At 38.1% G+C, this 144,179-nt stretch overlaps 6 protein-coding genes and 2 non-coding genes across 22 annotated transcripts; 4 read left to right on the forward strand and 4 right to left on the reverse strand.

Moving 5' to 3' along the window:
• Positions 1-3,552: 3,552 nt before the first annotated feature.
• LOC136207639 (small nucleolar RNA R71) lies at positions 3,553-3,659 on the reverse strand. Its single transcript, XR_010676770.1, has one exon. It is a non-coding gene; the product is annotated as a small nucleolar RNA R71 (small nucleolar RNA).
• A 15,618-nt stretch (positions 3,660-19,277) lies between these two features.
• On the reverse strand, positions 19,278-19,351 carry TRNAT-AGU (transfer RNA threonine (anticodon AGU)). Its single transcript has one exon. It is a non-coding gene; the product is annotated as a tRNA-Thr (tRNA).
• A 5,886-nt stretch (positions 19,352-25,237) lies between these two features.
• On the forward strand, positions 25,238-27,989 carry LOC136207172 (small ribosomal subunit protein mS33-like). 6 transcript variants are annotated; one of them, XM_065998462.1, is made up of 4 exons: positions 25,238-25,256; positions 25,563-25,625; positions 26,416-26,693; positions 27,449-27,989. In XM_065998462.1, the coding sequence occupies exons 3-4, from the start codon at positions 26,476-26,478 to the stop codon at positions 27,543-27,545; spliced, it is 315 nt and encodes a 104-aa protein (XP_065854534.1). In that variant the 5' UTR covers positions 25,238-25,256; positions 25,563-25,625; positions 26,416-26,475; the 3' UTR covers positions 27,546-27,989. The 6 variants fall into 6 exon arrangements, with proteins under 6 accessions (XP_065854534.1, XP_065854537.1, XP_065854533.1 ...); XM_065998465.1 differs by having other exon boundaries at positions 25,239-25,256; positions 26,432-26,693; XM_065998461.1 differs by having other exon boundaries at positions 25,250-25,331.
• A 12,857-nt stretch (positions 27,990-40,846) lies between these two features.
• LOC136206100 (isocitrate dehydrogenase [NADP]-like) lies at positions 40,847-45,520 on the forward strand. 2 transcript variants are annotated; one of them, XM_065997024.1, is made up of 16 exons: positions 40,847-41,151; positions 41,423-41,466; positions 41,565-41,674; positions 41,808-41,845; positions 41,933-42,010; positions 42,134-42,187; positions 42,267-42,368; positions 42,543-42,634; positions 42,746-42,849; positions 43,037-43,105; positions 43,183-43,298; positions 43,967-44,001; positions 44,097-44,239; positions 44,637-44,759; positions 44,910-44,999; positions 45,128-45,520. In XM_065997024.1, the coding sequence occupies exons 1-15, from the start codon at positions 41,103-41,105 to the stop codon at positions 44,983-44,985; spliced, it is 1,233 nt and encodes a 410-aa protein (XP_065853096.1). In that variant the 5' UTR covers positions 40,847-41,102; the 3' UTR covers positions 44,986-44,999; positions 45,128-45,520. The 2 variants fall into 2 exon arrangements, with proteins under 2 accessions (XP_065853096.1, XP_065853095.1); XM_065997023.1 differs by lacking the exon at positions 44,910-44,999 and having other exon boundaries at positions 40,852-41,151.
• Positions 45,521-48,096: 2,576 nt separating this feature from the next.
• Positions 48,097-50,917, reverse strand: LOC136207402 (cytochrome P450 724B1-like). The gene is made up of 7 exons (XM_065998665.1): positions 50,387-50,917; positions 50,156-50,308; positions 48,802-49,125; positions 48,646-48,724; positions 48,466-48,572; positions 48,291-48,403; positions 48,097-48,193 (listed from the first exon to the last, which is right to left on the reverse strand). Exons 1-7 carry the CDS (start codon positions 50,915-50,917, stop codon positions 48,097-48,099), a joined length of 1,404 nt encoding a protein of 467 aa, XP_065854737.1.
• A 57,220-nt stretch (positions 50,918-108,137) lies between these two features.
• LOC136206271 (pentatricopeptide repeat-containing protein At1g63130, mitochondrial-like) lies at positions 108,138-117,178 on the forward strand. 8 transcript variants are annotated; one of them, XM_065997260.1, is made up of 6 exons: positions 108,138-109,948; positions 111,169-111,373; positions 111,487-112,282; positions 112,393-112,786; positions 116,542-116,728; positions 116,802-117,178. In XM_065997260.1, the coding sequence occupies exon 1, from the start codon at positions 108,158-108,160 to the stop codon at positions 109,925-109,927; it is 1,770 nt and encodes a 589-aa protein (XP_065853332.1). In that variant the 5' UTR covers positions 108,138-108,157; the 3' UTR covers positions 109,928-109,948; positions 111,169-111,373; positions 111,487-112,282; positions 112,393-112,786; positions 116,542-116,728; positions 116,802-117,178. The 8 variants fall into 8 exon arrangements, with proteins under 8 accessions (XP_065853332.1, XP_065853333.1, XP_065853337.1 ...); XM_065997261.1 differs by having other exon boundaries at positions 116,574-116,728; XM_065997265.1 differs by lacking the exons at positions 116,542-116,728; positions 116,802-117,178 and having other exon boundaries at positions 112,393-112,576; positions 112,658-112,972.
• Positions 117,179-117,310: 132 nt separating this feature from the next.
• On the reverse strand, positions 117,311-120,971 carry LOC136206272 (sirohydrochlorin ferrochelatase, chloroplastic-like). 2 transcript variants are annotated; one of them, XM_065997268.1, is made up of 8 exons: positions 120,836-120,971; positions 120,537-120,754; positions 120,397-120,458; positions 118,438-118,548; positions 118,233-118,325; positions 117,713-117,794; positions 117,548-117,624; positions 117,311-117,448 (listed from the first exon to the last, which is right to left on the reverse strand). In XM_065997268.1, exons 1-8 carry the CDS (start codon positions 120,877-120,879, stop codon positions 117,428-117,430), a joined length of 708 nt encoding a protein of 235 aa, XP_065853340.1. In that variant the 5' UTR covers positions 120,880-120,971; the 3' UTR covers positions 117,311-117,427. The 2 variants fall into 2 exon arrangements, with proteins under 2 accessions (XP_065853340.1, XP_065853339.1); XM_065997267.1 differs by having other exon boundaries at positions 117,311-117,624.
• A 6,062-nt stretch (positions 120,972-127,033) lies between these two features.
• LOC136206270 (ABC transporter D family member 2, chloroplastic) lies at positions 127,034-138,931 on the forward strand. The gene is made up of 10 exons (XM_065997257.1): positions 127,034-127,346; positions 127,432-127,639; positions 127,728-127,795; positions 127,976-128,302; positions 128,412-128,576; positions 133,179-133,407; positions 134,732-134,967; positions 135,066-135,384; positions 137,979-138,250; positions 138,425-138,931. Exons 1-10 carry the CDS (start codon positions 127,116-127,118, stop codon positions 138,611-138,613), a joined length of 2,244 nt encoding a protein of 747 aa, XP_065853329.1. The 5' UTR covers positions 127,034-127,115; the 3' UTR covers positions 138,614-138,931.
• Positions 138,932-144,179: the final 5,248 nt, after the last annotated feature.

The raw sequence follows: 144,179 nt of genomic DNA on the forward strand, positions 1-144,179 counted from the left end.
CTTTCAAGGCCCAAATATTTTTCCACAACTCAGGGTGAGGAGTCTCCAACACTTGATTAAAGGCCTCAAAAGCTGATTTACAAGAATAAGCCCCATTGTTTGTCAAAGACCAACAGTGACTATCACTGTCTTCCTCCTTGCCACTAACTTTAACTCCTCTAATTTTGAGGAGCATTTCCAGATTGAGGAAAGAGTCAAACCTCGACCAAATCCAATTCCCCTCAAAATCCACCACATCAGCAATCCTCCAATTCCGGATATCTAAAGGTGGCATGGAATCATAAACCTCTAATAAAAGCTTATTACCAATCCAGATATCATTCCAAAAGCTAATAGATTTACCATTACCCACATCCCAACCAATCCCAGAGCAAAACTCTGAAAACACAACACTAAGGCCTTTCCAAAGAAAGGAACAATTAATAACCCTCTCTTTAGGACCCCCAAAGATCCTATCCTTTCTATATTTCCCACACAATAACTGAACCCAAAGAGAAGATGGAAGTTGCCACATCCTCCACAGAAGTTTCATTAATAACACTTTATTGTTATCTCTGGGTTTTCTAATCCCCAGTCCTCCCATATTTTTAGGTTGACAGACCTCATTCTAAGGAACAAGGTGAATTTTTTTCCCCTCCACAGAGTCCCCCCATAGGAACCGACGATTGATTTTATCAAGATCATTAAGAACAAGCTCAGGCAAATGATAAGCTTGCATAATATGATTAGGAACCGCACAATTGACTGACTGAATCAGAGTAAGGCGACCCGCAAGAGAAAGAGTTTTAGCTTTCCAATTGGCACATTTACTATTAGTTTTATCAAGCGTCTCCTTAAAGGAAACTTTAGAAACTCTATCACTATGGAGGGGAATCCCCAGATACTTACCCAAAGAATTAGTCAAAGGTATACCAAATATTTCACTCAACCTTTTGCAGACTCTTTGACTCATATTTTTAGAACACAACATCTGGGATTTTTGGATATTAAGCTTTTGGCCAGAAGCAGAGCAGAAACAGTTAAGGATATCCATAATCACACCAATTTGCTCCTCATTGCCTTCCACAAAGATCATAACATCATCTGCAAAGAACAAATGAGTAACCTGGGGACATAATTTATTGATGGACACTGGATGGAAATTCCCATTATCAACAGCTTCTTAGATAAGGTGAGTCAACCTCTCCATTGCAATAACAAATAAGAAAGGACTCATAGGGTCCCCTTGACGGATGCCCCGGGAAGCGGTAAACTCCTCAGACATATCCCCATTAATCAAAACTTGAAACACGGGCGAAGAAATGCAGATGTTAAGCCCAAAATATACCTAAAATATCATTAATAATTACATCAATATTGCTACGAATTTGTGCTATTTATACCTATTTAGAATACTTTTACTCTCGAATATGTTTCTTTCATGCAAGGTACATAAATATTTGGTAAAATCCAAATAGGAGTAAAAAGAGCTCAAAAACATAATAAAAACCCTACAAAAGGAGTTAAAAACGACGAAGATCAAATTACACCAAAACAAGGACAAAGACGAAGTCAGAAACAGAAGAAATGAAGAATTCTCGGTTGAGGAAACAGAATTCTCGGTAGAGAATTTTGTGAAAGCCGAGACCGAGAATCTCAAATTCTCGGTCGCGACACGCGCGTTCCAGCCTCTCCTTCCCTTCGTTCGAAGACCAAATTGATGCTCCCCCATTCTCGATAGAGAATTTAATATTCTCGGTACGAGCGGGAATCTTTATAAGCCTAGTTACACACTTTCGTTTTCGACGAAACGCGTTCGTTCGGGTGGATAAAGACATCCTTTCGCAACGGATACGATCCTTCACAACGGACACGACACTTCAATCAAGACTCTTCAACATCTATAAATAAAGTATTGATTTGGGAGTTGAAAAGAGAGTGATATGTGTAGAAGAAAGAGATTAGTATAGAATTTATGCAGAAATTCCGAGTCAAGTGATTCAGAAGTTAGATTTCGATTCTGTAAAAAGCAATATGATGTACACACATTGTTTACTAGATAATAACAAATTCAGTAGCGTTTAGACATTGTTCAAATTTAGTTTACATTTTGGTAGTAGACCGGCCTAGTCTCTATTACGAAGATTCAACGAGAAGATTGAGTAGAGGATCCTCCCCTGAGCCTGACAAACTCTAACGAAACCCAAGGAAAGGATTGACAACCCGTTCACTTACACGCTGTCGAATGTTTCCATGCTCCATGTTCTCTATAAACTTGTATCAATTTATATTTCATCTAATAAAATCTGTTCTATTCGATGGATTTTTATGCAGCACTTATGGTAACCAATCCACTAAAGTGACTGCTGGTGTTTTCATTAAAACGTAGTTTAATTCAAAATCTTTACAAGGAAACTTTGTTGAACACTTAGGCAAATTATTATCTCAAAAGAGTTTTAATTTGATTGAGGGCAACTATCCCGAAAGGGTTTTGTCGCGTTCAAAGCCAATTAATTAGAGGTTCCGTCATTTATTTCATCTTTATAATTCGTACAAAGTTTAAAGTTGTTTTCTTTGCTTAATGCAAACGAATATACTTGTTTACTTTTCTAAAAGTACTAAAACGTTCCTGTTTTGCAAATTCATTCTTAAATCAGATATTTTCTAACATCTTCATACTCCAATCTAATTCTTATTCTAGAAATTTCAAAACCAAAACCGATTAAACGATTTTCCATATTATAAACCTTAAAAGTAAATTTAACCGATTCAGAATAAGTTTTTGTTAAAACGAGTTCCATGTGGGATCGATATCTTTTGTTACTCCAAGCATATACCGTGCACTTGCGGAAATCGCTCAACAAGTTTTTGGCGCTGTTGCCGGGGAACGCCAAAATTTTTGATAAAAATTTAGACTTTTCGTATTTTATTTCGAATCTAGGTTTATTTATACTCATTCAAACTTTTATATTTTAATTATATCAGGTTACTAATATATTTATTCTTCAAATTCTGTTTTATAGGTAGTTTCGGTTCGTGCAAGATTTCAAGTTCATGCGCAATTCTCGAAGTTCAGGCATACCACCAAAACCACTAGATCCAGAAATTGATAGAACCATTAAAAAGAACAAGAAAGACAAGAAAAATAAAAACAAAAACAAAACCCCAGTAAAGATAAATACCGAGTCTGGTAAGATGGCAAATCCACCAACACTTATGGATTACGCTAGGCTAGGTGTAGCCGTTGTAACAAACAGTATAGTTAGACCCCAAATTAATGCAAATCAATTTGAGATTAAGCATGCGTTGCTTAATATGTTACAAAATAACGTAACATTTTATGGGTTACCTAACGAAAATCCTAACAATCACTTAACAAATTTCTTAAAAATTTGCGATACTTTTAAAATACCAAATGTGACTGCGGAAGCGATCAGTCTTCGCCTTTTTCCTTTTACTTTGAAGGATCGAGCCAAAGAGTGGTTGACTTCTATGCCAGCCGCATCATTTGAGACTTGGGAGCAATTAGCCCAAGCATTTTTATCAAAAAAATTTCCTTTAGCAAAAACCGCAAGAGTCATTAAAGAGTTAACGTCTTTTTCTTAAAATGATAGTGAAACTCTTTATGAAGCTTGGGAACGTTTTAAAGAACTTCAACGTTTATGCCCACACCACCAATTGCCCGCTGAACTTTTAATGCAAACATTTTAGGGTAAATTTCATCAATGGTGTACAACGTTTGCCTCATTTCACACTTTGGTGTACAACCTTCATTTTGTCATATTAATATGTACGACTTTATAGGTGACCTCCCACTTTGGTATACAGCAGGTAAAAATGACCTGTCAACGTTTGGTCAACGTGCCACCTCATCATTTTTCAACTTCTAGAAGATTAATTGTCTCTTTTACCCTCCTTCTTCCTTCCCCATTTCTCAACTTCTCTCTATAACTTCTCTCTTTATGATTATTCTGTAATCTTTTATTTTTGAAACTTACCCAACTAAATAAATATAAACAGATCTGACCCGTGAAACCACATAGAAAATCTCTTAAATACATATCGATCTAACAACAATGGAGTCATACTTAAATTATTTTGAAATACCCAAACATCACTTCAAAAATCAAAGAACACGAACATGCTTCTTGCAGATATCTATGGTAATATCCCTTCATCTTCAGGTAAAACACCTTCGAATCTTCGCTTCGGGCAGCCAAAACAAGCTTTTCATCCAAAAGCTTTAAGATCCCACAGCAGATATCGGAAAACTCATTCTCAATCTTAGACATGTATTCATTGATGCATCGATCGGTGTTACCTCGTCTCTCCTCCTTCTGCTCGATGGAGGAAATGATCCTCCAGGAAGCACGGCGGGCATCGATCACGGTCTTATAGGCAACAGAGAGAAAGGTTGCGCTTCTTGACGGGAATTTCTTCAGATTTGGGAGTGGAAAAGACTACCTTTTCCATGAATTGGACCATTTCCTTAGCCCTCGGCCAGTTTGGCCATGGAAATTTTCTTCACGCGAAGATCCGGTGCCGGCTGCCATTTCAGAAATTGTGATTGGTTTTTACCTGTTGAGAATTCTCTGGAAATAAACTATAATTTATAATTTATATTTTATTGATAATTAATAACCATGGATTTTTTATGGATTTTTCTTACAATAATTAAAATTTGTATTCCATTGATAATAACAACAAATTACTGTGTATAATGAGTTTCAAAACTAAAAGACTACGGAATAATAAAGAAAAAGAAGATAGAGAGAGAAATTAAGAAATGGGTAAGGAAGAAGAAAAGGGGTAAAAGAGAGAATTAATTTTCTAGGAGTTGAAAAATGATGAGGTGGCGCGTTGACCAAGCGTTGACCGGTCATTTTTACCTATTGTACACTAAAGTGGGAAGTCACCTAGAAGGTCGTACATATTAACGAGACAAAATGAAGGTTGTACACCAAAGTGTGAAATGTGGTAAAGGTTGTACACCATTGATGAAATTTACCCAAACATTTTATAATGGACTAAATCCTACAACTAGAAGTTCATTGGACGCTATGTCTAGAGGGTTATTTATGAAGAAAACATTTGCCCAAGCAAAAGAACTTTTAGAGGAAATGGCAATCAACAGTTGTATGTGGCCCGCGGAACGTGGACACGTACCAATAGTGAAACCATCATCCTCAGCAATGTCATCAGTTAAAGGTATAGTGAATCTTAATCCAGTAGCGATGTTGCAAGCCCAATTTTCTGCCTTGTCGCACAAAATTGATAGGTTTATGGCACCGTGTGATCCTAATGGTAAGCCAATCCAAACAGATGTGGATTACGAAGGTATGAGTGAAATTGAACAGGTAAATTTTGTCCAAGGGCAAAACCAAAATAATAACCCTTATTCCAATACATATAATCCTGGATGGAGAAATCATCCTAACTTTAACTGGAGGGGTAATAATAATAACGCTAACGCTAATCAAAATCGTACTACTAATTATCAAAATCAATCAAGAGATACGATTAGCACTTTATCTTCTAAAACCGACAAATTTATTGATGCTATGAGCGGAAAAATAAGTAATCACGACAATGGTTTTAAACGGGTCGAGAATAAATTCGATCAGCTTATTAAAAACCAATCATCTAGCATCCATACTTTGGAGATTCAAATTGGACAACTCGCTAAATCAATTTCATCCCGCAAAGAGGGAAGTCTTCCAAGCCATACGGAAGAAAATCCGAAAGAGCATGTTAAGGCTATCACTCTTCGTTCAGGGAAAAATTACTTAGGCCCGGAAATGCCCGGAAATTCGACTTTACCTGGAACTAATTTACCGAAGCCCAAAGAAGATTCATTAAAACAAAAAGATGCAACAATTAACTCTAGTACAAAAACTTTTGTACCCAAACCACCTTTTCCACACAAAGTCCGCAATAAGGACTATGATAAACAACTTTTAACATTTTTAGATAAACTTAAAAATTTGCATATTAATTTGACGTTTATGGATGCGATTATGCAAATTCCCAACTATGGTAAATTCCTCAAAGATTTAATATCAAAGAAAATCAGTTGGGAAGGAATTTCATCCATTTCACTAACTGAAGATTGCAGTTCGATTGTGTCAAGCAATTTGCCCACTAAACTCAAAGATCCCGGATGCTTTACCATTCTGTGTAAATTGGGAGATATTGAATTTCCCAGTTGTCTCTGTGATTTAGGAGCAAGCATTAACTTGATGCCATTATCCATTTTTAATAAGTTAGGCTTAGAAGAAGACATCAAACGTATCAATATGGTTTTGCAATTAGCGGATCAAACCACTAAAAGACCATACGGTATAATTGAGGATGTTTTAGTTAAAGTTGACAAATTTATTTTTTCTACCGATTTCGTTATTTTAGATTTTGCTTATGATGTTAATTGTCCGCTAATTTTTGGTAGACCGTTTATGAACACAGGACGTGCTCTAGTTGATGTGTCGGAAGGGAAAGTAGTTTTACAAATAGGAGATGATAAGATTGAGTTTGATATGAATCAAGCGATGAAATATCCTATGGAGGATTTCGCTTGTATGAAACTTGATTTAATTGAAGAATGTGTAAATGACATTGTTCAAAAAGAAGAAATAATAGAACCTATAATGAGTGATGAACTAGAAGTTAAGTACCCATAACCTTTGATTCGAGAAGATGGACCAGTTCCGCCTTCGATTATAGTTCCACCTAAATTAGAACTTAAAGAATTACCAAGTCATTTGAGGTACGCTTTCTTAGGCGAAGGCGATTCTCTACCTATAATTATCTCTAACAAATTAACACAAGTTCAAGAAGAGAAATTGAAAGAAGTTGTTAGAAATAGGATAGGAAGTATGAGTTGGCAAATTTCAGACTTAAAAGATTACTAAACTTCTAGATAATGGAATCATTTATCCTATTTCGGATAGTGAATGGGTTAGTCCAATCCATTGTGTACCTAAAAAGGGAGGCATAACAGTTGTAAGGAATGAAGAAGGTGAATTAATTCCTACACGAACCACCACTGGTTGGAGAGTTTGTATAGATTATAGAAATCTAAATAAAGCAACTAGGAAAGATCATTTTCCTCTTCCTTTCATTGATCAAATGATCGAAAGGATAGCTGGTCATGTTTTCTATTGTTTTCTAGATGGTTACTCCGGATTCTTTCAAATATACATTTACCCGGATGACCAAGATAAAACAACCTTCACATGTCCTTACAGAACATTTGCATATGGAAGGATGCCCTTTGGTCTATGTAATGCACCTGCAACATTTCAACGTTGTATGACTGCGATTTTTAATGATTTCATTGAAGATATCATGGAAGTTTTTATGGACGATTTTTCAGTTTATAGAGATTCTTTTGATTCGTGCCTAGAAAACTTGGATAAAGTTTTGTCTAGGTGTGAAGAAACAAATTTGGTATTAAACTGGGAAAAATTTCATTTCATGGTTGACGAAGGAATTGTTTTAGGTCACAAAATATCTGAAAAAGGATTAGAAGTAGATAGAGCAAAAACTTCAGTAATAGAAAAATTACCCCCTCCAACTACTGTTAAGGGAGTAAGATCATTCTTAGGACATGCTGGTTTTTATAGAAGATTTATTAAGAATTTTTCTATAATTTCCAAACCACTTACTAATTTACTTATGAAAGATTCAACCTTTGATTTTAATGAAGAATGCGTTAAAGATTTCGAAACATTGAAATTGCTCTAGTCAGTGCACCTATCATTGCTAAACCAGATTGGGATTTACCCTTTGAAATTATGTGTGATGCAAGTGATTTAGCTGTCGGATATGTTTTAGGTCAAAGGAAAGATAAGAAACTTCATGTTATTTATTATGCAAGTCACACACTGTCTGGTGCACAATTAAACTACACCACAACTGAGAACGAAATGTTAGCTATAGTTTTTGCATGTGATAAGTTTAGGCCATACTTGTTAGGTTCGAAAGTTATTATTTATACTGATCATGCAGCATTAAGATATTTATTTGCTAAAAAGGATGCAAAACCACGTCTAATTAGATGGGTTTTATTATTAGAAGAATTTGATATAGAAATAAAAGACAAAAAGGGAGTTGAAAACCTTGTCGCCGATCATCTATCGAGACTTGAAGATGAGAACGGTCCTATAGGTGAAACTAACGGTATACGAGATGATTTCCCTGATGAACATCTCTATTAAATGAAAAGCGTCATGTCACCATGGTATGCGGATATTGCTAATTATCTTGCAGCCAATATTGTTCCGGAATGATTAGATTTCCAACAAAAGAAGAAATTTTTCTTCGATATTAAACAGTATTTTTGGGAAGATCCTTTTTTGTTCAAGACTTGTGGTGACGGGATAATTAAGAGATGCGTTGGTGAAAATGAATATGAATCCATAATGTCGGAATGCCATTCTAGCTCTTATGGAGGACATAATGGAGTTAACAAGACAGCAGCTAGAATATTTGAAAGTGGTTTCTTTTGGCCTACGATGTTTAAGGACGTCCGTTCATTTATTACTCGTTGTGATAAGTGCCAAAGAACAGGAAATCTATGAAGGAAAGATGAGATGCCCCTCACAACCATATTAGAAGTTGAAGTCTTCGATATGTGGGGAATAGATTTCATGGGACCTTTCCCCCTTCTAATGGTAAAACTTACATATTAGTTGTCGTTGATTAAGTTTCAAAGTGGGTTGAAGCTATTGCAACCCCGACGAATGATTCTAAAGTTGTCGTTAATTTTCTTGACGATATATTTTGTAGATTTGGTTGTCCAAGAGTAATCGTTAGTGATGGCGGTACTCATTTTATAAACCGAAGTTTTGAAACGCTTATGAAAAAATATGGAGTATGCCATCGCGTATCAACGCCATACCATCCTCAGTCAAATGGTCAGGCGGAGATATCAAATAGAGAACTCAAATGGATTCTCGAGAAAACAGTTTCATCTTCTAGAAAAGATTGGTCTTCTAAACTCAATAATGCGTTATGGGCATACCGTACTGCATTTAAAACCCCAATAGGAATGACTCCATACCGTTTAGTGTATGGTAAGGCATGTCATTTGCCAGTCGAATTAGAACATAAAGCCTATTGGGCTATTAGGGAACTTAACTTTGATTTACGATAAGCAGGTAAGAAACGTTTGCTTAATTTGAATGAGTTAGATGAGTTACGTCATCTATCTTACGAAAATGCAAAGATTTATAACGAAAAAGTGAAAAAATGGCATGATGCCAAAATTAAAGTCAAACACTTTAATGTTGGGGATAAAGTGCTGTTATTTAATTCACGACTTCGTTTATTTCCAGGAAAACTTAAGTCCAGATGGATATGACCATATTTAGTCGTCAAAACATTCGATTATGGTTCTTTAGAACTGGAAGGTCCTAACGGAGTTCGATTCAAAGTTAATGGTAATCGATGTAAAATCTATTACGAAAATATTTCACAAATAGAAATTCCGTTCGTAACAAGATTATCTGACCAATAAATTACTCAGTTTATCTTACACAGTTTCTTTTGTTTTATTGTTTTTATATTTTTGTTCATTTATTTTATTTTTATTTATTTTATTTTATTTTATTTTTCCAAAATACCATTTTTTATGATTAGATGACTTTATGTTATGATTTAAATGCATAAGATATTTTTATTTCATGATTTTAGATTTAATTTTTAGGAAATTAAGATGAATTTGAAGTTTTAGGCAATTCTCTGCCGAGAATTTAGAATTCCCTGCCGAAAATCCTCTTTTTAAGATTAGTCCAAATAGGTTAGGATTTCTCTGTTCATACCGAGAATATTAAATTCTCTACCGTGAATTGGGAAGAGCTATCGATGACTGATTTCTACAAGGAAATCGCGTGCCGCGACCGCGGCTTAGCCATTCTCGCTCGCGACATGCGTAATTCATACGCTATCAGGTCTGAAACATCCTAACCCTTTCAACGAACCTTTTGACAAATGAAACCTTAAGTTTCTTCATTCCCGAAAGGTGTAATTTTATACCTTTTCATGATTAAAACAACACCTCTTTTCATCTAAAACTCTTATAAATTAATCCAAGAGGATTCAAGTTCTGTTACAATTCTTTTCATCTTTGTCAGACCTCTGATTTTCTTCGCAAACACAATTCTTTGCTAAAGTAACAGAAACTTTGCACCATGCCTACCAAATACAACGCTTCAAGGCACACTGGTGCCTCAAGCACCAAACGCCCAGACTTATCCAAGCGATATGGGGCGCCTTTTCCTATCTTCAATCATGATAAAGGTAGGCGTTATTGGAATCTCCGTTACAAATTCTTCACCGGAATGTTGTATATGGATGATGCCTTAACAACCAACTTGGAATTAGTGATGACATGAGCCGCTATATGGAACGCTTAGGGTGGACAAAATTCGCCAAAATGCGATTTCCAATAATAGGCGACTGGATACTCGAATTCTTCTGTACCGTTTGTTTCACTAACAAACGACGGGTACGTCTCAGTTTTCGTCGAGATGGCGAAATCTTCACTTTTGGCTATCCCGAGTTGAATGCTTGGTTTGGTTTTCCCCCGAGGGATACAATCAAACGTCATCCTGGAAGAGCCATGACATCCACTGATATTTGGAGAATGCTCACTGGATTCTGGCGATTCAATTCAAAACTCGCCTACAATAAGTCTTTTCACTCCAGTTCCATGTTGTATTTGCACAAATTTCTGTGTCACAGTTTATTCGGGTGCACATTCAGTAGTGTAGTCCGTGACACTGATTTTTATGTCCTTGGAGATGTTTTCCAAGGGAATACAGTAGATTCTTCCAAAATTTTGATGGAAGGTCTTGTTGCTGCGTCTCGATCCAAGGATAAAAAGATTGGATTCGGGAATATAATCTGTGGGATAATTCTCGGTACCAAGGGTACAATTGATGTTCCTTGGAGTGATGATGAATTCTTCCCGACAATTGACTATGAGTTTCTCGAGTACGAAGGACTTGTGAAACGTGCATTTCGTGCAGGCCCGCATTTTCTTTCTGCACCGGAACGTCAAGCTTTCGTGCAATTAGAAATTGAGCGTATTAAGGCCAGAGGAATCCCATTTAATAGGGATGACTATGAATAGTTTAGGTTTTTTTGTACATATTTTGTTTTGTATTAATTATTGTTTTGTTTTCATTATTTGTACATATGTTGATATAATAAAAATTCTATTTAGTTCAATTCTTAATTTTATTAGAATTATCTATTCGATCCATTATCTATACTTAGCACATTTAGTATGGCCCTATTCAAATTATTCTTACTCAAATTAAGATAAACATGATTCACATGACCTAATATGGTTTTCTATTCTTCCACACATATATTCACATTTAATTCTATTTGTAACTCAATTTATTATTTTCAATGAATTAAGTTTTCATTTAATCATTTCAATTCATGCATTTAAATATGTATTAACATGCACTTATTATGCATTTAATATGATTCTCTTAACTTATATGCATAAATGAACATTTAAGTTTCATTAATTCTTCATAACCAATTTATTACACTTTAGTTCAATTTATTAAGGTTAAACCTTTGGTTTTCCTTGCAATTAATGCCATTTATTTTAGTTTTTAAGTGCAGGAACACTTAATATTAAGTTCAGGAACCATTCCATCAACAAAATTGCACAAACCAAGTCAATAGACACCCAAATAGGCCATTTTTACCAATTCTCTACCGAGAATTCATAATTCTCGGTATGAGCAGCGAAACTGGACCGATTTCAGGGCGAAAATTCCCTGAAAATTGCGTGCCGCGGCTTTGCTATTCGCGGTCGCGACACGCGTAATATATGCCCTTTTTATTCCGATTTTGACACAAATTTTTGCCTATTCCTATTCCTATTCTACCTATACACCTACCTATACAACCCTATATAAACCTACCTCTTACACAAACCTCCCATCACCTCTATTTTTACCCAATCCCTTACTCCAAACTCTTCCCCATAAACCAACTTTTACTCTTCCCAATTTATTCATTCCCATTCCTATACTCTTTTTCCATTCAATCACTTCCATTTACAACTCCCAACTCATCTTCAAGCTTTGTTCTTTTTCTCTCCATTTTTCTTTTCTTCATCTTCTTCTCAAACCCTAACCACCATCACCATGGTAAGAACTAAGCGTGTTGGTAACAAGTCCACTGTTTCGAAAGCTAATCGCCTTCGGGTTCAGTGCAGAGCTTATTTCGATATCACTTCGGAGGAGGAAGCCGCTCGTTTCAAACATTTTTCACAAGCCGATCGTCAATTTGTGGAGATGCTCTTCCTAGACTTCCATTCGGTAAGAGCATTAAATTTCTCTACTAGAATTGATGCCTTTATTGAAGCTTTGGGTTGGCAAGAATTCGTTAATATGGGTTGGCTAGAATTGATGCCTTTATTGAAGCTTTGGGTTGCCCAAGCATAGGTTGTTTTCTTTAAATTTATTTTTATCTTGTTTTAATTTGGTACAATTTTCATTTTAATGTGTTTGGTACAATTTTCCCTTTTTAATTTTATGTTGAATGTTTCGTTTGCTACAATTTATATCTTTATTATCGTATGCCTTATTTCGTATTTCATTTTTATGTTTTCTCCATTATTGCACCAATGAGGACAAGGTCCAATTTAAGTGTGGGAGGAGATATATATATATATATATATCATTTACACATATACGAAAACGAAACAAATGCAACGAATAATCTTTTATTCAAATACAACACTAATATATTGCAACACATTTTTAATATGTTCAAATTAACTATAAGTTAATATGATTATTTGTTTAGGTTATCATTATCGTTAGAAAAATAGTTCTATACGTATACGGGTAATATATCTTATATTTTTCAAATAAATCTCCGATACGATTTTAAGTAAAATTGTCTCGAGTGAATGTATTTAATTAAATAAATTCTTTATTTTCAATCTCTATTTTATATCATGCAATTCATGATACAATAAATCTTATTTTAAATTTTCAATTAGGTTTATAGGCATTAAATTGAACTAACAATTTTAGCTCGGTTTGATTTCGTCTTACATTAACACCAATTGAAGTTTATAAGGAAACTTTAGTCATAATACATGTTGAATTTTAAGTCAATATAGGATGAATGTGCTTTCTTTCTTTTTCTCAAATTTTTTCATATTAATTAATCAATTAGTCGAATTCTTAACTTTTGGCCACGATTGAGACCAACTTTATCACAATCGAGGTATGAAAGGGAAGAAATTTAAGTACCGTTTACTTTTGGCCACGGTTGCGACCACCCTTATCACAATCGAGGTATGAAAGGAATGTTTAAAAAATAATAAATGTGTTTAAGTTTAAAGTAACGATTGCGTCCACCCATGGCATGATCGGTACCTCTTAAGTAAACACAAAGTAAAAATACGTATAAGGTTACGGTTGAAACCACCCTTATTTCGGGCGTAACCAAGCAAATAAATTACAATCAAGTACTTATTCATTTTAATATATCTCATATATTAGTTTAGGTTTGGGAAAGGAAATTTGTGCTTTGAAATGCCTTGAGATGAAAGACTCAATAACATGCGTGCTTATTTCGTCCCGAATGCTTCAATACAAAAATTGGAAATACAAGACGAATGATATATCGTATTTATACTAAGTTAGTTTGATATTTTGCGTATAAATTTGTCATGCGAAGTTATTCTTTTCGGCTTAACTAATTTAAAAGGTAATACCAAGATATATGTTTTATTTTCATAAAGAGATTAATAAAAGAATAAATTCAGTGAAATTTTGCTCGGGACTAGCAAAAGATAAAGTGTGGAGATTTGTTAAGCCCAAAATATACCTAAAATATCATTAATAATTACATCAATATTGCTATGAATTTGTGCTATTTATACCTATTTAGAATACTTTTACTCTCGAATATGTTTCTTTCATGCAAGGTACATAAATATTTGGTAAAATCCAAATAGGAGTAAAAAGAGCTCAAAAACAGAATATAAACCCTACAAAAGGAATTAAAAACGATGAAGATCAAATTACACCAAAACAAGGACAAAGACGAAGTCAGAAACAGAAGAAATGCAGAATTCTCGGTAGAGAATTTTGTGAAAGCCGCGATCGAGAATCTCAAATTCTCGGTCGCGACACGCGCGTTCCAGCCTCTCCTTCCCTTCGTTCGAAGACCAAATTGATACTCCCCCATTCTCGACAGAGAATTTAATATTCTCGGTACGAGCAGGAATCTGTATAAGCCTAGTTACACACTTTCGTTTTCGACGAAACACATTCGTTCGGGTGGATAAAGATGTCCTTTCGCAATGGATACGATCCTTCACAACAAACACGATACTTCAATCAAGACTCTTCAACATTTATAAATAAAGTATTGATTTGAGAGTTGAAAAGAGAGTGATATGTGTAGAAGAAAGAGATTAGTATAGAATTTATGCAGAAATTCTGAGTCAAGTGATTCAGAAGTTAGATTTCGATTCTGTAAAAAGAAATATGATGTACACACATGGTTTACTAGATAATAACAAATTCAATAGCGTTTAGACATTGTTCAAATTTAGCTTACATTTTGGTAGTAGACCGACCTAGTCTCTATTACGAAGATTCAACGAGAAGATTGAGTAGAGGATCCGCCCCTGAGCCTGACAAACTCTAACGAAACCCAAGGAAAGGATTGACAACTCGTTCACTTGCACGCCGTCGAATGTTTCCATGCTCCATGTTCTCTGTAAACTTGTATCAATTTATATTTCATCTAATAAAGTCCGTTCTATTCGATAGATTTTTATGCAGCACTTATGGTAACCAATCCACTAAAGTGACTGCTGGTGTTTTCATTAAAACGTAGTTTAATTCAAAATCTTTACAAGGAAACTTTATTGAACACTTAGGCAAATTATTATCTCGAAAGAGTTTTAATTTGATTAAGGGCAACTATCCGGAAAGGGTTTTGTCGCGTTCAAAGCTAATTAATTAGAGGTTCCGTCATTTATTTCATCTTTATAATTCGTACAAAGTTTAAAGTTGTTTTCTTTGCTTAATGCAAACGAATATACTTGTTTACTTTTCTAAAAGTACTAAAACGTTCTTGTTTTGCAAATTCATTCTTAAATCAGATATTTTCTAACATCTTCATACTCTAATCTAATTCTTATTCTAGACATTTCAAAACCAAAACCGATTAAACGATTTTCCATATTATAAACCTTAAAAGTAAATTTAACCGATTCAGAATAAGTTTTTGTTAAAAAGTGTTTCCTATGGGATCGATATCTTTTATTACTACAAGCGTATACCGTGCACTTGCGGAAATCGCTCAACAACAGACCTCAATTAAACTCCTCCAGTTATCCAGAATCCCTGCTCTCTTCAGACTATCAAGAAGAAAACTCCAGTTTAGGCGATCATAAGCTTTTTCTAGATCCAACTTTAGAGCCACAATACCCCTTTTTCCCTTCTTGATTTTCATAGAATGGACCATCTCTTGGGCTATAACCACATTATCCATCATCTGTCTTCTAGGAACAAAACTGCCTTGATTCTGGCTAATAATTTCAGGAAGAATACATCAGAGTCTGTTGGCCACAATTTTAGTAATAGCATTATAAAGCACATTACAAAGGCTAATAGGCCTCATTTGAAAGAACGAAGACGACTTCTCAACTTTAGAAATAAGAACTGGAAGGGTTTTGTTCACAAGCCTAATATCCTCTGACCCATTAAACACACCTTTAATAAAACTATAAATACCATCTTTAACTGTCTCCCAGTGTTTATGATAAAAACCAACAGGCAGACCATCAACTCCAGGAGCTTTAGTAGCCCCAATACTAAAGATAGCCTGATCAATCTCTTTCTGGGCAATAGGATGGAAAACTTCCAGAACTTTATCATCTCCCAAGATGGGAAACGTAGTCCTAGACAGCGCTTTATCCAGATCCATCGGGTCCTCTTTGAATAACTCTTTATAGAAATTAAGGGCCAAGTGACGAATATCCTCATCCTCATAAACCCAATCTCCATTCGTATCTTTGATAGCATCAATTCGATTATTATATCTTCTAATAATAGTAGAAAGATGAAAATACCTGGTATTGCGATCTCCGTCTTTAATCCAAGTTTTCCTAGATTTTTGAAACCAAAGTAACTCTTCCTGCCTTAGCACAACTTCTAATTCCTTCTGGAGAGTTCTAAGAAGACCATCCAAACTATGATCAAACCTAACCTCCAAAAGACGGTGGATGCTCTCAATCATGCTCAAGATTTTATTCTTCCTTCTCATAATGTGGCCAAAAATGTTCTTATTCCATCCCACCATATTCCTTCTAAAGCCTTCAGTTGCTTATAGGACTTTAGAATGAGGCTTCCAATTATCACGAACAACGCTTTTAAACTCAGGATGAGATTTCCAAGCCACCTGATACCTAAACGGTCTATCCCCTTTAGGCCGATGGCCTCTCACCAGCTTGACTAAGACAGGACAGTGATCAGAGTGGCGAAAAGGGAGATTTAACACAGACACTTCAGGAAAACTACTCTGCGCCGAAATGTTAGCATAAACTTTGTCTAAACGAACAAAATTACTATTTCGTTTCCAAGTATACTTATGACCCGCGGCACCCAGATCCGAAAGCGCACACCAATCCATACTTTATTTATGATTGAGACATGGATTAACATAGTGATTACCACCCCCTCTTTGATAACTCGTAAGGGATATATCATTAAAGTCACCAACCACAAACCAAGAATCTACCATACTCACACTCACAGTATAAAGAACCCCCCACAGACGTTTACGATTGGCCAGGATAGGATTAGCATAAACAAAAGTGATAAAGATATGTTTGTTACCAGGATAGATAACTTTACTGTGAATAAACTGTTTATCCATACTAATGATATCAAAATGAACCCGATCTGGCTTCCAAAAAAGCCAAATCCCACCAGCCCGGCCAGTAGCCTCCGATTTGACACAATTCCAGTTTTTAAACTTTTTAACCACCTCATCATCTTTAGCTCCACTGATCTTTGTTTCCATTAAAGCAAAACAAGAAGGGTTAAACTGTTTAATTAATTCTTTAACATGGATACGGGTAGCCTTGCTCGCCGCTCCTCTAACATTCCATACAAACAAATCCATCAATAGGAAGACTACTGACCGTAGGCCCAACACCCTAAACCAGGTATTTATTAGGGGCTCCTAAGAGCCCCGAAGAGGTACCAGCAGGCCCCCTCTTCTCCAACAAATCCATAGAATTATGGATATTTTTCTGATTACTCTTAGGTTTTTTCATACTCATTTTATTGACACCCATAGAATTTCCCTATTAACTTTATATGTTATCTTTTTATTTAGTTTTATATATTCTTATTTATTATAACACAATTAATTAGTATTCTTGCACATTAAAATCTTATATTCGTTTTTCATAAATGATTCTATGACTACTAAATTTCATTGCTTATGTATCAATATTATTTTAACTAGTGTTCAAAATATTGTGGATATTCAATTACTTTTACTTTGCATATATTACATGAGCCATGAAATTTAGGAGTCATGGAATGGTTGATGAAAAACAAATATAAGGTTTCAATGGGCAAGAAAACTAGTTAATTATATTATAATAAATAAAAAACGTTAAGCTTATATTGGTGCTATTTTGTACGTGAGGCCTAAATTGATGCTATATTATAAACGTTAAGTCTAAATTGATATTATGTTGTAAACGTTAAGCCTATATTGGTGCTATTTTGAATGTTGAGCCTAAATTGATACTTCCCCAAAAACCTTAAGCCTATTTTGGTACCTTATCCCATTTTTTTTTATTGTTATTAATACATCATCCTACTATTCTTTATAATTATAAATTTAAAACCTATTGAACTTTATTTAGGTCAGTTCAGTTTATTCGACAAATTTATATAAAAAACCAAACCGACTGAAATTACCGAAATATTATAAAAACTAGAGCCGAAACCGAACCTAATAAAACGAAAAACTGAATCGAAAAATCGAAACTCATCAGTTCGATTGGTTATTTCAGTTCGATTTGATTTTTGAACACCCCTAGATTCATACCTCATTTAGTCTTAGAAGTCAGCGACAAGACGATATTTGACGGAGGAGAAAATGAAGACGATTTTGCGCCAAAAATTAGATGAGTTGAGGAGGGTGGTCGATCCGTCGTCAAGATGAAAGAAATAGTAGAGAGAAATACATTAATTTAGGGTTGGAAATGGGAAATTACAATCTAAATCTGGAATTCCATTATCATTATGGATGAGGGGTAAATTACACCCATGGCCACTGAACTTTACCAATTTTTACATTATGGTCACTGAACTTCATTTCTTCCCGGTATGGCCACTAAACTTTACACTTTTTAACACCGGTGGCCACTTAACGTCTCAAAACGACCGTTGACGACTAAAAATAAAAAATTCAAAGAGTTAATAATATTTTAAGGAACTTTAATTCTTGAAAATTTTCGTTTTGGGTGTTGTTTGGTTAGGAAAGAGAAAGTGAATTTTTAGAGAGAGAAAGCTCAAAAAAAATGTGATTTTCGAAAATAAAAAATGTGGTTTCATGGTAAATGTCGTTCTGAACAACTTTAATTCTTGAATTTTTTCATTTTGAGGTCGTTAACGATCGTTAACGGTCATTTTAAGAAGTTGGTTAAAATTGAGTGGCAACCGGTGTTAAAAAGTGTAAAGTTTAGTGGCCATACCGGGAAGAAATGAAGTTCAGTGACCATAATGTGAAAATGGATAAAGTTCAGTGGTCATGAGTGTAATTTACTCTATGGGTGAGCAAAACGCTTGTTAAAGCTGCCTTGAAAATGAAGAAGTGGTAAGTGCAACAGCTAATAAAACTTCAATCATCAAAATTTAAATTCTCATAAACCCTAAAAATTAAGAGCAACAACTAGGGTACTAATTTCAACCCAGTTAGTCAGTAAAAACCCCCAATTTAAACGAAAAGCAAGTAAATATAGATTCACACCTCAATTGGTCTCAATAGTCAATGACAAGACAGTTTTTGACGGAGGAGAAAAGGAAGACGAATTTGCATAAAAAATTAGATGAGTTGAGGAGGGTCGATCGGTCGTCGAGAGGAAAGAAAGAGGATAAAGATATATGAATTTAGGGTTGAGAATGAGAAATTATAATGGAAATCTGAAATTCCATTATCACATATAAATGCACGAAACGACAATCAGACCAAAATGAAAAAAAGAAAAACAATATTGCTCTTATTGAAAGTTGAACTCAAGACCTCCCGCTTACTAAACGGGTGCTCTAACCAACTGAGCTACAAGAGCTTATTGATTTGGATATTGATCTTTTGTTTATTAATAAGCATAAATAAAGTCATAACAAAATAAAAACTAACCTAGCTTCTTAACGGTAATAATGGTGGAAAATAAAATCTCCTCTTGGAACATGCTTCATCTTGTTTACATCGGCCATCCAATTTTAGGCCATCCCTAGTAATGGATAGGAAAGGTAATTTTAGGTCATCCCTAGTAATGGATAGGAAAGGTGTCTACTCAGAACCCAAGAAATGGATGGGCCCAAAAGTAACATTTAATAAAAAAAATTAAAGTAATTAATTCTCAAATGATGCAATAGTTACGAAAATAATCATAGAATTAAACAAATCACAATAAACATTTACGGAACAAGAGAAGGAGATACCCAAAGATAACATTTTTATGATAAAAAGTTATAGAGATTAAAATTATAAAGGATGCAAAAATAATAACTATAATTCATAGACTTAAACAATCACAACACACAATTTTATGATACATTTTCTTATAATAATTTTTCACATGTTGATGCAGATGATGTTTTTTTTTTTCAGAAATGAAAGTGTGGCAATTGACTATGCTAAATATGTTGATGTTAGCATTTGAATTTCTTGGGTTTCTCAAAGCAGCAGATTATTATCCAAATGTTTAAATTGCTTTTTGAATCCTTCTAATTATGCTACTGACTGTTGTATCTACTGAAATATTTTTTTTTTCAAATTTAAAGTTATTGAAACACTATCTGAAATCATCAACATCACAAGAAAGATTGAATGATTTAATATGGTTTTATTTATCGAGAGAAATAGCTTAGTGATTAGTTAATACAATTGAGATAAATCATCAACATCACAAGAAAGATTGATTTAGACACTGTTATTAGTGATTCTACATCTAGAAATACTAGTAGATAATGTTTTATGTGAGCAACTGAATACTTAAAACAAAAAAAAATGGTTTTTTTTATATGAAATTGGATATTTTTATTAGATCATTTGTTTTTAATAAGTATCTTGTTAAGTGTAATAAAAAAGATGTCATTTTTAAATAATTTTTACATAATTGATTTTTCTATTTTATTTTGTATTCGTAATTATTTATTAGATCTCTCTTTTATTACTTCAACTCAAAACCTCTAAAATATCAGGGTCGACTCAATTCGAAACTAAAATTAACATAGCAAGAGTTAATCAATCTTCTAATCCCTCATGTATGCATTTCTCTTCGTTTAACCATAACTTCCCTCCTCACTAACTCCAAACTCAATCTATTTCTCCACTCTCATTCACTCTCTCACTTCCCCGCGTGACATGACCAAATCCAAAAGGCCCATTTTCTTATTCTTCACCCTTTTGTTAAATGAGACTTAGAACCCATGATGGAAACTGATGTTTTTCCAAAAAACATGGATTCTCTGCTTTTGTCAAAAGTTATTTTTCAATTGTTAAAACAAGATGTGTTTAATAAATACCTAAAACTCTCACTTTTAAATTGAAAAGCCAAACAAAAGGACAAAAGTAGGTAATTAAACACCACATTAGCCCTTAATTTGACTTTTAATTTCATATTAGGACTAATTGATTTTTTTGATGAATTTTAATTTCATTCAAAAATCCCAAACACATTTTTTATTTGCATATTGTTCCCTTTTAAATCTCATATCTGTTAAAATTATTTTAAAAAGAATTTCCTTATTTTTACATGCTTAACTCAATTACTTTAGTTTTTATACACATAAATTAATTAACTCAAATAATGAATATCAAAATTATTAAAAAAATATAATGGCTTACACTTCATTTCAAAAGCAATAATAAATAATAAAAACATGCAATGTCATTAATAGTATCGATTTATCAGGTGGGGTAGAGTGAGATTACATCTCTTCCTTACATGTAACAAGAAAAAACCTATAAATCTATTTGCAGGCTATCCTTATAATTTTTTTTTATTCATATAGAGTCCATTCAAGTGAATAAGGCATCAATCATGACCACACGTGACTCTGACTGGTGGCGACTCTAACAAAACAGAAAAATAAACGGCAAAGGATGCCTCGCACCTTGTGGGAATGGGTGCGACACTTTGAACTATTGTTTAGAGCTCTATCCTTCAGCAATGCATTAAGCTTATGTCCATCCCATCTCATAAAATATATCGCCATCGTATGAGGTCCATGAAAGACTAGGGCCATTGGACATTAAGTTGTTTGAACAAATTTTTGCTTCAACAATTTATGGCCATGATATGAACCTATGTATCTATTTTAAGATACCAAACATGTATAGTTCTTCTCAAATCTCTCCACTCACTATTGGATTTCTGTTTCATTCTAAAACTAGGTAGTTAAGATCCCACATGGTCTTATGCTCCATTATAGAGGTAATGAGATGTTGGGAAACCTTTGTTGCCGTATGATTAAAGATCCGGATGGACCCTATATGGATATGCTCGTACTAATATATCGCTGCCTCTTTAAGAATGACGGAAAAAATCAACACATGACAACGTTTGTGGATATCGTTTTTTAGCAAATTTTTTTAAGTTCTTGATATACATAGTGGGATCTCCTAGCCCATTGTATTTCTTGAGCGATGGGTATTTGAAACTACGAGGCATTGGCTCCTTTAGGATTCGTGCACAAAGAGAGGAGTCAGTGTTTGTGACATCCGACATTCGAACATGAATTCCAACATCCACCATACCCTTTCTAGCTTTCGATTCACATTCTCGCTGATGAGGTTGTACATATCTTACTTCTACATTGATACTTAGAAGTTTGTACGTTTTTTAGAGGGTCTCTTTGAGGTGATCGTCGACCTTAATAAGATTTGGGTTCAAAAGAGTTTTTCTAGTATGAACGTCGACCACATGGAGACCTTAGTTCAATGAAGTTTCTTCAAGGTGTACGTTTCCCATAGGTGAAGCGCACTTCCTCAAATTATTCCTTATAGTTGCTTTCACTTGAGAGTAATGAAAGTGGGTTGGGGAGATGGCATCTTGTTTGTGCGGACCTTGCTCTCATTCCCATGATCTTTTTTTGACTCTACATGTTTGGATATATGCAAGACCTCCTTTTTTCTCGGGTAGTTTCAGGCGATGTGATGTCCGGTAGAGTAGGCTACAAAGTCTTTTTTTTTTAACAGTTGCTTTAGCCGCTCGAAGTTAGGTTTTAAGGCGATCCATCTCGGTAATATGGTATTGCCTCATCTTGTGCATGCTTTCTCGGACCATATCTATGCTATAGACAAGCTGCTTATTGAGACCATCGATGACTTCCTCCTTTTCGGATCCAGGGAGCCTAAACATTCATTTAAGTGTTGGTTTAACTCGGGGGTTATGGTTTGGAAGGCAATAGGATTTCCATTAGCTTCTAGTGGCGTTTTGGACTCTATAAGGGATTTTAGATGTAGGGAAGTGTTTTTTCAAAGGGCTTGAGCTATCAGTTTTTTGACGTGAGCCATGTATGTGAGATTCAGTTCACGCTCACAACACTAACCCAATTAGATTGACATCAGAAGACACAAATTTTTTGGGGATTGGATTAGGATTGACTCATTTGACACTAACAAGATAATTGACGTGACATGAAACTCATAATTGGATATCCCTAAACGCATATGGGATGACTAGAGGTAATTAGTACACGTGGTCACAAACGTTTGAATAATATCCCAAAAGGCCACAAAAGTTTAATTTGACTTAATAAAATCACTTAAGTTTGTTTTTGTCTTAATAAAGTCATCTAATCACATGTTTGACATAATAAAAAAATGGGTAAATTCCAAAAAAAAAACTCTTGTGGTTTGATGTTGTTCCAAAAAAACCCTTGTGGTTTGTTATTACAAAAAAAGGACTGTGATTTGCGCCGTTAACCAAAAAACGGAAAATGGCTTAACGGTGTTAAAATGCTGACGTGGCACAGGGGTAAGGCTGGAAATTCGATTTTTTTTTATTTTTTATTTATTTTTTATTTTTCCTTTTTCTTTTTCTTTCCCTTCTCTCTTCTTCTTCCTTCTCTCCTCCTCCTCCTTCTTCTTCTTCTTCTTCTTCTTCTTCTTCTTCTTCTTCTTCTTTTTTTTAAATTTCTGAAATTTAATTTTTTTTAATTTTTCTTTTCCTTTTCCTTCTCCTTCTTCTTCTCCTCCTCCTCCTCCTCCTCCTCCTTCTTCTTATTCTCCTCCTCTTTCTTCCCTTCTTCTTCTTATTCTTCTTCTTCTTCTTCTTCTTCCCTTTTCTCCCCTCCTCCATTCTTCTTCTTCTTCATCCCTCTTCTTCTTCATCCCTCTTCTTCTTCCTTTATTTTTTCCTTTTTTTTAAGTTTCAGAAATTTCCAGATTTCCGTATGAAATCTGGAAAATTCCAGATTTCTGACGGAAATCTGGAATTTTCCCGAAATCTGGAAATTCCAGATTTCGGGAAAATTCCAAATTTTTTCGAGTAAGGGAATTTAAAAAAAAAGAATAGAAAAAAAGAAGAAGAAAAAGGAAGAAGAAGGAAGAAGGAGGAGGAGAGAAGGAAGAAGAAGGGAAAGAAAAAGAAAAAGAAAAAGAGAAATTAAAAAAAAAAATTTAAGAAATTTAAAAAAAAGAAGAAGAAGAATAGAAGAAGAGGAAGAAGAAGAAGAAGAAGAAAAGGAAGGAGGAGGAGGAGAGAAGGAAGAAGAAGGTGGAAGGGAAAGGAAAAGAAGAAAAAGAAAAAGAAAAAGAAAATAAAAAAAATCGAATTTCTAACCTTACCCCTGTGCCACGTCAGTATTTCAACACTGTTAAGCCATTTTCCGTTTTTTGGTTAACGGCGCAAACCACAGTCTTTTTTTTTGTAATAACAAACCACAAGGATTTTTTTGGAACAACATCAAACCACATGAGTTTTTTTTGGAATTTACCCTAAAAAAATTAACCACAAATTAATTCAAATAAATAAGGGTTTTTAATTAAAATTTTTAACTACAAATTAACCCATGTGACATATCGATTGTCAATTAAATATGTAATTATATTTTATTAATATGTCAGGTGGTGCTTGCATAAAGTTGAAATGTAACGTCATCAAATTCGATGAAAAAATGACTGAAAAATGTTCAAAGTGATTTTATTAAAATAAAAACAAACTTAAATGATTTTATCGAGATAAATTAAACTTTTATAACCTTTTGTATATTGTTCAAACTTTTCTAACCATTCGTGATAATTACTCGGATGACTAGGGGTAATTTAGGGGGTTAAATATATCATTGGTCACTGAGCTTATATGATTGTCTCAAAATGGTCATCCAATTTCAATCTGTCTTAATAAAGTCACTCAACTTTGAGTTTTGTCTTAGTTATGTCACTTTAACGATTTCAATAGGTAAAATGCATCGGAATGATGATATAGCTGACACGTGAGCATGTGTAAACTCAAATATCTTATAGAAACCACACATGATATCCATTTATGAGCCAACTGACAGTTGACACATGCTCACGTGTCAGTTATGACATCATTCCGATGTATTTTAACCATTGAAATCGTTAAAGTGACTTAATTAAGATAAAACTCAAAATCGAATCATTTTATTGAGATAAATTAAAGTTGAATTATCATTTTAAGATAACAATCATGCAAGTTGAGTGAACAATGGTGCACTTAGGGTCCGTTTGTTTTATCTGCTGTTTGCTGTTTCCTGTTTCCTGTTACGGTTTGCTGTTTGCTGTTTGAAAAGGCTGCTGCCTGCTTTTATAAAAAGCTACTTTTCGGCTACAAAAGGCAAACAGGAAACTAAACACCTTAAACTCTCATTTTCAAAATGAAAAGGCAAACAGGAGGTCGAAAAGCTACCAAACACCCCCTTAGCTGTAAATTATTGAATGAGTTTGAGGATTAGTATTGCACCTCCTGCGGCGGCTACCCTAACCCGTGCTACTTGTAGGTATAAATACATTTCCTTTCTATTATTTTGATTTTCCCCCTTCTACGACAAGGCATTTTCTGGATTCAGAATTTGGTATTCCCTTTGTTTTTATTTTTGATTTCGGTGTTTTCTTTTTTTGAATTCGTGTAAGAAATCAGCTGAAAGGGAAAAGAACTGACGAAGAATCAGTAATGATATTATTTTTCATCGTGTCATTGAAGAGGGATTACAACAATTGTTTCTTCAATCAATTCAGCAGAGTGAAGTGATTGTACCTTGTTTTTGCTTTCTCAATTCCTTCTATTCTCTGTTGATTTTGTGTAGGTGCATGGAGTAGAACAAATTGAAACCCCTAATTGTCTGGAGAAGAACTTGAACTTGAACTTGGTGAGTTAATAATTCTTTATCTTCTTATGTGTTGTTGCTTTGTAGCGATATGCAACTAATCTTAGAGATAGGCACTGTAATTGTTTTTATATGGTAGAAAACGAATTCAGACTTCGGAGTTCCCCATAATGGAATTATCTATGAACTGCACAATTTGGTATTGTAATGCATATTGGGATTTTCTTCAAGCAACAGTTGATTATCTCTTACTTCGTGACCTAGAATTTACATATGCTTAAGAAAGATTTATTGAGCATGAGTTTATCTGAATTGACAACAATTTTATATTGTTGACCAAATTCTCTTTTCTCTCTGTCCATATGTCATAAGGACTGGTTCATCTCGTTGTGCATCTTTCTGGCGGAAATTTACTCTTTTAACAAATTCTGGTGATTACATTTGTTCCGGGCTAAAGCAAAGGACATGAGTTTGCCTATCTGAATAATTTGTAGTAGTGTACAAGGTTCATTTGATTGTATTCGTTTAGGAAGAAAAAAAAAGGGAGGTGGTATTTTGATATTGTAAATTTGTGTGATTGAGTAGAAAAGAATTGACTCAATTTGATTGATTTCTTCTCCCTTAGATGATTTCTACTTAGTGACTTTTTAGTTAATTTCGCTGAAATAGGTAAGGCTTATTTATTTTTTTTTATTTTTTTTCTCTCTATTTAATTTGTAGTGAAACAATATTTGCCTACTATACTTTTGTTATTTTCGTGCCAATTCTGAGCTCTATACATGAAGCTTCATTGTTGATTCTAAATGAGTGTGCTTCTTTCTAATCGTATCAGCTGGTTCATTCTTCAGAATCAACTTGTTACTTCATTTGAATTAGAGAACTAAAATTGAGGATGAGTGGTGGTGGTCTGAAAGGCATTTTGGCTGCGGCTGTTACGAAAGGAGCAGCTGAGGCAAGGGCAAGAATATTTGGTCATATATTTAACCCAACTGGGCAGAAATCTCCCCACAAGCTTTTACGCAAGAAGCTAATTGGTGAGAAAGTTGCCCAATGGTACCCTCATGACATCAAGAGGGATGATCCGCTCATAATGGCCCGCCTAGAGCAAGAGTAATTCCTACTCTTCCTTCTGTTCATCTTTTAATTTATCTATTTGCCATCTAACTTATGGTCATGCTATCTACTGGTTAAGCAATTCTTTGAAATACTAATAGAACTTATTTCGAATTCGGGTTGGACCGCTTCAAGTTTGAATTAGGGGTTTATTGATCATGGTGGTAGCAATTGTCTATAGTTTTACTTCTTAATAACTTACATGTTGAATATGGTGATAGAAATTATTGGCGCTCGCTCTTTGTTGAGATGGAAATACTGTCAGTAAATTTATTTTGCTTGTTTCTTTCTTTTGTTTTGAATTCCTTTTTTCTTCTGCCCCATGCTTCTTTTCTGGAAAAATCTAATTCAAGCTGTTATGCTATAATTTTTTGTTTCTTTTGTTTTGAATTCCTTTTTTCTTCTGCCCCATGCTTCTTTTCTGGAAAAATCTAATTCAAGCTGTTATGCTATAATTTTTTGTGAACTATGCTACTGAATCAGAAAATTTTGATTGCAGATGCAAATGTTGCTCTCATTGTGATGAGTTGGTAAAAGAACTTGATGTCTTTCGCTTGTGACATTCTTTGTATTGAATTAGATCCATCATCTTCTACTCCGAGCTCTCCTTATGCAGTATTCAATTCGGACAGCTATGTTATTTTGTTCTTTTTTCATATGTAGAGTTGTTGTTTGATCAGAGTTTTCAACGGCTGGATTCTGACTATCGTCTATGAATTGATCACCTTTTTTTTTTCCTCGTGCTTTGATAGGCGCTTATCGAAGCTTGAAATGTTGAAGCGTCGTGGAAAAGCAGCACCCAAGAAGGGCCAAGGAAAGGGGGCTGTAAAACGCAAAAAGGGGAAATGATTTTAAACTGAATTGTGCTTTTGCTTTAGTACTCATAATGGCAAAAGGCTTCAAGTGCCTGATGAGTAGGGTTTGGTTTGAGATAGGAGAATGGTAAATGCTAGTATTGGAGGCAGTGGCACAAGTTTTAAAAGTGAAATTTCAACAGGAAAGAGGAAAAAGGTTTCACTGGAATAGAAAGACATCAGAATTCTCTTTTCAACAGGTTAATTCAGCTGTGTTTGCTTTGCTGCTATATCTCTGTTTAAGATTGCTGCTAAGGTTTTGTTTTTAGGCTTATACTCTTGATCATGTGTTGATTGGGTTGCCTAGTATTTTGCAAATCTATATCTATGTATATAATATAAAACAGTAACATAGAGCTGAGTAACATGGAGCTGAGGTGTCACTTTCTTATTTTTTACTGATAAAAAATATAATATAAAATATAATATATTAACTTTAGTTATATTATTATATTTATTTATAAAAAGATTATTTTATGTATTATATCTAAGAGTTCTACATAATTTAAATTAATCCTTAAAATCTCTCTAATTCTGTGCATATCTATATCTAAAAGTTCTACATAATTTAAATTAATCCTTAAAATCTCTATAATTCTCTGTATATCTATATATCTATATATAATATAAAACAGTAACGATGGAGCTGGTGTGTCACTTCCTTATTTTTATTTTTTACTGATAAAAAATATAATATATTAACTTCAGTTATATTATTATATTTATTTATAAAAAGATTATTTTATCCGTACTATATCTAAGAGTTCTATAGAATTTAAATTAATCCCTAAAATCTTTCTAATTCTCTGCATATCTATATATAATATAAAACAATAACGATAGAGCTGAGGTGTCACTTCCTCCTTTTTTATTGATAAAAAATATAATACAAAATATAATATATTAACTTTAGTTATATTATTATATTTATTTATAAAGAGATTATTTTATCCGTACTATATCTAAGAGTTCTACATAATTTAAATTAATCCCTAAAATCTCTCTAATTCTCTGCATATCTATATCTAAAAGTTCTACATAATTTAAATTAATTCCTAAAATATATCTATATATCTATATATAATATAAAACAGGAACGATGAATCTGAGGTGTCACTTCCTCCTTTTTTACTGATAAAAAATATAATATAAAATATAATATATTAACTTTAGTTATATTATTATATTTATTTATAAAAAGATTATTTTATTTGTACTATATCTAAGAGTTTTACAGAATTTAAATTAATCCCTAAAATCTCTCTAATTTTCTGCATATCTATATGTAAAAGTTCTATATAATTTAAATTAATCCCTAAAATCTTTTTAATTCTCTGCATATTTATATATCTATATATATAATATAAAACAGCAACGATTGAGCTGAGGTGTCACTTCCTCATTTTTTACTGATAAAAAATATAATATAAAATATAATATATTAACTTTACTTATATTATTATATTTATTTATAAAAAGATTCTTTTATCTGTACTATATCTAAGAGTTCTACAGAATTTAAATTAATCCCTAAAATCTCTCTAATTCTCTGCATATCTATATCTAAAAGTTCTACATAATTCAAATTAATCTCTAAAATCTCTCTAATTCTCTGCATATCTATATCTATATATAATATAAAACAGTAACGATGGAGCTGATGTGTCACTTCCTCTTTTTTTACTGATAAAAAATATAATATAAAATATAATATATTAACTTTAGTTATATTATTATATTTATCTATAAAAAGATTATTTAAATTAAATATGAAAATAAAATAATAATTTATATATAATATAAAACAGTAACGATGAAGTTGAGGTGTCACTTCCTCTTTTTTTACTGATAAAAAATATAATATAAAATATAATATATTAACTTTAGTTATATTATTATATTTATTTATAAAAAGATTATTTTATCCGTACTATATCATATTTATTTATAATTGTAATTATTAAATTATATTTTTGTTAATATTTATATATTAAGATAAATCCGTGCATCGCACGGGTCAAAAACTAATTAAGATTAATATCAGTTTGCATCCGCCTTAGGGTCAAGTAATGTCGGGTACCCGTGAAACTAGTACCGGTTGCCATTTCTACATTTACGGCCTTGTAAACTTGGTCTCAAACGTCTTTTGTCTCCTATACTTTGGAAATATCTTTATAACTTGTTTAAATAGTTCAATTTAGTCCTTAAAAATGGTATTGATAATCATTTCAGTTCACAAAACTAAGATGAATTCAAGTAGGTGAACTTCATGTGTAAAAATAAATTAGAAGTATTAGACCAGAAATTAATAATAATAAAAAAAAAAGTCATCTGCACCTCCAATTCAGCACATTCCCACCTCTAGTCCGTCGACGATGCTTGAAAAGTATTACATCAATTAGTTGAAACCCGCACGATCAGAGATATAAAAAAATTCTATTGATTTTTTTTACTTTTCAATAATTTTATATTATATATTTTAAATTAGGATTAGATTATGTTTTTTTTTTTTTTTTTTTTTTTGACAAAATAAGCCTTACTTTGTTTTTTCAATGAGCTTTGACAAAGTAAGCTCATCCAATGGTAAAAAAAAAACAAGATAACTTATTTTGTCAAAAACAAATTAAGCATAGAAGGTACCTTTAAATTATATATATTAAAATAAATTAATTTTAAAAATAAACTTTGATTAATTTTTTTTATAGAATTTTAATTAAAGGTAAATAATTTATTTATTTTTAAAAAAGCTAATAGTAACTTTAAGGCTTAATAGGTATCAAACCTCCTAAACTTGTAACTTTTTTTTATCTGGCCCCCTCAACTTAGGGGACAATCTCTCAACATTTTCAACTCTCCTAAAACATCACATACAATCCCTTACACCTCTATGTTCGGTCAAAATATTGACCCGTATATAAAACATGCTTGACTGTTGACCACACCAATGTCACGTGTCATTTTTGTAACAATCACTTAGATACATTTCACCATGACGACCACTGACGCCAACCTCAGCACCTCAATAAGGTTGCGACAACAAAGAGTGACAACACCTCGCACGAATATGGAAAAATTTAATAAAAAAAATGACATGTGGCATTGGTGAGGTCAACAGTCAAGTGTGTTTTCTACACGGGTCAATATTTTCACCGAAAATAGGGGTGTAAGGGGCTGTATGTGATGTTTTTGGAGAATTGAGGGGGTTGAGAGGTTGTCCCCTAAGTTGAGAGGGCCAGGTGAAAAGAAGTTATAAGTTTAGGGAGTTGGATGTCTATTAAGTCTAACTTTAATATAGATTCTCCTATTTTTTATTTTTTTTAATAATAATATATATTTTCATATTTGTTTTTCTAATTGGAATTTATTAAAATAATAAAATATGATATTAATTAAGAATTATATTAGAATATAATGAGAAATTAAAAAATTAAATTAAAATTAAAATTTAATATTATATTTACCATATAAAAAAATTATAAATCTATATTGAAATGTGAGCAACATTAATTTATTATGCTATAAATTATTACAATCAATACTTTTTTAATATTGCATATGAAAAGATTTTATCAAATCAATACGTTAGATATATATATTAAGTCTTTGCATTAATAAACTTCAATTACATATAAAAAAAATAAAATTCATAAGAATTCAAAAAGTGAATTACTATATCCAGCCTCAAATTTCCATTCCCAGCCCCGTGAAAAGATGAAAATACCCTTTTACCAAATTTTAAAATTCTCAAATCCTCTCAAACTCTCTTGGATCAAATTCGGACTAATTTATCAACGAAAACATGGATCAAAAGAGGGAGGACAAAGGAAAATGACTAATGTTACGAAATTTTGTTTGATTTTGTTGATTTTTGGACGTTTTGTTTATTCGAATTTGGATTTTTGGAGAATTCGGATTCCTGAGGTAGGGCATGAGGCTATCACGCCGCACCATAGGTGGAGACGTGATAGCCTCACGCCCCACCACAGGAGACGGCGTGATATTCATACGTCGTCTCCTCTAGTAGGGCGTCATAGCCTCACGCCCTCACCTATGTGAGGGTGTGATGGTCTCACGGCCGTGTGTGCAAAATTCAATTTTTTTTAAATTTAATTTAGTTTTTATTATTTTTATTTTATTAATTTATCATTTTTATTTTTTCCCTTCCCGACATGCGGACGTGGGACGTGATAGCAACATGCCTCACCTTGTGGTCGGGCGTGTGGCTGTCACGCCCGACCACACGGTGAGGCGTGATAGCCACACGCCCGTGTGACGGAAGGCAAAAAAAAATATCCTTTTCCCATCCAAAATCCATGAAAGGACATTTTCGTCCTTTCACGGGGCTGCGGATGTGAATTTGGGACTGAATATAACAACACCCATCATCTCTTTTAAAAAAAACCATCTTAATGATAATCATTTTTCTTAATGGAATTTCGTATTTTGAATCCAATTAGTAATTAGGCTACAATAACCAATATATCCAATTGAATCAGTGTAAGGTGATGAGTTCCCCTATTTTCATCTCGTAATATCCCATCAAGATATTTTATCAATCTGTTTTTTATTCTTTCATTGTATACAATATTGGTCACACTCGGAGATGGCGGTATCCGCTATGGTTACTTTGTTTTTTACAAAGTACCGTTACTTGGTGCTCATATTTACCATTGGATTAATTTTATGCTCCATCATCCAATGGTGAAAAACACACCAAGTAATGGTACTTTGTAAAAAACAAAATAACCATAGCGGGCACCCGGAGATAGCACTTCGTTGATTTCATTAATATTTTATAATAATTATATATTTTTAAATTTCAAAAGCAAGAACATGGAACATACAACGGAATAGAAAACAAAATTGTAGAGACGAAAAAGAAAACTATGAGAAAATTATCTTTGTCTCGTTTATTTATTTATTTTGTAAATAAGAAAGAATATTAACATGTATGCATATAAGGAGGGGATGGAATCAATTACTTTGGAGGAACAATCAAGTATCTCTCAATCAAATGACTAAAGGACGGGAGAGAGAGCGTGCGAGGGTATCGGGTGGGGCGATGGGGGTTTCTAGTGAGGCGGCGAGTGGTGCGGCAGGGGCGTCGGGGGGCGCGGCGGGCGGGCCGTCGTTGCCAGTTGGTGGTCTATCGGCGGGGTTGGGTGGTGATGCCGATCCGAGGCTGGGCGGATCTGTTGTTGTGGGCGATGGGGTCGCCTTTGCTCGCTATAGGAGGAGGAGCGGGGAGAGGGGCGGTGACCGATCTAGGGATCGGAGTCGACCGGGTAGTAAGGATGGTGTTAGGCCGGCGGTGGGCGTTGGGGTGGTTGGCGAGAGGGAGCTGGGTAAGGCTAGGGTTAGGGTTACGGTGGGGGATGGGGAAGATGGGGCTCCTGTTTCTGCGGAGGCAGCAGGCGAGCAGATTCGGATGGATGGATCCGGTGATCTCCGGGATGGCGAGGGCGATGTTGCGGCCCGCGTCCTGGAGCTGGTGGCTAGGGTTTCGTCAGCAAAGATGGAAGCCCCCTATTTGATGGCTGCCCAGGCTAGTCTGATCCCGCAGGTTGCTCAGAACAAGACTATTTTACTGACAGGTCAATTGACACAGACAGGTTACTCCAAATTAGACCCTACCTTGGGGCCTGAGACAGGGGATTTAAGTATTTTGTACCCAGGGTCTATTAGGGATCAGGCTTTGTCCTCATGCCCTAATGATGTTCAGAGCCAGCATAGCCAGAGTCTTCAAAAAGACAAGGGAAATTCTTCTTGGAGGGATAAGGTTTTAGGGTTGGTTGAGGAGGAGCCCATGATGGAGGAAGATTCTATTGAAGATGAGTCTGATGAGTTCTTTTCTGATTCTGATATTGAGGATGGAGAACCAGATAATCCGCTTTGTCCCAAAATCCGTCTTTCCTCGGAAGACAAACGGGTTATAAGATCCAAATGGAAATTGGCTCTTATTGTCACTGTTCTAGGGAAAAGAATTGGTTTCAATTACTTTGCCCAGAGGATCCATGCCCAATGGGCAAAGACAGGGAAGGTTACTATCACAGACCTTGAGAATGACTATTATGTCATCAAATTTACCAGTGCGAAGGATTATGAGGCTGTTGTTAATGGTGGACCATACATTATCTCCAACCATGTCTTGGCACTGAGACCCTGGGTCCCTAATTTTGATCCCCATGATTGCTCTGTTAACAGGATCCTAACTTGGGTCAGATTCCCTGGCCTCCCTCTTGAATACTATAATGAGAGATTCTTGAATAAGATTGGTAGCCTTGTCGGGAAGGTTCACCATATTGATAAAACCACCGTTGGGGCTGTGAGGGGCAAGTTTGCCAGGGTGTGTATTGATATTGACCTCGCTAAACCCCTTCTTTCTCAATTCTGTGTTCAGAATAAAGTCTTTCATATTGAATATGAAGGTTTACACAACATATGCTATGAATGTGGGATGTTTGGCCATACCGTTGAGGGGTGTCCTGGGAAAAGAAAGGTAGTAGAGGAGGTGGTCCATCCTATTATGGGAGGAGGTGAGAAAGGTCAGGGGGAGGATAAGAGCTTTGGTCCTTGGATGCTTGCCAAAAGGACTACTAGGAGGAAGCCACGTGCTAAAGCTAATACTAGTCACTTTCCGGATACCAACAGTAGGATGACTTCTCTCCAGAGTGCCCCCGAGATCATGGTTAAGCCTCCGGATACCAAGAAAGGCAAAGAGGTGAGTGTGGATGTAGCTTCTGGCTCCGGGTCAAGATTTGAGATTCTGCCTATGGAGGAAGGACAGATTTCGAATCCTCCTGAGGAGCAATTTGAATCGAGCAGGCCAGGTCTGGTTTCTTCTGAGCCGGGTCCAAATCTGGATAACTCTTTTAACCCTCTCTTTGTTGCTAATGTTGAGTCTAAAGGAAGTTCACAGCCCCTTCTGCATGCAAGGAGTGACTTGAGTATTGGGATTAGTAATCTGAATCCTCTTGCTGATGTTCCTATTGGAAAAACTTTAGGAGTGTTGAAGTCAAATATTAAGAAACCCAAAGCAAAGTCTAAAAAGAACCCTGGTAGGTTGGATTCTTGGGATAAAAGGGGGCCTTCTGGTTCCTCCTCTAGGCTCTCCGGAGCCCCGAATAAATATCTGATCTAGGTTTGGGCTTGTGTCAGTTGCTCTCCTTTCTTATGGACTTCTTTATTTGGAATGTTAGAGGTGCGGCGAGCAAGGCTACCCGCATTCATGTTAATGATCTCATTAAACAGTTTAACCCGTCTTGCTTTGTTCTTTTGGAGACCAAGGTTAGTGGGCCCAAAGCTGATGAGGTTGTTAAGAAGTTTATGAAATGGAAGTGTGTTAGATCGGAGGCTACTAGCCGAGCAGGGGGGATTTGGCTCTTTTGGAAGCCAAATCAAATCAATATTGATATAATAAGTATGGACAGTCAATTCATTCATAGTAAGGTGTGTTACCCTGGTAATAAACCTTTCTTTGTTTCTTTTGTTTATGCCGATCCTGTTTTGACTAATCGAAGAAGGCTGTGGGAGATTCTTCATTCTATTAGCTTAAATATGACTGAGGCGTGGTTGGTGGCCGGGGATTTTAATGATATTGCCCTTTTAAGTGATCAGAGAGGAGGGGGTAATCATTATGTGAACCGGTGCCTTAATCATAAGCATAGTATGGATATCTGCGGCCTTTCGGACCTGGGTGCTGCTGGCCACAAGTTTACCTGGAAAAGGAATAGTGTGTTTGTCCGGTTGGATAAGGTTTATGCTAATGTTGCTGCTATTTGTAGGTTTCCTGAGGTCAATGTGCTTAACCTCCCTTTTCGTCATTCGGATCACTGCCCCATCCTCATCAAAATGGTCAAAGGGAACCGGCTGAGAAGTAGTAGACCTTTTAGGTATCTGGTTGCTTGGGATTCCCATCCGGATTTTAAGAGTTTTGTTAAAGATAATTGGCATCCTCAGTCTGATGTCCTTCTTGCAGCGGAGGAATTTAGAAGGAATGTGGTTGGCTGGAATAAGAATGTTTTTGGCCATATTATCATGAGGAAAAATAAGCTTTTAAGAAGGATGGAAGGCGTTCAACGTTGTTTGGAGACTCGCTTTGACCACAGCCTGAATGGTCATCTTAGATCCCTCTAGAACGAATTAGAAGCTTTCCTTAGACAGGAAGAGCTTCTTTGGTTCCAGAAATCAAGGAAGTCTTGGATTCAAGATGGTGACAGGAATACCAGGTTCTTTCACCTCTCAACGATTATCAGGAGGCAGAGGAACAGGATTGATGCTATCAAGGATACCAATGGTGAGTGGATTTTTGAGGAGGAAAACATTCGGCGCCTTGCCCTTGAGTTCTACCAAGATCTTTTCAGAGAAGAAGTGGTGGACTTGGAGAGTGCCCTTTCTAGTACCTCCTTTCCTCGTTTAAGGGAGGGTGCTATTAGAGATGCTTTCCATCCTGTTGACCTTAAGGAAATTGATCTGGCGTTCTCCAGCATTGGGTCCACTAAGGCGCCTGGGATAGATGGTATTCCTGCCAGTTTTTATCATAAACACTGGGACACTGTGAAAGAAGGCATTTATGACTTTGTGTTAGGTGTTTTTGGTGGTTCTAAAGATATCAGTTTGATTAATAGAACCCTCCTTGTTCTTATTCCTAAGGTCGAGAAGCCTTCCTTCTTCCTTCAGATGAGGCCTATCAGTCTTTGTAATGTGTTGTATAAAGCTATTACTAAGATTGTGGCTAATAGAATCCGGAAGATCCTTCCTGATATTATCAGCCAAAACCAAGGGAGCTTTGTTCCTGGTAGACAAATGATGGATAACATTGTTATTTCCCAGGAGGTTGTCCATTCTATGAAGATTAAGAAGGGTAAGAAAGGGATCGTGGCTCTTAAACTTGACCTGGAGAAAGCCTATGATAGACTGAACTGGAGCTTTCTTCTAGATAGCTTAGGTAAAGCTGGTATCCCGGATAACTGGAGGAATTTGATAGAGAGGTGCATTTCTTCTCCAGTCTTCCAGGTGATGATCAATGGGGATATATCTGATGAGTTCTCTCCCTCTAGGGACATTCGTCAAGGGGATCCTATGAGCCCTTTCCTGTTTGTGATTGCCATGGAAAGATTGTCTCACATGTTCCAGGAGGCGGTGAGTAAGGGGACTTTCCATCCTGTTTCCATCAACAAACATTGTCCGTCTATTACCCACCTGTTCTTTGCTGACGACGTAATGCTATTCGTGGAGGGTAATGAGGAGCAAATTCAGGTGGTGATGGATATCCTTAATGGCTTTTGTGAGGCTTCTGGTCAGAAGATTAACATTCAAAAATCCCGCATGCTTTGCTCTAAGAATATGAGTAATAGCTTATGCAGAAGTCTGAGTGAGCTCTCTGGCATCCCCCTGACTCAATCGTTGGGGAAGTATCTTGGGGTCCCTCTTCATAGTGATAGGGTTTCCAAAGCCTCCTTTAAAGACATTTTGGACAAAACTAACGGTTTGAGTGCTAGCTGGAAAGCTAATTCTCTTTCCCTTGCAGGTCGCCTTACTTTAATCCAATCTGTTAATTGTGCTGCTCCGAACCATATTATGCAAGCCTGTAAGCTTCCTGAGCCTGTTTTTAATGACCTTGATAAGATTAATCGTCGTTTTCTGTGGGGGGAGTCTGGTAATGGAAGGAAGGTTCACCTGGTTCCTTGGAAGGAGACTTGTCAGCCTAAATGCAGGGGGGGTCTTGGAATCAGGCAAGCTAAGGATAATAATAATAAAGTCCTTTTGATGAAACTTCTTTGGAGAATGTGGCAAAATCCCTCCTCTCTTTGGGTTCGTCTCCTTTGTGGCAAGTATCGGAAGGATAGAATTTTAGGAGGTCCGAAGGAGAGGGTTGTCAATTGTTCCTTCCTCTGGAAAGGGATTAGCGCGGTGTTTGATGAGTTCTGTTCGGGGGTTGGTCTGGAGGTGGGTAATGGTAAATCCACCAGTTTTTGGTATGATACCTGGGTTGGTGACAAACCTCTGATTGAAGTTTGCAGAACCCCTCCGCCTTATGATCTCCGTCCCTAGAAGGTTGCTGATGTGGTAGACTCGGAGGGTGACTGGATCTGGTCTAAGTTCGACTCTTTCTTCAACCTGGAGACCCTCCTGAACATTAGGGGAGTGAAGGTTAGCAACCAAGAAGAGGACAAGGACAGACATTGCTGGGCCTTAACGAATAATGGCATTTTCTCTTGTAAATCTGCCTATGAAGCTCTTTCCTCTTATAGGGCTGATCCCCCGGTGGAGACTTGGAAGTCCATTTGGGCCCTCAAAGTCCCTTACCGTATCAGAAGTTTCCTGTGGCTGGGAGTTAAGGATAGGCTGCTTACTAATGCGGATAGACACAGAAGGCATTTGGCTGAGTCTGGTGCCTGTAGTAGATGCAGGGGTCATGTGGAAACCTTGTGCCATGCTTTGAGGGATTGCCCTAAGAGTAAGAAGATCTGGGAAGGGATTCTCCCTAGCCACATCCTGCCCTCTTTTATGGCTCATGCGAATGCTGACTGGTTCTCTGATGGAGTCAATGGGAAGTTGTTGGCTAATATGGAGCACGGTGACATTTTCTTCGTCATTATCTGTCACCAAATCTGGAAATGGAGGAACGAAGAGTTATTTTCTGAGAAGACTGTCCTTATTCCTGATTTACTTGGTTACTTCTCGGAAAAACTCTCTGTTATTACAAGGAGCTTTGAAGGGGAGCCCCTGGTTAGACCTGTCCCGGATAAAGTGGTCCAGTTAGTTGGTTGGATTAAGCCTAGAGAAGGGTTTGTGAAGTTGAACTCGGATGGCTCTTGCCTAAGCAATGGTAGAATTGCTGCTGGGGGAGTTCTTCGGGATGCTGGCGGCGCTTGGCTGGCTGGGTTCACCCATAACTTGGGGACGGGCTCTTCCTTTACTGCGGAGCTCTGGGGAATCCTGTCGGGAGTTAAATTGGCCATTCGTATGGGTATTAAAAGGCTTTTGGTGGATTCTGATAATTTGGAGGCGATCAACAAGATTTCTGATGGCCAAGCTGTTGGTCTGAAGAACCAGAATCTTATCAAGGCTATTTTGAGGCTTCGTCCTGCCTTTGAGGTTCTTAGCTTCTCCCATATCTTTAGGGAGCAAAACCGCGTGGCGGATCGCTTGGCAGTTGCTGGGCATGGGGGGATTTTAGGTGTTTCTACCCTTTCTGTTCCCCCTTCTTTTTTGTTACCCATCCTTCTCGAGGATAGGGTTGGGGTCAGCCATCCTAGACTGATCCCGGGCTAGGTTCTTGTTGTTTGTTTTTTTTTTCCTGTCTACCAAAAAAAAAAAAAAGGAGGGGATGGAAATGTTTTTGGTCCATTAATTCAAAAATTAATTTTTTTATCAATAAAGTATTAAGTTTATAAATTAATTTGAGTTAAAGAGAGTTAAATCGCAATTGTAACCATAGTATAAAAAAGTTAAAAATTAATATATTAAATTAATTATATTAATTAGAGTCATGAAACTCAACATTTTCAGAAATGGAAGAGATTCAAATAATAATTAATTAACATTTTACTAACAATTTATCGATCTTATGATATTTCATTTTCATCTGTTCATTTTCTTAACATTCAGAGGCAGAGGCAAATTTTGTACTATAGACTAGAGTTACTAATTATTGAAATGTTAAGAGGCAAATAATCATTTTCAAACATCAAGCCCTTAAAAAGGAAAAATAAATAATTATTAACAACTTACCAAATTAATATTGAAACTCAACTCTTCATAACCAAATGAACATTCATATATATAGAAAACGAGAATTGATCTGTGATGTCCTAAAAATCCTGTAATTAAGCTGAGCCATCAAACTGCAAAATAAAATAAAATTCATATATGTATATGATGTTGAGTTACAAAAACATCCATAAAGATGTGAGTAAGGAATCCAATCATCTGGATTTAATTCACTCTGATAATTTGTGCAACGAATAAATGACATTTTATCACATTTATTGATAATTGCTTTGATTTTATTTTTGTGTATTTGATGAAAAAAGTGATGATATTGATAATAAGATATCTACTGAATTGTTGTTACTATTATGCTTAATCCCATTGTTGTCTCTCATTCGGGAGGGGAAGGGAGAGGAGGAATTTGTTGATAATATGTTAGGTCCTTAATAGAGTCCCCAAATTTGGGAACTAGATAACACGTATTCGATCACTTCTTTCGTCTAACGACTGTTACTCAGTCAAATGGATCCGGAAGCAAGCTAACAGGACGGCTCACGCCATGGCTCGGTCTTCTCGTTTTAATACTTACTCTTTATTTTTTAATTCATTAACGAGTTTTATTTCTGTTCCTATATTTATATTACCGTAATTTGGCTCATTAATTCATTCATTCTTTGATTAAAAAAAAATAGAGTCCCCAAATCTAAGAGCAAAAATACCTTCTTATAAGATTCTGAGAAATAGACCAACAAACTTATCTTATTTTAAAACTTTGGATTGTTTGACATCTATTAGAATTTCTAATCCTAAAAGAATCAAACTTAGTAGTAGGGCATATGAATATGTTGTGAACCCTAAAGTATATAGGTTTTATTCACATGTTGCCTTTTTTTTTATATATATATATAAAAGAAACACTTGCATTAACATAAAAAATTACAATCATTTTGAATACGAGATAAAACATATAAAGGGCAATCCTCAATAAGAATTTCTACATATGAAAGAGAAATAGCTCAGACTGTCAGGTTATGTGCAACCATATTCGATTGGCGCCTTTCATGAATAAAATCAATATGAGAATAACTTTATCTCTTCAAGAATATCATTAACAAGCACACCCATCCAGTTATGAATAATTTCTTATTTGCAAAGAAGACGAATAGCCGATAGAGAATCTGATGCAATCTGAACTGAATTAAACACAGCTTCCCGAATAATACGAATTGATTATAATATTGCTAATAATTCTGCATGCAAGGCAGACATAACCACACCCAAAGGTCTTCCACCTGATAGTGCTACATAACCTGCAGAATCAGGAACAACTAAAGCAAAAGTGCCCTTGTTAGACATGCAAGAGTAAGTTGCATCACAATTAAGTTTATATTGGTTGATCCTTGAACTTAATTCACAAGTTGTGATTGGTGGAGTCATCGTTGTTGGTTTATCTATATAAGTACCAAGAGCTCCTTTAGCAAGATTGAGAGGTTAAGTTGATTCATGTGTAGCGAGAAAGGAACTCTAGTACGGATTCGATGACTAATTACATAGGATCTTATACAAACATTCCATTTTGTGGTTCTAATCTTCCCCGGACAATTAGTAGGAGTTTTTTTCTTTTTCTCTTGTTTTCCTTTTGGGTCTCCACAAAAAAAAAAAGTGAAACATTTTAGCACAAATTACACAAAAACTAACATTTAAGAGTCTAACAGTGACTTGTATATGCTCTGAACTTATTTATTAAAAGCGTTATTGGCAATATCGCCTAATTGAAGAATGAAGCTTTCTTAAACTTAAGCTCTGAATCAAATTCGAAATCAGCAGATCAAAAATCATGGCATTCGAGAAGATCAAGGTCCGCAATCCAATCGTTGAGATGGACGGTGTGTTGCTTTCATCTTCAATTTTACTTTTCTTTCACTCTGTTCTTCGTTTATTGTGTTCAATCTACATATTATGTCAATCTCTCTGTTTTAAATGCGCAATTTCATTTTCATCATCTTCTTCCTCTTCAATTCCTTCTTTTTTGGGGTATTTTCTTCGGTTTTTGTTAAATTACTACCATCATATCCCATATGATCAAATACGCGAAGGCGTTGCTTGTAAATTTTAGGAAATTTGCTTGATATGACGGATCCATTTTTTTTAATGCAGGAGATGAGATGACTAGAATTATTTGGAAATCAATTAAAGATAAGGTCAATCTCTCTGTCCCTTTTTAATTCCCACTTTTTGGGTTTGAACAATCTTACGATATTGCTGTTAATTCTGTTTGCAATTTGTTCCACAATTGCAGCTTATTTTTCCATTTTTGGATTTGGATGTCAAGTATTTTGACCTTGGACTTCCTAATAGGGATGCCACTGATGATAAAGTTACTGTAGAAAGTGCTGAAGCTACTCTCAAGTATGTGCTTGTTGCCATTTTCATTTACGGTTTATCTGTTCTTACACTTGTCTTCGTAGAAAGAGAAGAGACTATGTATTGTCACTAATTGCTTATAATCTTCTCTTTACTACCATTTTCATACAATTTGCAGGTACAATGTGGCGATTAAGTGCGCAACTATAACTCCAGGTATGATCCCTCTATGGCACTTTGCCATCTCTCACCATAGTTTTGAATTTCGCCAAATTGATGCGATTTTGTTCTGCTTTCTAATAGATGAAACTCGTGTGAAGGAGTTTAATTTGAAAAGAATGTGGAAGAGCCCAAATGGGACTATTCGTAACATCTTGAACGGTAAATTTCATGTTTATACCCTTAATCATGTTCTGTGTTCCCTTCTGAAGGCAGTTTTATATGTTCATCCTTTCTTTCATTTGTGATCATTATATAAACCATTTGTTTATATTATACTATCAGGCACCGTTTTCAGAGAACCAATTATCTGCAAAAACATTCCGCGCCTTGTTGCAGGTTTGCATTGATTTTTTGACATTTTGTTTCATTCTGTTATTGAAAAAATAGAGGAATATAGAACAGTTTCTCTTTTTAGGTTGGAACAAGCCAATCTGCATTGGAAGACATGCATTTGGTGACCAGTACCGTGCAACTGATATTGTTATACAAGGACCGGGGAAACTTAAGCTGGTTTTTGGTAAATATTATATTCTAATGGTAGCCTTATGAAGTCACATGCTCACATTATAGTGTCACTTTTGATAGAGACTTGCTGAACTGCTGCAGAAAATCAAATGCTACTTCTCTTTGTATGTCTCTGGCTCTAATGTTTGTTTATCGCATCATCTGAAGGAAATAACAAATTATGCAGTGCCAGATGGACAAGATAAGAAGACAGAATTTGAAGTTTATAAGTTTCATGGGGCTGGGGGTGTAGCATTGTCCATGTATAACACGGATGAGGTCTTCTTACTTTCCTTCCTTTCCTTTTTTTCTTCTTCTTATGGATAGCAAATTCTGTAGTTCGCCAGATATTAGCAATAACTGTTACTGTTTTATTCGACTTGGATACAGTCCATTCATGCATTTGCTGAGGCCTCGATGAACACAGCTTACCAGAAGAAGTGGCCGCTGTATCTTAGCACAAAAAACACAATTCTTAAACAATACGATGGAAGGTATTCCTTAGTTTGCTACATGGCCTTCATTTTCATTATACAAGAAATCCCTTTTTCTATTCCTCGGTCTGTGACTGATATTTTCTTATTGCATAATTAATATATTAATCAATCAAGTTCATCTCTATATAAGTAGATTTTTCATACCTAATACTCTTATTCTTGATGGCTTCTCACCTTCCTGAAGATTCAAGGACACATTTCAGGAAGTTTATGAAAATCAATGGAGATCCAAGTTTGAGGCTGCTGGAATATGGTCAGTAATACGTTAAGCATGTGGTGATTTGGCTAGTTTGTCGACTTCTTCAATATCTTACTTAACTAAATTTTTAGGTATGAACATCGACTCATTGACGATATGGTTGCTTATGCTCTCAAAAGCGATGGAGGTTATGTATGGGCATGCAAAAATTATGATGGAGATGTTCAAAGTGATTTCTTAGCCCAAGGTTCGTAGTTTGTGTCTTTCCTTTAATCATTTTCTTGTTATTTACAGAATCGAATCCAAGAGGAATTTGTTTATTAGGATAGTAGCCTTGGAATTTAGGGTTTGGTTCAGCTAGTAGTTGGTAGATGTTGTTGTGGTTGTTTTTAGCAGTTGCTAGCTATTGGATGTTAACCTATTGATACGTAATGTTTGGTAAATCCACGATGAGGTGGTGTTAAAATGTAAAAAGACTAATATAGGTTGTTTTTTTTTTTTCCTTTTGATGAATAATATAGGTATTTTTTTTAAATCAGTGTATAATAAAATAAAAATATGAGTACAAATAATCTAGATAATTAAAAATACAAATTAAAAAAAATATTCATAAATAATAACTTTATAAGTGTCTATATTATTGAAATTTTGTAAATTCTTTTTCACTTCAAAAATTGTTTTTAGGGCTCATAAATTAGAAACAATTTGATCTCTTAAGGCTTTCATTTGAAAAGCTCTGAAAGAATTTCGTGAAAAGCTTTAAAAAGCTACTGTTTCCATCAAAATGTTGTTTGGAGTAAAAAACTAAAAACTCCAAAAAGCGGAAACAAACATCCCCTTCATGTTTGGTGAGGATTGTTGCTTTCGAATTTTAGAAATTTTGATGGATTTTATTTAGCACAACTATTGTCTCAGGATTTGGATCTCTGGGGTTGATGACGTCTGTGCTGGTATGCATTCATTTTTCTCCTTCTCTTTGCAATCTCTAGTTTTCCTTATTCGTTATCATTTTAATTTTCGGCTCTGAGACTATGTCGAATTCTAGGTATGTCCTGATGGAAAAACCATTGAAGCTGAAGCAGCGCATGGCACAGTTACACGACATTACAGGGTTCATCAGAAGGGAGGTGAAACCAGCACAAACAGCATAGCATCAATTTTTGCTTGGTCGCGTGGGCTTGCACACAGGTATAAGATATTTGTTGCTATTATTAACTAATTACTCCGTCTGTCCCATTTATATAGGTAAAAAATATGTTTACACAGTAAATAAGAAAGCATCAAAGATCATTGATGTAATCTTAATATACAATCCATTAACGAATAGAGCATTTAATTTATTTTATACTTAGTAATTTTAAACCATAATAAATCGGGGTATAATAGGAATGTGGTTGTTATTTATAGTTAAAAGAAGAGTTATGCCTATTTCATGGGATGTCAAAAAGGTAAACTTTTATCTACATTCATGGGACGAATGGAGTATATGATTATCCTGTTTAATTCAGAGGTCGAATCTTCAGAATTCGAACATTTATTCACATCAAAACCTAGAACCGGAACTTGACTAGAATTATATTATCAGGGCAAAGTTGGATGGTAATGCAAGACTATTGGATTTTACTGAGAAACTGGAAACAGCATGTGTTGGAGCAGTTGAATCTGGGAAGATGACCAAGGATCTTGCACTTCTTATTCATGGCCCCAAGTAAGAAATGACAAAAGCTTATCTCATTTTCAAAAGACTTAATATATCAGGGTACTGTACTTGGCGAAATATTCTAATTGCTCCGCTAAACTTTGGAGATGTCTCATTTGCTCCCTAAACTTGTTTAAAGTGACATGATTAACCCCCCAGGTCTTACGCGGCAGAGCAAAGTGGAGATTTGGACAAGTTAAAGCACTTATCACTTCAAGCAAATTCAGGGAGTTAATGGCTCACTTAAAAGCAAGTTTAGGGGCTAATAAGATTTCTCTAAAGTTCAGATTATTTTCCTCCGCATGAAAGAATAGCTCATTTTCAACATTATTTTGATGCTCTTTAGAATTAATTTTTTTTTTTTTAAATTTGTGTAGGGTTTCGAGGTCTCAGTATCTAAACACAGAGGAGTTCATAGATGCTGTGGCCGAGGAGCTGAGAGCAAGCTTGTTTACCAGAGCAAAATTGTAAATTTCTACACTTGTAACCTGGTTTTGTTTTCTGCAATAATTTGTATTCTGAACCACAAATCATCTCATATATATATCTATATATATATAGAAAAGACATCACTTAGAGCAGCAACCTTCTTAGATCCACCATGATGAGGAGTTTCATGTATTGCTTGTATTGTAAGATAATGAGCTCAAGGATGCTTGGTTAATTCAAATTAGACTCCAAAATTGTTTAATTAGTTCAGTTTGCTACTAATAATGGATTACTTCCATCAAATGTTACCTTAGTAATGGATTTTGAGTTGTTTTATTGGACTATGAAAATGTGCCACCTTTGTGATTTGTGATTAGGATTTGCTGCTCTTGAGATTTTGAGATGCTGTATTTTCATATAATAAAGGGATAAGGTGCAAAAATACTCCAACGTTTACCATCGGGAGCAATTTTATCCCTAATGTCTAAAATGGTACAATTTTACATCTAACATTGTTAAGTTGGGTTAATTTCAGACATTATTATAAAACACAGATAATTCTGCATCAATTGCTTGAGTTTAAAAAAAAAAAATCACATTTTTTGTGATCTAATAATAGAATTGAAGGTTAATATTTATAATTTCGGTGAACTATTTTGAATTTTTTTTGTCCAATTCGTACAAAACACGGTATATTTTTTAATTTTTTTAAAATGTTTTCACGTCTAATCATATGTGTATGATCTGTTACCGATGAGTGATGAAATGACTTGACAATGTTAGGGGTAAATTGTTCTTAGTTGCCAATATTAAGATAAAATTATATCATTTTAAACATTAGAGGTAAAATTGCTTCTGGTTGTAAACTTCTGGTTTTTTACATTTAAGTGTATTGGATAACTTAGATTTCGATTTGGGGTACAATCTCAGCATCTGCAGAAGCTGCTTGAAACCTTCCCTCTCACTGATTCATATCCACTATTAAACATGGTGAAAATTATTTAATGGAATGTAAAATATTAAGTGTAAGTAGTATATTTTACAATTAAATATTCCTCAAAATTTAATAATTTATTAAGGGATTATTTGGTGTATTTGTTTTTTTTTTTTGTTTGCTGTCGGAAAAATAGGTATTTTTGTTGTTGGAAAAAGTTGTTTTTTAACAACAGTATTTCTTTAACCAAACATGAGGGTGATAATGCAATAACAGTTTTAAAACTCGTAAACGAAAATTTCTTTACTTGAAACTTTAAATTCGTTTTTTTAAATAAGTAAAAGTGCAATTGTTCCTATTTCTGATTTAAATTTTAGTGTCTTATTATTAGTGCTAAGAAAGCAATATTGTGAAAATGGTATTACACATTTACTGATTTATTTATTTTTTGTTAAATATTGACTTCTTAAACTGATATATAAAAATATATTATGTTAAAATTGATAACTTGAGCAATTTTTTATTTGTGAAATTTAATAGTTATGATTTATTTCACCAAATTTAAATTGGTTTATAAATATTAAAATTATTATGTTTTTGTATTAACTTGACTAAATAATCTAAATTTATTATAGATTTCAACTAGATGCAAACCGATCATCCATTCATGATAAGAGATTCGTCTTAACAGGGATGATAATCTCCATCTACATGAGAATTTTTAAAATAATATATTTTTAAATGTATTAATATAATTTTTACATTTGATGATTTGTAGCTGACATGAATTATTACATGTTTTTAATTTGTGAAAAATACAAAAATAAATCTTGTAATTTGGTCCATTTATAAATATAACATATGTGGTTTAAAAGTTTATAAACAGATACCTTGAAGTTGATTCCGTTAGTAATTAGAGGAAAAATGTGTAACAATATTAAGCCTATTAAAAATTAGGGTAAATTCTAAAAAAATCCGCTGTGGTTTCATGTATTTCACAAAAAACTCTCGTGGTTTATTTTTACCAAAAAAAAAAGGAGCGTGGTTTACGCCGTTACCCGAAAAACAGAAAATTGCTTAACACCATTAAAAAAGCTGATGTGGCGCAGGGGTAAAATTCGAAAATCGAATTTTTTTCCCTCTCTCTCTCCTCCTTCTTCTTCTCTCCTTCTTCTTCTTCATCTTCTTCCTTCTTCTCTCCTCTTCCTCCTCCTTCTTCTTCTTCTTCTTCTTCTTCCTCCTTTTTTTTCTTTTTTCTTGGGAATTTTCCAGAAATCTGGAAAATTTCCATATTTCCGACGGCTGGAAATTTCCAGATTTCTGGAGTATCGGAAATTAAAAAAAGAAATAGAAGAAAAAAAAGAAAAAAAAAGAAGAAGGAGAAAGGAGAGAGGGAAAAAAAAAATTCGATTGTTCAATTTTACCCCTGTACCACGTCAGCTTTTTAACGGTGTTAAACCATTTTCCGTTTTTCGGGTAACGGCGTAAGCCACACTCCTTTTTTTTTTGTAAAAACAAACCACAGGGGTTTTTTTGTGAAATACATGAAACCGTAGGGGATTTTTTTGGAATTTACCATTGAATTAATTATTTTGTTGATGAAAAATTATGTGTTAGAGGTGCTCTGAAGATGAGAAAAGTTATTCCAACATTGCAGAAAACCCGTTCATATTGGCACCTTGGCAGGATGAATCCGTTTCATGGACTATGAAATTATTTACCATATTATAATATTGCTATTTATTTATTTTTAAAATGAAAGAGGTGAAATAAAGGAGATGTAGGTAGGTTGACATTCTTAATGAAAAATCTCACCCCTAAACCAGAATATTATTAATTAAAACAAAAGATAACAAACATAGTTTTTTTAATTCATTAAAAGGATATAGAAATTACACATTTCATACTGTAAAATAAAATGACACAATTACTGTGTGTTCATTTTCTTGTTCATGAACTCGAACTCGTCTTTTAGAGAAGATGTTAAGCACTAGTCTCCGCTTCAATATCCAGCAGTAAGCCTTGCTGGAATTCCACATATGGATAGGCCATAGGAAAGTCATCTGCTTTTACTTTCCACCTGTAATACCCAAGAGGAAGAGTGTGATTGCATTGCAGCAATTGATGTGACTTAGGGAGACATAATGTTAATTGCTAATAAAACATTAATTAGCTACCTATAATTAAGGACAAGATGATGAAGAAAAAATGCAGTTTCAACTTTAGCTAGCTTGGCCCCCGGACACAGCCGTGGTCCTCCACCAAATGGCATTATCACCGTTTTGTTATTCTGTCAATTTAATCAAATCAAATAAATTTCTAGTAAGTAGGGAGTGGAAATGATTAACTTACAGTCCATCTCCAGGGATCAAAGTCAAAAGGGTTTTGATGAAGGGATGTATCAAAATGTGCAGCTGCCAAAATCGGCAGAACTTTCCATCCTGAAGGAATCACATACTCTGCAATGCAATGCAATGCAATTATTAGGCCCACCATCCCCAATAACCATATCATCATCGTCTATATAATTACCTTTGTATTTGACATCTTGACTAGCTTTACGATGGACAAACTTCACGATATTCCCACATCTCATTGCTTCATTTATAACCTATATTTAAATTTCAAGGATTTGTAATAAGTTTAATATATGAAATGAAATGAAATCAAAGTAATATAATTACTTACATTTTGGGTGAACTCCATCTTTTGATAATCGTGGAAGTCCAAATATTTGTCTTGTTGGGGTTTGCTTTTTCTTATGGATTGGTGTTCTTTCTTGAATGATTGAAAAGCAAGAGGTGAATGTCCAAGAAAGTAGACAATCAAAGAAATGAGAGTGGATGATGTCTCATAACCAGCAAGCAATATGTCTAACATGATGCTTACTTTCTCTTCATCACTTACCCCTCCTTTTGATAATATCACTTCTAAGAAATCTCCTTTTCTTCTTTTCTCTTCTTCTCTTCCTTTTATTATCTCTCCAACTGTGCTTGAAAGTCTTGTTCTTGCCTGTTGTTTGTTTTGTATTATTTAATACCTTTTATCCCTACATATTATAATCAAACTATATATATATATGGATAAGGTATCAAAATAGGCCTAAGGTTTTTGGGGAAGTACTAATTTAGGCTCAACGTTTAAAATAGCACAAATATAGGCTAACGTTTACAACATAATATCAATTTAGGCTTAACGTTTACAATATAGTATAATTTAGGCCTCACGTACAAAATAGCACCAATATAGGCTTAATGTTTACAAAATAATACGAATTTAAGCTTAACGTTTTACAAAATATATACAATTTAAGCTAAACGTCATAATTAAATTAATCATATTATATTCTTTCTCTATTAACTTTATATGTTATCTTTTTATTTAGTTCTATATTCTTATTTATTATAATACAATTAATTAATATGCTTGCCCATTAAAATCTTATATTTGTTTTTTATAAATGATTCCATGACCACTAAATTTCATTGCTCATGTAATATATGCAAACTAAAAGTAATTAAATATCCACAATATCTCGAACATTGACATGTATCAATATTATTTTAACTAGTGTTCAAAATATTGTGGATATTCAATTATTTTTAGTTTGCATATATTACATGAGCCATGGGATTTCAGAGAATGGTTGATGAAAAACAAATATAAGGTTTTAATGGGCAAAAAAACTAATTAATTGTATCATAATAAATAAGAAAATAGAACTAAATAAAAAGATAACATATGAAGTTAATAGGAAAAGAATATAATATGATTAATTTAATTGTGACGTTTAGCTTAAATTGGATATATTTTGCAAACGTTAAGCTTAAATTCGTATTATTTTGTAAACGTTAAACCTATATTGGTGTTATTTTGTACGTGATGCCTAAATTAATGCTATATTATAAACGTTAAGCCTAAATTGATATTATGTTATAAACATTAAGCCTATATTTGTGCTATTTTGAACATTGAACCTAAATTGGTACTTTCCCAAAAACCTTAGGCCTATTTTGGTAACTTATCCTATATATATACATACCTTGACTGCTTTTGAATAGTGAGATCCAGGGAATTCTACTGGCAAAGACACAAACCCTTTCATGTATGTTAGAAAGTCTTGTAATATCTTCAACGCTAATGGCTCTTCAGGCTCAATGCTCAAAAGTGTTTTCAGCATCAGATCAAGTGTGAACTGTTTTAAATTATTCAACTCATAATAATTAAATTCAAATTATATTTTAATAGAATGACAATATATATATGTACATACCTTTTTAACTTGTTTATGAAATGCAATTTCCTTGTAATCTTTCCATGAGTCCATCATTGAAAGAGCAATGTTTTGGAGAGAGTGAAGGAAGATTGAATTAGATTTAGACATTGCACTGAAGTTGACAACTATACCTCTTAGCTTCCTGTGAAGCTCACCGGAGGTCATGAGTAAGGATGAGGTTCCAAGAATGCCTTTCATGGCTTTTGGGTAACTGGCTGGGAATAACTTTTCTTCATTTTGAAGGATAAACAGGTTCAACTCATAATCACAAGAAACAATAGTAGCTGAACCAAATAGATGGCACTTGAATACTTTACCAAACCTAGAGCACTGATCTTCTAAGAAGTTGGCCATGGAGGTTGATCTATGAGCCTTCAGAAACGAAAGAGTTTGACCAATAATAGGCCAACCCATATTTCCATTCGGTAGATTAATATTGTTTTTTGTTTTTGAAGAATTACTTGCAAAAACAATAACAGCTGAGACAATGGGCAACAAACCAATAACCATAACCAATATTGTATCCATGGTATGCTTTTGCTCTAAACAAAAAAGCTTAACTTCTTTTCATTTAGTATCCCTCTCTTCTGTTCTTGCTTTTTATAATACTCCACCAATTAGGAGAGTTGTTATTGCTCTAAACAAAAAAGTTTAACTTCTTTTCATTTGGTATCCCTCTCTTCTGTTCTTGCTTTTTATAATACTCCACCAATTAGGAGAGTTGTTATCTATTATATTCCTTACCTTTTCTGCATAGATTTAAAAATAATAATAATAAATGAATTTCCTTTTCCAACTTTAACTAAACATTTTCAAAAGAAAAGAATGAATAAATATTTTTATTTTCACTATCTTTTTATGGAATCAGATCCCCTCCTATTGAATTAAAATAGGAAAGGTTTTGTTCCTGAAATCTCAACCCTTCATGCATATTAAGGGCTGAGATTTTTTTTTTTTTTAAAGAAAAGAAGATTTTATTTAATTATAATTAAGTGTTTACGTAATTCTTCCAACTAAAAGATCTAGCAGTTTTTTTTTTTTACCAAAGTCTCTCATTTATCCTTCTTCCCATTAATTAATTATTTTACTTTTTTATCTTAAAAGTTAAAAAGACTAAATAATTAAATAAAAGAAGTCTTACTTAATTAGGTTTCTTTTGATAATTGAAGTCTGAAACCACAGTCATATTCAGATCAATTAGCTTCTTTGAGATGATCAATGAAGGATTATGCTCTCCAATGACCGAATCTCATGAAGGATTATTCTCTCCATTAATTGAATATCATTATATTTATTATTTTGCTGAATATTTGTTTCAAAAAACCAACCATTATTTCGTCTATAATTGTGCTTTTGAGTGATTATACAAGATGCCCTGTATAACTTGTTAATTGAATAATTGAATTGACTAGAGATAGAAATCAATTGATTTTTTTTACTAATTATCAATTTAAATGTATTTAGATTTATGGATTCCTTACTCAGTTTAATGCTTCAGTTTTGTAGAATTTGATTAGTTGGTGAGAGACTATATTTTTCATTTGGGTAATGCCTTTAATTTTAGGGTAAATTCCAAAAAAAAATCCTCTGTCGTTTGTTTTTACTAAAAAAAAAAAGAGCGTGGTTTACGCTGTTAACCGAAAAACGGAAAATAGCTTAACACCGTTAAAAAGTTGACGTGGCACAGGGGTAAAATTGAAAAATCGAATTTTTTTATTTTTTCTCTCTCTCTCCTCCTTCTTCCTTCTTCCTTCTTCTTCTTCTTCTTCTCTCCTTCTTCTTCTTCCTCCTTCTTCTTCTTTTTTTCTTCTATTTTTTTTTAATTTCCGATACTCCGGAAATTTCCAGATTTCTGAAACTTAAAAAAAAAAAGAAGGAATAAGAAGAAGAAGGAGGAGGAGGAGGAGAGAAGAAGAAGAAGAAGAAGAAGAAGAAGGAGGAGGATGAGGAGGAAGAAGAGGAAGAAGGAGGAGAGAGCGAGGGAAAAAAATATAAAAAATTCAATTTTCTAATTTTACCTCTGTGCCACGTCAGCTTTTTAATGGTGTTAAGTCATTTTTCGTTTTTCGGGTAACGACGTAAACCACACTCTTTTTTTCTGGTAAAAACAAACCACAGAGATTTTTTGTGAAATACATGAAACCAGATGGAGATTTTTTTGGAATTTATCCTAAAAATTATGAGGTGACAATTTTTGGTCAAAAGACTAAGAGGGTATTTTTATCTTTTTACTTCTTTTCTCTCTCTATCTTTCGTTCTTCTACTTTCTTCACAATCCCTAACCATCATCCAGTCACTTTACGAAGAAGATTGACTCTATTTTTCAGGCATCGTCTTATCAGTTTCCAGCTAAATCATAGTGCACAAATTTGTTGTTAGGTCAATTTACATGTTGCAACCAATTTGTGGTTAGGTCAATTTACATGTTGTATTGTAGCCACATGTATGTCACCACATTAGGCTCACATCCAAAGTCAGGCCTAACCGATCTCTTTTGTAGTTAGGTCAATTTACATGATATAGCCATATGACACATCCAAATTCTGACATAGCGGTAAGTTTTCCTATGATCACATTACACATCTAAGGTTAATATAAAAATATTCTTTTGTAGTTTAGTTAATTTACAAAGTTAGACCTTGTATTTTGAGTAATTTGCAAAATTAGTTTTTCTAATCGCCCGAGATCGATCTCTTTTGGAGTAAATAATTACTACCAGGAATTTTCACATGTACCTTAATGAGCAAGTGAATTTGCTCATTCACCGTTAGATATAGGTTTATTAAATCTAAGCCTCAGGATGCTTTGAATCTCCACCTTAGGGTTCTAATAAGCCTAGATCTAACGGTGAATGAGCAAATTCTACATACTCATTAAGGTGCATGTGATCAAGACTGTCGTTACTACACTAATTTTTGACCGAATGGCTGAGTTTGTAAACCACTTAAAGCATAGAATTACTGTTTGTAAACTTTTAAATCATAAAGACTGTTGTTGCAAATTAGCCAAACCACAAAGCTTATTTTTATATTTTTTTTCAAAATAAAATAAACTATAGGGATCAGTGGCGAAGCCAGGAATCGACACCTGGAGGTTAATTTTAGTCCGACTATTGGGAGTAATTTTTCGAAGTCCATCCCGTTAGGGCTAAGAAATTTTTTTAAGCTTCCAGCACACTAAAACTTTATCGTTTTGGTATGTTGGCTAAACATTATAATATTTTCACATTTTTTTTTATTTTTAGCTATAATTTTTTTATAATTTTCATAAAATTTAATTTAGAAATTAAGTTAATTGATTTTTTTTTTTATAGAAAATAGATAATAAATTTTTAAAAAAGAGATATAATAAAAATAAATTTAAATAAAACAATAAAGAGCACCATTAAAAAAATAAATTTCAAATAAAACAAAAAATAAATTTAATGTGTTTGAACCATGACCGCTCACCTTAAAACAAGAATCTTAAACCAACTCAACGCGCCAAAGAATAAAAATAAAATTTTATATTATTAAATATTCAAACAAAACCCCTAAAAAGTCCTCCAATTCAGTTTGTGAGCGACTATATACCGCCCCCTAATTCCGGTTCACCGCACCCCGTTGACCATATTGCCCTTCTCATTATTTCAAACAAAAAATTTGAAAATTCCAAATCCTCTCTACTTTCTTTCCGTTTTCAAAAAACCGACCTAAAACGACATGGCACAAAAAGCAGGCAAGGGAAAATGATACATGGGTATTACGGTAAGTTTTTCCGTTCAAATAATTAACGAATTCATGATTTTTGGCTCCAAAATCGGGAAAAAAACAGAAATCGCACCAGGCAGGTGCGATTTACTTGTTCCGCTTACGGTGGAATGCACGAACTGTGCGTTCCACCGTAGGTGGAACAAGTATGCGTCGCGCGATCCACCTTATGGTGGATCGCGCGGCGCACGCGTTCCACCTACGGTGGAACGCATATGAGCCGCGCGCTCCACCTTATGGTGGAGCACGCGGCGCACCCGTTTGGCCCATCGGCCAGGTGGTGTAAGCCATCCGCCCAGGCCAAAAAGGGCCAAATTTTGTTTTTTTTATAAAAAAAATTATACGGACCGGACGTAGGCAGACCCGAACACATAAAAAATAAAAAAATTTATGGTAAATTGAATATAATAAATAAATAATATTACAGGATGAGACGGGATCTGATCGCAGACACACGTCTTCACGTCCTGTTACTGCATCTGCTCGGCAGGAGCAGCAGCGGTTCATGGCGGATGCCCGGAGGGCACATGCAGCACAGGCGGAGCGTGCTGAGGGACAGGATGAGGCGGCTGATATAAAGATGGACGGAGATGACTTTATGCCTCGTCCTAGTTCTGATACTATCCCCATACATCGTGGCGTCGTGACGAGGGGTCGAGACGGACGATTTTCTTCTACCACAGGATCGTCTTCTGCTTATTTTTATTTGTTTTAATCGTGATTATTGGAAAATATACCAAAAATTTAATGTATACCGTTTACTGTAATTTCAGGTAGCAGCAAGCGATCGAGGAGTGCTACAAAGGATGACTGGGTTGTGAAGGATCCCGTACCCGGGGGTCCATTTGATGATGCTGTGATCCCGTGCTTTCTGGGACATGTTGCATGTGCTATCTGGGCCGGTCAAGATAGGAGCGTCCTTAGGTGTCATACCAGATCAGGGTATTGCTCGAAGCTGAGATTATGGTACAGTGGTTCTTCTAGGACGATTCAGTCGCGTATCGAGTCATCTGGCATGTTCCATTTACCTGGTATTATGCACAGTCACATAGATGCTGCTCTAATCACGGCATTTGTAGAGCGGTGGCAGCCAGACACGTCATCATTTCACATGCCGTTTGGCGAGATGACCATTTTGATGCATGATGTGTGGGAGATATTGAGCATCCCCGTAGATGGTGCCATGGTGACTGCTGATGCGAGTATTGATGAGCTTAAGGAGTGCGTGATGGATTTGTTTGGGATGACTCAGGTTGAGTTAGATGCCCGTCACTATTCTTCTGGTGGTATACGAGCCGCTTCCGTCATAGAGCACTATAGAGGTGATTGGATTCCTGAGACCCAGGCTATAGCTTGGACGTGGCTGATGCTCGGTTCCACCTTGTTCGTAGACAAGAGTGGTGACCGCATCTGACCTTCTTGTTTGTTAGAGGTGCAGGACTCGGCAGCTGGAGCCGTTGGACTTTCTTGGGGATTAGCTGCACTAGCATATCTATACCGTCATCTTGGTATTGCTACTAGAGGAGATTGCGGGCAGATGACGGGTTGTATGACATTGCTCCAGTCCTAGATTTACGAGTATTTTCCTTGCTTCAGGCCACATCGAGAGGCAGTTACAGTTGACCCGTATCTTCCTAGGGCTTCGTTGTGGCCATCTATATCGATGGAGAAGAGCGATGAGCGGTTGAGAGCATTTCGTGCCCGACTTGATGTGTTGACGGCAGATGAGGTATACTTGCTATATAATTATAAATACTGTTCAATTAAAACAAATTTGTATTACTTGTATGTGTTAATGTAATTTTATACATCTGTAGGTGATGTGGATGCCGTATGGCCCTGATGCCATTACGGAGACCCCGAGGACTCTATACGCTGGATGGATACGGTATCGGATTGTGATCGAGTCGTACATGCCGGGGAGATGCCTTCGACAGCTTGGACATGTGAAGACCATTCCTAGACCGATATTGCAGCCTTTTAAGGCTGTGCGTCCGTGGACCAGTTTGAAGTATCGTGTAGAGGTGCCAGCTGTGATGGTGCAGGGTATTTGGGACTCTTTTCCCCAGTCGACCGTCCTTATATTGTCTATATTCACTCCAGCCCATACTCCATCAGATTGTGAGGATCAGTACATGCATTGGTACACCCGTCACTCACACCCGTCCTTATATTACAGAACCACACAGAATTCATCACAATTCACATGTAACATTACAGAACCACATAGAATTCATCACAATTGACCTGTAACATTACAGAACCACACAGAATTCATCACAATTGACCTGTAACATTACAGAACCACACAAAATTCATCACAATTGACCTGTAACATTACAGAACCACATAAAATTCATCACAATTGACCTGTAACATTACAGAACTACACAGAATTCATCACAATTGACCTGTAACATTACAGAACCACACAGAATTCATCATAATTGACCTGTAACATTACAGAACCACACAGAATTCATCACAATTGACCTGTAACATTATAGAACCACACAAAATTCATCATAATTCACCTGTAACATTACAGAACAACACAGAATTAATCAGAATTCACATGCAACATTACAGAACCACATAGAATTCATCACAATTCACCTGTAACATTACAGAACCATACAATATCAAATACTAATATCCCCTAAGTTTGGCCAATCTGGTCCACTGTGCCACCCTATCCTGATAGAAGCGCTCCCATCCTACAACGCTTTGACCTCGGTGTAGAAACCACCAGTGTATTATAGGGGGCACCGGAAAGTTAGGCGATAAATTTAAACATATGTAGTGATGGCAGTGATTCCCTAAATGAGCTATACAAATCTCACGTGCTGGTCTTGTAGCAGTGGATGCGGCATACAATGGTAAGATAGTACCACACAACGCTAATGTGTCCCCACCCGAGAAGCCAAATAACATGACAGCAGCATTGTACATTGTAGCAACCGGCCACAAGTCATCCAAACGAGCATCCAATAATCTGGCATACAACTTGCACCGTCCCAACTTACCCTATGAATAGCTGCATCAACAGTATCAACAAACACTCTTTGATACAGACAACGGTTAGCAATTACTTCATTTCGAATGTGATGCCTAACTGTCTGCCATGCTTCTTCACTACCAAAAATGTAAGTTGCTACCGTACGGAAACCACAATTTCCATCACCTACAACGTCGTAGTATGATTCGACATATGGTTTAATTATGCCAACTATTTTATCGGAATGTACGAAGTCAGAACCATAATACGTTTTTCCATCTGCATTCATGTATATTAGTGTAAATGAACTCTATATTGCAAAACATTTATAAAAAAAAGTTAGGTTTATCAGATAAACATTACCTGATGAGGCACCATTATGTACCGAGGATGACGAGCTAATTCTGCCACTTCTACCACGACTCCTAGATGAACTAGTAGAACGAGCCCATCCACGACGAGTTTCATTGTATTCCCAAGAACTCGGCATACGTTTTGTGGATTTGCTCACCTTAGGTCGCCCTTGTTGAAACACCTTTCCACATAATTTTGATTTCACAAAATTGTTTAAGTATAATATATATACATATTCTAAACACACTAAGTTTAAATGCTTTGATTTAATTCTACTAATGTGTTTGTTCAATGTTGAGTTAAAATATTATAAGACATAAGAATCAAAAGGCCCAAGCCCATTACGGAAGCCAAGGCCCAAGTCAAACAACTCAGTACACTCGGCCCGCGTATGTCAAGACGTTGCCATTTTTTATTCAAAACGCAACTCAGCAAACGGAAGGATCTAGAAGACCTTCGGGAACAACTTCAAGATGAAGCTGCTGAGTAGTCTCGACAAACGTACAAGACAGCAGCTGGCGAAGGAAAACTTCCAGACAAAGTGTTTCCTCTTTTGGCAAAGTTCAGACGACACAGTATGTTGTCCAGTTGACCTTACCATAAAAAGAGAGACCATCTGTTGAGCTGAACGAGGATAGAAGATACACGATTGTGATTGGCCGAGAGCTTTGTGTAAGTTAGGATGACAACGACACATAGACGTTTCCCTCCAACGGTTATTTCAAAATTTGAAATGACCGATGACCCAGACGTCTCTATAAATAGTGCCATCACAAGCTTCACAACATACAGAACTTTATCAAGCCATTACGCTGACCAAATCTCTACAAGTTCTGCAAGCAAGAAGCAAAGCAAAATTCTTACACTACATTTTTCATATCCGTGTAAAAGTCTAGAGTGATTGTAAATTGTCTAAAGTGTCTTAGCACATCTTTGTATTAGGACAAAACACTTATCATTTCTAGAGATAGAAAGGAGAGGCTGAGTACTCGGTTTTAAGTACTCAGCGGAGAGATTAGGATTGAGTAGAAGTATAGAGGAATGTACTCTTATCATACTCAATTGCTGATATTGTAAAAGGTTTGAGGCTCTACCTTTAAAGAGCTCAGTAGAGGATTTGAAATCTCGGAACGTGTTCCGAGGACAGGACGTAGGCTTAGAAGAAGCCGAACCTGGATAAATCTGCTGAGTGAAGTATTTCTAAGCCTTTAACTCCTTATTTATATTGCTTGCTTAAATAATCAAAAACTGACCAAGTCAAGAGGTCAAGTTGAGTTGTGTGCATTAAACGTAAGAGCTCAGGAATAGACTCTAAGTGTTATCTCCTGACTCAAGCTAAGAAACTGACCTAGTCACCTATTGACTAAGCCAATATCTTGTTGTTTACTCAGCGCCGCTATTCAACCCTTTTTCTTTAGAAAAAGAAGTCTGCCTAAATTGCGAAAAAAGTTTAAATAGTTCCTAACCCCCCCCCCCCTTGGAAATATACTTGCAACTAAACAAGGGACCAACAAGTGGTATCAGAGCTTAAAAGCTCACTTTAAAAGGTCTAACAACCTTGATCTGATCCCTACCATGGGCGAAAACAGCACTCGGTTTCTCCCTGGAAACCAAACAACTCAAATACTGCCTGAGGGGCTGTCCATTACTAGGCCTCCCCTATTCTTCGGGTCAAACTATACCTTTTGGAAGAATAAAATGAAAAACTTCATTCAGGCTACAAACATGAGTGCCTGGCTATCTATAGTCCAAGGCCCGTTTGTACCTGTCGAGGTTGTGGCTGGCCAAACAGTTATAAAAGATGAGGCCAAATGGACAGAGGATGATCTTAAGAAGCTTCAAAACCATGCTTCGGCTATCAATATGCTTCACTGTGCGCTCGATGCTGCAGAATATAACAAAATCTCAAGTTGTGAGTCGGCACAAGAGATCTGGAAAAAGCTGGAAGTCACCTACGAGGGAACAAACAAAGTAAAATAATCCAAGGTGAATCAGCAGATGAGACTGTACGAGCTGTTCGAGATGAACAATGATGAGGGGATTTTAGACATGAACGCAAGGTTCACCAACATCATAAATGAGCTCAAGAGACTTGGGAAAATCTTCACTGAGGAAGAACAAGTCAAAAAGATACTCAGGAGTCTTCCGAAAGACTGGCAAGCAAAGAAGACAGCAGTTGAGGAAGCTCAAGATTTAACCACCTACAAATATGACGAACACATCGGTTCATTGCTGACCCATGAGATATCCATGAAAAACTTTGAGGTGAAGGAAAAATCTGATGACAAGAAGAAGAAGTCACTTGTCATGAAAGCTGACTCCACTGACGGGAGCTCAACTGAAGATGAGGAGATGGCTATGTTCACAAGGAAGATGAAAAGGTTGTTCAGGAAGAACGACAAATATTCTAAAATGCCTTACAAAAAGTTTGATAAGTATAAGGCTGACTCAAGCGACAGCAAATACAGAAAGGACAGCTCAAAGCCCATTACATGCTTTGAGTGCCATCAAACTGACCATATTAAGTCAAACTGCCCCACGCTGAGGAAAGACAAGAAGAGTGGGAAGAAGGCAATGGTGGCTACTTGGAGTGACAGTGATGAATCTTCATCAACAGAAACTGAGGCCACCGAGTCAGCGAAGATATGCTTTATGGCTGACGAACTTGCTGAGCCATGCGTCTCTGAGCATGCTGACCCATCCATCGCATCAGATGATGAAGAGCAATCAAATGAGGTAATTTCTCTTCCCCAGCTCATAAATGATATGGTTAATGCCTTGAGTGATCTCTATACACTTGTTAAGAAGTGTAATAAGAAAGTAAGAGCACTCAGCAGGCGATGTGACAAAGTGGAAGAGGTCAAACTGAGTGACCTCAGATTCCTTCTTCAGGACAATTCAACTCTGCATGATAATATGAAAATCATACATGTGTCTGTCTCTGAAGTCCAGTCAGTTTCAAAGAAACTGAGGAAGGACGTCACAACCATCCAGAACTAACTAAAGGTTCCAAATAAAAATAATTTTCCTCTGAGAACTCAGTACCAAGGTAATCAGCAGAGACGAAATCCCCAGCGAAAAGTCCAGTGTGACTTTTGTGGGAAGTTAGGACACACCACTAAGGTGTGCTGGCACGCTCAGCACTGGGGTGCTGACAAGTCAGTAAAAAATCCTAAACAGAAGGTCAGTTGTGACTTCTGTGGAAAGAATGGCCATACTGTCCATGTATGTCGCATTAAATAAAATATGATGTTATACCTGTTGCACCTAACAAGTCAGGACCCAAAAAGAATTGGGTACCTAAAAATAACTAGTTACAATGCAGGTAAGCCTGAGATGTGCCGAGAAGTCAAAGATGTGGTATATTGACAGCGCATGCTCAAGGCATATGACGGGTGATGAAACTCAGTTCATCACGTTTGAACGTAAACGAGAAGGGAGCGTAAGTTTTGGAGACAATAAGAAGGGTAAGATAGTAGGCTCAGGAACCATCGGAGGTAATCCTACTATTGAATCTGTCTCCCTAGTCAGCGGAATCAAATATAACTTACTCAGCGTAGCTCAGCTATGTGACAATGGGAGAAAAGTTATATTTGATGCTACTGGATGTAAAATATACGAGGGTAAAACAAATGAGTTAATTTTAACTGCCCCTCGGATAGATAATGTCTTTATGCTAGACTTAGAGAAAAAATTCTCAAAAACTGTGTGCTTAGTAACAAAGGAAGAAAATTCCTGGCTATGGCACAGGAGACTTGGTCATGTAAGCATGGACCTCCTGGCCAAACTAGCAAGAAAGCAATTGGTTGAGGGACTGCCTGAACTTAAATTTCAAAAAGATCAATTATGCCACGCTTGTCAAGCTGGAAAACAAACCAAACAATCTTTTCACAGCAAAAACATTGTCTCAACTAAACGTCCGTTAGAGTTACTACACTTGGATCTCTTTGGTCCAGTCCAGCCACTGAGTCTGGGCGGAAGAAGATTTTCCTTGGTCATTGTAGATGACTTCTCTCGGTATACGTGGGTTATCTTGCTGACCAGCAAGGATGAGACCTTTGAGACATTTTCAAATTTGGTTAGAAAAATTGAAAATGAAAAAGACCTAAAATTAGATCATATCCGTAGTGATAACGGTGGAGAATTCAAAAACCAAAAGTTTGTTGAATTCTGTGAAGCCAACGGCATTGACCACAATTTTTCTTCTCCTAGAACACCTCAGCAAAATGGGGTTGTAGAAAGGAAGAACAGAACTCTGGTTGAAATAGCTAGGACAATGCTAGATGAGCATAGGCTTCCAAAGTATTTTTGGGGAGAGGTTGTTAACACAACATGCTACATTCTTAATAGGGCTCTAGTTATACCTATACTCAAGAAAACCCCCTATGAACTTTGGAAAGGACAAAAGCCCAATATTGGATACTTTCGTGCCTTTGGCTGTAGATGTTTTATTTTAAATACCAAAGATAGCTTAGCAAAGTTTGATTCAAAAGCTGATGAGGCTATCTTTTTGGGCTACTCAACAAACAGCAAAGCATACAGAGTTTTTAATAAGCGAACTCAAGTTTTAGAAGAGTCGATACATGTAGAGTTCGACGAAACTGACCCTGTAGGTAGATACCAGCCGCTGACCGAAGATGATCCAAACTCAGTAACCACTGCTGACCCAGAACCAGCTACTGAGTCATTCACAAAAAGGCTGACCAAGAGTAAGAGTGAACCTAAGATTACTTTTACTGACCCATCTGCTTCTGTAGAGATTGTTGAAACAGGAACAGCACAAGACATAAATCTACCTAAAGAAATAAGGATTCCAAGAGGGCACTCCGAAAGTGCAATCCTTGATTCTGCTGGGAATACCCTGATGACGAGGAATCAACTCAGGAAGTACCTCAGCAATGTTGCTTTCGTCTCAGTATAAGAACCGAAGAATTTCGCTGAAGCTGAGTACGATGAATTCTGGATGAACGCAATGCAAGAGGAGCTCGATCAATTTCGAAGAAATGATGTATGGGAGTTAGTGCCTCATCCAAAGAGTCAAAAGACCATCGGAACAAGATGGGTTTTCAGGAACAAGATGGACGAACAAGGAAATGTAGTCAGGAACAAGGCAAGGCTTGTAGCTCAGGGCTACAGTCAGCAAGAAGGTATTGACTACGGTGAGACCTTTGCCCCAGTGGCAAGGCTAGAGGCAATTAGAATACTGTGTGCATATGCATCTTACATGAATTTTAAATTATTTCAAATGGATGTCAAAAGTGCATTTCTTAATGGAGTTATAAACGAGGAGGTTTATGTAAATCAAACTCCAGGTTTTGAGGACCCTAAGTTCCCAAACCATGTTTACAAACTCAAAAAGGCTCTGTACGGCCTCAAGCAAGCACCACGTGCTTGGTATGAGAGACTGACCAGTTTCCTGCTGACTAGAAATTACGTCAGGGGCAAAGCTGATACAACCTTATTCATTAAGAAAAAGGGTAAAGATACCCTGCTGGCCCAAATTTATGTTGATGATATAATATTTGGTGCAACTAACGAATCAATGTGCAAGGAGTTTATCAAAAAAATGCAGACTGAGTTTGAAATGTCCATGATGGGAGAACTCAACTTCTTCCTCGGTCTTCAAATTAAACAAGGAAAGAATGGCATCTTCATCAGTCAAGCCAAATATGCCAAAGAGATCTTAAAGAAATATGACTTAGAAAATTACAATCCAATATCCACTCCTATGGGCACTGACACTGTCCTCTGCGCTGATGAGAATGGTAAGTCAGTAGACAGTAAGTTATATCGAGGTATGATAGGCTCTCTACTTTACTTAACAGCCAGTAGACCGGACATTCAGTTTTCAGTATGCTACTGTGCTAGATATCAATCTAACCCTAAGGAATCTCATTACATTGCTGTAAAAAGAATCCTTAGATATTTGCAAAGCTCAATGAACGCAGGTTTGTGGTATCCAAATACTCATGATTTTACACTCATCGGATACACTGATGCTGACTATGGACGAGATAAGCTGGAACGAAAAAGCACCTCTGGAGGATGCCACTTCTTAGGAAGCTGTCTTGTATCCTGGTTCAGCAAAAAGCAGGCGTCAGTAGCCTTGTCCACCACTGAAGCTGAGTACATTGCTGTTGGTCATTGTGTTGCTCAAGTCCTATGGATCAAGCAACAACTTGAAGATTATGGTGTTCAAACGAAGACAATTGAAGTCAAATGTGACAACAAAAGTGCGATTGATCTTTCCAAGAACCCAATTCAACACAATAGAATGAAGCATGTCAGCATCAGACATCACTTCATTAGAGACCATGTACTCAAGGGTGAGATCAAGCTGACCTTTGTCCCAATGGACGAACAGCTTGTGGATATCTTCACGAAGCCACTGGCTCGTGAGCAGTTCAGCATACTGAGAGAAGCAATTGGTATGTTTAATCCTCTTCAGTAAATTCCTGTGCTAAATGAATATGAATGCTGACTGAATTACATGCTGAATGATTTCTTATTTGCTGAGTAACTCATCGAAACTGACTGAATATACAATACTGAGTAAACTTGCACACTGAGTAAATTAGTTTAGAACTTGAACTCAAAATCAGCCTTAAATACTGCACTGACCACTCAGAATATCAAACGCTTGACATTCTAAATACTGAGTGATTAATCCGTTAGCATAAATGCAAAGCACGCGTATAGCCTAAGATGACGTATTCACCGTAATGTGTCATAAATGCCAGGATCGTTGTCAGTACATCATCCCAAGGCAAAACTGATGTTAGACGAGGTGCCGCGGCCTAATCTCCCGGGCGGACCGGGGGGTGGACAACCTCATGGCGACGTAAGCGGTGATTGGCGCCGAAAGCAACCAATCGTGGAATCAAGCTGCTCGGCAGGGCCGGAGCTCGGAGATATGGAAGAGTCGCCACCCACGAATGGGAAAATGAACACCGATCCCTTGTGGGAGACCGGTGTGGGTTCGGGAAACTTAGGTACGAGCCGAGAAGGCTAGCTCTGGAAACCATTTTGAGCATATGATATTGAAAAGCCACATCAGTAAAGAATCACCCATTTATGTTTATACATACACAGAGAGGGGGAAGAAAGAAGTGATTTATTTACAACCGTATTTAAATGTTATGTTGTGTGTCTATTCTACATTAACTCATTCCCCCAAAACGATGTTTATTACATGGTTCGCACCTTAATCGCCGTTGGAACGATTTAGATGCGTTTTAAAACCCCATTTGATGAAGCTTACCCGAATCGCCGTTGGAACGACTCGAGTAATTGAAAACGTTAAAGTAAAAGCCTTTTAATAAGAAAACGTGGTTAAACATACAAGTCAATTTTATTTTGTACAAATTCATTAAGAAAGCGATTCAAAATCTCCATTATTAACAAAGAAAACGATTTTGATTACAATGTTCGCTTAATCCGTCGTTGGAACGGACTAAGGTTTTAACACGTGGTGTTTTGAAGATGATTTGAAATATCAACCAAAATGACTCTATTTATCTACATTAGAGATCTAAGAAAGCTCATTAGCTTAAATAATTTAATTGAAAACTCTCTTTTTGTGAATTATTTTCCCCACTTATTTAATGGACTCTCTAACTATTATAATTACATCAATAAACACCTTTAGGCCCAAAAGTTAATTTTTCCAAGTGAAGCCCATTTGAAACATGGACTTATAAATGACCAAAAGAAATAAAGAAAATAATATAGATATATATTTACACATTTTAGCCCAAAAGACATAAAATAAGAGTAAAAGAAAATATACTATCTAATACATATATAAGAAAGAATAATGAAAATAATATATTTATACTTTAAACATAAGAAAATAGTGAATGAAATTCATAAATAAGAAAATAGCATTTATCACTCAAAATAATTTTATTTAACAATAATTAAGATAACTCAAATATACCCCAAAACTATATATATACATAACTAATATAATCCTAATGTCAAAAAGACTATATGTTCATCCCCCAATATCTACTAATTATCTCCCAAAATGCCCAAGTAAATAACATTTAAAATAGAATTTAATGTAATTTAAATGAATAATAATAAAAAAGAAAGTAATATGTACATATACAAAAAATTAGAATAAAAATGGAATACCAATCTCCTAAAATAATTATATATGTTGAAGTTTTAAAACAATTTGAAAAGAATGTATTACATAATCATATATATATATACTAAGGATTAAAAGTCTAAAAGTTAAGAAAAAGGGACTGAAATGACATTTTTTACATTTTGGCAGATTTACCGACGGAAAATTCGTCGGTAAACAGCATTTAGTGACAGAATTGGCAAATTACAGCAGCACTCCAATATTTTCCAGATTTATTCAAAAGCTTTAAATTAAATCTAATTCAATCGTTTTGGACTTCCGAACTACCAAAGATGGATCATAGTCGAAAACGGAAGTTCCTAAAACGATGTTTTTATTTTAAAACGTTATTTGGAAACCTCTTTTAAATTAAAAACTTATAATTTCAACATTTTCGATACCCGAACTACCTTTTTATCGGATCACGGTTCGTATTGGGATATCCAAAACGAGGTTTTTATTTTAAAACAAAACCGAATTTTATTTAACACGAAACGAAAATTAAATAAATACGTTAATTAAATAAAACGTGACAAAATAAATAAATAACTAAACGAATAAAAACTATAGCATAAAAAAAATAAATAGAAGGAAAGAAATAAATTAAATAAAATAAAGAGTCTAGTCCTCGGATAATACCTTTGATTCGGTATCTGACAGTCGAAGCCGATTGATTCCACGAACCGCGAGCTCCCGATTTTAATAAAAATTTAGTAAAAATTGAACTTAGGAAATTCGGAATTTTTGAGAAAAAAAAATATTTTTCTCAAAAAAATCCACTCTCTCTCTCTAAAAATGTTTAGAGTGAGAAAGTTTTTATCCCCCCAAAAAGGCCTCCTCTTCACCTTGGGATCCGTGCCCTTATATAGGGAAACGGATCCCGGAACAATGGGCGACGCCCAAAAAAAATTGGGCGTCGCCCATTGTGGTTGGGCGGCCGCCCAACCTAGTGTTGGGCTACCGCCCAACCTTGTTGGGCGATCGCCCAACTTTCGTTGGGCGCCCGCGCCCAACCCTCGTCGGGCGTCCGCCCGACGCGTTGGGCGTTCGCCCGACGTGGTTGGGTGCCCGCCCGGCGACCCCCGGGGCGTGCCCCGCGCCGTCGGACGCGTGCGCTCCGTGGCCGCCGAGCGCGCGTTCCGCGCAGCTAGACGCTCGCACGTCGCGGCCGCCGAACGCGCGCCTCGCGCTGCCAGGCACGTGTGCTCAACGACCCACGAGGGCGGGCACCGTCAGTGGTCCCAGGCATTGCCCCGGGCGTCGAGAGCGTGCCACTCGCGGTGCGTCCGACGGACGCCGCGCGCACGTCTCGAGCCGTCAAGCGGGCGTTCGACCATCGTCGTCCGCGTGCGGGATGCCGTTGCGTGCCCGCGTCGTGCCGTTAATTTTCCTCAGCTTATTATTCTTTATATATTTTTCAAAACTTCCGGAATCAATCGCTTCGACCGTCTTGTTTTAGGTTTTCATCACAGGTCCTCCGACTCGGTGTCTACAGTTGCCCCTACTTTTCTATTTTGACAGTGATGTGTGTGGTTCGAAAACGTTTTTGCTAACGTAACACATGCAATGTAAAACATATAAAAGTAAAAGACACGTAACGAGTAGGAGGAAACATACCTGACCTTTGCGCTGCGCGCTCTGGCGTTGCTCTCTGACTGCATCAGACTCTGCTTCGGGCTGCACCCTAGTTCACGATCGCGGGGATAATGGCTAAATAGCTACCCTAGTTTATGACCGCGGGGATAATGGCTAAACAGCTACCCTATTTCAAGATTACGGGGATAATGGCTAAACAGCTACCCTGATTTACGACTGTGGGGATAATGGCTAAACCGCTACCCTAGTCTACGATCTTAGGTAAATATGGCTCAAAAGCAACTCCGGTCTGCGACCATGAGTCAGATGGCTCAAAAGCAACTCCGATCTGCGACCGTGAGTCAGATGGCTCAAAAGCAACTCCGGTCCGCGATCGTGAGTCAGATGGCTCAAAAGCAAGTCCGGTCTGCGACCGTGAGTCAGATGGCTCAAAAGCAACTCCGGTCTGCGACCGTGAGTCAGATGGCTCAAAAGCAACTCCGGTCTGCGACCGTGAGTCAAATGGCTCAAAAGCAACTCCGGTCTGCGACCGAGAGTCAAATGGCTCAAAAGCAACTCCGGTTTGCGACCGTGAGTCAAATGGCAAAAAGCGGGTTCTGTTTCTGGATTTTCTTACCACACGGTTGTCTGTATTTTCTCACTAGAGCTATCATCTCGACGATTCGATGGGTACACGTCTGAGTCCGAAATGAAATAGACTACTGATTGTTTTTCTGTTGACTGTCGTCTGTATTTCGACTGGTGTCACTGTTCTGTAAAAATTAGCTGTTGTCTGGAATTGATGTTTTGACAATGTTAGTCACTGTCTGGGAGAAATGCAGGCTGAAACGGACTGCAAATCGGAGGTCTGTGCACCGGGTAATTAATTATTTACTTTTTACCTTTATGTCAAATCGTACTTTTTTCACTATTTACGGGAATGTCATTCCCTTTTCCTATATAAGGTGGTGGGGTTTCATTTCAACCCCACACCTTCTCTCTCCTCTTTCTCTCACTAGACTTCAATTTGGATTATTCTCGGGATGGATTTAGACGAATGGGATGGCACCAGGGGCATGGACGAGGTTTACGTAAACCTGCATAGAGTGGATACCTTTCACGACCCTACAACACACTTGAGCAGGACACGCTGCAACGAGGTAAGTGGTTTCTCACTTTTATTTGATTTGAACTCTAGGCTTTAGCATTCCTATACGAACATGATTTGCATGCTAACTCTTAGACCGCCTTAGAGGACTTTAGCTAGAAAACGTGGATTCCTTTATTTACACGTAACACCTGTTTGTTTTTGTAAGAATGCGCGCTATATGCATGTGAATAGTACACAACGAATTTATGCATATTGACAGTAAAAACGATGTGAATAGTAAAAACGTGAATAGTGCACGTGAATAGTAAAACGTGAATAGTGCACGTGAATAGTAAAAACTTAGCTAATGCACGTGAATAGTGACAACGTGAATAGTAAAAACTTAGCTAATGCATGTGAATAGTAAAACGTGAATAGTGCGCGTGAATAGTAAAAACTTAGTAAAAACGTGAATAGTGCACGTGAATAGTAAAACATGAATAGTAAAAACTTAGCTAATGCACGTGAATAGTAGAACCTAATCTATGCTCCTTGTCGCCGCAGACGAGAGTGGATCAAAGAATTGACTCAACCTTACGTGAAGGACCCTACATGAGAGATTTTTGCAGAAAATTGGTCCTAACTGACCGGATGTCTCTAGGTTAGAAAATGGAAGAATACCTAGTCTTAACGCGTTCTTTTCAATTGCATGCTTTAGGAGCTGTATTTAAATTTTCTTATCTTATTCCTTTTTAGTTCATTGAGATTTCGGGGACCACCGCCGAGGTTCTCTCATGGTATGATAGGCTAGGTGCCGCGGCGAGAGCCCGTGTGCAGGAGTTGGGCTTCTAGCCCTTTATTGCAGCGCTGCCCCGCACCAACGGGGTATGCGATCATTTTGGCCTACGGGCCTTATGCGAGCGGTGGGTTGACTCGACCCACAGCTTCCACCTTTCCTTTGGGGAGATGACCATCTCGCCTCGAGATTTTTCGCTGTTGATAGGATTACGAGGGAGCAACATTCCCGTCCCTTTCCACTTTGGTATGATGCGACCACGGGTCGACCCTGCTAGGCTTGCTACCTTGATTGGACCGGGAGTTCGTCTATGCGCCAAGTCTACTCCGGCGAAGTTTGTCTCTACCGCGAGCCTCTTGAGTAGAAATGATTTCTGCGAGACTGACGCTACCGACCTGGCGGTTCGTAGTTTCTTAGTATATGCTCTGAGTGAGACGATTTTCCGCACGAAGGGCAGGAAGGTACACGCAGGTCTCATTTAGGCACTTAGCGATCTGGATGTAGCGGCTTCTTATGATTGGGCAGGGGCAGGCTTAGCCTTTCTTTACAAGTTCTTGGATCTGACTTGCCGGAAGCGCAAGGACTTCGGCGGTTATACCTTTGCCCTGCTGGTACGTGACGCCTTCTTGACTTATCCGTCTTGTCTTTTTCGCATTTTTCACACTCCTAGTCCTCATTTTTACCGCAGGTGTGGGCGTACGAGAGACACATCCTTCCCAGCCGGTCTCGATCTCGACCGAGAGTGCCGAGGCCGCCATTTATGACTCGATGGAGGGACTTCGACTTGAGCGCTGAGAGGAGTCGGACAGTGTCGCGGCTTCTGGATCGGATCGACTCGCTGACCCTGAGTCAGGTAGATTTTGCCCCATCATGCCAGATTTTGGTTTGAGCCTTTCTGACTTTCTCTTTGTGTATTTTGCTTTAGATTCAGTTCAGGTGGGACGACCTCGACTTCGGCCCTGAGTATGCATACGTGTCGATGATCCAGGAGCAGTAGTGTGTGCTCACCGGCCCCTGCGTGCGGGCGTGGTATCTAGGGGATCGAGGCATTACCGGGGTTAGAGACGCCCATTGGATGCCGGGTGAGATCCCCATCTCTATGTTCGCGGTACGGACTCTGCCCTTATCGACCATTCGTCGAGATCTGACCCGTCGTTTTGTCGGTAGAGTGGTCTGGATTCATGCCGGGGGCCGCGAGCCTTATTTGTCTACTTTACTGAGCGCGAGGGATGCCCCGGCGGCAGCGATGGAGGTAGATCCGGTGGCGGACGTGTTTTCGAGAGAGGCGATCGAGGCCGTCTTTGGTCAGGCGGAGGTTCCGGTAAGTGATTCCGCCCCCTTTTCATTTTACTCATGATATGCTCGGAGGTTTTATTGTGTGTTTTTTTTTGCAGGAGGGATCTTGGAGGAGTGCCCACTTATCTGATTTTTTCGATGGCACTTGGGCTCAGACACCGGTGTGCGAACAGCCCTATTTTGTCGGCGAGTCCTCCAGTGCAGCTCGACCGGAGAGGTCGTCCATAGGCGTGCCTATACCAGACTATGGGAGAGATTATGCTACGATCCACTATGACGAGTCTGGGACACCTTATGCGGGATTTGAGGCGGCCCCTCCTATCTTCTCCTCGAGGGTCCCGTTTGATCCCTCGGACGCTTCACTGACCACTAGGGAGACCTGTACAGACTACGTGGATCTATCCGGCTTCCTACGAGATTGCCTCAGCTTGCGCTGCACCGACCACCTGGTATGTATCATTATTGTACTTTAGTGTAGTGAAATGTATGCATGTATGTATGATTTATGTTTTTGCCTATGCTGCCTCTTATCTGTTTTTGTTTTTTTTTTTTTTTTTTTTGTAGAGTGATCTTCATGCCCATGAGCGGAGATAGAGTGAGCTAGTGCGGGAAGCTGATGCCCGAGTTGGTCATGTGTATCAAGAGAGGAACGACCACTGGTCGGGGGTGATGCGACGGGAGACTGAGGGTCGCCTTGCCGTCGAGGAGAGGGCGCGTGATGAGTCGATCAGACGCCTTGCTGCAGAGGAGAGAGCACGAGCTGCTGATGAGAGAGCACGGGTTTCTGATGAGAGAGCGCGAGCTTCTGATGAGAGAGCGCGTGCTGCCGAGGAGACACTATCTGCGGAGCGGGCATCTCACCTGAGAGATTTTGAGAACTATTGGGACTTCCCTCCGTATTAGGCTCGTAGCTTTCATTGTTGCTTTGTAGCTGTTATTAGGGTTTCTCCGATGTATAGCTGATGTATAGGGAGTGGGGTGGATAGTAGGTAGGCTTTTTGTGAAAAGTAGGATAGGAAATGTATAACTCGTGATTCATATTACCATGCATTCAGTAGATTATGATGATTCCAATCATTCTCGTCAAATATATTCATGCCTTTATTTATTTACAAACAACAGAAATACTTAGTCTCTTATACATTGTTTTTGTAATTGCTCAAGTTATAACTATTGTTACCAGGACCCGCCTTTCGGTTTTCGGATCCCGGCGATTTTTCTCCTCTCCTTTTACTATCCCGGAATTTTTAAATGAGTGCCCTTTCGGGTTTTCACCCATTGGGATTTCCCTTATTGTTGCATAGGTCGCCCTTTGCGGGTTTTCAACCTATCGGGAATTTTTCTTTATTTTTCTCTTTTTTTTTTTTTACGAAAAGTATTTCTTAAGCCTATCCAGATTGGTAGGTTCGGAGAATTCCATGCCGTCCATTGTGGTTAACTTCACCGCTCCTTTGCTTAGTATCTTCTTTACGACGAATGGTCCTTCCCAGTTAGGCCTGAACTTTCCCCTCGGGTCGGTGTGCGTCACACGGATCTGTTTCAGCACCAAATCTTCTTCTTTGATAGGGCTGGTCTTAACTTTTTTATTGAAAGCCCGAGCCATCCTTCTTTGATATAACTGTACATGGTAAAGGGCTTCCATCCTTTTCTCATCAACTAAAGCCAACTGCTCACATCGCCTCTTCACCCATTCCGCCTCGGGAATTTCTGCTTCCACTGCGATTCTCAACGATCGCTTTTCAATCTCAATCGGCAAAACTACTTCTGTGCCATACACCAAAGAGAATGGTGTTGCCCCAGTCGAGGTTCTGACTGTCGTGCGATAAGCCCACAACGCGAGAGGGAGGTGCTCATGCCAGTTCCGATGTGATTCTACCGTCTTTACGAGGATCCTTTTAAGGTTCTTATTAGCTGCTTCTACTGCCCCATTAGCCTGCGGACGGTACGGAGAAGACCTGTGATGTTCAATGCCATATTCTCGGAAAAGATTCCTTACTTCCCCCTGAAACTGGACTCCATTATCCGTGATCATGTGATGAGGCACTCCGAACCTGGTGATCAAGTGTTTTTCAATGAACTTTCTCATCTGCTTGGATCCCAGTTTGCTAAACGACTCTGCTTCTACCCACTTGGTGAAATAATCGATGGCGACTGCAATAAACTTATGTCCATTTGAAGCATTAGGCCTTACTTCGCCAATGATGTCAATGCCCCAAGCAGCGAATGGCCAAATAGGTGCTAGCACGTGTAATTCCATGGCCGGAAGATGACTGCAATCGCCGTGGATTTGACAATCGTGACATTTCTTCGCATACTCGTTACAATCCCTTTCCATGGTGAGCCAATAGAAGCCTTGCCTAATAATTTTCTTAGCGAGTACTGCTCCTCTCATATGGGCTCCACAAATTCCCGAATGTACTGATTCCATCGCTTCGCGGGCTTCCCCCGCATCCAAGCATCTGAGTTGTAATCCGTCAATGTGCCTTTTGTAAAGCAAGTCGTTAAGGATGACGAACTGACGAGCTAGCCTTCTAATCACAGCTTGATCCCTAGGTTCTGACTCTGCCGGATATGTTCCATTTTTCATGAAGTTCACGATATCGAAATACCACGGTTTTTCATCTGCTCCTAACAGCATTACGTCTTCGTAGCACGGTTTGTGAGATCTTCTCAATACCAATGGTTTCGAAGCAAGGTTCCGGGGGTTGTCCCAAACTGACACCAAAGTGGCCAAGGCATCCGCGGCCTGATTCTGAGCTCGAGGAATGTGATAGAAGCGACATTCTTGGAATCTCAATGCCAACCCTTCTAGCTGATCTAGATACGGACGTAGCCTTTCTTCTCTCACTTCCCAGTTCCCTTGTGCCTGTTCGATGATCAACTTGGAGTCACCCCAAATTTCGACATATGATGCTCCCAATGCTGCTAATGACTCCAAACCATAAATGCACGCTTCATATTCGGCCATATTATTAGTAAGAGGGAAGGATAACTTCTTCGCCATCGGGATTCTTTCTCCTTCCGGTGAGATAAGTAGTACTCCTACTCCGGCTCCACTCGAATTAACTGCTCCGTCGAAGAACATTTTCCATGGTATGACTTCGATTCCGTTCAAATGTTCATCGGGGAAATCATAGCTTACTTCTTCCTCTTCTGCATTCAGGGGTTGGTTAGCCAGAAACTCTGCCACGGCCCTTCCTTTGATAACCTTCTTCGTCACATATTCAATGTCAAACTCGGACAAAAGCAACAACCATCTGGCTAACTTCCCCGTTAAGGATGGAGTTCGGTACAGATACTTCACGGGGTCCATCCGAGAAATAATGATCACTTTATAGTGCCGCAGTTTCTTTGTCAACCACACCACTACCACACATGTCTTTTCGATCATGTTGTACTTGAGCTCGTACTCCAGGAACTTCTTACTCAAATAATACACCGCGTGCTCCACACCGGTGTCTCCCTCTTGAGCCAACATTGCCCCAATAGATCGCTCCTCAATTGCTACATAGAGGAGAAGTGGCTTTCCCAGTTTAGGCGGTCTCAACACTGGCGGATTAGACAAGTAACTTCGGACACTCTCCAATGCTTGTTGACACTTATCATTCCAAACGACGGGTTGGTCTTTCCTTAGCAACTTAAAGATTGGCTCGCAGATTGCGGTGAGTCTCGCTATGAACCGACTGATATACTGAACTTGCCCCAGAAACCCCCTCACTTCCTTCTCATTTCTCGGCGCTGGCATTTCCTTTATAGCCTTCACTTTATCGGGATCCACCTCAATTCCCTTATTTCCGATTACATAGCCTAAGATTTTTCCCGACGAAACGCCGAAAAAGCACTTCTCCGGGTTTAACCTTAGCTTGAATTCTGCAATTCGGGCCAAAAACTTCTCGAGTGCGGCAAAATGCCCTTCTCTTGTCTCTGATTTGACCATCATGTCATCCACGTAGACTTCTACCTCCTTGTGTATCATGTCATGGAACAGGGCTGTGGCCATTTGCTGGTAGGTTGCCCCGGCATTTTTCAAACCAAATGGCATCACTCTGTAACAGTATGTTCCCCACTCTGTTGTGAACGAGGTTTTCGCTTTGTGCTTTTCGGCCATCTGAACTTGCATGTAGCCCATGAAACCATCCACATTTGTGTGTAAGACGCTTGATGCTGCACTGTCGATCAATACATCGATATGAGGCAAGGCGAACTCATCCTTGGGGCATGCCTTGTTAAGATCTCTGTAATCCACGCACATCCTCACTTTGCCATCCTTTTTTGCAATGGGCACTACATTTGCGACCCAAGGGGGATAGTCGATCACTTCGATGAATCCTGCTTCTAACTGCTTCTTCGCCTCCTCTCTGATCTTATCTGCCCATTCGGGTCTCATACGTCGGAGCTTCTGCTTTACGGGCCTCGCCTCGGGATATGTTGGAATACGGTGAGTTACGATTGATTGATCGATTCCAGGCATGTCTTCGTATGTCCACGCGAATACAATTTCGTATTTTTTAATTATTCTCTCAAATTTTTTTCTCTCTTCAATAGTTAATTCTTGAGCAATTTGTATAAGTTTAGGATTTTCATCCGTACCAAGATTGAAAGTTGACATTTCTATCGTATTGATTTCAAATGTAGGCATGTTATATGAATGAGAATGCATGGAATGATCATGATCAACATCAAGCAAGTAAGCAAAATCAGAATTCATTTCATTGATAGCGTGGGTGATTACATCATCGGACTCAAACAAAGCAGTAATACAATTTTCATCCTCAATATCTTCGGACTTCTCATATACTCTCGAGGTACTAGGCTCAATTTCAGCTCCTGTAGCCGCTTCAATGGTAATGACCTGCTCCTCGGCATTTGAATCTAGCATCATGATCTCCTCGACAAAGCAGCTTGCCTTTCCTTTGCCCTAGTCGGCGACATCATTGAAGATTTCAAACCCTGGCAGAATCTTTCCTTCCGTGCTAGTCCACGACTCGGAGGTTCCCGAATATGGCTTTCCATGCCCCTCGCTTACAAAATGCTTCTTCAAGCCTATTTTTCCTTCTGCACTCATGTTGGATGGACTCCCCTGCTCATATCCCAAACCCCTCCGGGTTTTCTGACTTTTAAAATCCGGAAACTACGACAACCCTTGATGGTGTGCTCCTAATCCCATTCCTGGGATGAAACCTCCTTTCATCATCTTCACCACATCGGTGGTCATGCTCGACTCGTAAATCCCAGAGACTTGGAATCCGGAGAAGAGTTGAGGCTCAATTCCCAATGCTGCCACCGAGCTCAATTTCTCAGCTCTAATTGTTACTATCTCCTCCCCGAAAGGGAACTTGATCATTTGGTGGAGCGTGGAGGGCACACCTCCCAGCTTGTGGAACCAAGGGCGTCCCAACAACACAGCAAAAGTTACCGGGATGTCCAATACTGTGAACTCAGTCTCTTCTTCATGCGGCCCTACTTTCAATTTGGCCTTGAAAACTCCTTCAATATGCCTACGGCTGTCATCGTATGCTCTGATCACTGTTTCAGAAGCTGTCAAATCTCCTCTCTCCACTCCTAACTTGGACAAGAGCTTCAAAGGACAAACATTAATGGCCGATCCATCATCAACCATAACACAGCTAGTCTTCTTCCCGTTAATTTCCGCTCGGATATACAATGGCTTGTTGTGAGCCTTCCCCTCCTCTGGGAGATCCTCGTCGGTAAACGTGATCTCAGTCCTCTTTCGGGCCATAATTGCCCCTACTAGCGCTGCCGGCTCCGTGTCGGTGGAAATAACCAAATTCTGCAACTCCTTCATCAGGTTCTCACGATGGTACTTAGAATGGCATAAAACTTCCCAGACCGTAGACTTAGCTTGCGTCTTCTTCAACTGTTCAAGAACTTGGTCATCGGGCTTAGGAGCCGACCCTTCTCCAATCTCAGTCTCTACCATTGGTGCCTTTCCTTCGGCCACACGACCTGATCTCGTCATTACCGCAATTTCTGGCTCATCGTCTGATTCGTCCCAGATGTTAATAGGAACCCTTCGATTAGCATCCTCCTCGTCCGAGGAACTCGCCCAAATGTCTACGACCATCAAATCCATGACGTGAGGAACACTCGAATTCAGGAAAAAAGGATCCGCCGATCCATATAAGGCCCAACCTATCAACTCATCATAGTCACGGAGGGACACCCGGCTCATCCTCCTTGCGGCCAACGGAATAGCGCCTCGTTGTATGCACATAAGCTACACCTTATCGCTCATTGTCTCATTACACCGCTCATAACGGTGCCTCCACCTCCTAGCATAATCCACAAAATGTTCCTCGGGGAATTGCCTAATCCTGTCCAAATCATCCAGGGATCCCATCCACGGAATGTACATTTCGTATTTCGCCACAAAGGCATTTCTGAGTGGTACCCAATGACACATCTCTTCCTCTGACAGATCCTGATGCCACAATAAGGCTTCCCCCATCAAGGTTTCCGAAAAATGTTCATGCAACTCACACTGTGGGAATCCAGCGTTATACATATGATCGCGGAATATCCTCGCATGCTCTACAGGATCCCGGTATCCACCATACCTAGGCATTGCTAACACCGCATCAGGTGTTTGGTAAGATGAGGAATCAGGAGTTTGTTCTGCTAGCATCCATACCGTATATTCCTTGATAAATCTCTTCGTCATAGCTGCCCAATCGGTCTTAACATACATCGGCAGCGACATGTACCACATTCGCGGTTCACCCATTAGTGAATTACAAAACAAGCTAGTGATCTCTTCTTCTTTAAAACTCAAAGCTGTCATAGCCGATAAGTAGAAGTGGAGGTGCTCCATAGGGTCCTTATTGCCGTTATACTTGCTCACCCTTGGCAATGGACGCTTGATGGGTCCAATCTGCATTGCAAAGTGCTCCGCGGTTCTATCCTCAGCTCTCTGATACTTTTCAAGAAACAATCCGATCCCAATCATGCTTGCAAGAGTCGGGCAATGAATGGAACCATTGCAAAGGCTCACCTACCAGCGAATGGTGGAACCACTGAGCAATTTCATCTACCCCGAAGGATTCAATAAACATGTCATGTATATACTCACGCAAGTGCACTTCGGGATCCCTTCCTCCACTGAACAAACCCAAATTTGGCATGATAGTCCGAGACGCCTCTTCACCGGTCTCTTTGGCACTATCCTCGTCATATGGTGCTCCGCCATCTGATCCTTCCTCCATTGGTTCATCCTCTTGTTCCTCCCCCAAGAAGGACACATACAGACCATTTCCCACATTACTTCTTTCGACGGAGTCCAACAACTCCTCTACATCTTCCTCAAAAGATTCCATCACCACAGTTTCCGTCAAACCAGCTCCGATCACACTTACCCTATGATTAGGCAATGGATTGCGCCTAACGGAAGGGTTTGCTGACGAAGGATCAGCTATCTTCTTCTCCTCAATCAAATCTTGGATTTCGTGTTTCAGCCTCTCACAATTCTCAATCGTATGTCCATAACTGCTGTGGAACTCACAATACCCTCTAGCCTGAATCTGCGGAGTAGGTTGAGCTTTGTTATACAGGGTAAGGGCTTTCAACAACCCCTTCTTCTGCAGACGTTCAAAAACTTTCGCATAGGTCTGATCGAACTTGGCGAACCGCCTCTTTTCGATAGCATTAAGATCAACCACTTTCACTGTCGCAGATTCCGTACTCGCGCTAGGCCCTCCGGCACTATATCCAGACTTCGTCCACTTGGTATAAGCTTTCTTCGGCTCCCCATCGCCTTCGACAGTCAAGGCACAACTATACATCTGATTGAAATCTGTGAACGGCATATATCTCAACTCATTCTTAATATACGGCAACGTATTGCCAATCACCATTCGGATCTGATCTTGCTCAAGCGGCTTCTGTTTCATGACCGCGGCCTTAGCCCTCCATCTCTTCACGAAGTCTGAAAGGGATTCCCCAGTCTGCTACTTAGTGCTCTCTAACTCTTTCAAAGTGACTTCCAACATGGTGTTAAAACTATACTGAGCGATGAATGACTTCGCTAACTCCTTCCAATCCTTCTTTGTCACCATTGGCAGCGCATGGAACCATGTGAGGGCAGCCCCCTCCAGGTAAGTGTTAAACAGCCCCAAGACTTGATCCTCGGTCAGGATCGTGTGCTTCATTACCGCAACGTACTGATTCATGTGAGTGGTGGGATCTCCAGTTCCATCGAACTTTTTCATGTCAGGGAGCCAGAATTTCAGAGGCAAAGCTGTTGCTGTCAAGCAATTCTTCAAGTTATAGAAATCCTGACTTCCGGAGCTTCCTCCGCGCAAGTCCTACACTTCCTGTGTGATGTGTTGCCTCCACTCCTCTTCCTTAGCTTTCTCCTTCTCTAACTGTTTTCGGACATAATCCTGATAATCCTCCTCATTCCCAAAGCGAGGGCCATCGTTCACCTCATTCTCAGCACGCTTACTACCACTCTTGTTGTCCTTCACTGCTAACTCAGCTAGCTGGGCCAAGATTGCGGCCAGCTGATCATTGATATTGTTCACAGAATTTTCCAATTCAGCCACCTTCTCGTCGGTTGCGGACATACTGATGGAAGACTGAGTATACTCGGACGAAGATGATTCAGAAGCCACAACTACTGATTCGGGACTGTCTACTTGTAGCTGATCAAACTGTCTGACAAGCCGATCACTCTCGCGAAACCACAACCGCTTAATGATGACGTCTGCGCGAACGGTATCCATTAGTATGTATGCATGATTTCATATGCATGATTCGTGGTGTGTGCGTTTATTTATTTACGATTATAAGATAAGAAGAACAAACGTTAGTTCTATTTACATGTATCACAACATCTCTCTTCCACCCTTATTCCTCCACACACTCGTTGGTCCAGGTCTCTTTCCTAGGATTTTGGTTTTTTGGCTCACATTGCGGTCCAGGGGACGCGTGATGCCGTCGATTATTGCGGGAAGGTAAATCAACCATCAGACAATACAGTTCGTTTTGACGTATCAACGTTCAGTGACTAAGAAATCGACCAAGTTGGATTGTCCTTTTGGAATAATTCACCTTTCGTCCTTTCGTGAGATGCATTAGTTCGGGTTTTGACTCCCTTTGAGCGCATCTCAGTTTTTAGACGTGGTTCGAGTTATTCTTCTAGTCCAATCGTTCGTTATTGTCAATGACTCGTTCCCTTTTGTTCGCGTGGGTTCGTGTCTCGATTTTTGGATTACCACGGGATCTTTTGGATCTATCGAGAGACGTAACCACGTGTTTATTTAGTGATGGAATCACTTTTGGATTTTATTTTAGGGAACGGATTCATCGCGTAACGTGTTTGTTCTTAGCGTCGAGAATTCGTTTGCTCATTTTGCTACGTGAAAAGACGGCGAGTCTTATTTTGAGCACACGATAATCTTTCGGCTAATTACAACTCTTTGTTCCTCCCAATCCACGAGATATATCATCTCAGTGTGGTTATAGAAAATCCACGTTTCGTTGAATCGCATGTTTATTCGAAGCGAGGATATCACCGTTTTCCTTCCTTTAGGCGCGAATTTAAGCAAACACGTATATCGGGCCATATTTCTTGCAGTTTTGGTAACGGTCGAAATGATCGAGTCGTTAGTCAAAACCCGCAGTCTCGTCCATATGGCGCAATTATGTGGTTTGGCTTAATTCGGCTTCGAGATTTTAAACGGGGTATACTCTCGTCCGAGGCACGTATTCAACGGCATTGGTTTATTTTCTTTAACTACTCTCGGGATTGACATATATCGTAGATTCGGAATGATTTTGGTCGTTTAGTTCATTTTTCGCTTTTCTTTTCTTAGTCACCTTTTGCGGACACGTCCATTTCTCTTAAGAATGACACAAGGCATAACGCAAAAGCTCGTCTTTTATTCAGAAGGGACGGGCTACTTGTGCGAAACTTTTCACGTTACGACAGGGTCGTTCGAAACAGAAACGTTCTTCGTTTTCGTTTCGTCATGATCTCGTTTTATCCTAACTTATTTAAAGAATGTGAATAACGGCTACCGTTAATATAGTCTTTTGTATCGAAATATAACTATCCTTAATACCGAACTGATTCATACTAATACGTGCTTATGTCATAACGTATTTCCTGAACACGTGCCTTCGTCGGGACACCGAAAGGGACAAGGCGGGTCGCACATGTTCATTCATATGAGATGACTAAGTCGTCTTTAGTTCAAATCGTTTCGATGTTTTAGGGTAATTAGTATGTCGATTCATGAGTATATATTAACGCATCGTCTCATTTTCTTTACATAATTTAGGATTAGACACGTATCATGGCGGTTTGAAAACACGAACTGATTCATTTATCACATCAAAAATAGTAACGGGTAATCCTATGGAAACTTCTAAGGCTACTGTATGCTGACACGGCTGACCGCGGGACCTCACAGGACCGCACAGATTCGCCCCTAACGAATGGATGGGGACCCTCTGGCGCCTTACTGTAAGGGGGAACTTACGCTATCCTCTTTCAAGCGACGAATGGACTCTCGCTAGAGGTTTCGCGGAAATTACCCAAAGGGTTTGCAATAATGCTCGTGAATGCATACGAAAAGAAGTAAAACGATCCGTCCCCGTTAAGGGCTTAGTGCATGCCTTCCGGAATCAAATTTCTCGCTTTCCCAGCAGAGTCGCCACTTGTTAGACGAGGTGCCGCGGCCTAATCTCCCGGGCGGACCGGGGGGTGGACAACCTCATGGCGACGTAAGCGGTGATTGGCGCCGAAAGCAACCAATCGTGGAATCAAGCTGCTCGGCAGGGCCGGAGCTCGGAGATATGGAAGAGTCGCCACCCACGAATGGGAAAATGAACACTGATCCCTTGCGGGAGACCGGTGTGGGTTCGGGAAACTTAGATACGAGCCGAGAAGGCTAGCTCCTTTCCGGAGAAAGGCTACTAGGCACCCCGACATCGCCCGGTTATGAACCACCGGCCTCCTACTCAGCATGTTAGGCGATAACGGACTAATCGTATACTTCTTTAAGTTTAAAATTCATTTGAAACCCTTTTCTTTCTCTTTTTGGAAACCATTTTGAGCATATGATATTGAAAAGCCACATCAGTAAAAAATCACCCATTTATGTTTATACATACACAGAGAGGGGGAAGAAAAAAGTGATTTATTTACAACCGTATTTAAATGTTATGTTGTGTGTCTATTCTACATTAACTCATTCCCCCAAAACGATGTTTATTACATGGTTCGCACCTTAATCGCCGTTGGAATGATTTAGATGCGTTTTAAAACCCCGTTTGATGAAGCTTACCCGAATCGCCGTTGGAACGACTCGAGTAATTGAAAACGTTAAAGTAAAAGCCTTTTAATAAGAAAACGTGGTTAAACATACAAGTCAATTTTATTTTGTACAAATTCATTAAGAAAGCGATTCAAAATCTCCATTATTAACAAAGAAAACGATTTTAATTACAATGTTCGCTTAATCCGTCGTTGGAACGGACTAAGGTTTTAACACGTGGTGTTTTGAAGATGATTTGAAATATCAACCAAAATGACTCTATTTATCTACATTAGAGATCTAAGAAAGCTCATTAGCTTAAATAATTTAATTGAAAACTCTCTTTTTGTGAATTATTTTCCCCACTTATTTAATGGACTCTCTAACTATTATAATTACATCAATAAACACCTTTAGGCCCAAAAGTTAATTTTTCCAAGTGAAGCCCATTTGAAACATGGACTTATAAATGACCAAAAGAAATAAAGAAAATAATATAGATATATATTTACACATTTTAGCCCAAAAGACATAAAATAAGAGTAAAAGAAAATATACTATCTAATACATATATAAGAAAGAATAATGAAAATAATATATTTATACTTTAAACATAAGAAAATAGTGAATGAAATTCATAAATAAGAAAATAGCATTTATCACTCAAAATAATTTTATTTAACAATAATTAAGATAACTCAAATATACCCCAAAACTATATATATACATAACTAATATAATCCTAATGTCAAAAAGACTATATGTTCATCCCCGAATATCTACTAATTATCTCCCAAAATGCCCAAGTAATTAACATTTAAAATAGAATTTAATGTAATTTAAATGAATAATAATAAAAAAGAAAGTAATATGTACATATACAAAAAATTAGAATAAAAATGGAATACCAATCTCCTAAAATAATTATATATGTTGAAGTTTTAAAACAATTTGAAAAGAATGTATTACATAATCATATATATATATACTAAGGATTAAAAGTCTAAAAGTTAAGAAAAAGGGACTGAAATGACATTTTTTACATTTTGGCAGATTTACCGACGGAAAATCCGTCGGTAAACAGCATTTAGACAGAATTGGCAAATTACAGCAGCACTCCAATATTTTCCAGATTTATTCAAAAGCTTTAAATTAAATCTAATTCAATCGTTTTGGACTTCCGAACTACCAAAGATGGATCATAGTCGAAAACGGAAGTTCCTAAAACGATGTTTTTATTTTAAAACGTTATTTGGAAACCTCTTTTAAATTAAAAACTTATAATTTCAACATTTTCGATACCCGAACTACCTTTTTATCGGATCACGGTTCGTATTGGGATATCCAAAACGAGGTTTTTATTTTAAAACAAAACCGAATTTTATTTAACACGAAACGAAAATTAAATAAATACGTTAATTAAATAAAACGTGACAAAATAAATAAATAACTAAACGAATAAAAACTATAGCATAAAAAAAATAAATAGAAGGAAAGAAATAAATTAAATAAAATAAAGAGTCTAGTCCTCGGATAATACCTTTGATTCGGTATCTGACAGTCGAAGCCGATTGATTCCACGAACCGCGAGCTCCCGATTTTAATAAAAATTTAGTAAAAATTGAACTTAGGAAATTCGGAATTTTTGAGAAAAAAAAATATTTTTCTCAAAAAAATCCACTCTCTCTCTCTAAAAATGTTTAGAGTGAGAAAGTTTTTATCCCCCCAAAAAGGCCTCCTCTTCACCTTGGGATCCGTGCCCTTATATAGGGAAACGGATCCCGGAACAATGGGCGACGCCCAAAAAAAATTGGGCGTCGCCCATTGTGGTTGGGCGGCCGCCCAACCTAGTGTTGGGCTACCGCCCAACCTTGTTGGGCGATCGCCCAACTTTCGTTGGGCGCCCGCGCCCAACCCTCGTCGGGCGTCCGCCCGACGCGTTGGGCGTTCGCCCGACGTGGTTGGGTGCCCGCCCGGCGACCCCCGGGGCGTGCCCCGCGCCGTCGGACGCGTGCGCTCCGTGGCCGCCGAGCGCGCGTTCCGCGCAGCTAGACGCTCGCACGTCGCGGCCGCCGAACGCGCGCCTCGCGCTGCCAGGCACGTGTGCTCAACGGCCCACGAGGGCGGGCACCGTCAGTGGTCCCAGGCATTGCCCCGGGCGTCGAGAGCGTGCCACTCGCGGTGCGTCCGACGGACGCCGCGCGCACGTCTCGAGCCGTCAAGCGGGCGTTCGACCATCGTCGTCCGCGTGCGGGATGCCGTTGCGTGCCCGCGTCGTGCCGTTAATTTTCCTCAGCTTATTATTCTTTATATATTTTTCAAAACTTCCGGAATCAATCGCTTCGACCGTCTTGTTTTAGGTTTTCATCACAGGTCCTCCGACTCGGTGTCTACAGTTGCCCCTACTTTTCTATTTTGACAGTGATGTGTGTGGTTCGAAAACGTTTTTGCTAACGTAACACATGCAATGTAAAACATATAAAAGTAAAAGACACGTAACGAGTAGGAGGAAACATACCTGACCTTTGCGCTGCGCGCTCTGGCGTTGCTCTCTGACTGCATCAGACTCTGCTTCGGGCTGCACCCTAGTTCACGATCGCGGGGATAATGGCTAAATAGCTACCCTAGTTTATGACCGCGGGGATAATGGCTAAACAGCTACCCTATTTCAAGATTACGGGGATAATGGCTAAACAGCTACCCTGATTTACGACTGTGGGGATAATGGCTAAACCGCTACCCTAGTCTACGATCTTAGGTAAATATGGCTCAAAAGCAACTCCGGTCTGCGACCATGAGTCAGATGGCTCAAAAGCAACTCCGATCTGCGACCGTGAGTCAGATGGCTCAAAAGCAACTCCGGTCCGCGATCGTGAGTCAGATGGCTCAAAAGCAAGTCCGGTCTGCGACCGTGAGTCAGATGGCTCAAAAGCAACTCCGGTCTGCGACCGTGAGTCAGATGGCTCAAAAGCAACTCCGGTCTGCGACCGTGAGTCAAATGGCTCAAAAGCAACTCCGGTCTGCGACCGAGAGTCAAATGGCTCAAAAGCAACTCCGGTCTGCGACCGTGAGTCAAATGGCAAAAAGCGGGTTCTGTTTCTGGATTTTCTTACCACACGGTTGTCTGTATTTTCTCACTAGAGCTATCATCTCGACGATTCGATGGGTACACGTCTGAGTCCGAAATGAAATAGACTACTGATTGTTTTTCTGTTGACTGTCGTCTGTATTTCGACTGGTGTCACTGTTCTGTAAAAATTAGCTGTTGTCTGGAATTGATGTTTTGACAATGTTAGTCACTGTCTGGGAGAAATGCAGGCTGAAACGGACTGCAAATCGGAGGTCTGTGCACCGGGTAATTAATTATTTACTTTTTACCTTTATGTCAAATCGTACTTTTTTCACTATTTACGGGAATGTCATTCCCTTTTCCTATATAAGGTGGTGGGGTTTCATTTCAACCCCACACCTTCTCTCTCCTCTTTCTCTCACTAGACTTCAATTTGGATTATTCTCGGGATGGATTTAGACGAATGGGATGGCACCAGGGGCATGGACGAGGTTTACGTAAACCTGCATAGAGTGGATACCTTTCACGACCCTACAACACACTTGAGCAGGACACGCTGCAACGAGGTAAGTGGTTTCTCACTTTTATTTGATTTGAACTCTAGGCTTTAGCATTCCTATACGAACATGATTTGCATGCTAACTCTTAGACCGCCTTAGAGGACTTTAGCTAGAAAACGTGGATTCCTTTATTTACACGTAACACCTGTTTGTTTTTGTAAGAATGCGCGCTATATGCATGTGAATAGTACACAACGAATTTATGCATATTGACAGTAAAAACGATGTGAATAGTAAAAACGTGAATAGTGCACGTGAATAGTAAAAACGTGAATAGTGCACGTGAATAGTAAAAACTTAGCTAATGCACGTGAATAGTGACAACGTGAATAGTAAAAACTTAGCTAATGCATGTGAATAGTAAAACGTGAATAGTGCGCGTGAATAGTAAAAACTTAGTAAAAACGTGAATAGTGCACGTGAATAGTAAAACATGAATAGTAAAAACTTAGCTAATGCATGTGAATAGTAGAACCTAATCTATGCTCCTTGTCGCCGCAGACGAGAGTGGATCAAAGAATTGACTCAACCTTACGTGAAGGACCCTACATGAGAGATTTTTGCAGAAAATTGGTCCTAACTGACCGGATGTCTCTAGGTTAGAAAATGGAAGAATACCTAGTCTTAACGCGTTCTTTTCAATTGCATGCTTTAGGAGCTGTATTTAAATTTTCTTATCTTATTCCTTTTTAGTTCATTGAGATTTCGGGGACCACCGCCGAGGTTCTCTCATGGTATGATAGGCTAGGTGCCGCGGCGAGAGCCCGTGTGCAGGAGTTGGGCTTCTAGCCCTTTATTGCAGCGCTGCCCCGCACCAACGGGGTATGCGATCATTTTGGCCTACGGGCCTTATGCGAGCGGTGGGTTGACTCGACCCACAGCTTCCACCTTTCCTTTGGGGAGATGACCATCTCGCCTCGAGATTTTTCGCTGTTGACAGGATTGCGAGGGAGCAACATTCCCGTCCCTTTCCACTTTGGTATGATGCGACCACGGGTCGACCCTGCTAGGCTTGCTACCTTGATTGGACCGGGAGTTCGTCTATGCGCCAAGTCTACTCCGGCGAAGTTTGTCTCTACCGCGAGCCTCTTGAGTAGAAATGATTTCTGCGAGACTGACGCTACCGACCTGGCGGTTCGTAGTTTCTTAGTATATGCTCTGAGTGAGACGATTTTCCGCACGAAGGGCAGGAAGGTACACGCAGGTCTCATTTAGGCACTTAGCGATCTGGATGTAGCGGCTTCTTATGATTGGGCAGGGGCAGGCTTAGCCTTTCTTTACAAGTTCTTGGATCTGACTTGCCGGAAGCGCAAGGACTTCGGCGGTTATACCTTTGCCCTGCTGGTACGTGACGCCTTCTTGACTTATCCGTCTTATCTTTTTCGCATTTTTCACACTCCTAGTCCTCATTTTTACCGCAGATGTGGGCGTACGAGAGACACATCCTTCCCAGCCGGTCTCGATCTCGACCGAGAGTGCCGAGGCCGCCATTTATGACTCGATGGAGGGACTTCGACTTGAGCGCTGAGAGGAGTCGGACAGTGTCGCGGCTTCTGGATCGGATCGACTCGCTGACCCTGAGTCAGGTAGATTTTGCCCCATCATGCCAGATTTTGGTTTGAGCCTTTCTGACTTTCTCTTTGTGTATTTTGCTTTAGATTCAGTTCAGGTGGGACGACCTCGACTTTGGCCCTGAGTATGCATACGTGTCGATGATCCAGGAGCAGTAGTGTGTGCTCACCGGCCCCTGCGTGCGGGCGTGGTATCTAGGGGATCGAGGCATTACCGGGGTTAGAGACGCCCATTGGATGCCGGGTGAGATCCCCATCTCTATGTTCGCGGTACGGACTCTGCCCTTATCGACCATTCGTCGAGATCTGACCCGTCGTTTTGTCGGTAGAGTGGTCTGGATTCATGCCGGGGGCCGCGAGCCTTATTTGTCTACTTTACTGAGCGCGAGGGATGCCCCGGCGGCAGCGATGGAGGTAGATCCGGTGGCGGACGTGTTTTCGAGAGAGGCGATCGAGGCCGTCTTTGGTCAGGCGGAGGTTCTGGTAAGTGATTCCGCCCTCTTTTCATTTTATTCATGATATGCTCGGAGGTTTTATTGTGTGTTTTTTTTTGCAGGAGGGATCTTGGAGGAGTGCCCACTTATCTGATTTTTTCGATGGCACTTGGGCTCAGACACCGGTGTGCGAACAGCCCTATTTTGTCGGCGAGTCCTCCAGTGCAGCTCGACCGGAGAGGTCGTCCATAGGCGTGCCTATACCAGACTATGGGAGAGATTATGCTACGATCCACTATGACGAGTCTGGGACACCTTATGCGGGATTTGAGGCGGCCCCTCCTATCTTCTCCTCGAGGGTCCCGTTTGATCCCTCGGACGCTTCACTGACCACTAGGGAGACCTGTACAGACTACGTGGATCTATCCGGCTTCCTACGAGATTGCCTCAGCTTGCGCTGCACCGACCACCTGGTATGTATCATTATTGTACTTTAGTGTAGTGAAATGTATGCATGTATGTATGATTTATGTTTTTGCCTATGCTGCCTCTTATCTGTTTTTGTTTTTTTTTTTTTTTTTTTGTAGAGTGATCTTCATGCCCATGAGCGGAGATAGAGTGAGCTAGTGCGGGAAGCTGATGCCCGAGTTGGTCATGTGTATCAAGAGAGGAACGACCACTGGTCGGGGGTGATGCGACGGGAGACTGAGGGTCGCCTTGCCGTCGAGGAGAGGGCGCGTGATGAGTCGATCAGACGCCTTGCTGCAGAGGAGAGAGCACGAGCTGCTGATGAGAGAGCACGGGTTTCTGATGAGAGAGCGCGAGCTTCTGATGAGAGAGCGCGTGCTGCCGAGGAGACACTATCTGCGGAGCGGGCATCTCACCTGAGAGATTTTGAGAACTATTGGGACTTCCCTCCGTATTAGGCTCGTAGCTTTCATTGTTGCTTTGTAGCTTTTATTAGGGTTTCTCCGATGTATAGCTGATGTATAGGGAGTGGGGTGGATAGTAGGTAGGCTTTTTGTGAAAAGTAGGATAGGAAATGTATAACTCGTGATTCATATTACCATGCATTCAGTAGATTATGATGATTCCAATCATTCTCGTCAAATATATTCATGCCTTTATTTATTTACAAACAACAGAAATACTTAGTCTCTTATACATTGTTTTTGTAATTGCTCAAGTTATAACTATTGTTACCAGGACCCGCCTTTCGGTTTTCGGATCCCGGCGATTTTTCTCCTCTCCTTTTACTATCCCGGAATTTTTAAATGAGTGCCCTTTCGGGTTTTCACCCATTGGGATTTCCCTTATTGTTGCATAGGTCGCCCTTTGCGGGTTTTCAACCTATCGGGAATTTTTCTTTATTTTTCTCTTTTTTTTTTTTTACGAAAAGTATTTCTTAAGCCTATCCAGATTGGTAGGTTCGGAGAATTCCATGCCGTCCATTGTGGTTAACTTCACCGCTCCTTTGCTTAGTATCTTCTTTACGACGAATGGTCCTTCCCAGTTAGGCCTGAACTTTCCCCTCGGGTCGGTGTGCGTCACACGGATCTGTTTCAGCACCAAATCTTCTTCTTTGATAGGGCTGGTCTTAACTTTTTTATTGAAAGCCCGAGCCATCCTTCTTTGATATAACTGTACATGGTAAAGGGCTTCCATCCTTTTCTCATCAACTAAAGCCAACTGCTCACATCGCCTCTTCACCCATTCCGCCTCGGGAATTTCTGCTTCCACTGCGATTCTCAACGATCGCTTTTCAATCTCAATCGGCAAAACTACTTCTGTGCCATACACCAAAGAGAATGGTGTTGCCCCAGTCGAGGTTCTGACTGTCGTGCGATAAGCCCACAACGCGAGAGGGAGGTGCTCATGCCAGTTCCGATGTGATTCTACCGTCTTTACGAGGATCCTTTTAAGGTTCTTATTAGCTGCTTCTACTGCCCCATTAGCCTGCGGACGGTACGGAGAAGACCTGTGATGTTCAATGCCATATTCTCGGAAAAGATTCCTTACTTCCCCCTGAAACTGGACTCCATTATCCGTGATCATGTGATGAGGCACTCCGAACCTGGTGATCAAGTGTTTTTCAATGAACTTTCTCATCTGCTTGGATCCCAGTTTGCTAAACGACTCTGCTTCTACCCACTTGGTGAAATAATCGATGGCGACTGCAATAAACTTATGTCCATTTGAAGCATTAGGCCTTACTTCGCCAATGATGTCAATGCCCCAAGCAGCGAATGGCCAAATAGGTGCTAGCACGTGTAATTCCATGGCCGGAAGATGACTGCAATCGCCGTGGATTTGACAATCGTGACATTTCTTCGCATACTCGTTACAATCCCTTTCCATGGTGAGCCAATAGAAGCCTTGCCTAATAATTTTCTTAGCGAGTACTGCTCCTCTCATATGGGCTCCACAAATTCCCGAATGTACTGATTCCATCGCTTCGCGGGCTTCCCCCGCATCCAAGCATCTGAGTTGTAATCCGTCAATGTGCCTTTTGTAAAGCAAGTCGTTAAGGATGACGAACTGACGAGCTAGCCTTCTAATCACAGCTTGATCCCTAGGTTCTGACTCTGCCGGATATGTTCCATTTTTCATGAAGTTCACGATATCGAAATACCACGGTTTTTCATCTGCTCCTAACAGCATTACGTCTTCGTAGCACGGTTTGTGAGATCTTCTCAATACCAATGGTTTCGAAGCAAGGTTCCGGGGGTTGTCCCAAACTGACACCAAAGTGGCCAAGGCATCCGCGGCCTGATTCTGAGCTCGAGGAATGTGATAGAAGCGACATTCTTGGAATCTCAATGCCAACCCTTCTAGCTGATCTAGATACGGACGTAGCCTTTCTTCTCTCACTTCCCAGTTCCCTTGTGCCTGTTCGATGATCAACTTGGAGTCACCCCAAATTTCGACATATGATGCTCCCAATGCTGCTAATGACTCCAAACCATAAATGCACGCTTCATATTCGGCCATATTATTAGTAAGAGGGAAGGATAACTTCTTCGCCATCGGGATTCTTTCTCCTTCCGGTGAGATAAGTAGTACTCCTACTCCGGCTCCACTCGAATTAACTGCTCCGTCGAAGAACATTTTCCATGGTATGACTTCGATTGCGTTCAAATGTTCATCGGGGAAATCATAGCTTACTTCTTCCTCTTCTGCATTCAGGGGTTGGTTAGCCAGAAACTCTGCCACGACCCTTCCTTTGATAACCTTCTTCGTCACATATTCAATGTCAAACTCGGACAAAAGCAACAACCATCTGGCTAACTTCCCCGTTAAGGATGGAGTTCGGTACAGATACTTCACGGGGTCCATCCGAGAAATAATGATCACTTTATAGTGCCGCAGTTTCTTTGTCAACCACACCACTACCACACATGTCTTTTCGATCATGTTGTACTTGAGCTCGTACTCCAGGAACTTCTTACTCAAATAATACACCGCGTGCTCCACACCGGTGTCTCCCTCTTGAGCCAACATTGCCCCAATAGATCGCTCCTCAATTGCTACATAGAGGAGAAGTGGCTTTCCCAGTTTAGGCGGTCTCAACACTGGCGGATTAGACAAGTAACTTCGGACACTCTCCAATGCTTGTTGACACTTATCATTCCAAACGACGAGTTGGTCTTTCCTTAGCAACTTAAAGATTGGCTCGCAGATTGCGGTGAGTCTCGCTATGAACCGACTGATATACTGAACTTGCCCCAGAAACCCCCTCACTTCCTTCTCATTTCTCGGCGCTGGCATTTCCTTTATAGCCTTCACTTTATCGGGATCCACCTCAATTCCCTTATTTCCGATTACATAGCCTAAGATTTTTCCCGACGAAACGCCGAAAAAGCACTTCTCCGGGTTTAACCTTAGCTTGAATTCTGCAATTCGGGCCAAAAACTTCTCGAGTGCGGCAAAATGCCCTTCTCTTGTCTCTGATTTGACCATCATGTCATCCACGTAGACTTCTACCTCCTTGTGTATCATGTCATGGAACAGGGCTGTGGCCATTTGCTAGTAGGTTGCCCCGGCATTTTTCAAACCAAATGGCATCACTCTGTAACAGTATGTTCCCCACTCTGTTGTGAACGAGGTTTTCGCTTTGTGCTTTTCGGCCATCTGAACTTGCATGTAGCCCATGAAACCATCCACATTTGTGTGTAAGACGCTTGATGCTGCACTGTCGATCAATACATCGATATGAGGCAAGGCGAACTCATCCTTGGGGCATGCCTTGTTAAGATCTCTGTAATCCACGCACATCCTCACTTTGCCATCCTTTTTTGCAATGGGCACTACATTTGCGACCCAAGGGGGATAGTCGATCACTTCGATGAATCCTGCTTCTAACTGCTTCTTCGCCTCCTCTCTGATCTTATCTGCCCATTCGGGTCTCATACGTCGGAGCTTCTGCTTTACGGGCCTCGCCTCGGGATATGTTGGAATACGGTGAGTTACGATTGATTGATCGATTCCAGGCATGTCTTCGTATGTCCACGCGAATACAATTTCGTATTTTTTAATTATTCTCTCAAATTCTTTTCTCTCTTCAATAGTTAATTCTTGAGCAATTTGTATAAGTTTAGGATTTTCATCCGTACCAAGATTGAAAGTTGACATTTCTATCGTATTGATTTCAAATGTAGGCATGTTATATGAATGAGAATGCATGGAATGATCATGATCAACATCAAGCAAGTAAGCAAAATCAGAATTCATTTCATTGATAGCGTGGGTGATTACATCATCGGACTCAAACAAAGCAGTAATACAATTTTCATCCTCAATATCTTCGGACTTCTCATATACTCTCGAGGTACTAGGCTCAATTTCAGCTCCTGTAGCCGCTTCAATGGTAATGACCTGCTCCTCGGCATTTGAATCTAGCATCATGATCTCCTCGACAAAGCAGCTTGCCTTTCCTTTGCCCTAGTCGGCGACATCATTGAAGATTTCAAACCCTGGCAGAATCTTTCCTTCCGTGCTAGTCCACGACTCGGAGGTTCCCGAATATGGCTTTCCATGCCCCTCGCTTACAAAATGCTTCTTCAAGCCTATTTTTCCTTCTGCACTCATGTTGGATGGACTCCCCTGCTCATATCCCAAACCCCTCCGGGTTTTCTGACTTTTAAAATCCGGAAACTACGACAACCCTTGATGGTGTGCTCCTAATCCCATTCCTGGGATGAAACCTCCTTTCATCATCTTCACCACATCGGTGGTCATGCTCGACTCGTAAATCCCAGAGACTTGGAATCCGGAGAAGAGTTGAGGCTCAATTCCCAATGCTGCCACCGAGCTCAATTTCTCAGCTCTAATTGTTACTATCTCCTCCCCGAAAGGGAACTTGATCATTTGGTGGAGCGTGGAGGGCACACCTCCCAGCTTGTGGAACCAAGGGCGTCCCAACAACACAGCAAAAGTTACCGGGATGTCCAATACTGTGAACTCAGTCTCTTCTTCATGCGGCCCTACTTTCAATTTGGCCTTGAAAACTCCTTCAATATGCCTACGGCTGTCATCGTATGCTCTGATCACTGTTTCAGAAGCTGTCAAATCTCCTCTCTCCACTCCTAACTTGGACAAGAGCTTCAAAGGACAAACATTAATGGCCGATCCATCATCGACCATAACACAGCTAGTCTTCTTCCCGTTAATTTCCGCTCGGATATACAATGGCTTGTTGTGAGCCTTCCCCTCCTCTGGGAGATCCTCGTCGGTAAACGTGATCTCAGTCCTCTTTCGGGCCATAATTGCCCCTACTAGCGCTGCCGGCTCCGTGTCGGTGGAAATAACCAAATTCTGCAACTCCTTCATCAGGTTCTCACGATGGTACTTAGAATGGCATAAAACTTCCCAGACCGTAGACTTAGCTTGCGTCTTCTTCAACTGTTCAAGAACTTGGTCATCGGGCTTAGGAGCCGACCCTTCTCCAATCTCAGTCTCTACCATTGGTGCCTTTCCTTCGGCCACACGACCTGATCTCGTCATTACCGCAATTTCTGGCTCATCGTCTGATTCGTCCCAGATGTTAATAGGAACCCTTCGATTAGCATCCTCCTCGTCCGAGGAACTCGCCCAAATGTCTACGACCATCAAATCCATGACGTGAGGAACACTCGGATTCAGGAAAAAAGGATCCGCCGATCCATATAAGGCCCAACCTATCAACTCATCATAGTCACGGAGGGACACCCGGCTCATCCTCCTTGCGGCCAACGGAATAGCGCCTCGTTGTATGCACATAAGCTACACCTTATCGCTCATTGTCTCATTACACCGCTCATAACGGTGCCTCCACCTCCTAGCATAATCCACAAAATGTTCCTCGGGGAATTGCCTAATCCTGTCCAAATCATCCAGGGATCCCATCCACGGAATGTACATTTCGTATTTCGCCACAAAGGCATTTCTGAGTGGTACCCAATGACACATCTCTTCCTCTGACAGATCCTGATGCCACAATAAGGCTTCCCCCATCAAGGTTTCCGAAAAATGTTCATGCAACTCACACTGTGGGAATCCAGCGTTATACATATGATCGCGGAATATCCTCGCATGCTCTACAGGATCCCGGTATCCACCATACCTAGGCATTGCTAACACCGCATCAGGTGTTTGGTAAGATGAGGAATCAGGAGTTTGTTCTGCTAGCATCCATACCGTATATTCCTTGATAAATCTCTTCGTCATAGCTGCCCAATCGGTCTTAACATACATCGGCAGCGACATGTACCACATCCGCGGTTCACCCATCAGTGAATTACAAAACAAGCTAGTGATCTCTTCTTCTTTAAAACTCAAAGCTGTCATAGCCGATAAGTAGAAGTGGAGGTGCTCCATAGGGTCCTTATTGCCGTTATACTTGCTCACCCTTGGCAATGGACGCTTGATGGGTCCAATCTGCATTGCAAAGTGCTCCGCGGTTCTATCCTCAGCTCTCTGATACTTTTCAAGAAACAATCCGATCCCAATCATGCTTGCAAGAGTCGGGCAATGAATGGAACCATTGCAAAGGCTCACCTACCAGCGAATGGTGGAACCACTGAGCAATTTCATCTACCCCGAAGGATTCAATAAACATGTCATGCATATACTCACGCAAGTGCACTTCGGGATCCCTTCCTCCACTGAACAAACCCAAATTTGGCACGATAGTCCGAGACGCCTCTTCACCGGTCTCTTTGGCACTATCCTCGTCATATGGTGCTCCGCCATCTGATCCTTCCTCCATTGGTTCATCCTCTTGTTCCTCCCCCAAGAAGGACACATACAGACCATTTCCCACATTACTTCTTTCGACGGAGTCCAACAACTCCTCTACATCTTCCTCAAAAGATTCCATCACCACAGTTTCCGTCAAACCAGCTCCGATCACACTTACCCTATGATTAGGCAATGGATTGCGCCTAACGGAAGGGTTTGCTGACGAAGGATCAGCTATCTTCTTCTCCTCAATCAAATCTTGGATTTCGTGTTTCAGCCTCTCACAATTCTCAATCGTATGTCCATAACTGCTGTGGAACTCACAATACCCTCTAGCCTGAATCTGCGGAGTAGGTTGAGCTTTGTTATACAGGGTAAGGGCTTTCAACAACCCCTTCTTCTGCAGACGTTCAAAAACTTTCGCATAGGTCTGATCGAACTTGGCGAACCGCCTCTTTTCGATAGCATTAAGATCAACCACTTTCACTGTCGCAGATTCCGTACTCGCGCTAGGCCCTCCGGCACTATATCCAGACTTCGTCCACTTGGTATAAGCTTTCTTCGGCTCCCCATCGCCTTCGACAGTCAAGGCACAACTATACATCTGATTGAAATCTGTGAACGGCATATATCTCAACTCATTCTTAATATACGGCAACGTATTGCCAATCACCATTCGGATCTGATCTTGCTCAAGCGGCTTCTGTTTCATGACCGCGGCCTTAGCCCTCCATCTCTTCACGAAGTCTGAAAGGGATTCCCCAGTCTGCTACTTAGTGCTCTCTAACTCTTTCAAAGTGACTTCCAACATGGTGTTAAAACTATACTGAGCGATGAATGACTTCGCTAACTCCTTCCAATCCTTCTTTGTCACCATTGGCAGCGCATGGAACCATGTGAGGGCAGCCCCCTCCAGGTAAGTGTTAAACAGCCCCAAGACTTGATCCTCGGTCAGGATCGTGTGCTTCATTACCGCAACGTACTGATTCATGTGAGTGGTGGGATCTCCAGTTCCATCGAACTTTTTCATGTCAGGGAGCCAGAATTTCAGAGGCAAAGCTGTTGCTGTCAAGCAATTCTTCAAGTTATAGAAATCCTGACTTCCGGAGCTTCCTCCGCGCAAGTCCTGCACTTCCTGTGTGATGTGTTGCCTCCACTCCTCTTCCTTAGCTTTCTCCTTCTCTAACTGTTTTCGGACATAATCCTGATAATCCTCCTCATTCCCAAAGCGAGGGCCATCGTTCACCTCATTCTCAGCACGCTTACTACCACTCTTGTTGTCCTTCACTGCTAACTCAGCTAGCTGGGCCAAGATTGCGGCCAGCTGATCATTGATATTGTTCACAGAATTTTCCAATTCAGCCACCTTCTCGTCGGTTGCGGACATACTGATGGAAGACTGAGTATACTCGGACGAAGATGATTCAGAAGCCACAACTACTGATTCGGGACTGTCTACTTGTAGCTGATCAAACTGTCTGACAAGCCGATCACTCTCGCGAAACCACAACCGCTTAATGATGACGTCTGCGCGAACGGTATCCATTAGTATGTATGCATGATTTCATATGCATGATTCGTGGTGTGTGCGTTTATTTATTTACGATTATAAGATAAGAAGAACAAACGTTAGTTCTATTTACATGTATCACAACATCTCTCTTCCACCCTTATTCCTCCACACACTCGTTGGTCCAGGTCTCTTTCCTAGGATTTTGGTTTTTTGGCTCACATTGCGGTCTAGGGGACGCGTGATGCCGTCGATTATTGCGGGAAGGTAAATCAACCATCAGACAATACAGTTCGTTTTGACGTATCAACGTTCAGTGACTAAGAAATCGACCAAGTTGGATTGTCCTTTTGGAATAATTCACCTTTCGTCCTTTCGTGAGATGCATTAGTTCGGGTTTTGACTCCCTTTGAGCGCATCTCAGTTTTTAGACGTGGTTCGAGTTATTCTTCTAGTCCAATCGTTCGTTATTGTCAATGACTCGTTCCCTTTTGTTCGCGTGGGTTCGTGTCTCGATTTTTGGATTACCACGGGATCTTTTGGATCTATCGAGAGACGTAACCACGTGTTTATTTAGTGATGGAATCACTTTTGGATTTTATTTTAGGGAACGGATTCATCGCGTAACGTGTTTGTTCTTAGCGTCGAGAATTCGTTTGCTCATTTTGCTACGTGAAAAGACGGTGAGTCTTATTTTGAGCACACGATAATCTTTCGGCTAATTACAACTCTTTGTTCCTCCCAATCCACGGGATATATCATCTCAGTGTGGTTATAGAAAATCCACGTTTCGTTGAATCGCATGTTTATTCGAAGCGAGGATATCACCGTTTTCCTTCCTTTAGGCGCGAATTTAAGCAAACACGTATATCGGGCCATATTTCTTGCAGTTTTGGTAACGGTCGAAATGATCGAGTCGTTAGTCAAAACCCGCAGTCTCGTCCATATGGCGCAATTATGTGGTTTGGCTTAATTCGGCTTCGAGATTTTAAACGGGGTATACTCTCGTCCGAGGCACGTATTCAACGGCATTGGTTTATTTTCTTTAACTACTCTCGGGATTGACATATATCGTAGATTCGGAATGATTTTGGTCGTTTAGTTCATTTTTCGCTTTTCTTTTCTTAGTCACCTTTTGCGGACACGTCCATTTCTCTTAAGAATGACACAAGGCATAACGCAAAAGCTCGTCTTTTATTCAGAAGGGACGGGCTACTTGTGCGAAACTTTTCACGTTACGACAGGGTCGTTCGAAACAGAAATGTTCTTCGTTTTCGTTTCGTCATGATCTCGTTTTATCCTAACTTATTTAAAGAATGTGAATAACGGCTACCGTTAATATAGTCTTTTGTATCGAAATATAACTATCCTTAATACCGAACTGATTCATACTAATACGTGCTTATGTCATAACGTATTTCCTGAACACGTGCCTTCGTCGGGACACCGAAAGGGACAAGGCGGGTCGCACATGTTCATTCATATGAGATGACTAAGTCGTCTTTAGTTCAAATCGTTTCGATGTTTTAGGGTAATTAGTATGTCGATTCATGAGTATATATTAACGCATCGTCTCATTTTCTTTACATAATTTAGGATTAGACACGTATCATGGCGGTTTGAAAACACGAACTGATTCATTTATCACATCAAAAATAGTAACGGGTAATCCTATGGAAACTTCTAAGGCTACTGTATGCTGACACGGCTGACCGCGGGACCTCACAGGACCGCACAGATTCGCCCCTAACGAATGGATGGGGACCCTCTGGCGCCTTACTGTAAGGGGGAACTTACGCTATCCTCTTTCAAGCGACGAATGGACTCTCGCTAGAGGTTTCGCGGAAATTACCCAAAGGGTTTGCAATAATGCTCGTGAATGCATACGAAAAGAAGTAAAACGATCCGTCCCCGTTAAGGGCTTAGTGCATGCCTTCCGGAATCAAATTTCTCGCTTTCCCAGCAGAGTCGCCACTTGTTAGATGAGGTGCCGCGGCCTAATCTCCCGGGCGGACCGGGGGGTGGACAACCTCATGGCGACGTAAGCGGTGATTGGCGCCGAAAGCAACCAATCGTGGAATCAAGCTGCTCGGCAGGGCCGGAGCTCGGAGATATGGAAGAGTCGCCACCCACGAATGGGAAAATGAACACTGATCCCTTGCGGGAGACCGGTGTGGGTTCGGGAAACTTAGATACGAGCCGAGAAGGCTAGCTCCTTTCCGGAGAAAGGCTACTAGGCACCCCGACATCGCCCGGTTATGAACCACCGGCCTCCTACTCAGCATGTTAGGCGATAACGGACTAATCGTATACTTCTTTAAGTTTAAAATTCATTTGAAACCCTTTTCTTTCTCTTTTTGGAAACCATTTTGAGCATATGATATTGAAAAGCCACATCAGTAAAAAATCACCCATTTATGTTTATACATACACAGAGAGGGGGAAGAAAAAAGTGATTTATTTACAACCGTATTTAAATGTTATGTTGTGTGTCTATTCTACATTAACTCATTCCCCCAAAACGATGTTTATTACATGGTTCGCACCTTAATCGCCGTTGGAACGATTTAGATGCGTTTTAAAACCCCGTTTGATGAAGCTTACCCGAATCGCCGTTGGAACGACTCGAGTAATTGAAAACGTTAAAGTAAAAGCCTTTTAATAAGAAAACGTGGTTAAACATACAAGTCAATTTTATTTTGTACAAATTCATTAAGAAAGCGATTCAAAATCTCCATTATTAACAAAGAAAACGATTTTGATTACAATGTTCGCTTAATCCGTCGTTGGAACGGACTAAGGTTTTAACACGTGGTGTTTTGAAGATGATTTGAAATATCAACCAAAATGACTCTATTTATCTACATTAGAGATCTAAGAAAGCTCATTAGCTTAAATAATTTAATTGAAAACTCTCTTTTTGTGAATTATTTTCCCCACTTATTTAATGGACTCTCTAACTATTATAATTACATCAATAAACACCTTTAGGCCCAAAAGTTAATTTTTCCAAGTGAAGCCCATTTGAAACATGGACTTATAAATGACCAAAAGAAATAAAGAAAATAATATGGATATATATTTACACATTTTAGCCCAAAAGACATAAAATAAGAGTAAAAGAAAATATACTATCTAATACATATATAAGAAAGAATAATGAAAATAATATATTTATACTTTAAACATAAGAAAATAGTGAATGAAATTCATAAATAAGAAAATAGCATTTATCACTCAAAATAATTTTATTTAACAATAATTAAGATAACTCAAATATACCCCAAAACTATATATATACATAACTAATATAATCCTAATGTCAAAAAGACTATATGTTCATCCCCCAATATCTACTAATTATCTCCCAAAATGCCCAAGTAAATAACATTTAAAATAGAATTTAATGTAATTTAAATGAATAATAATAAAAAAGAAAGTAATATGTACATATACAAAAAATTAGAATAAAAATGGAATACCAATCTCCTAAAATAATTATATATGTTGAAGTTTTAAAACAATTTGAAAAGAATGTATTACATAATCATATATATATATACTAAGGATTAAAAGTCTAAAAGTTAAGAAAAAGGGACTGAAATGACATTTTTTACATTTTGGCAGATTTACCGACGGAAAATCCGTCGGTAAACAGCATTTAGTGACAGAATTGGCAAATTACAGCAGCACTCCAATATTTTCCAGATTTATTCAAAAGCTTTAAATTAAATCTAATTCAATCGTTTTGGACTTCCGAACTACCAAAGATGGATCATAGTCGAAAACGGAAGTTCCTAAAACGATGTTTTTATTTTAAAACGTTAGTTGGAAACCTCTTTTAAATTAAAAACTTATAATTACAACATTTTCGATACCCGAACTACCTTTTTATCGGATCACAGTTCGTATTGGGATATCCAAAACGAGGTTTTTATTTTAAAACAAAACCGAATTTTATTTAACACGAAACGAAAATTAAATAAATACGTTAATTAAATAAAACGTGACAAAATAAATAAATAACTAAACGAATAAAAACTATAGCATAAAAAAAAATAAATAGAAGGAAAGAAATAAATTAAATAAAATAAAGAGTCTAGTCCTCGGATAATACCTTTGATTCGGTATCTGACAGTCGAAGCCGATTGATTCCACGAACCGCGAGCTCCACTCTCTCTCTCTCTAAAAATGTTTAGAGTGAGAAAGTTTTTTTCCCCCCCAAAAGGCCTCCTCTTCACCTTGGGATCCGTGCCCTTATATAGGGAAACGGATCCCGGAACAATGGGCGACGCCCAAAAAAAAATTGGGCGTCGCCCATTGTGGTTGGGCGGCCGCCCAACCTAGTGTTGGGCTACCGCCCAACCTTGTTGGGCGGCCGCCCAACAATGTTGGGCGAGCGCCCGCACCCAACGCGAGGTTGGGCGCCCGCGCCCAACCCTCGTCGGGCGTCCGCCCGACGCGTTGGGCGTTCGCCCGACGTGGTTGGGTGCCCGCCCGGCGTGCCCCGCGCCGTCGGACGCGTGCGCTCCGTGGCCGCCGAGCGCGCGTTCCGCGCAGCTAGACGCTCGCACGTCGCGGCCGCCGAACGCGCGCCTCGCGCTGCCAGGCACGTGTGCTCAACGGCCCACGAGGGCGGGCACCGTCAGCGGTCCCAGGCATTGCCCCGGGCGTCGAGAGCGTGCCACTCGCGGTGCGTCCGACGGACGCCGCGCGCACGTCTCGAGCCGTCAAGCGGGCGTTCGACCATCGTCGTCCGCATGCGGGATGCCGTTGCGTGCCCGCGCCGTGCCGTTAATTTTTCTCAGCTTATTATTCTTTATATATTTTTCAAAACTTCCGGAATCAATCGCTTCGACCGTCTTGTTTCAGGTTTTCGTCACAGGTCCTCCGACTCGGTGTCTATAACTGACACATGGATTCGATTAAGATCCACACCGTTCATTTTATCTATAAATTATGGGTATTTCCCCATCTTTTACTCTTTACGGTTAATCAATTCTTAAGGCAAAGAAATCACTTAGAACTTCTTTTCTCTCAAATTCCTCAAATTCCTCCATCTTCGAAGAATGACTAAGTTATTTTTCAAAGTCTCCGGTGCCGGCCACCAAAAGTCCAGCTCCGATGAACCTTCACAAAACCCTTCTACACCGAGCAAGGGTAAAACTGGCCAAACTTCTGGCAAAGAGAAAGCTGTCAAGATCAGGACCTACTCCAAGGTTTTCGAGAATGTACGTGAATGGAAGGTAGAACCCTCCAGATGGGTTTCAGAGCACTTTGTACAGAACGAACAACCATTTGCCGAATGGATTGCAACAAACGAATGGACTAGGCTGTTCTCGGTCAGAGATGAGACATATCCTGACCTGGTGAGGGAGTTTTACCACAACCTCAAGGTTGCTAGTGACTCCACCGACTACCTAAGCACTGAAGTAAAAGGAAAAACCATCTTTATCAACCCTCGGTACATCGGAAATCTCCTCCACCTCAAAACTGTGGGAGTAAGGCTGAGAAAGTCAGGAGATCAGGACAAGACAAATTATGTTCACAGCTTCTACAAACCTGAGGGCTACTCAGGAGAGGTCTCAGCATCTTCAATGGGTCAGCATCAGAAAATGGCTCACTACCTGCTGAGATATTTTATCTACCCAAAGATAAACTGCACTACATCAGCAACCAACTTTGAACAGTGCTTCATATGGTACATGCTAACGTACACCGCCATCAACATGCCGGTCTTCCTGGTTGCTGGGTTCCTACGCAGCAAGGGTACACTAAGGTTGGGATCAATCATCACAAGGATCCTCATCGACCACAAGGTTGACCTCAAAGGTGAGGAATCCTTCAGAGGATCTGAGATAACAGCATCCTCGCTAAGGGCGCTGAAGTTTGGACAGCCCTTGAAGAAGGGAAAAGCTGCTGCTGCTGAGCAAACTGACCAAGCTGACGAAACTGTTGCTGAGCCTAAGAAAGGGAGGAGAACTAAGGCCCCAACTTTTCGCAAAACTCTACTGCGTCACCAAATGTTGAGTATCCTGCAAAGAGGCAGAGGTCAGCTGGAAAGTCAGCTGAAAAGAGAACCAGGCAAGATGAGCCTGAAACTGAGGAAGCTGCTAAGCTACCTCAGAAGAAGCAGAAAACTTCATCTATGACTCCTCTAGAGGCCATACCAACTGATTTCATCGTACCGAGTGATTCTCATTTCACTCAATGCCAGGGTACTGATGCTGAGGAAACTGAGGTCCAGTTAGATGACCACTTCATCTCCCAAGTTGAGGAAGAACTTGATGGAGACAACACTGCTGAAGAAGAAGCTGAAGCCAGCGGTCAGGATGACGCTGAGGAGTCTAAGGAATATGACAGCGAAATTGAAGCTGAGGATGCTAACACTGGGTTAGCTGGTGGAGTTGTGCAGACTGACACTGAGTTAGCTGTTGGAGTTGAGCAGATTGAGCAACTTGAGCAAGTTGATCAAGCTGACCAGACCAATACTGAGGAAAAGGAACCTACTCCTACTCACACAGAAGAAGCTGCTCCTACTTTCACTCCACCACGTAGAAGGCGGAAGCTGGTTAAGGCCAGTGAGGTGATGGTCAGTGAACTTCCTGTGCAATCACCATCTATTCCTGAACTTGTCCTCTCTAAGACAACAAAGGACCCTTCTACTGTTCAACTAAAGTTTTTCAAACGGCCATCAACTTCCTCTACTACAACGCCGTTGGAAAAACAAGCCTCTGTTTCTTCTCAATATGAACATGCCGACCATAACACTTCAACCACTTCAACAAGTCAGGTTGAACCAACCACTGTCCATGCTATCTCCTCAAGCATGGTGCTGACTCCCCATCTTTCTTCCGTCAGCACAGACAGTGTTCGGGTTATATCTTCCATCAACAACCTCTCTGCCGATCAATCAACATTACCTCCAACTCAAGTGCAGATTGAGCCAAGTCATCTAGTCACTGACCAGGGCACTCCTTTCACTCCACTTTCTTCTGGCCAAAAGCACATTAACTCAGTGCAAGCACTCATCCACGATCTTCAATATTCTGCTCCGCCTGCTGCTGGATCTTCACTTCCGGAGACAACTCAGCATTCCCAGGTCACTCTACTTCTCAACGAAGTCAATGGACTCAAGGATCTGCTGAACTTAGTCTTGTCCTTCCAAGCTCAGTAAGCCAAGCAGGATTCTCTTGCCAAGTTGGCAGAGATACATCTGACAACGATTCAACATCTGAACTCTCTTCATCAGCAAGTTCAGAAGTTGTCTGCTGTGCACACTGACTACGCCACTTCCTCTGAACTCAAAATGCTTTTTGCTCAGCTTCATACTGAGCAACTTAAGACAAATGAGCAAATGGTGTCCTATAGTCAGTGCTCCATCGAGCAAATCGGTGAGGCCATCAGGCTACTTAACCTCAATAAGCAAGAGATGGATACTGACGCGTTAAAGCAGAATGAGTTGCTGTCTCTCACACAATAATCTTTCAACCACATCCGTCATAATAATATCCAGCGTCATCATTATGACTCAGCTCTCTTGAAGACTTTCCACCAAGTCTTTGCTGGCCCCTCTGAAGCTTTAATCTGGCAAGCAAAAGCTCAAGCGTTCAGCATCAACATGCTCAGTGCTGCTGATCTTCGAGTACCAGTAGAAGTATCAGCTGATGGAGTAGCCATCTTTGATGGCGTAAATGAAAATGCTGACAAACTAAAAGAGCTTTCACAAGAACTGACTCGCGTTGTCTTAACAGATGTGTTCAAGCTCCCTGAAGTTAACAAAACGGGGGAGAAAGCGCAAGTTGCTAGAGCTCAGCATGAGCAACGTCAGTACGCGAGAAGTCAGTCACAGGGCAAGAAAAAGAAATAGATAGGCTAGGTCTTAACATTTGTAATCTATGTGCTATGTTTATTTCTTTTGCTGTGTAACTGCTGACTTCTATCAATATATCATACTTACTTTTCTTATTCAAATCCTGAGTTATGATATATGCTTTTAAGTACTGAGTCATTATGTATCTTCAATTAAATCAGCTATGTTTAAAACTTGTAATATTGACTAAATGATATGCTGATAACATGTTTGACATGAACCTATATTCTTATGAAATATTCTGATAAGAACTCATTGAACAAATTACTCAGCAGGCGCTCTATATGTTTAAACCTTCCGCTTATCACTGAGCAAATAGAATATGTGATATAGCTGACCTATATCTGAAAACTGACCTTAGACTTACTCATTTAAATCCTTAAATGTTTTAAGTAAAACTAAGTGAGTAGCTCAACCCTTACGGGGGAGTTTGCTAAAGTATATTAGGTCAACTATCATGGGGGAGCTCATACTGAGTTCCTTGCTGAATAGTTTTGCCAACATCAAAATGGGGGAGTTTGTTGAAACACCTTTCCACATAATTTTGATTTGACAAAATTGTTTAAGTATAATATATATACATATTCTAAACACACTAAGTTTAAATGCTTTGATTTAATTCTACTAATGTGTTTGTTCAATGTTGAGTTAAAATATTATAAGACATAAGAAACAAAAGGCCCAAGCCCATTACGGAAGCCAAGGCCCAAGTCAAACAACTCAGTACACTCGGCCCGCGTATGTCAAGACGTTGCCGTTTTTTATTCAAAACGCAACTCAGCAAACGGAAGGATCTAGAAGACCTTCGGGAACAACTTCAAGATGAAGCTGCTGAGTAGTCTCGACAAACATACAAGACAGCAGCTAGCGAAGGAAAACTTCCAGACAAAGTGTTTCCTCTTTTGGCAAATTTCAGACGACACAGTATGCTGTCCAGTTGACCTTACCATAAAAAGAGAGACCATCTGCTGAGCTGATCGAGGACAGAAGATACACGATTGTGATTGGCCGAGAGCTTTGTGCAAGTCAGGATGACAACGACACATATCCGTTTCCCTCCAACGGTTATTTCGAAATTTGAAATGACCGATGACCCAGACGTCTCTATAAATAGTGTCATCACAAGCTTCACAACACACAGAACTTTATCAAGCCATTACGCTGACCAAATCTCTACAAGTTCTGCAAGCAAGAAGCAAAGCAAAATTCTTACACTACATTTTTCATATCTGTGTAAAAGTCTAGAGTGATTGTAAATCGTCTAAAGTGTCTTAGCACATCTTTGTATTAGGACAAAACACTTATCATTTCTAGAGATAGAAAGGAGAGGCTGAGTACTCGGTTTTAAGTACTCAGCGGAGAGATTAGGATTGAGTAGAAGTATAGAGGAAGGTACTCTTGTCATACTCAATTGCTGATATTGTAAAAGGTTTGAGGCTCTACCTTTAAAGAGCTCAGTAGAGGATTTGAAATCTCAGAACGTGTTCCGAGGACAGGACGTAGGCTTAGAAGAAGCCGAACCTGGATAAATCTGCTGAGTGAAGTATTTCTAAGCCTTTAACTCCTTATTTATATTGCTTGCTTAAATAATCAAAAACTGACCAAGTCAAGAGGTCAAGTTGAGTTGTGCGCATTAAACATAAGAGCTCATGAATAGACTCTAAGTGCTATCTCCTGACTCAAGCTAAGAAACTAACCTAGTCACCTGTTGACTAAGCCAATATCTTGCTGTTTACTCAGCGCCGTTGTTCAACCCTTTTTCTTTAGAAAAAGAAGTCTGCCTAAATTGCGAAAAAAGTTTAAATAGTTCCTAACCCCCCCTTGGAACTATACTTGCAACTAAACAAGGGACCAACAGCCCTCGCACGTGAATTTTGACATCGGGTTCGGTGTACTAAGCTTGATCAGGGTGTAGTTGATCATGGATAAACATTGAAATATTACGCATTAAGGATGGGTTGCCTTTAGAGACCTGGTCCACTAAGGACTGAAAATATCGCTGATCCTCGTTCAGATCATTACGCCCGTCATTTTCATCAGTGTGACCATGATTGATTAAAAGTGTTCTCCAAAACACGTGAACACTCTCAGTACTGATCATTTGTTCTAGATCACAAGCTCATTTCAGCTCGCATGCACATGGTATCTGATGCGATGTTCTCAATACACAACCGCAACGCACGTACACTTCATGGCTCAACCCTCTCATGCGCTCTAACTCTTCATTCAGCAACTGCAGACAGTAGTGAGAGACTTTGAATACAAGTTGGCTTAATGGGCGTCCGGTGAAAGTGACTGTTTGACGAAGCCGGGACTGCTCAAGCATGTACCTGATACGAAGACAAAATTATTATTAGTTAGTGAAATGATACAACCATAAATGCAAATTCCTAAATTGCAGTAGAAGAAATTGCAAATACTTTATATTGGTTGCTTGTGATTCAATCTGCTTGTGAACCTTCTGCCATACCGTGTTAAGGGAGTCAGTTGCCGTATTGAGCCATTGCTTTAGACTAGCATGTTCGCTCTCCACTTGACAAGTAGTTGTGTTGCCAAAATGTAGGAACTCCTTTGTCCAAGCAACAACAAACTTCTCCTTATGCACCAACCATGTTTCCTCAACATACGAGATAATATTTTTGTACCTGCTCATCTTATCCTTCATCATCATAAGATTGGTCTCGTACTCCTCAATGGTTAATGATTGTAATATTGTTCTCCATCTGCCATTCTTGAATTTAGAGGCAAGACCTTTATCTCCCAAAATTCTATACACCCGATCTTCCACATCCTTATTTATATGCCAAGTGCATAGCAAGTGCGCTGCTTGTGGAAAAACTTCTTGGATCGGCTTTAATAACCCAAGCTCCCTGTCACTAACAACAACGGTCGGGTTAAGATCATCTCCAATCAAAATCTTCAGCCTTTGCAAAATCCAACGATAGCTCCCTTCGGTCTCGTCTTTAACAATAGCATACGCTATCTTGAAGTTATTATTGCATGGCGTCATCCCCACAATCTCAACAAACGGCATTTTGTACTTGTTTGTTTTGTACGTTGAATCAATGCCGATGTACCAGTGGTAAGTCCTGAACATATCAACTGACTCTGGATGTGCCATGAACACATGCGTTATCACACCTGAATCAGCCTGTGTGTAATTGACATATTTGTTCTCCACAGCAATATGGTAGAATTGACTAGCCAGGTCTCTACCTTCAAACCCGTCCCTCCTCATTTTGTCCCTGTAATTATATATGTGTTTAATTACTGAGTTGTCCTCTGGGTGTTTTTCTTTAACTGCTGCTAAAATAGCACAAGGTTTTGCTTGAGCTGAAGCCATATCACGCACAATTTGTTTAGATGCGATACTGAGTCCGCTCATTTGCCAACTTCCCTCTAGATACATACGTATTGTATGGTTATGCATTCCAGTTAACCCAGCCTTAGCCTGTATCCCCCATCCAGAAAGGTCTGCATGTTGATAGGCTTTAATCTGAAATTTACAGCGGCACGCTTTAGTTTTACTTTTCCTAATTGCAGGATCTTCATCAATTTTCACAACACCTCTATATCGTTCACCCCGTAAACATCGCAACAGCTTCTGTTTTTCCCCATGTTTGTGCGAAGATATTACAATCTCAAACCCATTATGAATAGCTATCTTTTTTGCCTAATCAATAGCATCCCGACTTGAGGGGAAAACGGTATCCGTTATGAAACGCGAACTATAATCAATGTTATCGGGGTTCCAATCTTCTATCGGTACCTGAATATACAAAAAATTGACATTAAAATTAAAAAAAAAATACATCGGGGCTATTTCTCCCGTGCAAAAATAGTTCGGGGCAATTTCTGTCCAATTTTGCCTGAACGGGCAGCGCGTACTGCCCGTTCCGTAGGTGGAACGGGCAGCGCGTACCACCCGTTCCGCGGGTGGCGCATACCACCCGTTCCCTAGACCGAACGGTATCCGTTCGGCCTAGGGAACGGGTGGTATGCGCCACCCGTCCAGGCAAAAACCAAAAAAAAAAAAAAAATCGTAAATACCTAAATAACGTTTTTAATAATCGTAATGTTACCTCGTGTTCGAACTCATTATCTTCCGGAATGCTTTGATCCATTTTTGTAAAATCCGGGATTTGTGTTCGGAAGAGAAAAGTAGAGAGAGTTTTTAAAGTTTTGGGACAAAAAAAAAATGAAAAGCGCAGTATATAGCAATACCCATTCACCCATTCAGTTTCCAGCCTTCATCATTTTCATGTCCAGTTTAAGGGATTTTTCCATTCACCCCAAAATCGCCCCTCAATCTCACATCAACACCATGCTCACCACCACTTCCAGACGCTTTCTTCTTTCTTCCTCTTCAGATCCACGTCTCTCCCACTCTCCATTTCATCACATTACAGGTTTCATTTCTCCTATCCATACTCGTAATTCTGGCGCTGGGTTCCATCAAGTTCTCGCTTCCTTCGATACGCTTCTTCGTATGAAGCCACTTCCTTCTATTATGGAGTTCACTAAATTGCTGTCTGCACTGGTGAAGATGAAGCAATTTCAGGCTGTCATTTCTTTGTCGAAGCAGATGGAATTGGTGAGAATTAAACCTGATGTTTATACTTGTAGCATCTTAATTAATTGCTTCTGCCATTTAGAACGTGTGGATTTTGGGTTTTCTGTTCTCTCCAAGATTTTCAAGCTTGGATTACACCCAACCATTATAACCTTCAATACTTTAATGAATGGGTTATGTAGAGATGGTAAAATTTCTCATGCAATAGATTTATTTGACAAAATAGAGGCAATGGGTCATCAACCTGATGTGTTTACTTATAATACTATTGTGAATGGTCTATCGAAAATTGGAAATATGTATGCTGCTATGTCTTTCCTCAAAAGAATGCTCCAGAAAGGTTGTGAGCCTAATGTGGTGACATACAGTGCCATTATTGATGGTCTTTGCAAGTATAACAAAGTGAATGAAGCATTTGACCTATTCACAAAGATTAAGAGAGAAGGAATTTTGCCTAATGTTGTCACTTACAATTCACTAATTCATGGTCTGTGCAACTCAAGCAAGTGGAAAGAAGCTTCATCGTTGTACGAAGAAATGGTGGATAGGAATATAGCACCGGATGTAGTTACTTTCAGTATATTAGTTGATGAATTTTGTAAAGAAGGAATGATAGTAAAGGCTCAATCTGTAGTCGGAAAAATGATTCAAAAGGGTGTTGAGCCGAGTGTGGTTACATACACTACACTAATATATGGATATGGTTTACACGGACAAATTCATCTAGCTAAGAAAGTATTTGACGTGATGATGAGAAAGGGTTGCAATCCTAATGTCCACACTTATAACGTCTTGATTAATTGGTATGGTAAGAAGGAAGATATTTACAAGGCAAAGGAACTTCTTTATAAAATGACTTCTATAGGTTTAAATCCTGACCATTATACTTATAATTCTATTTTATATGGCTTATGTCATGCTAGAAGACCTTGGGAAGCACTCGAGTTTTTTAAGGATTTGTGTGCAAGTGGCTACCATCCGGATGTAGTAACATACTCAACTTTGCTACATGGTTTTTGTGAAAATGGACATCTTGATGTAGCATTCTCCTTATTTCATGAAATGCAAGTGAACAATTTGAAGCCTGATATATTTACATATAATATCCTACTTGAAGGCATGTGCAAAGCTGTAAGATTTAAAGATGCAAAGAAACTGTTATCTAGACTTTATCTTGATGGGTTGCAGCCTACAATTCACACATATAATATAATAATGGATGGGCTTAGCATGGCTGGATTCCTAGATGAAGCATACCAGGTCTTTAGATATATGGAAAACAAGGTCTGCTCGCCAAATAATTGCTCTTATAATGTGATTATTCATGGATTCCTTCGGCGCAAGGATTTGGCAACTGCAGCAAAACTTATTCGCGACATGCGTGGCAAGGGCTTCTCTGCTGATAAAGCTACATTGACATTGGTAGAGAAGAATAATGTCATCCTGAAACTAGTATAAATTGTCGTCATGCATATCAAGGTGAAACGATGAGTTGAAATTTACATTTATCACACCTGCTTAGAAATGATGATGTGCTGCTCTAATTTATTGGTTCCCCAATTCAATTTAAGTTACTACGAGTCTGATGTCCACTATGTTAATGCAAAAAGTCAGCCATAATACTTTATTGGGAGTTTATGCTAGGCGTTGGTCAAAATTATAGGGAATCAAAATACTTTATAAATCAAAGCAGTTGTTAATTGCTGAAAATTTTCTTTCATTTACATGATAGTTGAGCATCCAGTGTTATTTTCCAGCTATGAAATGAGTTTATGATACTTATTTCCCATGCATCTGTTTGCGTAGCCAATCTCTGTGAGTCTCAAGTTTGCAACGCTTGAAAATCTGCAGTAGCAGCTTTTGCAGAATATTTGATAGATTAATCTGCTACTTTATTTTTGAAATGAGTATATATGAAGTTGATGCCTGATCCTTTTACATTTAAATTGAGTCATTCTGTTTAGAGCTGTTAATTTCTGCCATGAAACACTATTTACATGAATAACCCGTATTACAAGACCGATTTGAGACGATTATTATTTTGTTGAATTTCTATCATATATAATTATGTGGTATATATATAATTGTACATCAGATAACATGATTATGACACAATAATCCATTTTGACACTTATAATTTTGTTGCTCGACTTGAAACCTACTTGACTCAAGTGCTCTGTCTAGGATGAGTCATATAACTCTGCTTTGAGAAACCCTTCAATAGGTGGAGAATAGCTTTAAAATTGCGAGGACTTGATTCTGAAGTAGAATGATACATATCAACAGTGTTTTGGCGCGATGCAAATGAATTTAGTTATACATTTAGGATAAGGTACGAAGTATTATCCTATGGGTTAAAATACTATATTTGTTCTCCACCTTGAACTATAGGTTTAAATTATATCTTAGGTGAGAGACGTGAAACCAAATTAGCGGTGAACGAGTTTCTATTTGATCTCCCGTTAATGGAGTTTGAAATTGCTCCTATAAACGTTAGTGCTAATATTGCACGGTTTTATACAACGAGTCTAAATTTGTTCTCTCTCAATAACAATAGGGCTAAACTTACTCCTTATCCGTGTACACTTTGTTTTTCAGCTTTGATGCAAATGGATGGTTTTGAATGTTTGAAGGAAAGCCATGTATTGTAGAACTTTTGGATTTGGCTAAAGTCAATGAACACTCTGTTTTGTGTGTAGGCATGGGAATGAAGCTATTGTTGCTGGCAATGGTATAAAATGGGAAGCAGATGAAACAAAGTCTACAATGAACATGATTTGATAAGTTGCTCAACTTTGTTCAATGGGTTGTGCAATTAGTGATCTCTTATTGCACGGGCAGCGGCTTAGTAAACAATTGAATCTGTAAAATTGTGATGTCGCAATAGAATCCAAGATTACTACGGTAAATCAAAGTAGTTGTTTCATTTGCTTGATAGTTGAGCATCTAGTGTTATTTTCCAGCTGCAAAATGAGTTTATGTTACTTATTTTCATGCATATGATGATATGATTTCAGATCCTGAGTTGGCTCAAGACTAAGCATCTGATTGTGTATCCAATCTCTGTGGGGATGTTGATATAAACACAGTGGCAAGCAACTGTCCTTTCCTTACCAGAGCATCACCACTGTTTCAGTTGAAAATGGTGAGTCTCAAGTTCCTTGCAATGCCAGAATATTCAACACATTTATCTGCTGTTTTTTTATTTTTGAAATGGGTATTTATGAAGCTCTTTTTGTTATTTCAAAACCTGCATGTAAAAATATACAGCATTTGGATCATTGTGATGCAAAAATATATAGTTTTAGCTCTTTTTATGTTGTGTTAAGCAATGTTGGAACATGTACTGTGAATTCCTCTAAGGTTGATCTAGTCTTTCATAATTATTCTATTTTGCTTACTCCCAAAATCTTTTGAGCTTTAGAGTAGGCTTTTTTTCTTTCTTTTTTCCGTGAAAGCTCCGTCTAGGATGAGTTATATGACTAGGCCTATGAGAAATTCGTCAGTAGGTGGAGAATACATTTCAAAAATTGTTTGGTGTTGATTCTGTTTGAAGTAGAATCATACGAGTGGGCAGTGTTTCGTTGTTGTAGATGATGCAAATGCATTTAGTTACATGTTTGTTTTTACAGAACTTCTGGATATGGATAAAGTCAATGAACACTACATCTTGTTCCAATCCCTATCCAGTCAAAGGCAATGATCAAGTCGGTTATCAAGCAGGTTATAGTAGGGCATGCCAATTTGAAAGCCAACTTCTGTACAATGAGTATCAATACAATTAGTAGTTTCTGACTGTTTTTACTTTGATTGGTATTTTCTTTTCCCTCCTAACTATAGGATTTGAACGTGTTTAATTTTTTTTATATATCATTGGGTGCACATAGTAATTCTTGCTCCGTGTATTGGAATACTTTTCTTAGAATTGAGCAAGATCGGCATTGTCGTAACAGAATGCATAATTATATTGGCAATGAAGAACTTGCTTGGAGAATTCGGATGAATGAACGGCTTCATAACATAAACAAGTCACGAGACGACCACCTCTCTTCTTCAATCTCATTACTAAAATGTTCAGATTTCATTGGCATTGGAGTATCTCCACATGTTAGGGAATTTCCGAGTCTGCAAGTTGATTATATTAAATAATATCGTGATTTCGCTTGATGTCTTAGCATCTGCTTGCAGTAGTCTGTTGATGTGATGATATCGCTACAAATAGCATTGCAACTTCCCTTGCCTCAGTAGAGCATCACCACCATTTCCAATTGAAGTCGGTGACCCTGAAGTTTATTGAAGTGCCTGAAAGTCTGTGAGGTTAGCAGCTTTTTCAAAATGTACTGTTGCCTTATTTCATGGTCTTGTTGGAGTTCTTGGATTGTTTTGGGGGGCAATATTGAAAGATGAACTCTGATTTTCCTGGGAACATGAACTGTGTTTTTTGGAACAGGTCTTATGCCCAAACCTTTCGAGAATAGGCTTTTTTTCCTTTTCTTTTACACATACATTCTAATGCTTCGTCTAAGATTAGTTATATGAATGTGCACATGAGAAATTCATCAATAGGTGGAGAATGTCTTTAAATTGTTAGGAGTTGATTGCTGATGCAAATGGATAGGTTAGACACTTTTTTTTAATAAAACTTGATTGAACCTTGTTCTAATTGGATTATGCTTCTTCAAGCCTAGGTAGTTTTCTTGTCATATTGTCTTGACTTAATAGAGGGCGAGCCTTGGCGCAACGGTTGTCGTGTGACCAAGAGGTCACAGGTTCGAGTCTTAGGAGCGGCCTCTTGTCAAATAAATTGGTAGGAGAACGCTTGTGGTGGGACCCCTCCCCGGACCCGCGCTCAGCGGGGACGCGTAGTGCGACCGGGCCGCCCTTTTTTTTTTATTATTGTCTTGACTTAATCTTAAATTTGACCCCTAAAGTAGCTAGCCTGTGAAAACCCATTGCATCTGAAACCCCAATTTTGTACTATGTTAGAATTAGTTAATGGTACATTTTGATGGTGATACCAAGGATTCCAGAAAGGATTCCAGAAATATAATGTATTATTGGGTAAATTAAATCCATGGCCTCTCAACTGTGGCCTTGCTTCTTTTATGGCTCCTGAACTTCAAAATCAGACATAAAAATTTCTGAATTTTGTCCTTGACTAACATAAAAGTTCATGTGTTGACCACCGCAAAATGGAGAAATAAAAAAATTAAAGTTGTTTAGAACCACATTTCACCTTTTTCAAAGCTCTCTTTCTAAACAACCATTTGCTCTCTTCTAACCAAACAAACGCCTAAATTTGAAGCTAAAAGATTTAGTAATTAAAGTTGTTTAGAATATCATTTCCACCAGCTTTTGTCAAAGGTTAATGGTCATTTGAACTTTTATGTTATTAAATATCAGGAATTTTTATATTCGGTTTTGAAGTTTAGAGGCATTATTGAGCGTGATAACTGTTATTTAACCATGTATTAGTTGTCCTATATGTAATGTATCTCTAGTATCAAATACAATGAGCTCTGACTGTTTTAACTTGGACTTGAGTAGTACGAAATTAATGCAGGTTAAATTTAGAAAAAAGTTACCAAATATCCTCTTGATTTTGTAACCTGACATCTTTTCAAAAATAGGAAAATTTGGATTATACGAAGGGAGTAAAAGTAGAGGTGGTAAAAGTACACACGACCCGATTACACGACACAGAGTCGATATATAATTTTAGTATTTGGGTTTAGCTTAGCATATAATGTGTCATTTTTGGATTGACACGAAACTGATACGTAAATTTTTGGATTGGGTTAAGATTGATATGCTAAAACGACATGAAATGATACAACTATTTAAAATTATTGTTATATTCTTTCATATTTTTATGTCATTTTATTAACAAAGATAATAAAATCATAATTATTATTACTTGCAAATATGATTCGATCCTCCTAAATTGTTATAAACACATTACATGATCCCTTAATATGATGGTTAGTGTTAACATACTAATATAAAAATGGTATAAAGTATTTAAAAATACTAACATACCTTATATTTTTAAAAGTTATCATTAATATATATGCATAACAAAATTACAGATATCCCGTAAATATGATACGAAATCGATACTAGCCCGAACAGATTAACATGATTGTGACACGAAATTCTTTGGGTTGGGTTTGGGTTTACACTTTTCAACACGAACTTGAAAATGACACGATACGAACATGAAATTGCCAGGTCTAAGTAAAGGTAACATTATACCCACGACGCGGTAAAAAGTGCATGACGATATTAGTTTCGTAACCCAGTTTACTAAATTGTTCACTAATATTTTATAGGTCTTAGCTCTTATACTCCATTTAAAAAAAAAATGAATTTAATAAATATAAAATTTAAACAAATACTCTTACTAAGAAAAGATGAATTTTTTTACGTGCAATTCCATGTTCTAACTACCCTCCAACCACCAATATACCTACCACATAATCAGATTGGCGGTTGAAAAAAAAAATTCACATTTCATTAATGAGGTTTGAAATTGAATCGTATGATAAATGTTGGATTTAATATTGTACTGTTTTGTACGCAGAGACTAAATCTCCTTTTCACCAATCACCATAAAATTAAATTTATAACTTATCTCTATTGTTGTTAACAGAGAAGTTGTTAAATAAAATTTGGAGGTCCCATGATATGTTAATGTTGTTGAGTGAGAGGCGGTGATTAAAAAAGAGAGACACATTGTGTGTAATTGTTGTTCTTTTAATTCCATTTTTTTCAAATATATCATAATAATTCTTTATAAAACTAATTTTGACAACTGATATCTCAATAGTTATTGTATTGTTGTAACTGTAACTGATTTTTTTTTAAATTATATAATTTTTTTTTTTGGATTTTGAAGCTCCTTAAATGAAAGGCGGACGCTTACGTTGACTCCCTTTAGAACCAGCCATGGCTTTATTTATAACTACAATTGCATTTTACTCATTCATGAGTCGTTATCTTTGGCCTACATGTGCGTCATATTATCAGTAACAGATTAAAGACACATGTACAAACGTTTTTTTTAAGATCGTAAAAAAAGAGAGATTATCTTCCGTCACCAAAACGAATCTCCTTCCATGTCTCTCTCGCAAATTTTTTTTATTAATTTCTTATGTGGGTCCTTTTGAACTACATAATATACTATTTTAAATAAATGAATTTTTTCCTTTAAAGAAAGGGAGAGAGATAGAAGGGACAAGGTTAAAAAAATAATCGTGTGTGTACACGTGTCTTTAATCTCGTGTAGAACACAAGACAATTTTATTTTAATTTTTAATTTTTTTTCACTTGTATACACATGTTTTTTTTTTATCTTTTACTAATAATTAATAGGGTTAAATATGATGCACATGTGGAATAAAGATAACAAGATTCATGATAATGACTGAAAATTGGTTAAACTTTCAAGGAGTGTTTGTTTTACCTTTTCGCATCAGCATTTAACGTTTCACTCTAAACTGCAGGAAACATAATGTTTGGTTAGGTTTATACAACATTGACTTATAGTTTTTTTTTTGGTAGAAACCGTACCGTTTTGGAGCTTTACATGAAAAGCTCATTCCTTGAGCTTTTCATTAACAGTATTTGATGTTGACAAAAATATTCTTATTATTCCCACAAAATACATTTCTTTAGCATTATTTTTCTCTATAATATATTGCCGAAAGAATAAGGATTTCCGTTCAATAACTTATTATTTTTTTATTTTGTGTATTGCAAATTTTTATTTTTATAATTTATTTATTGATTAATTTAAAATATATTCATATCAGACATTTTATATACTAACTGCAACAACAAACAACTGACAGTAACATTAATCGCTATTAACTAACAACTAAACCAAAGAGGCCCTCAACCATTTTCCCTTGTACTTCTGCTTTTAGTGTGATGGAATACTTCTTCTTCTACTTGTTTTATCTTCTTCCATCTTTCATGTGTTTTGTTTTCTTTTGATTAAGATTTCTTCCTCATATGTGTTGGAGGTGAATCTTGCTACTAATATTGATGATCAATGTTTTTTTAATTAGTTTCTTGGCATTCTTGGTGATATAAATTTAAGTAAGATGGCAGCTATTGAAAATGTATCTCATTGCTGAATAAGAGAAGAGATAATCAGAGTGCTTTACGGGATCTGGTGAAACGTTTGTGATGGATGGAACCGCTGGATGCGCAAAAGTCAACCTTCAATTTGGACACGATGACCAAAAACTGCAGGTAAAGAAAAAAGAAATGCTACGTTGTTTTCTGTAATGTTAACTGCCTAAAAGTAAGGTTTGGAGGCTTACAGGTTTCTTTCTGTCGATTCGTGTCCTGTAAACTGCATTCGCTGGGTTGATATTTGCAGTGCTTGAGTTCAGAACTTAAGGAAGGTTATGGTGTATTTGGACAAGACTGGGAAAGGCCCAAGAATGTTTTTGCTGCAGCAAAGCCATTCTACAACCAGCTAGCTGAAACAACAGCCTGAACATTTTCTATGTAATGGTGAGTCTTTGGTGTGCATGTGCTGCAACACAACTATAAGTATAAGTAGAAGAAGAGACGCCTGCTCAAGCGGGACAGTGCTAGCATGAAACTTAAGATGGAGAGTTTCTCCAACATCTGGAATTTCAGCTGACAAATATGTTTGGGTTCGGACATGTGGAATAACAAGTAAATGATGCATATCACATGTCACTCTTTTCATCTTAAAAATCTAAATGCTAGCTACAAACAGTTAACTTAAATATCATATAGAACAGAGGGGTTAGTTCATAACTTTACGCTTCATACAAAATGCACAGTTGGTTTGGTTATGAATTATGATATTAACACGTTTATATTTTCATAAAATATTCAGTCTACATCATTGTGACTGTAAATTAATCAAAAAAGTATTGCCAAGAATCAATTTACAGTTTGTTTGTATAAACAAGTTCACATCATTTGTTGGACAACCTGGAAACATTACAATTGTTGAGCAACAACAAACAGAGCCAAGGTCAAAACACATGAATTTCAGAAATTATAGATTTGCAAAGAAATTTTAGGTCTTACTGCATATTGATGCGGGCAACTCGTGTATATTGATTTTTTCCAGATGTCTCTGAGTTTCTCATTCAGAACAGAAATTGCTGCATTGTATTGTTACTAGTAAGCAAGCCCAATAAGGTTTGAATATGACAGTGCGTATAACCATGGATTATTAAAGCTTGCATTTACTTGTTCCAACACAAGCTGCACATTCATCTGCATCTCCTGCTACATGGCTTAAGCAGTGTTTGATCCTATCATTTACAACATCCTGCAGCACACACCGTGGAAATATATTGTAAAAGAGGAATCCGTTTAAGAAAACTACAGTATATGTACATAAGCAGGGTATTATCTTCTTACAGCTGATAAGAAGACACGGAAAAAGGAAGCTTAGTCCTCATAAAGACTATCATTAATAAGAAGAAATATCTAAAGAAAATAAACTAAATAAGTATTAACAAATCAGAAAAAAATCCTCTCAGAAAGAAAACTACAAGAATGATGTATCATATTGCAGCAGATTACCATTAGCTACAGACTTTCTGCAATGTTTCTTTATTCATGAAAAATAGACTAAACCTATTGAAATGATTTAAATCGCACAACACAAGTAAAAAGAAAAGTTCAATACAATTGGAAATATGGAAAGACTTTACTCTCCTGAGTTTAAGGCTTCTAAGCAAAGAAAAGTTAAAGAATTACATACCACAAGTAGCTCATGCAAGCCAAGAGGTGAAGTGATGACATATGGCACTCCAGGGTGCCCTTTCGCAGCTTCAGCACTTAAGGCAGGAATATCCTTTCAAATAGCATGTGATTGAAACTTGCTTAGGCACCACCACATATAACGTTCTATAACTGAGTAATCATATAGGTTGTCTAGTTACCAGGAAAAATTAATGATTAGTTACCTGGTGCCAATGCCGTCCGGGAAAAAGAAAAAATGGGCTTATAATCACTCGGTTTGCCCCTTTTTCAACACATAAACCAAATGCATCTTTTATTGAGGGCTCTGCCAGCTCCTGAGTACATTAAAAAGTTGGGAAGAGATACAAAAAAAAAATGTTCTTTAGTTTTACAATAGCAAGTAGGCTGAAGAAAAAATATACACTTTTTTTTCTTCTTCTCACTATCCAAATATTCCAAGGAAATGCATTAGGATTAAGTAATTAGAAAGATTCTATTTCATTTACCCGCTTTCCTCTGAGCTGCATGTAATATGCTAGAAGATTGTTGATATGAAGTGGGGTGCACCTTCGTTATTTTTGTGATCTTTCAATTTGTGTTGAGGGTTAGGACTGGGTTTTTTTTGGGTGTAAATGCACCCCGTGCATTTATTTCTTTTAGGTATAGGTAGTTGGTTACTCTTGTGTAATTACTGTATTTCTCTGTGCATCTGCTGTGAATCTGTGATATTGAAGTGAGGAAATAGGAAACGGACAAGCAGTTTATTTCCAAGAAAATTCAAATTTATGGAAGGGTTTCCAAGAATGCTTAAGAAAATTCAGATTTCCTTCTAGTTCTAACCTTGATTTCAGGGCAAATTTGGTATCATTACACGTTGTTATGGGTGAGACATGAAGTTTGCAGGAACAATTTGAGGCTTTCATGGCCTTAAGGAAGATAGAGTTCTTGATCGAGTAGCACTGAGAAAGTGAGTGAATTGTTTTATTATAACGAAATTGAAAAACTAAGTTGCAGGCTGTAGCCATTTATGTCTAGAATCAGGTAGATAGCGAAGGCCATAACTAGATAAGATATCAACCTAGGACCATAACTATTATCTATCATAAAAATAAAAATCCAAGGAAAAAAAGTTAAATAAATCTACTGAGCTTTGTGTTCATCTATCTTATTATGGATTAAATGGGAAATAGCCTAACTAGGGCTGTAATCGAGCCGAGCTGAGCCGAGCTTTGGCCTGTTCAAGCTCGGCTCGCTATAAAATTAACGAGCCCGAACCCGAGCCGAACTTGCTATAAAATTAACGAGCCGAGCCCGAGCCGAGCTTTGGCTTGCTCAACGAGCTTTAGCCGAGCTTCGAGCTTGAGCCGAGCTTCGAGCTTGAGCCGAGCCCCAAATCCTCTTTTGGACTTGATTCATTAAGAAAATTATCTAACCATGAATTGTTCGTGAGTAAATTGTTAATTATATTTGTGAAGTTTGCTCGCAAATAACTCTTTAATTGTGTACATAAACAAGCTCACAAGCAAAGTTCGTGAATAAATAAACAAGATGCTTACGAATAGTTCGTCTATTACTCATTTATTATGTTTGTGAACGAACTCATCTAATAGCAAATGAAATAATATTAAGTTTAGATATTTGTGAACTAACACAAAACTATATAGTTTTCTATAAAACTAAAATTTGTTCATAAAGATTATAATCTGCTCGCGAGCTTTCGAGCCGAGCTTTGGCCTGCTCAAGCTTGCTCGTTTACGAACCGAGCCAGTAAATAGTGTTCATGAGCGGCTCGTTTACAAATCGAGCGCAGTCGAGCCGAGCTTTTATCGAGCCGATCACCGAGCCGCTCATGAGCGGCTCTGCTCATTTACAACCCTAAGTCTAACACAAAAAAGGCACACAAGTGAACCCAAAAAGTGTGTTCATGAGAAATATCGCCTGAAGTGACTGACATTAAGTTGATTCATGAGGCAAACGACGGATTGAACTGCTAAACTAACATGACAATTCTGCAATAGAGTACTAAACAACTTAATTTCATTTCCAATAAAGAAGCAGAAAGTATATATGAATTCAAGTAAGAGGGGCATGGTAATTATAATAATCAATAAATCTCAAATGACCTAGAAGATTACAAGCGCAATGACAGTGTCTGGACAGAAGCAAAAGGAAAGAGTCATTACCATATGAGCAGGTTCCACAATTGGATACCCGGTTTTATCCCTAAACATGGCAACGAACTCATCTGGAAAATCCACCATATTCAGAAAACCATGAGCGCACATGGATTAGAAAATGAAATTTCAGAACTGTAACAGCTTACCTAACATGAGATTTGACTCTTTACGACGTGAACCATGGTCGACAATGATCACAGCATCTTTCCCTCCAACCCCCTGTGAGTTCATTGTACTTCCCCCATTTTCGTTGCTCAAGCTCAATCTCGTGGATAAGTACTTTATATTAGACGAACCTCCTCGTAAATATGAGATTCTAGGTGGTATCCATCTAGAATTTGTTCCAGTTTCGCCCACTGAACAACTGTAACCGACAATTCGATGAAGAAAGAAGAATATCAAGGGAATTTGTTTTGAAGGAAACAATCAGGAATATTTGGCTTACCTTCTAACTGTATTTTGAGAAGGAAATTTGAGAGAATTCAACATTTTTGGGTGATTAGCGCCGTTTCAACCGTGGAAAGGAACGCCTTGTGATTCTAATGAAATGGCATCTTTTGACAGAGCATCTATGATTTTTTTTTTTTTTTTTTTTTTTTTTTGTGTAAAGATGAAAGATAGACCGTAGAACCTCGATAAATCAATACCTTTGGGATCAAAAAAAAAAAATATTCATTTGGCGAGATTATTTATGTATCGATTGATGAATATAATATTTATTTATCGATAAATGAATAATAATTCATTTAGATGATATTTTTAGACTTTTTAACTAAACTCTTTTCTAAATTGAGCTATAGAAATGTGATGGATGTTGAACATCTTCTGAACTATCCTGAAGAGAATAATGCGGTTATGGAATCTCCTACGGATGAAGAAATCATTGAACCTGTACTAAATGATGAGGCAAATGATCCCGAACCCGATGATAGTACACTATACCACAAGTGTCCTCAAGAGAAGCTTTTCAAGCTATTGTTGTTGAAACACCTTTCCACAAGATTTTGATTTGACAAAATCATCCATGATTAAGAGGCAATTAAATTTAAATGCTTTGATTTAATTGTACTAATGTGTTTGTTCAATATTAAGTGCAAAAATATATATAAAGTTAAACAGGACAAAAGTCAGCATAAGCCAAGCTGAGTGGAACGGAACTCAGCATGAAAGAATAGAAGCTGAGTGGAGTAGAACTCAGCATCAGAAGCTTCCTTCTAAAGTTGCCAGAACGAAGCTGACTAAATTAGAAGACTCATTCAGAATTGAATAAACAGAACGGAGCTGACTAAGAAGGAACTCAGCATGGAAGTTGAACATTCGAAGATAACGAATGAAGATGAGTGACAGTCAAGACATCATGAAGGATCTGTTCACTAAAGGACAAAGTCTGCCAATCTTCTGCACCAATAATTGAAGCCTCGAAAATACACAGAAGACTAATTCCAAGAAACATGGGTCAATGGATTATTGGTAAAAGACAACTGGCACAAAAAGACAAGTCTGATGCAAGAAGACAAAACCTGACGCCTGAAGAAAACAGAGGAAGGGAATGGCGGAACAGTCTGAAGCTGACCTGAAGATGTTCCCCAAAAGAGCCGTTTTGGTGTTAACGGCTAAAACAAATTCAAATGATCCATCTGCAGATTTCCATCTATAAAAGGACAATCAAGAACCTTGGATCATTGCCGAAGTATCAAAAGAAAAATACAAGAGAGAAAATCTTCAAAGCACTCAAATACAAAAAGATCTTACACCAACATTTCTATTCTCTGTGTAAATGCTAGATTGATTGTTTTGTAATCATCTAAGGTGTTCATTACTTGAAAAAGAACAAGTGTGTAATCAATAGGAATATTGAGAGTGTTGAGCTGAGTACTTGGCTGTAAGTATTCAGTGGTAGAAAAATCTTAGTGCTGGGTTGTAGTACTTAGTAGGAGCTGAGTAGACGAATAGAGGATGTACTCTTGCATACTCACTGCCTTGTAAAGGGTTTGTGCTCTACCTTGAAAGAGCTCAGTATTGGATTGAAAATCCCAAGAGGAACTGAGGACTGGACGTAGACAGAGAGGCCGAACCAGAATAAGTCGTGCTGAGTAACTTCTAAACTCTTTCTCTCAATATATATATATATATATATATATATATATATATATATGTGTGTGTGTGTGTGTGTGTGTGTGTGTGTTGCTTGTGAAATTTACTCAGCTTATAAATTGTTAAAATTGAAACTGAGTAAATCTGAGTGCTGAGTTGGAAGCTGACCTTTCAAATGTCAATTCCCAACTCTCAGGTCAAGCAGTCTTAGTCAGCATAGAACTAAAACTGTCTGACTTATCAATCGGTCGTGCTGACCAACACACTGAGTTATCAAACTCTTAAAATAACATTAAGTCAGCATAATTAAAAGCGAAAAAGTTACATTAGTTCCTAACCCCCCATTTGGAACTAATTACTAGGGACCAACAATTGTCACTATACAAAATTACCTGGTGCAACATGATCAGAATATTCGAGAAGTGGTGCATGCTTTACACAAAATCAAGGATCAGATGCATTTTGGGGGAGGAAAGAAACAATCAACTTTGGAGGCATTTTTCGAAAAAATATGACTTATTAATGTGTTTGAGAATTAGTCATTGGATGAAATGTATTCATGATATATTATATAAAAAAAATATATTATTTGAAATATAGTGATTATTCATTTATATTTACATAGGGTCTATAAAGACTTCGTTTGTATTTATTCGTTAATGCATTAAGCGAGGTTATTCGTTAAGCCCATTGGACCAAGTTGGGACCGAAGAAATTTATTCATTAGACGAGGTTATTCATTTATCGAACATTCATTTATCGAGGTTCTACTGTAATATATCAATGGTGTTGTTATTTACCGTCCTATTTTTTACTTACCGCATTTTTTATCATATTTATCCTCAAATTTTCAAAAAATTTAGAAAATATTCAAATATTTTAAAATTTTCCGAAATTTTACCTTGACGGACCAAATGACCCTCCACTAGACCCGCCACCCCTTGTCTAGTGGCGGGCCATTTGGCCCGCCAAGGTAAAATTCCGAAAATTTTTAGATTGGGGGCAGGGGTTTGAAATTTTTTTTTTTTCAAAATAAAGGGAAGTGGCTAATATATCTTTTTTCGGACGGTAAGTAGGAAAAATGGGGGTGGTAAATAGCAACCCACTATATTAATCACGTTATGATTTAATTGCAGAACATGTTAATATAGATGTGCCTTATGTACGTTTCAAACCTGATGGATATTTATGTGTGGGATGTAACCGAATTGCAATGAGATTTCGGTGTTAAATACAGATGATTCAAAAAGTGGAGTCAGAACCGAAACCTCACATGACTTGACTATGTAAAAAAAATGCTACTTAAATATATTTATAAAAACAAAAAAAAATACCAAATACAAATTACTCGTTCGAAAGTATAATTAAGTAACCCTGTTTAGTTTGAGGTGTAATTAAAGAGCATGGCAAGTGAAAGTAAATGATGATAAATTCTGAATAATTTTCCTTACACTCCAAATAAAATAAAAGCATACAAGAGTAATTTTATATATAATTACATTATTAAATTATTACTTACCTACCTTCTATCGAAAACATAATAAGTTATTTTATATAACTTAATTACTTAATTTTATATTACCTTACTTTAATTATCTATTTATCTAGCTTGAAGAAGAGTAGCCTTGAGTTTTTTTAGTCCTCATTTACATGATTGGGATTGGATCTGGAGACTGAACTTTCCCCTATAAATTATGGTCTGCTATGTTATTATCTTTTTTTTTTGAACCAATAAAGAATGAATGAATTAATGAGCCAACACACAACAATAGTTCAACATATCAAGATAAACAAAATTCGGTAAAGAATAAAAGAATGTGGGACAAGTCACGAAGCGAGAAGACCTTACAATTGCATAAGCCAATCCGTTAGCTTGTCTCCGTACCCACTTGACTGAGTAAGTGTCGTTTATAATAAGAATTGCACGACATTGTGCAATTAAGTCGCTGAATTCCGAATTGTCTGGGGCAGTAGAATTGATAGCGTCAACAACAACTTTTGCATTTGATTCGAATGATACACCTTGGATTTTCTGTTCGTCGAGCCATTGCATCACTTTTAGTATGGCGACAGCTTCGCATTCCCTAATCTGTGGATTACAGTTCATGGACTCAGCTCGCCCGTAAATAAATCGCCCCTCAGAATCTCGAACCGTCGCCCCGATGCCCGTCGTTCTATTGTCGTCGAATACCGCTGCATCTGTGCAGCAAGAGAACCTACCGGGAGTCGGTCTGGGCCATTGAATGCATGCACGAGGCTCTCCCGCTGCTGTCCCTGTTTCCCGATGTAGCAGTTGGGCTCGTTTCCAATCGTTCTGGCAGTGGACAGCTCCTGATGTAACTTGCTCCGCAGTTGCTGTCTCGTGTTCCCATAACCGCGCATTCCTAGCCTGCCATAAGCTCCAAAGGCGAACCAGGAAGCCTTCCGCCACTGCACTAGTATGTGACATCAGGTACCTGCAAAACCATTCAGCTAAGTTAGTTGAAGAATCCGCTACTTCCACAACTTTCCCCAACCATCCCGCTAGCTGTCAAACCCTCCTCACCTCCCGGCACTCGATAAAGAGGTGTCAATCATCCTCCCATTGTCCATTATAGACCACGCATTTTTTCGGGACCAGAACCCCACGTCTTTCAAGGTTCACTCGAGACGGCAAATAGCTTTTACCTATCTTCCAATCGAAATACCTGACCTTAAACGACACATCAGCCGACCATAACACTTTCCACGCCCTTCCACATGATGTCTTTCCCTGCCTTCCATCTCAACCGCCACCCGATATGCACTTTTGACCGTGTATCTCCCCGATGGGTGAGCTTGCCATAAGATACAGTCCTTAGCACTAACTAATCGTGGGGGAAGATTATTCGTCGCCTGTATATCTCTATTTTCAAACAGTTCCTCCAACAGCTCAATGTCCCAATCCCGTGAATTGGGGATAAACAAGTCACAAACTTTCAGATTCTCCAAACCCTCGATCCTTGGTGTTTGGATAAAACCATTCGACCTTTCTCGAAGCCATCTATCATTCCAGACATTAATTTGAGTACCATCTCCCACTTTCCACTTTCCACCTTCTTTAATCACTAATTGTGAACTCCACAAGCTTCGCCATATGAAACTGGGTGAATGCCCTAACGCGGCTTCCAGAAAATCCGCTTTTGGGTAGTATTTGGCTTTGTAAATTTTACTGACCAGTGAAGATGGGTTAGAGAATAACCGACATCCCTGTTTTCCTAACATTGCAAGGTTAAATACGCTAGAATTTCTGAATCTAATGCCTCCAAACAATTTAGGTACGCACAATCTCTCCCAAACCATCCAATTAAGACCTCTCTCCCCAGACTTCTTATTTCCCCACCAAAGGAGTTCAACATTTTATGTAGCTCGTCAGCAGTAGAGATTGGAAGAAGAAATACACTCATGAAATACATAGGTATAGCCTGACCTGCTGCTCTGATCAAAGTAGCTTTTCGTGCCTTTGAAATGCCTTTCCCTCTCCAACGTTGAAGACGTTGCCACAGTCTGTCTTTAAAATGGGCAAAAATTGCTTTTTTTGTTCTGCCAACAAGTGAAGGCAGCCCCAGATATTTCCCAATATTCAAAGGCTTATTCACCCCAATTATAGCTGAGATTCCCTCGGCCAAGTCATGAGCAACATTTCGACTAAACATAATACCTGACTTTTCAAAGTTCACTCCGTATGTTTTTTCCTAGGTATGGAGCAAATCTTTTAAAATCCAAGCTTCCGAGATAGAAGCTTGACAGAAAAGTAAGGCGTCATCAGCAAATAACAAGTGTGACACAGACGGTGCCCCTCTGGTGACTCTATAGCCATGTAGCTCTCCTCTACTTTCAGTGCTATTTAACAGAACCATCAACCCTTCCACACAGATAAGGAAGAGATAAGGGGACAGGGGTCTCCTTGTCTCAGTCCCCGCTTCGGGATGACAGGGCCAACCAGCCTGTCGTTTATTTTGACCATATATTCAACAGAATTCACACACATAATTAATCTGTCATCAAAACCCATTTTAAGCATCATAGCCTGAATATAATTCCAGTCTACCCTATCATAGGTCTTGCTCATATCAACTTTCAGAACCACATTATCCTTTTTCTTAGCATAGTTACTAGTAATGCTATGTATCATTTCAAAAGCAATTAACACATTAATATGAATAAACCGACCTTTAACAAATGCAGATTGGACATCAGAGATTAAGGATGGAAGAACATGCTTTAACCGACGTTAGCCAGGATCTTGTAAATAACATTACAAAGTGCAATTCACCTTAATTGAGTCATATCAACAGGTTAAGGAAATAATGGTGTTGTTTAGCCCAGGAGGTAACATACCTAGTTGAAGCCATGAGGTCCCAGCACTGAAGATATCATCTAGTATAAATTGTTCATCCAAAAAAAAGTAGTATAAGTTAAAATTTCAGTGACGTGGCGTTACTAGGATCACAAAAAGGGCTGAACTTATAATTGTTTGTGGATAACGGACCTTGAAAATAAATAACTATAAAATAATACAGCAATACGAAGAAGATTTGTTTCAAAAAAAATTAAGCAGCCATTTCTGGTTTCCCTCTTGTTTTCTATTTTATACTCTTCTTCAAAATAAAATGTTACTATTACAAGCACAAGCTTATGGAGTTTTCCCCGTCTCTTATGCCTCTGGTTACTCTCTTAATGCTGCTGAATTTCATTCAAATCGTAGTGGTATTAGGGGTTTTGGTGTCAGATTTCCTTTCATTATCATGTCATCTCCGGCTCGAAGGAGGAGAAATCCATGGAAATCAGCCGCCACTTCCTCTTCCGTCTCGTCTCCGCCACCTCTGTCTCCGCCGGACAAGGTTTGGAAGTTTTCCTTCCTCAATTTCAGGTGTTTGGTGAATTTTTTTTTTATATTATTGTAAATGAGAGTGAGAAATTGCTTAGGATAAGGCTGGTGATGGCCAAAGGAAGTCGCCGGAGATGCAAACTCTGTTGAGAAGGTTCTGGAAAGTTGCGGCTCCGTATTGGTTCTCTGATGATAAGGTGCAAGCCAGATTGCAGCTGGTAGCTGTCTTTGCTCTTACTTTAGCTACCACCGGAATCAGCGTCGGTTTCAACTTCCTTGGCCGGGATTTCTACAATGCCCTTGCTAGTAATCCCTAATTTTAATGCTAATTCATGCTGTTGAAGGAAAAATATAAGTCATGAAATCATGAAGTTTTTTCAATTCTTAATGCTAGACAAGGACCAGGAACAGTTCACCAAGCAACTACTATACTACCTTGGAGGCTTTGCTGGAGGAATTCCGGTGAGCTCTCAAAATATTGCTTCCTGCACTTACTTAGGTATTACTCTGCTAGTCTTTTCGCGTGTTTAACCACGTTTGTACTATATATCTTTTCATGTTTTGAGTTACTCTTCCTAGCTGTGTTAAAGACATTGTTTCCTTAATGCCTTTTTCCTGCTTTTCTTTATCATTTTTTTGTAGTTCTTTGTGCTAAGAGATTATGCCAGAGATGTTCTTGCCTTACGCTGGAGGTCTTGGATGACAAAATACTATATGGAACGTTATTTGAGTAATCAAGCATTTTACAAAATTCAATCCCAGTCTATCATTGATAATCCGGATCAGCGGATTGTTGATGACCTAAGCTCCTTCACCGGGACAGCCCTTTCTTTCTCATTGGCACTTCTCAATGCTGCTGTGGACTTGATATCATTTAGCAACATTTTGTATGGGATTTATCCCCCACTCTTTGGCGTTCTCCTTCTATATTCTGTTGGAGGCACTGTAATTAGTGTTTATCTTGGAAAGGTGATTTCTTCTATATGTAGCTAGTGTTATTTCCTTCACCTGATTAATTATTGCTGTAAAAGACGGATAGTAATATGACTGAAGTAAAGGTTTTTACTTTCCATTGAAGGGCTTGGTGAATTTGAATTTCTTACAAGAGAAGAAAGAAGCAGATTTCCGCTATGGGCTTGTACGTGTTCGAGAAAATGCTGAATCAATTGCTTTCTATGGTGGTGAAGAAAATGAAATACAACTTCTGCTACAGCGCTTTAGAAGTGCTTTTGGAAACTTAACGGTGGGCGATTTTTAATCTGACATTCTTTTACTAGTGCCTTTCCTTCTTGTTTTGATCTCATTTAGTCAAAACTTTAAACTGACTTTCTTTTTATTTCTGAATTTGGGGAGTTTCAAAGTTGAGTATTGTCTGAGGCATTTATCATAATATGCTTCTGGAAGAACTAAATCTCCCCAGGACCCCAGTAGGCCTTTTGGATATACATAGTAAATATAAGTGATCTTGACCACCTCTACCAAAAGTCTATTCTCTTCCAGAGACTCCATTTTGTTCATTGGGATTGATACAAGTGGTTTGATGTAAACTCTCATGATAATTAAGATAATAATGAAAAACACCTTCCATAATATTATGGTTTTAGCATCAAACTGGTACAAACTATTTTTGAAACAATTTTAAAGAAACTAAAACCTTCATTCTTTTACCTAGAGAACCCAAATTGGCATTGCTTACATAAATTAGGTTACAACCATTGTAAAAAGAAAAAGATGGTGTTCTTTTGGCATGGAAACAATAGTGCACTAATTGAACAAATTCAAGGTTCTAGGATTATGATTTTCTTCCATCAAATAGGAGCCAATTATTTTCCCTATGTTCAACTCATGAAAATGATAAGAGGGAAAAATATGTCTTTAAAATTAATCTCTTTTATGAGGCTACTAACTGTAACTTCTAAGGGATTATTGAGAGCTAGGAATGTGAAGAACAAAGGTAAGGCTTATTGAAGGAGTACAATCATTTGAACCTTTTCTAACCATAGTATTACAGAGACCCATTTGTCATACGTACCTTGTCTTATCCTGAGCAAAGAAAGTAAAGAAAACGACTGGAGGAGCCAGTCTTAGAGATTAGAACCCAAAGAGTTGGCAGAATAGATTATACTTGTGTTGGCTTATTATAAAGAAGCCACGATTAAGTGAGAATTAATCAGATAGAGAAATTGTTTCAGGGTTTCATTTACTCACTAGAAAAGCTTCTAGCATTTTCAATTTCCCTACTGCTTGTGTTTATAGAGTCCTAGAGAAATTAGATTTTGAGCTGAGCATGCCCATATGCTGACCATCTTGACCCTAGTTAGAAAACCATGAGGCTTCCAGCAATTACTCTCTTATGCCTAGGCTTTGCTCATTCTCACATTTCAGTAAAAAAAGCGTAGAAGGCACAGGCTGCTGCAGTCAGACTCCAGGTGTAATCTCTCCTTAATCAGTATCAATAATAGCAATGTGTTTGATATGGAACATGAGAAAAAGAAGATAGAAATAGGATAGAAAATTGTCTTTCTCAGTTTTACCTATATATTCAAGACCTCCAAAATAAGAATTTACATAGGAATAACATGCTACAAAATAAGCTATAAAATGGAAGCTAATAGTACTTCCCCAACTTAACATAAGTACATGAAATTAACTTCTTCAAATCGCATTGTGATATCTATCAACATCTCATTACCACATCTGTAAATATCCGGTTAGGGCATCTGTGAACACTTAACATTCCTAAAATAAGCACAAACCGTCCTTGCTTACTAGCTGCAATAAAAGGTGATACGAGGATGCTGTAGTAGCATGGCCTAATTATTTTTTTGAACAGTAAAATGGTGTATTTTTTTAGTCCAGCAGCTATGATTCTAAGCCTCGTAACGTAACCAAGCCTACACCACAAGAATACTTTGCAGGCCAAATTTACTACATAAGTGACCATTTTAATCTTCTTTGCTGAAATCCTTTGGCCACAGCCATGTAGTTCAAATGTCTGTGTTCTTTTAGTGTCATGGAGTTGTTTCTGCAATTGAAATAGATTAAGATGGTAAATTATAGTACCTCATTAATTGGTGTCAGAGTTGTTAAAAGGGCTTGAGGTGCTTGCCTTATGATATGCGACCTTAGGCGAGGTTAGAACATCTAATTAATGATTTGGTTTTGGAAACCAAAATTTTAGTTTCCAAAACAAATTAAACATATTTAAGGGAAGAGGAGGAATAAGAAGTCAACAAAATTTAAGAAGATTAATTAGGAATGAAAAAGAGAGATTTGTCTCTTAAAAAAGGAAGAGAATGCACAGAGCCAGCTTCATAAGAACTAAAAAATACAAGGAAAGAAAACAAACAAATCGCTTTATAAGCAAAAAGATTACTTGTATGAGTCTGTGTTTGTTCTGTGAAACTTCAATAGTGATTTTATATATGTTTAAAGCCTAGGATGGTGCCTAGCACTTTTAACAACACTGTTTCATGTAAAGGTTGCAACTTGTTAGATACCATGTAATCTGAAAGACTACATGAATATATTCAACTTAACAGGAATACACACACACATATACATGTAAGATATTCCTAAAATAACTCCTTAAATCAAGGAAACATAGCGGCCCTACTTAAACCACCCTATAGCTGTCTTATAGCAGCCTATAGTTGCTAAGCATGCTCACATTTATTACACTCCCTCTCAAGTTGGAGTATAGATACTAATCATGCCAACATGCTATAGCTATAGGTAACAACTTGCATGTCTCCTCCAATGGTAGTTCCTCTCTGCTAATGACTGACTGTTTTGTTGGAACTGGACAGTGGAGGCAGAAACTCAAAACATAGCTCTATGCTCAAACATAGTCTCAAAACGTTATCACTCAAAGAAACTCAAGGCTCATTATGTATAAAATGTAATATGGGAAACGGAACCCAGAAGAACAAATGGGGTAGGCAGATAGGGGATGGAGAGATGACAACAGAACAATCCTTGTCGGAAACGGAAAAATAGACCCAGTTGAAACATCGAGCAAGAGGTTGCCGACAATATCTGCACAAAGATGGAAATTCACTAGAAAATTGTACAGGTAGGCGGGTAGGCGGAGAGAGGCGACGATGGAACAACAAACCTCTTCGGAAATGGAGAAGCAAAACCTAGTTGAAGCAAGTGTCAGCAGCATCAATCACAAAGGAGATTCACCGGAAACTAACCGGAAAGACAAAGAGAGAAGAAAGGCCATGCTGATGAAGTTGACATTGTTGAAAACAAAACTGCCATGCAGAGGCTCGTGGATGGAATTTCGTCAAGAGCGGCAGTGCGTGAGATTCACGTGTTGAGATATTAGCTGTCAGAATCTGCAGATTGGACAGTCAGCATCAGGAGAGGCTTGTGGGAGGGGCGGTGAGACTAAGGCATCGTTTGGTTTATATGATGTTTGCCGTTACGGTTTCCTGTTGGAAAAAACTGCTTTTTCAAAAAGCGGAGATTCCTGCTTTTGTAAAAAGCTACTTTTCAGATTCCTAACCAAACACCTAAAATTCTCCCTTTTAAGGTGAAAAGTAGTTAAACAAACACCCCATAAATGAGGTGAAGAAAAATGTCACCCAAGGACCAGCTTCTACATGACAGAAGAAACCTCTGGGAAACTCAACCCTGAAACCAGAAATGGAATAGAAGCCAAGATAGGCTCTAATACCATGTAAATACAGAGAAATACATAGGACACTGTCAAGGAACCAATTGAACCAAAAGCTTAAGCTAGAACGGTAATGGAAATGGACACAAAACACGGAAACTCTTGTGACAAAAGTTTCCGCGCAACATAGCAACAGAAAACTGGCCCTTAGAGTTAAGAGACCAGGAAAGAATGTAAGGAGAGCTAGGCTCAAGATACTCTTTATAATATGGGGCTATTTTTCTAACAAAGTGATGAGGCCAAGGAGAATCCAAGAAATCCAGAAAGTTTAAAGCCGCCTTAACTCTAATGTCAGGCAAGTTAGGGCAGGGGGGATATTCAGAGTATCCTTAGCCAATGCCAGGTTTAGAAAAAAATGGATGGTGGATGAATATGAATTGTTTAATATGATTCAAAATACCTTAGACCCTACCATTGATGATATTGTGACTCACTGTGACACTGTCAAGGAACTATGGGAATATCTGTAGTCTATGTATGCTAGTAAAACAGGACTTGTCTCATGTTCATAACATTCTGTTAAAGGTTTATCATCCTGAACAAAAGCATCATACTCTATGCCAGTATTACAATGACTCTAAACAAGCCTTTGAAGAGAAACGAACTAGATTTCCTGTTATGGAATATATTTAACTTAACAGGAATACACATATATATACAAGACATTCCTAAAATCACTCCTTAAATGAAGGAACATAGCAGCCCTACAAACCACCCTATAGTGGTCTAGCAACCTATAGTTGCTAAACATGCTTACATTTATTACACAACTCAACTTAGCCTCAAACCACTAACAGGGCGTAGTTCAATTGGTACACCTGGTGCAAATACTAGTAGAAGGTCTTGCAAAATCTCTTCTCATCCAAACAAAAGGAAAAACTTAGCGTCAATTCATTTTATTTGGAGTAAACATATAAAATTTCCCTAAGAATAAGAATTACATTTAGGTCGCTCTCTCTCTCTCTCTCTAATCTTCACAATTAGGGCTGAAACTTATCGTAAGTGAATATGGGGACAATGCTGCATCAAAAAGTCCTAGCAGTAATAATTTGAATTAATGATGCGTCAATTATTTTAATAATTTGTTTTCTGTGCTCAACATGCAGTTAACTGTATATAGTGTATACTATGTTGCCTGACCTTTATTTGCTTAATTCTCAGGATCTGTTGATATCTTCTAGAAATCTAGAGTTCTTCACCAGTGGCTACCGGTACTTAATTCAAGTGCTTCCTGCTGCTGTAGTTGCTCCTATGTATTTCTCAGGAAAAATTGAGTTTGGTGTCATTAATCAGTCACTATCTGCTTTTAATCATATCCTCGGGGATTTTTCTCTCATTGTTTACCAGTTTCAGTCTATCAGTGCTTTTTCAGCAGTCATTGATCGATTAGGTACTTACTTATTCCCTTTCTCTTTCTGGCTTATTTGCAGTATTTGGAGTAAAGTAAAGTTTGATCCAGTTACTCTACGGAATTCGATATTAATAGAAACACAAAAATACGCACTACAAAGTGGATATAAACTCAAGTTTATTGATATTTCTTTGTCTATTTAAAAGAGACAAAGTAGCATGAACTCCTACATATATCGGTAGAAAAAAGGAAACAATAATACTGAACTGAAACTTGCCGAACTCCCCCAAGAACCCACTGATTCCCTCTCGCTCCCCAGAGCAGAGCCAATTCCAAAAGCATAACAGAAAACACTATACCAATACCCTTAACCACCCTCCTAAAATATCATTCCCTTATTCCTTCCTTGCCCTTACAGGTCACTACCCTGACTGCTAGCTTGAAATAACCAACTTGCTATTGCCTTTTGTTGACTCCCTGACCTTTTGGTCCTTTCTTCTAGTATAGATTTTCCAAACCCTCGGGGAACTACTCCATTAATTGGCCCTCATCTGCCTATTCTCTATCATACATCAACACTGGAAAGATAACAAGAGATCGTAAATGACTAAATGGTTAAGTAATAAAGTTTTTTTAAAAAATTTACCATGAGAACTTCATGATTTTGGCAAATGCTTTGTCTGGAAGAAAAGAGTCCCAACTATAACTGTTGTGGTAAAAATGCAGCTTCTGAATTATTTTTGTTTTTGGTAGGTGTTCTTTATTTGTTCTCTTTGCTGTCTTTTGTCAGTTAAATAGTTTATTTGTTACTTTTTGCATGTGCCCCTATTATTTTATTTTATTTTTATATAAGTTAACTTGTAAAGGGCGAGCCTTGGCGCAACGGTAAACGTTGTTGTCGTGTGACCAAGAGGTCACGGGTTCGAGTCTTAGGAGCGGCCTCTTGCCAAATAAATTGGCAGGGGAAGGCTTGCCCCCAATACACCCGTGTGGTGGGACCCCTCCCCGGACCCTCGCTCAGCGGGGACGCGTAGTGCGACCGGGCCGCCCTTTTTTTTTTTTTAACTTGTAGAGGGCGAGCCTTGGCGCAACGGTAAACGTTGTTGTGGTGTAACCAAGAGGTCACGGGTTCGAGTCTTAGGAGCGGCCTCTTGCCAAATAAATTGGCAGGGGAAGGCTTGCTCCAAGTACACCCTTGTGGTGGGACCCCTCCCCGGACCCTCGCTCAGCGGGAACGCGTAGTGCGACCGGGCCGCCCTTTAAACATTGTTTTTCTAACATAGGGACTCTTCATTTCTTCCTTGAAATACAGAAACTAGACAAACAGAGGTGCAATGAATTTGTGTGTTTGTTCCATGTGCAGGGGAATTTGATGACATTTTGGATAGCAGCAATTCAAATCAACTCTCTGACTTCTCAGAAGAGATTACTCTTTCATATGATGTCAATTCAAATGTATTGGACTCTAATGGATCTATGCCAATTGAAAAGTGTCAAAAGTTACTGGATATAGATAATCTGACTCTAAACACTCCAACTACTAAATCTACATTAATTAGGGACTTGTCAATGGTGATCAACAAGAAAGATCATTTGCTGGTTAGTGAATCATTTTATATTTCAGGTTTGTTCAGTTAACCTGGTGAGCTCGTAATTTATGCAAGTTCTGAAAATGTGTTCTTATTATGTCATAAAAGGTAATGGGACCTAGTGGCAGTGGTAAAACTTCTTTGCTAAGAGCCCTGGCTGGTCTTTGGAGGACTGGAAGAGGAAAAATCACTTTCTATATTGATGAGTATGATCCTATGTCACCTACTTCAGAAGTGTCTGGTAGTGAAGAAAATACTTCCCGTGACAATTCTGGGGAACTTGAAGAGCCAATTAATAGAAATTCTAGAGGCATATTTTTTCTTCCACAAAGACCGTATATGGTTTTAGGAACGCTACGTCAACAATTGCTTTACCCTACCTGGGTTGATGATGTCATTCCGGAGGCAGCTGCTACCAAACTAACTTGTATGTTTTCCAAAATATTATTATTATTATTATTAGATTGTTAATTACTTGTAGTAGTTGTCTGAAGGTATGCTAATATGTAACTGCCTGGAAGTGCTTAAATTCATTATACGTGCCTGAGTGATTACTGATTACATAAACTTCGTGTGACGATAATGCTAGGAAGAAAGAATTTGCTTCTTTTATTGCATCACCAACTAAGACTTTTTTGGGGGTTCTTTTTTAAATAACTTTACAAAAATAAGGGTTGATATATAAAAAATTTAAATATAATGCCCTAATACAAATAATTAACTAAACCAGCCCGCACCCACCCTTTTATTTGCAAAAAAATAAATAAAAAAATAAAAGCTAATCAGTATTAAATGTTTGTAGATGAAGATCATGAAATGTCTTAGAATAGTCTTTAGACCTGGTAGTTTAAATAGTTTGAAGTATTAAATGTTTCTTTTTGATGAATTAATGACTTATTAGTTACTATGAATGTTATTTTGTGGTTTTATAATGACTTTATGAATGTGATTTGTGGTTTATATATTTATATATATATAAAATTTTGCGTATGCCCGCCATACCCGTATCTCATATTTATTTGTTAAAATTATGTTCGCTGTACTCGTATGCGTACCCATATAGGTGTTCATAGTGTGGAAGAGATAGAACAAACAATTTTGTAAAATCACATCGTCAAAATGTTTTCGCACTTGAAAACTAGTGGGTCTAAACCAGTTGGTAGTAAGAAGGGATGCCCACAAGTATTACGCTTGCAAAGTCTATAATCCTATATGTGAATTCATTTAATAATCCTACAATCTAAATCCATCTCAAAATATAGAACTTATCTGTTGCTATCTGTAACCTGTCTTAAATCTGAATCAAAATACCTGTACCCACCCAAATTCATTTAAATTTAAAGCATTTATCGATCAATTTATTTTGCATATTAATCGGCAATGATATTATTACTACTTCCATAATTATGTTAGTACATTTGTTCATTTTGTATAAGATTCAAAAAGTTAATTTTAATGTCTAAAATCAATTACTTGATGTGAATTTATATAGATGAGCTGGGGTAATGCTAGGCAGTGTGTTTAACCTAGACCCCATTCAAATCAAAATGTGTATATATTTCTAATCTCTGACATCTCGAACCCATTTATCTTTATCCAAATCTTACATAAATTGAACCGACGGCAACTACCCATTTACTGTCCCTAATAGTGAGCGAAAAAAAGGGGTTCCTTCCTTTGTAAAAAGGTCCTTGAGTCGCGATCTCATAAAAGAGTATTTGATAAACTAAAGCATGTGGCATAAAGAAACCTCTTCAGTTTACTTACAAAGTAGTAAAGGGATTAGCATATTTGTACTTGATTAAAGTGTTGCACCAACCAATTAAGTTAAGGAAAAGGTTGCTTTATAGTTTATAGCCAATTCCAACTAGATAAAAATGAGGATAAGTTGTGTATCTTTTTTATGCTAACTTATAACTAACTTGCCCTCTTCTTTTGAAACATTCCTACCATCATGCAGCCTTGCAAACATAATATTTAAATTATAATGCTGTATGCCTTTGATTTTCCTTCAACGGGATTTGTTTCTAAGCAGACTAAATACAGTTGTGTCTGTTTTTTGCAACTTGTAGACAACAGACAGCTGGATCAGGATAAATTACTTATTTTAATCTCAACCATTTTCACTTGTACTTCTACTTTTTGTTTGATGGGATACTTCTTCTACTTGTTTTTATCTTATGGCGAGGATATGCATTTTTCCATCTTTCACGTGTGTTGTTTTCTTTTGATTGAGATTTCTTCCTCATATGTGCTGGTTTTGTTATCAAGTAGTCAGAGGACGGTGTAAAATAACAAGAAATTGGGACAAATGAACAATGAATATTTGCTGAAGAAATTTTTACATTTGCCAAATAAATTGGTAGGGGAAGGCTTGCTCCCAGTACACCCTTGTGGTGGGACCCCTCCCCGGACCCTCGCTCAGCGGGGACGCGTAGTGCACCGGGCCGCCCTTTATAGCTCACCAGATTCTTCCTTCTTGGCATTCTTGGTGATATAAGTTTTAAGTACGATGGCAGTTATTGAAAATGTATCTCATTGCTGAATAAGAGAAGGGATAATCAGAGTGCTTTACGGGATCTTAGAACAAATTAGGTAAAAGACATGATATGGAAGGGAATCAAATAAAAAGTGTCTCCACCAGGCAACGTTTAGGTCATGAGACAGTCTCTCTGGTTTCAACATTCCTAACAATTTACTCCAAGTGGATTGATTTAGAGCATTGTATATTTCACAAATTTTGTTGGCTCCAAGTGTTCAAATGTATTGTTCAGTATGACTTGATGACTCGATTTTTAATACCCTCTCTGACAGTTAAATATAAATGAGTTGATCATTCTTCTAGAGCATGTTGCATTCCTTGGCCCGATACGTTGTTCTTCATTTCTATCATTGTTATATCTACTTTAGCATTCATCATCCATTGATCTTTGCACATGATACACTGTAACTCCATTGCTGAAATTGAATGCATGGTTTTTTAACTTACATTTTACTGGAGCTAATAAGTCTGTATAACAGGTTCAGCGTCATTTCTGATGGGGAAACCAGAGTCAAAAAGTGTGGGAGGAAAGCCCAGTAAGCCCACAACAGATGATCTAATACAGGTTCTAGATAGAGTTCGTCTTAGCTATATAATGACACGTCTCGGCAGTCTGGATTCAATATGCGAGTGGTCCAGCGTTCTTTCCCTTGGCGAGCAGCAACGCCTCGCATTTGCACGTTTATTGCTGTCAAGACCAAAGCTGGTTCTGTTAGATGAATCTACTAGTGCTTTAGATGAAGCTAATGAGGTATATTTCCGGATCCAAATCCATCTTCATCTATTTACTATAATCGAATTGCAAGACCTTCTCAGTAGTTAACAAGACTTTTCCATTGCTTCGGAGATATTATAATGAGTGTATTTCGAATTAATCAGGCATCCGAGAAAAGAATCTTTAATATTGGGTTTTCATGTACTGCAGGAACATCTCTACCAGCAAATTGAAGCAGCAGGCATAACTTATGTTAGTATCGGCCATAGGCGAACTCTATATAAATATCACAACACGATCTTAAATATATCCACAGCAGATACATGCAACGAGGAACGAAATTGGAAAATTGAGTCCATAAACCCAGGAGCCAAATATGCCCAAGCTAGCAAAGAGTAATTCTTCACTTTAGCTGCCTTGCAATCAAATTCACTGGTATGTAGACATCCTCCTTTTCCATTGAAATGAGAACGCAGGAAGATCGAAGGCAGGAATATATCATATCAGGTTAAGACTCGAATACGGGAATGCCTGTTTACTTATTCAGGTTCGTCAATATCTCTTTGGATACAATTCTTTTTTCCCATTAAATCTAATATCATACCACAAAAAGTTTCCTGTATTAAATAGGTTCTGTATAAGAATGCCTGTAACTGTAAGTAATCATCCAGAATTTCATGATATAATAATAGCTGAACATGAATTTTTCATGGTTTCTTTTGGGTTTTTCTTCTCTTTAGGCTTTGTTTGTCTCACGGAATATAATTTACCCTAGGAAAATAAATATTTTTCTTTGTTTGGCTTAATATATAAATGAATTATCTCAGTGTAGGTTTAGCTAGTTTGTGTTGATTTTTTTGGGGTAAAATTAGAGGTTTGGGCCATTTTAGAGGTTTCGACTAGTCAAACCTCTAATAGTGGTGTTTGGTGGAAAGAGATTTGAAAGAGCATATGGGATCCAAAAAACTAATTTTGGAAAAGCTCATCTTAGAAGCTTTTTTAATTAGTTTGTTGCTCCATATCTTTTTAAGGACATTTTTGCTACTATTTATTATCCTCTAACCCCAAATCAGCTCACCAAAAAATCAGCTCACCAAAAAGATAATAACTAATATAATCAGTTAATAGTTATTTGCCAAACAGCGCTTTAATCTTTTTTTTCTATACTCTTTTTCATCTTAAATAACAAAATATTATATCTTTGGGCCGTTCCAGTCGGCCTATGTGTCCTAACCTTATTAGGATGCATAAGCCTTCCAAAAGCCGCCATTAGAAGAAAAAAAAAAAGGATTACAAACTAATTAATGGTTATGATATAAAGTTGTACAATAACTTTTAATTTCCATTGGCTTATCTTTCTGGGCCTTGTTCTCAATGTCATCACATCAGTCCTTTTTCTGTACTGAAATTCTCTTAATAATTCATTCTCATGGAAATGTCTTTATTTATAAATTTGGTAAGGCCTTAGTACACTATGAACATCTTTTACCATAACCCATTTAGAAACGTATGGATTGGCTTTGTCATCTCTACGATGTGGACTTTGAACTGGAATAGTTTAAGGTAAAATATATATATTACTAATAATCCTTATTTCTTCACGCAACACTATTTGGACTTTGCATTCAATAATATTAAAGTCTAAATCAATAAATATCTGTAAAAAAAAAAAAATTAACAAATCATCATTTCGACAAGTTCTGTTACATCATTATCTATGTCACTAAAAACTGTGGTTGAATACCTATTTTACCCATATCAGTTTTTTTTTAGTGGATTCTTGTTGATTATGTAAAGTTTAAGGTTTTTTTATGTCAAGAAAGGAAGTTTAGAGACTATAATGTTAATATTATACTAGTTTAGGGGGCTTTAGTTGTTATTTATCTGAATATGTTTTTTAATGATTGATGATTGATTTAGGACTTGTTTCGTTTAAGGATAAAGATTAAATTTAACCCTAACATCATAAGCGAAGTGTAGATTTAGCTTTGACATATAAAATTATACAAATTTAATTCTAACGTTTTGAAGTAAAATCAATTTTAGTCCTGTATTATCAAAAAAAAATTGAAAAGACTGGTTTAACTGTCATTTAATTGTCGGGTAAATTTCATTCGCGGTGTACAAACTTTACCCTAAATCACATTTTGGTGTACAAACTTTAATTTGTCACACTAATAAATACGTACTTAGGGGTGACCTCCCACTATGGTATATGGCTGGTTAAAATGACCGATCAACGTTCAGTCAACGCGCCACCTCAGCTTTGACCGGTCAAAAAGTAAAAAACAATCGACCACTAATATAAAATTATTATTATACCCTTTCTTCTTCCTTTCTCTTTCCCTTCCCCTTCTCCTCTCCCTTTCTCTCACTAACTCTCTCCATCTTATTTCTCTCATTGTGATCTCAAAACTTCATAAAAAAAAATACATATCAGATTTAAATCTCAAAATTTTATTTCTGTTGGATTAATCATTAATGTGTTGTTCTACCTTTTAGTTTCTTTTGTTCAAAATGGAGTAGATTGTTTATGGGAAGAGCAATTGACATATTGCCTTTCAGCATGAATTTGGAGCTCCTTACTGGATTGTCTAGTTAATCAGTTACTGAATGTTGTGCAGTAGATAAAAAATGATCTGGAAAAAAAAAAACATTAATCAGGATTCAGGTCTAAGCTATTGTTTGGTTTGAATCTTATTGTCAAGCCGACTTCCATTAACCCCAAATACAGATGGATTCTTTTGACTTGAATGATTAAGATGGATCGACTAAAAAAAAAAGGAAGGAATACGAAGGTTTCAAATTTAGGCTAGGTTAACAGATTTTCAGATGCAGCCAATTGGATTTTCCATCCCATCTTTCATGCAGTTGAACCAAGGTAGTGAATTTAGTAGAGTCGGCAAACAACGAACATCCATTGGAGACAGATAGAGAGAGAAAATTAGAGAGAGTTAGTGAGAGAAAGGGAAAGGAGGAGGGGAAGGGAAAGGAAGAAGAAAGAAAAAGAGGGTATATTTGTAATTTTATATTAGTAGTTAAATTTTTTTGACTTTTTGACTGGTCAAAGCTGAGGTGGCACGTTGACTGAGCGTTGACCGGTCATTTTTACCGGCTGTATATCATAGTGGGAGGTCATCCCTAAGTACGTATATATTAGTGTGACAAATTGAAGTTTGTACACCAAAGTATGATTTAGGGTAAAGTTTGTACACCACGAGTGAAATTTACCCTTTAATTGTCACATCGGACCTTTCAAACATCAATTGTATCTAAGATATTTAGTGTATGACGAATAAAATTACAAATTTTTTTTTGTTAAAATGATAACAACTAAGTCTGTTGTATATAAGTTAATCACATTTTTTTTTTGTCAAACTATTTAAAATATTTATTTATTGTGTTATTAATATAGTTACAAATACGAAACTGCTCATCGACAAACTTGTTTGAAAGGTTGGATGTGAAAGTTAAATGATAAACCCAATCTTTTCAATGGTAACAAAAAGTATTTTAATCTTTATTAAAAATCTTAGGATTAAATTTACACTATTTCGTATATTAAACTAAATCTGCTATTATCTTGAAATGTCGGGTTAAATTTGGTTCTTATCTCTTTCTTTTAGCTATTAAGTATAGCTAGTAGCTGTCTGGGCCGGCCTTATAAATTATTATTGGACTTTAGGGTTGAGCTTGAATTAAGCCTATATGCGAAAAGCAATGAAGATGAATTATTACATTAAAAAAAGAAATATATATTCAATCTAACCATTATGTATAGGTTTCATATAGTTAATGTTAAACATAATAAATGAATTTTTTTGTTGACAAAAATTAATGTTAATTATAAAATTTAACGGCATAATAGTATTTCAAAGCAAATTGAATGTCTAACATTTAATTTTGTTAATATTCAAAGTAGATATCCAATAATCTTATTTTGAGAAAAGTACTATAAAACTTGGGGCTGATCCATTTGCAAAGATAATCTGCAAATTGAAGATTTTCACATAGACGATGTTATTCTCGTCAGACTTAAACCGAACTAAAATAACAGGGGTTCGGATAATTTTGTCCCCTATCGCCTGTCAAAAGAAGAGATAGTTCTAGTCCTTCCCTAAATAATGATCAAGTTAAACACAAATTCTTTAGTTCAGATTTACTATGCTCCGAAAAGCCCTCTAACCGGGCGGGCTGGCTAGAGGCACTGAATTAGGGGTAAAAAGGTATAGTAGATAAAGGTACAGTAAAACCTCTATAAATTAATAATACTGGGACTATGAAATTTTATTAATTTATAGAGTGATGAAGCCGAGGATGAATCTAAGGATAATTGGGTACTTTTGGAACCAGTCACAAGAACTGAAGCGATTATAGCATCAACCACTCTTTACAATTTTTTGTTATAATTTGACAATAGTTAGAGATGAAATTCAACTAGATTTAAATTTCAAGAAAAAACAAAATACTATAGATTCATTGCTAAATTATCCTAAGTATATATTTATATATACTTGACATATGTATTTGAGAAATTAGTAATTTATAGAGATAATAAAACAATATATTTATAAAAAGTTGTTCTAAAAAATTATTATCTTATTAATTTATGAAAATTGATCATTTTTTGAACTGATCCAATTCGGAATCAGAAGAAATTATTATTTTAAAGAGATTATTAATTTATCGAGTATTAATGTAGTGTATGCGGTTTGCAAATTTAAGTATTCTGTTCAAAATTGTTGTAGTGGCTATACACTTCAAAAGCCGGCGTTTTGGAGTAATTAAAAAAGTGAGTTTGTAAATTACTACATATATAAAGTATAACTTTCTAAATTAACTGAATTGTTATTTAATTGAAAAATTGACTTATATATCCTTTAACTATAAATTTTAAAGTTCACAAATACTGAATCTTTGTTGGTAGGTTTTTAAATTATGGGACTGTAATAGTAAATTGGTCAAACCACGTGTTTTTTTTTTCTTTACTTTTTTATTAATTTGATAATATAATTGTTAATTTTAAAAATGAGTTAATATATAATAATTAATAAGTAGTTTTAAAATGTTTGGGACTGCTTTTATTTTTGAAGTACTAGATGCAGGTTTTAGTAGTCTGCTCTTAGAGTCGATACTGCTAGTATTTAATAAAATTGTGATAAATTTTAAAGTAATTTCTATAGTGAAATAAATATAAGATGGCTAACTTCTATATTATTTAATAAACTAATTAGAAAAGTAAAAAGAAAAAAAATTGTAATACAACAAAAATAATGAAATAAATATAGGAAAAAGTATAAACAAAATGATGTTTTTTTTTCATCGATTTGTAAATAAAATGTTTATTCTTTTGTGGTGAAGCTCTTAGTCTAGTGGTTGAGAGCTTACCTATGTCTTGGGAGGTCATGGGTTCGAATCACATCCGGGTCTGGTAGAGATTTTTCTTTCTTCTTTAATGTAAGCGCATTGCGCAAAAAATTTTAAAAAATGTTTATTCTTTTAAGAAGATGTCACATATTTTACATAATTAGCAAAAAAAAAAAAAAATCATTAACAACGTTAGCCTTTGATGACATGACATGTTCAATTGTTGACTTTAGTTACGTGACACACTGAAATATTGACTTTTGTTAACATGATATGTTTACTTGATGACATATCATGTTGACTTTATGACGTGTCAAATGGTGTTAGTCAAATTTCTATTTTTTTACTAAGGATGTAAAGTATATTTTTTTGTTGTGAAACATAAAAACACATTCCTATACTTACAAATCAATGAAACCACAAAGATTTATTTATTCTTTTCCTATAAATATAAGTATTTACAATCTAAGTGTGCATTTAGAATTACTTTCTGATGTGGTTGAATCTTGAAAGTCCACGTGTCAACCTGCAACTACACAGAAGCAAGGTCAAAGAGGGACCATTTGTACGATGAATTTGCTTTGATGCCTACGTCAGT

This window comes from Euphorbia lathyris, chromosome 9 (assembly GCF_963576675.1).
Source record: "Euphorbia lathyris chromosome 9, ddEupLath1.1, whole genome shotgun sequence".
Classification (NCBI taxonomy): domain Eukaryota; kingdom Viridiplantae; phylum Streptophyta; class Magnoliopsida; order Malpighiales; family Euphorbiaceae; genus Euphorbia; species Euphorbia lathyris.

Coding starts and splice junctions, on each gene's coding strand:
- LOC136207172 (XM_065998462.1), top strand. CDS start 26,476: ATGAGTGGTGGTGGTCTGAAAGGCATTTTGGCTGCGGCTGTTACGAAA. Junction 26,694..27,448: donor ATGGCCCGCCTAGAGCAAGA/GTAATTCCTACT, acceptor GTGCTTTGATAG/GCGCTTATCGAAGCTTGAAA.
- LOC136206100 (XM_065997023.1), top strand. CDS start 41,103: ATGGCATTCGAGAAGATCAAGGTCCGCAATCCAATCGTTGAGATGGAC. Junction 41,846..41,932: donor GTGCGCAACTATAACTCCAG/GTATGATCCCTC, acceptor GCTTTCTAATAG/ATGAAACTCGTGTGAAGGAG. Junction 42,850..43,036: donor CTTAAACAATACGATGGAAG/GTATTCCTTAGT, acceptor ACCTTCCTGAAG/ATTCAAGGACACATTTCAGG.
- LOC136207402 (XM_065998665.1), bottom strand. CDS start 50,917: ATGGATACAATATTGGTTATGGTTATTGGTTTGTTGCCCATTGTCTCA. Junction 50,309..50,386: donor TTCATAAACAAGTTAAAAAG/GTATGTACATAT, acceptor AATTTAAAACAG/TTCACACTTGATCTGATGCT. Junction 48,725..48,801: donor AGATGGAGTTCACCCAAAAT/GTAAGTAATTAT, acceptor ATTTAAATATAG/GTTATAAATGAAGCAATGAG.
- LOC136206271 (XM_065997260.1), top strand. CDS start 108,158: ATGTCCAGTTTAAGGGATTTTTCCATTCACCCCAAAATCGCCCCTCAA.
- LOC136206272 (XM_065997267.1), bottom strand. CDS start 120,879: ATGTTGAATTCTCTCAAATTTCCTTCTCAAAATACAGTTAGAAG. Junction 118,549..120,396: donor TTGTGGAACCTGCTCATATG/GTAATGACTCTT, acceptor TAATGTACTCAG/GAGCTGGCAGAGCCCTCAAT. Junction 117,795..118,232: donor GCTTGCATGAGCTACTTGTG/GTATGTAATTCT, acceptor TGTGTGCTGCAG/GATGTTGTAAATGATAGGAT.
- LOC136206270 (XM_065997257.1), top strand. CDS start 127,116: ATGTTACTATTACAAGCACAAGCTTATGGAGTTTTCCCCGTCTCTTAT. Junction 127,640..127,727: donor TTTCTACAATGCCCTTGCTA/GTAATCCCTAAT, acceptor TCTTAATGCTAG/ACAAGGACCAGGAACAGTTC. Junction 133,408..134,731: donor AGCAGTCATTGATCGATTAG/GTACTTACTTAT, acceptor TTCCATGTGCAG/GGGAATTTGATGACATTTTG.